This window comes from Globicephala melas, chromosome 19, assembly GCF_963455315.2.
Source record: "Globicephala melas chromosome 19, mGloMel1.2, whole genome shotgun sequence".
In the NCBI taxonomy this organism is placed as follows: Eukaryota; Metazoa; Chordata; class Mammalia; order Artiodactyla; family Delphinidae; genus Globicephala; species Globicephala melas.
The window spans coordinates 58,713,869-58,855,522 of NC_083332.1; the positions used below are offsets into that span (position 1 = coordinate 58,713,869).

The window sequence follows — 141,654 nt, forward strand, 5'->3', positions numbered from 1 at the left end:
AGGTTTTTAAAGAAGTGCTGGGCACTTTGCGTTTAAACCTCACAACCACCTCATGACATCTGTATTATTATTATTGGGGGGGGTGGTTTTTAATTTTTTATTTTTTGGCTGCTCTGCTTGGCGTGTGGGATCTTACTTCCCCGACCAGGGACGAAACTTGTGCCCCCTGCGTTGGAAGCGCAGAGTCTTAACCACTGGACTGCCAGGGAAGTCCCCTGTATTATTTTTTTTAGCATACAAATCAATGAGTTTTAACTTACTGTAAAGTCTTTCCTCACTGGCCAGGCTTGACGAGCTGGAGGCTTGAACGTGCTCACCTATAGGGAAAGGGAAGGGTCATCTCTTAATGCACTGTATGACCCCATTTACAGGACCTGCTGGAACAGGCAAAGCTGGGGGAGGTGGGAGGGGGGTGGGAGGTGAGGGAGGGCCCAGGGCTGACTGGGGAGGGGCATGAGGTGGTGGAAACATTCTACCTGTGATTGTGGTTGTGCGGTATAGACGTTTGTTGGAACTGGTTGAGCTCTATTTGAAGTCGACCTCCTATAGGTTTGATTTTAAAACGCCTCTGCGGCCCCCTGCTGGTGGGTTTGGGTCAGTGTGGGCGCCGCTAGTCAGTGGAAGGGGATCATACGAGAACACGCAGATGCCCCTTCCTCTTTTGTGTTTCGGGGTACCTGGCCTTTCCCCTTCTCAGCTGAGGCTTCTGTCTGCCTCTGGGGGACCAGGGATGCTTCAGGAGCTCAGCATGAGAGAGGAGTCGGAGTCTAGCTTTTAGAGTTCTTACTGAGATCAGAGGCCTGAAAGTGGACACCGGTAAAGAGAAAGGTTTTCTAAATCCCTTTAGCTCCCACTTATGCGTCAAGAGCCAGGCCTGTTATCACCAAAAATTCTACAAATAACAAATGCTGGTGAGGGTGTGGAGAAAAAGGAACCCTCCTACACTGTTGTGGGAATTTAAGTTGGTGCAACCACTGTGGAGAACAGTATGGAGGTTCCTTAAAAAACTGAAAATAGAGCTACCATAAGATCCAGCAATCCAACTCCTGGGCATATATCCAGAAAAGGTGAAAACTCTAATTCAGAAAGATACACGCGGGCTTCCCTGGCGGCTCAGTGATTAAGAATCCGCCTGCCAATGCAGGGGACGTGGGTTCGAGCCCTGGTCTGGGAAGATCCCATATGCCGCAGAGCAACTAAGCCCGTGCGCCACAACTACTGAGCCTGCATGCCACAACTACTGAAGCCCGTGCGCCTAGAGCCCCTGCTGTGCAACAAGAGAAGCCACCACAATGAGAAGCCTGCGCACCACAACAAAGAGTAGCCCCCGCTCGCCACAACTAGAGAAGGCTTGTGTGCAGCAGCAAAGACCCAACACAACCAAAAATAAATTAAAAAAAAAAAAGATACATGCACCCCAGTGTTCATAGCAGCACTATTTACAGTAGCCAAGACATGGAAGCAACTTCAGTGTCCGTCGACAGATGAATAGATAAAGGAGATGTGGTACGTATATACAATGGAATACTACTCAGCCATAAAAAAGAATGAAATAATGCCATTTCCAGTAACATGGATGGATCTAGAGATTATCATACAAAGTGAAGTAAGCCAGACAAAGACAAATAGCATATTATATCACTTATATGTGGCATCTAATAAAAGTGATACAGATGAACTTATTGACAAAACAGAAACAGACTCACAGGCATAGAAAACAAACCTGTGGTTACCAAAGGGGAAAGCGTAGGGGGGAGGGATAAATTAGGAGCTTAGGGTTAGCAAAGACACGCTACTATATATAAAATAAACAAGAAGGACCTACTATATAGCACAGGGAACTATACTCAATATTTTTTAATAACCTGTAATCAAAAAGAGTCTGCAAAACAATATATATATAACTGAATCCCTTTGCTGTACACCTGAAACTAACACAACATTGTAAATCAACTGTACTGCAATTAAAAAAAAAAAGTGCATTGAATTTGGCCTCCACGCTGATCCTGAGCCATAGGGGAGTAAAATTCAGGGCTTTGTGAAAGGGGCATCCTTGCAACACAAGAAGGTGGGAAATCCTTCCTTCCCAGCTCCAGCCGGGTGAGGGAGGGGGGAATGAGAAAGAAATGGGGGTGGCGAAGTGCCCTGGGCTGTCCCCCTGGGTGCCCCCCCCCGCCAGAGCTGAGGGAAGGAGGGAGATTAAGGGGGAGGCTGAAAGCAGAAGGACTCAGAGCCACCCCCAGTGCGACATGGAGGGGAGAGCACCGTGCACCGGGCGAGCTCCAACATGGGGCAGCGCCGTGGGCCCAGGCTGCTGCAGTGGCCTGGCTAGGAGGGAGTGGCCGTAGCTGAGCCCAGGCTTGCTGGAGTGCGTTGAAGGGGCCTGCTAAAAAGCTGTGTCCACGCGCCAACCCCCAGAATGGCGAGTGTGACCTCGTTTGGAGAAAGTCTGCAGATGTGATCAAGTGGTCATGTAGCAGATCTCAAGATGAGATCATCCTGGATCACCCAGGTGGGCCCTCACTGCAATGACCAGTGTCCCTCTGAGAAGAGGAGAGGCTGTGTGAGGACGGAGGCAGAGATTGGGGTGATGCAGCCACAGGAACGAACGCCTGAGCCCCCAGAAGCTGGAAAGGGCGGGAAGGATTTGCCCGCACTTTGATTTCAGACTTCTGGTCTCCAGAACTGCAAGAAAATGAATTCCTGTTGTCTTAAGCCCCCCTGTCTGTGGTCATTTGTTCTGGCAGCCCCAGGATGCTAATATTGACTCCTGTGTCTCGTAAAAGGATCTGGGGGTTGGGTGGGTTCCCCTCCCCCGGGAAAACCACAAAGACCCTAAACTTTCCTCCCACCGCAGGAGGCATCACAGGAAGGAGAGAGTCAAGGAAGAAGCAGCCGTGAGAGGCTCTGGGTGGCGCATCTCAGATTAGTGACCTGAGACTTTCTGAATGAGCAGAGATGCTCTCAAGTGAGAGAAACTGGGATACTGCTTATTGTCAAGTCCGAGTACCACTTCCCACATCACCTCCAACCGCCCCGTTATAGACAATAGAGACACACCTCTGAGCACATGTGTGAGCGTAGCTGTCAGTCCCACGGGGATGAGAAGTGCACGGAGGAGCAGGACAACGAGGGGAGACGCCGAGGATGCCCGGAGTCTCTGCCCGCGGTCTCGGCCACGGTCACGTCCAGTCTGGTCCGAGCTTCTGCGGGCGTCCTGGGGCTCCCCCAATGGTGGAGGGTGGCTGCTGCCCACGGGGATGAAGGCTGAGCCTGGCCCCTGTCCGATTTTTGCATCTGGAAAGTGTTACTTGATTGCTAGAAAAATAAGCAGGCGAACCCGGGTCGTTTCCGGTGAAGAGGCTCTAAAGCGGCACCTCTGGAGCCAGACGACTCAGGGCTGAGCCGAGTGCCGTGTGGTGTGCGAGCCGCGCTGCGTGGAAGTCGTTCCCTGCGTTGCAGCTGACTCACGGTTGTTTCCCCTTTGAGGGGCAGCACGGGAGCCTGTGGCCCAGCTTCATGACTGCCCCGATGCCCTTTTGCAGTCACAGCGAATCATGGATCAGTGTTAGTGTCCTCTGGCTGCTGTAATGAGTGAACCAAACCTTAGAGACTTAAAACAGCATATAAATCAACATAAATCTATGGTCTTGCAGGCCCGCAGGTCAGAAGACCAAAATGGGTCTCACTGGACTACAGTCAGGGTGTCGCAGGGCTGGTTCCCTCTGGAGGTTCCAGGAGAGAATCTGTTTCCTGGCCTCTTCCTGCTTCTAGAGGCGCCTGCATCCCTTGGCTCTTGGCCCCTCCTCCAGCCTCAGAGTGCACCCCTCCAGCCTCTGCTTCTGCATCACACCTCCTCCTTCTCCAACTCTGACCCCCACCTCCCTTTTCTTTTTTTTTCCTGTTGAATTTTTCTATTTCTGTTCAGTAACAATACCATAAAAATAATACCTTGAGATTTTTATATAATTTCTTTCTTCCGTGAACACATTTATCGTCACAACATCCCTGTGAGGTAGGGAGAAATCAGGTACTCTTTTTGCCAATTTCAGGAAGGGAAACTGAGTCACACAGAGGTTAAATCACTTGCCTGGGACACAAAGAACACCAGCAGAATAAAGTCGGGGAAGTGGGAATGCCAGGGTGAATCACTGCTGAACTTAGGAACCAAAACATTTTCAGATGTGGGAACATTTGGCATAGATTCCAGAAAACAGAAATGAACTACTTCCTAGTGTTAAAGATTAGAATATTCGTTATTCTTTTAAAAGTGATATTAGAGGATTACTTCCTGAGTTTTCCATTCTTACACTGAGAAACAATAATAAGTACTAATAAGGAAAAGGAGCTATGACTTCACCATTAGCATAATCAAAATAAGGTTCACCTATAATTTTTTTATTTTTTATTTTTTTGTGGTACGCGGGCCTCTCACTGCTGTGGCCTCTCCCGTTGTGGAGCACAGGCTCCGGACGCGCAGGCTCAGCGGCCATGGCTCACGGGCCCAGCCGCTCCGCGGCATGTGGGATCTTCCCGGATCGGGGCACGAACCCGTGTCCCCTGCATCGGCAGGTGGACTCCCAACCACTGCGCCACCAGGGAAGCCCACCTATAAATAATTTGAAGTGACTGTTAAAAATAATAACACAAGTCCTAGAAAACTGAACTAGCATCAAGGAACCTAATCATACTGTGAAGTCAAAAAAGCAAACAAACAAAAACAGATAAAAGCTTATGGAAGATCTTCACTATCTGAAAAAAAAAAAGGGAAGAGAAAGATGGGTGATGGTAGGGGCAGAGTATCTCTGACAGACTAATTTGTCACATAGTGACACAAATTTTCTTTAATTGGAGACCAGACATGTTTTGCTCTGCCAGGGCTGCTGCTAAAAAGGCCATAGGTTGCAACAGAGAGACCTCGAATGCTGTCTCCCCTAGATGCCCGGTGAGGTTTCCAGTGTTCCCAGCCCCTGTCAGCCTGGTTGCCACGTTCTGTTAAAAGTTTGAATCCCCTTGGAAATTCCCATGATTGTTTGGACCAGACTCCATGGTAGACGTACCTTGTGCATTTGGCATCATTCCTGGTGGTGGCTCTGCCATGCTTTGCTGTCCTGAAGCTACTCTTTGGGCAAACCCAAGCTTGAGCCAGTGCAGCCCAGCCAGTGTGGCTGGGATCCTCCTGGTGCTGGAGTGACTGCATCCGTTGTTGCTGATGCCAGGGCCACTGCTGCCAAGGCTGTCCTCCTCGAATCCACATCCTGACTCTTAAAGTATATCTGACTTTCTCAGAGGTTCACCTTCTGTTTAAAATTTAGGTGGATTCACAACTACAGCTTGGAAGCATAGCAGCAAGATTACTTACGCCCCACTCCGGTTCCGGAACACCGTGTTGCCACTGTTCCCATAATACCCTGCCTCGCTCTTGTAAGGACGCTTGTGATCACACTGGACCCACAGGATAATTCAGGATAACGTCCTCATTTCCAGATCCTTAATCACATTAACAAAGTCCCTTTTACAATGTGTAGTGGGTTGACTAGCACTCCCCCAAGTTTCATCTTCACCCAGCCCGCAGAATGTGATCTTATTTGGAAATAGGGTCTTTGCACCTGTAATCAAGTTGGGCTCCCACTGGAATAGGGTGGGTCCTCATCCAGTCACTGGTGTCTTCGTAAAAAGAGGGAAATTTGGACACAGACGCACAGGGAAGATGGCCGTGTGACCATGGAGTCAGAGATTGGAGGGATGCAGAGCCTAGGAACCCCAACTTGCGACCAGTGGAAGCTGCCGGAGGCGTGGAACCCATCCTCTCCCAGAGCCTTGGAGGGAGCAAGGCCCTGCTGACACCTGGATTTTGGACTTCTGGCCTCCAGAACCGTGAGAGCATAAGTTTCTGTTGTTTTGAGCCTTTCCATTTTTGGTCCTTTGTAGTAGCCGTAGGAGGCTAACGCGTCATATAAATCACATTGACGGGCTTCAGGAATCAGGATGTGCACATCTTGGGGGGCCGTTATTCAGCCTGTCACAGAGCCTTGGAGGAGCGGAGAAACTTCCATGCTGGGGAGGAGCTGAGTTGCTGGAGACTGCAGTTAACCCAGGTATGAAGTCTAGGTTTGCTGCCATGGGCTTTAGCGCAAGTGACGCCATTTCGGGCCTGCGGTTTTCTTTTTTTTTTTTTTTTTTTGCAGTACGCGGGCCTCACCTCTGTGGCTTCTCCCGTTGCGGAGCACAGGCTCCGGATGCGCAGGCTCAGCAGCCATGGCTCATGGGCCCAGCCGCTCCGCGGCATGTGGGATCCTCCTGGACCGGGGCACGAACCCGCGTCCCCTGCATCAGCAGGTGGACTCTCAACCACTGCGCCACCAGGGAAGCCCTGTGGTTTTCTTTTTAACAGACTTGAACATGCAGATTTGGGGGGCGGGGTACACAGTTCAGCCTATAAGAGAAATACAAAATATTCCCTGGGATTCTTCCCTGGGAAAGCTGGCTGTTTGGAGGGGGAATGTATGGCTTTCAGAACATTCTATCCTTGACCAGGTTACATGGCGTGGTCTGTTTTGGTCAGCCTTTGCCATGTAACAAAGCATCCCGAATCATAGGGGCTTCACACAATGCAGTGTATTATCCTCAGGTTCTGTGGGGTGGTCCTGTGGTGTCACTGCAGGGGACTGACAGCTTGGCCAGGGCTGAGGGTCCAAGGCCGCTCGCTCATGTGCCTGGCGGTTGGGGCTGGCTCTCAGCTCAGGTACTGCGGTCCCCAGCCCCCCGTACTCCCCATTGTCTCATCCTCCAGTGGGTTAGACTGGGCTTCTTTATAGCACAGTTGTCTCTGGGTCTGAGGGAGTGACAGCAGAAGCTGCAGACCCTGTGGGTCCCAAGCTTGGAGCAGGTGCCCCATCACTTCCACTGTAATCTATTGTTCAAAGTAAACCACACAGCCAAGCCAGGTATGAGGGCCAAAGAATAGACTCCACCTGGTAAGGAGCTGAGGGGCAGAGCCACAGCGGGGCGAGGACACGGGGAGGCGGGGGTCACTGGGAGCCGTCATGCTAACGATTGGCCACGTGGTCATGACTCTCCTGAGGAGACGATTCCAGGTTTGGCTTGGGTTGACAGCAAGCCCCAGTGAGCAACAGACCCAGGTCATTCAACTGACGATTGGGAACACATGTGTGCAGGGAGAGGCCCTTCTCACAATTGTTCCCGGGTCGGAGACCCGCTAGGGCTTGCACATCTGCATGAATCCACTGACTCACCCCGCCACAGCCTGCCAGGGACTCCAGAAGTCTGTCTTCCATTAGGGCCAGTATTTAATAGGAACACAGAGGCCGCCCCATCATTTGGAAATAAGAATCTCAATTTATCTTGGTTTAGACAAGAAGGAAGACAGAGCCCTGTCACGTTCTATTCAGCAGATCATGGGGTATTAATGACTTCGGTTGTTGCCATTGTCGAGTGCTTTCTTGGGAGTCAGAGATGATTCTGTTACAGTCAGCAAACATTTGACGACCGCCTTCTGTGTGCCCGGCCCTGTGCGGTAAAAGCAAGGAGCGGATCGACCCTTCCCGTCCCTGTTGCCTATCGCTGCTATACCAGAAACCACCGCCAGACTTACCACCCGAGGACAGCACCAGTAATTGGTTTTGCTCGTGCATCAGCTGCGTCTGGAGGACCCGCACTTGCAACTGCATGTTGGTGCTGGCTGCCGGCTCTCCTCCCCGGGGCAGCTTGGGCTTCCTCACGGCATGGCGGTGGGCTTCCAAGTACAAGCGCCCCATGAGGAAGAAGTGGAAGCTACCAGGTTCTTAAGGCCTAGTACAGCGTTACTTCTGCCGTATTCTTGGTCACACAGTTCAGAGTCAAGGTAATAGTGTCCTTGCAAAACCCATGTCCGCTGGAACCTCAGAATGGGGCCTCGTTTGGAAAAAGGGCCTTTGCAGGTGTAATACCACGAGGTCATACTGAGCTAGTGTGGCCCTAATGCACTGTGACTAGTGTCCTTATATGGAGAGGAGGGGACACGGCAGATCAGAAGCTGCAAGAGGAGAGCAAGGATCATCCCCTCCAAGGTTCCAGAGGGAGCCTGGCCCTGCCGACGCCTCGATTTCAGACTCTGGCCTCGGATAGTGTGAGAGAACAAACTCCTGTTGTTTTGAGGCACCCAGTTTGTGGTCATTTGTTCTGGCACACCTGTGACACGGGTACGCTCATTTACCCTGCTTTTCAAACTCTGACCGCAGACTCCATTTATTTGATAGTTTTCTGGGGTGGGGGAGATTAGGGAGGGTGTCCCATAGGCAATAGTGCTTGGGAGGGACGGTATTTATAGAAACAGGAGTGACAGGACTTCCGTGGTTAAGAATCCAATGCAGGGCTTCCCTGGTGGTACAGTGGCTGAGAGTCCGCCTGCCGATGCAGGGGATGCGGGTTCATGCCCCGGTCCGGGAGGATCCCACATGCTGCGGAGCGGCTGGGCCCGTGAGCCATGGCCCCTGGAGCTGCGCGTCCGGAGCCTGTGCTCCGCAACGGGGGAGGCCACAACAGTGAGAGGCCCGCATACCGCAAAAAAAAAAAAATCCAATGCAGGGGACACGGGTTCAAGCCCTGGCCCGGGAAGATCCCACATGCTGCAGAGCAACTAAGCTCATGTGCCACAACTACTGAGCCTGTGCCCTAGAGCCCATGAGCCAGAACTATTGAGCCCGCGTGCCACAACTACTGAGCCTGCGCCTCTAGAGCCTGTGCTCCACAGCAAGAGAGGCCACCACAATGAGAAGCCTGCACGCCGCAACGAAGAGTAGCCCCCGCTCGCGACAAGTAGAGGAAGCCTGCGTGCAGCAACGAAGACCCAACACAGCCATGAATAAATAAATATATTTAAAAAAAGAAACAGGAGTGTTGACGACTCAGAGGACAGGGGTGAGAGGGATGATACTGAGAACTCTTGACAATTAACTCGTTACTACAGCAGCTCTGTAAAGTGAGTCTGTTACTATTCCCATCTCACAGATGGAGAGATCAAGGGACGGGGAAGTCAAAGCACTTGCGCAGGGTCTCAAGCCAAGAGGGATAGAGCTTGGATTCAAGGTCCAGCAGGAGATCTAGAGGCCCAGGGCCCCTCCCTAGCAGGAGGGTGCAGTGCTGTGATTCCCTTCCTGGGGGCTGGAGGGGAGACCAGTTTTCATTCTGTTCATCTGTCACTCCCCCGGCTGGTGTGCAGGGGTCCAGCTCACATAAGGACCCAGCACACACACTGGGGGGTGCCGTTCGTGAGAGAACAGGCAGCATGGGGATGCTTGGCTTCCCCCCAGGCTGGCAGAAAGGTTTAGGATCTTCCAGAAATGCCACACCCTGGGTGTGAAACCCAGGGCCCAGCCTCCTCTGGAACAGCCTGATCGTCATCCGGGGAGAAAGCAATCACCGTTGTAGCGTTTGCCAAAAGAGCTGCGTTTCCTGAGGCGTTCCCAGCCACAGTCATCCGTGTTCTCTGGCTCTTCTCCTTGGATATTGGAGAGAAGGGGGGGGGGGCAGAAACCCTGGTGATGGCGGGAACCCAGGCATGTTTCAGGTTAATGATTTCAAAGCAGTGTGAGCAGAGTCTCATGAAATTGTGAAATGTAGTCTTCCCGTTTTCATGAAGATATAATCATACTTCCATTTTGTTGTTTGCCTCCAAGAATGAAGAGGTTCCAGACGGATGATTCAAAAGAGAGAAAACAGGGACTTCCCTGGAGATCCAGTGGTTAAGATTCTGCACTTCCACTGCAGGGGCCGCAGGTTCAATCCCTGGTCTGGGAACTAAGATCCTGCATGCCGCGCAGTGCGGCCCAAAAAAGCCCCAAAAAACCCAACCAAACAAACAAAAAAACAAAAGAGAAGACAAAGAAACAATAACAGCAGAAAACAGCCTCCCTTGTTCTGACATTCGATTTATTATCACTTTTAAACTAAAGACGTTATCAGGATTGGCTACTAGGGAGGAACAAAAACCCCACCCCTCCTCCCCACCTAAATAAGCATAGAAGTTTATTTCTCTTTTATATAAAAGAAGTCCGATGTAGGTAGTAGAACTGATATAGAGACCTGTATCAGTCATGGACCCGAGTGCCACCATTTATGGCTTCTGTTCCCAAGGTACCTCATGGTCCAAAGTGGCTGCTGCACTCCAGCGGTCATGCCCATATTCTAGGCAGGAAGGAAGAAGGAGAACCGCGAAGGGCAAACCTCCCCCTCCCTTTAGGGAGACTTCCTTGAAGCCACACAAAACTATTCCACTCACTCCTCCTTGACTTAGATGAAGTTCTACAGAAAGGAGAAGGTGCAAGCCTGGCTGAGAAGTATCATTTTTTAGCTGAGTGACAGTGCACTCGGTTAGAAATCAAGAAGCTTCTTATTTTTAAGGAAGAAAAGAGATGAGCTATCTGGAGGCAACTTGAGCATTCTGTGTCGCTGCTGGGGAATTTTGTGGTGAAAGGGATCTAGCACTGAGATGGAGCATTGGGAAGCTGGCGTTATTGTCCCAGGGTGGCCACAAACTGTGTCACCCTGGGTGTTGATGATTTGGCAACCTTATCACTTTTCATAAGCTTTTCCTCGGTTGAGGAGGAAGGATTCATGAGTGTTCCAGGATAATTGTTTGTACTTCAAAACCATTAAAGCGTGTCCATCCCAAATCCTGTAAAAAAAAGCTCCCTGAATGTTCTAGTACTTTCTAACGAAAGAATTTAATAGGTTACTCCCTTATGACCACCTCCTTGCTTCAACAGGTATCCCTTGCTAGCTGGAAGCTCACAGTTGGAACTCGGGACCTGAATAGATTCAGAAAGAGAGGGAGGGAGGGAGGGAGGGAGGGAAAGAAAGACAGAGAGGGAGCCCCCCATTGGACCTATTAGTGATCAATTACCACATCACAGATTTGTTAAAAGCCCAGGTTTTGGGGTCCACTGGGCTCACAGCCTCTGTATCTTGTTGTGAGATCCTGGGCCGCCTATTTATGCGTGTGAACCTCAGTTTTCTTTTCAGTGTAATGGGGATGCCACAGATCCCGCCTCACAGTACCGGCATGAGGATGGGAGACAGGATTCATGCAAAGCACTCAGTAGATGATGAGCTGGGGTTCCTAGTTCCCTCCTGTGGGCTCGGGGTTCACCCAGCACCCAGGTGCCCAGAGAGAAAGGGAGCTGTCTGGGGGGCTGTGGCTGACTGTCCTCTTTGGTGCCAGGAGCTCCCCCCAAGACATCCATTCCAGCTCCCCTGGCCCCGGGCCATCCTCCCCATGGCTGTCTCATGATCTTCCCCAGATGGAAGTCTGCCTTTTGGGGGCTCCTAATTCTCTCCCCCCAGGTTCACATCTACATTGCTTAGCAGGCTCGCTCAGGCTCCCACCCCCAGCCTCGCCTCCCCAATATGTCCCTGTGTTCCCTGTTCATCCTTCTAGACCCATCTCTCTGGGCCAGCTCTCTGCCAAGCCCCCCTGCCTTGGATCCTTCCCCACTCGGATCAACAGCTCTGGCTGCCCCGGCCACTGGGTGAACACGTGCGCCGGGTCCTGTCCCCCGGCCACAGGCTTGTGGTGATGGCTGGGTGTATTAGTTTGGGTTCCCCCAAAACAGCCTGTGAGACAGGATGTGAGTGCAAGTAGTTTATTGGGGAGATGATCCCAGGAAATACCAGGAGGAGGGGGAAAAGGGAACGAGCGAATGGAGAGTGGGCATCATGTCAGCTATCACTGGGGCACCTGGAGCATAGTCCCCTGGGTTCTCTGGGAGCAAGTGTCATTCCCTGAGCGGTGAGGGAGCTGGGGTACTTATACTCCAGGTCTTATTCAATTATTGGTTGAGGGTTTCCCTGGTGGCACAGTGGTTGAGAGTCTGCCTGCTAATGCAGGGGACACGGGTTCGAGCCCTGGTCTGGGAGGATCCCACATGCCGCAGAGCAACTAGGCCCGTGAGCCACAACTAGTGAGCCTGTGCGTCTGGAGCCTGTGCTCTGCAACAAGAGAGGCCGTGATGGTGAGATGCCTGCGCACCGGAGTGAAGAGTGGCCCCCGCTTGCCACAACTAGAGAAAGCCCTCGTACAGAAACGAAGACTCAACCCAGCAAAAATTAATTAATAAGCTCCTACCCCCAACATCTAAAAAAGAAATTATTGGTTGATGCTGTTCCAATGGGTGTGATTCCATGCCAGTTTTGGCCTGCCATGGGCATCGTGCCCAGAGGCAAAGGAATGTCTGCCGGCAGCTGGAAGTCAGGCAGGCAGGCACTGCAGCCGTCAGGGTGTAAGGACCAGGATGGGGCATGACAGCATCTCCTAAAGTGGACGTGTGGCCTGAGCAGGGCCAATCGTGTCTTTCCCTGGGATTTTACTTCTCAATTTGTAGCCAGGTGGAAGGTGTGGCCTGTTGAATCATAGCTGCCAGTGGCCACCTTCTCTGCCTCGTGGGGTGAACAGAGGAGCCAGGCAGAGCCCAGAGAGGTGGGGGGAGGTCAGGGGAGGGGAGAGGGATGTGACCATCTTCTTTGAGGCCCTGGTCCCAGGTGTACCTGAAACTGTCTCTCCTCTGGGCCTCCCACTCATAGTAGCTGATACATCACCTCTTTTTCTTCCTCAGTGTGTCCTAGTTACGTTTCCATAACCTGCATCTGGCCCCCCATCACGTCTATCCGTGACGCCTCTGTTCACCTCTCGGTCCAGACACCCGCCCCCTCTGGGCTCCTTGGAAGCCTGTAGATCCCTGTCACTGCCCTCAGCACAGAGGATGCATTGACTGTCCACCCGGGGTCCCCCCGTCACAAGGCTTGTCTCATGTCTGCCTTATTCATCTCTTTATTCCCAGAATGCCTGGTCCAAAGGAAGTCCTCAGTAAATGTCATCAAATAGAATAAAAAGTGAACTCCAGCATTCATTTATTTTAAAAATATATTTACATTTTCTGCCTGTATTACTTCTTGGCGGGGTAACTTGAGGTGGATAAACTTGCTTTTCACTGTTGGCTGAAGAATTCCTTTAATTTGCTCTAAACTACCTCTCTCGAACTTTAAGGGGGTGTTCATCATATTCTGGGATTTGGTGTTCACTTTTCCTGTGTGAGTCATAGTTTTTATATAGTTAAATAATACCACAGCTCAGCCTTTGGCGTCCCAATTTCTTCTTGTAAAAAGCCTTCCTCTTTGTATGGCTAGACTTTTTCAGTTCTTTCCTATTTCTCTCCTATATTTGCCCGCACTTTGTCTGACATATAGTAGGTGCTCAACTAATATTCAGTGCATAGAAGAATGAAGGCACAGATTTCCTCAGAGAATAGAGAGACTCCTGGATTTCCTTCCCTAGACTTCAGGGTCCTCGTCTTAGTTTGGGTTCCTAGAAGCAGACCCTGAACTGAGGATTTGAGGGCAGGCAGCTTATTTGAGAGATGCAAGGAATACGGGAAAGAGATACAGGGAAGGGAAGGAACGTGGTAAAGTGTACAGCATTCAGCCGACAACTGTGTGATCGGCTGGAGAATCCTGGGAAACATCCACCTCGGAATCATCTCAGCCGAGAGCGCAGGATCTGGGGTATTTACACCCCCAGCCCTGTTAGCCTCTGTCAGCCGATGCCTCAGGGGCATTAAGTAAGTCCCAGGCATTTGGGGGCTTTGGTCTCATTTGATTGGCCGTGGATTGACATTTGCTCCCAGCAGGGCCCGTTAGATTCTCTCTCTACGAAGTTAGAACTGGGAGATGATCGGGCACAACCTGAGCTGGAACCTGGAACAAGGGAGATGATGACTCCCATGCTGGTGGGATGGTCATGTCCACAGGGGATGGGCAAGGCCTGGCTGCAGAGGGAGAAGGGAGGGACCCCTTTCAGAGTGTGAGACATAGACAGTACTGCCAGCGTGCTTGACACCCTTCCAGGACTCATGCTAGTTCTTTGAGGGTCTTGGCAGTGCTTGAATTCCCCAATAACCCAGTATCCTACCAAGAGCCCCCCTTCTGAGCTTAAGCTAACTTGAGTGGGTTTCTGTTACTTGCAACTTCAATTGATCAAGATCTTACCCTAGATTTACACCCCCTCCCCCAAAGAGTTGCCTGCCAATATAAGATGCGGAGCTCACACTTGTACCCTTCCTCTCCGGCAAGTCAGGCAAATCCACCCCACTGAGATCCCGGAGGACCGCGTGATCGGCACCTGTCAACAGAGGTGTCATCATCTTCCCCGTCCTTTTCGTTCCTCTTTCTAAGCCATGCCCATCACAAGATGGTACGCCTGTGTCTCCTTGACTCAAACTGTTAGTGGTCTTTGATGCCGAATTGAGGCTCAGTGCAGCTGCTGAATGGGTGTGGCAGGAACAGACGAGAAGCTGGAACTCCACAGCCTTAGCTCTTGGTGTCCAAATCAGAGGCGCCAATCAAAACAACTGGTGAGAAGATGTTGGTGTGAGTTCAAGACCCATTAGTTCTATGGCAACCACCTCACGAGATAGGAAGGAAAGCCCTTGAGGCCGTCTGGCGCAACCCCACCGTTTTGCAGACGTGTGTGGTCCTCCCATCAGCCCACCTTGGTTCCAAGAGAGCGAGTGGAGAGAGGGGTGGAACCTCTCCAGGCCGGAGCGTTCCTTTTTCCAGATCGTGCTTCATTATGACCAGAAGGGCCTTTTCCTTGGTCTCAGACTCTCCATGACTTAACTCCTGCCTGGGTACAAACGGGATCCTTTGCTGGGATTTCCAAGGATATAAGTGGCCAGTCCCTTCTCAGGAGGACTCTTGGATGCCTCTCGGTTCTTTCCTATCCAGGACCTCCCAGGAGCCCATTTGCCCATGACACACCATTTTATTCAAATTCAAATGTTATTTTTTGGAAATTAGAGTCTAAGATTGCACAATGATGGAAAAGTTGATGGAAAGCAAACCCCTCTCTCTGTACCTTGTTGGCCCCTAATAACAATAATATTAACTAATACTTGCTAAGTGCCAGGCCGTGTTCTGTTTTCCATGTATTAACCATTTAATGGCAGCCCTGAAGAAGGAAGATGCTGTTATCATCACCGCACTCTACAGATGGGCAGCTGAACACAGGCCAGGCTTGGAAGTAGAGGAGCCAGGATTTGAACTCAGCTCCACTGGTTCCAGAAGGTGGCACGACCCACAGGCTACAGACTCAGACTTAAGCTGCCCGTGGGGTGATCCAGCCTGGGAGGCAGTTGCAGCTCAGAGAGGCCAGGTGACTTGAGCAAAGACACAAAGCTGGTGGAGTCGGGATTCAAACATCCATCTAGACCCTCCTTCCCCTGGACTAACTAGTTAGCTCCCTGAGAAGGATTGATTATCTTTCACTGAGTGTCTGCTCGGTGCTTGGCACTGTCTGTGTGTTTCCACATATTGTGTCTGTTTTATTTATTTATTTAACTAATTAACTAATAAATTTGGCCGCGCGGCACAGCTTGCAGGATGTTAGTTCTCTGACCAGGAATAGAACCCAGGCCCGTGGCAGTAAAAGTGCAGAGTCCTAACCACTGGACTGCCAGGGAATTCCCTATCGTGTCCGTTTTAAAACTTGGAGAGGATTTAAAACAAGCCTGCAGATTCTTTGATCTCTACCTGTTAAAAAGTGTGGTCCGTGCCCTCTCTCCTTGACTCCAAGCAGGCTGTGTCTTGGCCCTTGTGTCAAGGGCACGGCAGCCGTGATGTTCTGTGACTTCCGTTGCCAGGCCACTAAAGGTGCCGCATCTTCTGCCTGGTTCTCTCGGGAGCCTTGCTCTGGGGGAAGTAAAAAGTCTGGCTACCCTGAGACTACCTTCCTGGAAAGGCCACGTGGCTCTCCTACCACGTGGGTGACTCAGCTCGGACGACCAGCCCAGTGGAACCTTCAGACGTCTGCAGCCCAGCCAACCTCTGACTGCAACCACACAGTGAAGCAAGGAAGAACCATCCAGCGGGGCCCATCCCAGATTCCTGAGCTACAAAACGATGAGCAAAATAAGATGGTTGTTTTAAGCCACTACATTTTGGGATGTTTTGTTACACAGCACCAGTGGCCATAACATCCCGTCTGAGAAGTGTTAACCCCACTGAGATGTTAAAGAGAAATGAAGTCGCTCAGAATGCCCGGCGGGTTCACACTGTGGGCAGTCCTTCTCTCTGTTCTCAGACCACCTGGTTCAGGGCCAAGGTCACAGGCGTGAGTGCTTGCTGGATGGAAGTCAGCAGGCAGTGCTGGGCACGGTCAGATCCCGTCTCTCAGCACAGCAGACGAGAAGCAGGTGGACAGATGAAGAGGAGACCAGAGAGGGAGAGGAAAGGAGAAACGGGAGATGGGGGTCTGGAAGTTCCTTGGTGCAGGGTCCTGGGGCAGCGGCTGCCAGTCTGGGCAGGAGTTGGCAGCTCGGCTGGGGGGCGACATGGTAGAGAGGCGCCCTCAGGTTGCAGCTCTGCCAACAGCCCCCCTGGAACACCTGAGCTGGGAAAGGTGTCCCCAGAGCCATCCGGGACCAGTGAGGAGCCTGCAGAGTTGCCACAAAAAGGAGGCGGAGGCCCGAGCAAGCTGAGCTGTGGGTGTTTCGGTGCTGACCGCACCTCCCCACCCCAACCCAAATGTTGGGCCCGTGAGAAATCTGATTCTGTGTGGCTTCCCTTCCCCTCTGCTGGGGCAGGGACCACTTTCTCCCACTCCCCCGGACCCCAGGTTTCATGGTACACAAGGTGGGGCAGCTGAGTGGGGGTGAGCGTGAGCTGAAATCCCAGTTCCTTGGGATGGGAGGGAGTGTGCGTGAGAGCAGGGAACCAGCCTGGTAGGTGAGAGGTGAGTGAGGCCCTAAGAAGCTGCTCAGTATTCCTAAGATTCAGATGCACAGTCACTATTCTACCAAAGTTTAATTGAAATTGCAAATGTGAAATAAAATTTCTCCCCTAGTACGAAGACAAACAAAAAAACAAATCCCAGTTCCTCCACTAGGGAGCTGTGTAACCTTGGGAAAGCTGCTTACCTCTCTGTGCCCAGTTTCCTGATGATGACAGCAGCAGCCTCAGAGGGCCGCTGGGAGTGGGGAGTTTGCCAGGATGATGGGTATGAGGCTGGGTACCTGAGAGGCATCCGTCAAGAATACAAATCTGTGACTTCCCTGGTGGCGCAGTGGTTGGGAATCCACCCGCAAATGCAGGGGACGCGGGTTCAAGCCCTGGTCTGGGAATATCCCACATGCCTCGGAGCAGCTAAGCCTGTGCGCTAAAACTACTGAGCCTGTGCTCTAGAGCCTGCAAGCCACAACTACTGAACCCGCGTGCCACAGCTGCTGAAGCCCGTGCGCCTGGAGTCTGTGCTCTGCAACAAGAGAAGCCACCACAATGAGAAGCCCACGCACCACAACGAGTAGCCCCCGCTCACCGCAACTATATTAAGCCCGCGCGTAGCAACGAAGACCCAACAACGAAGACCCAATGCAGCCAAAGTAAATAAATAAGTAAAAAAAAAAAAAAAAGAATACAAATCTCTTCTCCCCTTGGATTTGCTCTTTGTGAAACCGAGGACACTTGTTCTGCAGCAGTCTTTTGCTCACCACTAAATGCCCCAGTACTTGGGACAGAGTCTGGGACATAGTAGGTGCTTAATAAGTATTGGATGAATGGTTGTTGAGCTGAAAATGATGCTTCAAAAACTGAGAAAAGGAAGAAAAGTAAAAGAAATGAAAATAATATGAGTTTAAAAAAGATAACTTTTTTATCTGCATTTGAGCTGCACCAAAATCTTCAAGAGCTTCCAGCTTTCTGAATCCGTGTCACACATGTCTAGCCAATCACTGAGGTTCTTTCCTCATCTTTGCCCTATCCCTGTCCACACCCCCTCCCCGCCCCGTGTGCTCTGACCTGTCCGGGTGCCCCAGACTCTGAGATCGTCCGCATAGCACAGGGGCGGGTGCAGAGTGACTGGATGGGGGTTGTGTGTGGGGAGTCGATTCTGAGTGAGCTGATTCGGTGTCTTCATGCAGGAATAAGCAACGTGGTGAGGACAGGCTCCATCTCGCCCTTGGGTACCACCAGCACACAGTAGGTCCACACTATGTGACTGAGTGGGGAGCACGGGGGAGTCCTTTAGCTCCTGCAGCCTTGGTTTCTTCCCCTGCCAACAAGGGCCTTGGCTTTACATCCCTCAAAGGCAGTTGCTTCTGGCTCTCAATTGATTAGAGTGTTAAACTGCAGTGTCCTCTGGGGACTTGGGGCACTCTGTTCTCCAAGCCTCAGTTGCCCAGTCTGTGAAATGGGATCATTTTCGTCTCACTGGATTCCTGTGAACCTGTACTGGAATAATGACGGTAAAGTGCTTAGCCTGGACCTCAGCTTTACTGCCTTCATCCAGTAAGGTCTTCCTGTCTTCATTCGCACCCTGGAAGTGTGTGTGTGTGTGTGTGTGTCAAGAGTGAAGTTTTCTATCCGCGCGTAGAGGATGGAAATAAATTAGCAAGTGTATATTCTGCACCATAGTTGGTGGAGCCCCCGCCCTTCCTGATTTCAGGAGATAGCTTCCCTTTTCCCATTTTCCACTTGAGCCGCAGAGAAGTGGAATTTGGTAAATTTGCACACCCCTGGTGGAAAGTGCCTGGCATCGCGCTGGGTGCATCGTTAAGCTGTCAATGGAAACGATACTTTTATGGTCATGACGAGAAACTGAGTGCGTCCTCCTCTTGTCAAGCCGAGTTCTTTGGGCGCAGGTGGTCCCGCGCTCTCTGCGACGCCCCCCATCCGACCCCGGGCGCCCGCGCCTCCGGGTGTCCTCCGGGCTCCCGGGGTGGTGCGAGGCCGGGAGGGGCGGGGCCGGTGGGGTGGGGGAGGACCTGGCGGGGCGAGGCCGGGAGTACAAGGGCGGGGCCGCGACGGCGCGGCGCGATGAGCGCCGCCGACCGCCGCGGGGCGTGGCCCCGGGGCTCCGGGCAGCCTACAAGAGGCGGCGCGCAGGGTCCTCGGACCCACTGCATCTCTCGGCGGCACCGGTGTCCCGTATCCCGCGACCTGCCCGCTGTGGCCGCTGTGCCTGTGCTGCTGCTGACGCTGCCGCCACTCCACTCAGAAGACGCCGGCGAGGAGGTGGCTGGAGCCCTGCGGAGGGAGGTAAGTGTGATTTAAATTGTTCTCCTCTCTGCACCGTACGATCCGCTCCCGCAATCTCCGAGAAGCTGAAATAGCCAGAGCAGATGCCGTCTCTTAGGGCTTACTGTGTGCAGGCTCTTAGCTGAGCGCGCCACCTGTATCTCAGAACCGTGCTCGGCAGCATGCCCGTCCACAGATGGAGAAACTGAGGCTCAGCGAGGGCAAGTTGGTTGAGACCTCACATGCTGCAAGCTAGGGAGCCAGGACTCAAAGGCCGTCTGACCGCAGAATCGTGCTCCCTGAGGCTGTGTACTCCTCCCTCACCTGTGCAGTTCGCTAACATCTGTTGCGTTCCTGTGTACACAGTGGGCGTCAATAAATAGAAAGCTGATGGTGTGTATGTGGCAGGACTTCGAATGTGTCCTGCCCACGTGTGGAGGGCCGGGGTGATCCTAAGGGCGTGTGCGTCCTGCTTGGCAAGTTTACAGGGCCACGCCCCTTTATGATTTTGTTTGGAACAAACCTTCCAGGTAGTCTTCCTGAGGGTCAGAGAGGTGAAGTGTCCAGGCAGAGCGGAGGCTGGGACCCAGTTCTGTCTGCCTCCAAAGCTCCATGTGGCTGTGGATGCGTCCAGGCGTGGGGCATATCAGAGTTCCTACAGGTCTGGGAAGAGTTCCTGGGTCTCTTCAACCAGAGTGGATATCTGCATAAACTTCTTGTGGGGGGACAGCTGGGAGCTGAGGGCTCAGCTCTGGAGTCTAGGAGATCTGCAGCCCCAGGTGGAAGAGCCAGGGCGAGCCCCTCGTGCAGTGCAGACCCAGAACCTCCCTTGAAAGGGCTGGGCTGGTGGACAAGCCAGGAAGGGCTTAGCTGACGTCTGCTCATCGCAGTCCGATTTGAACTGGGTGTCTTTTATCCAGAGGTGAGTTACTCCTCTGGTCAAGAGAAGCTGGGAGTCTGACAGGCGCCCAGCTCAACTTCCAACCAAGAGTGGGCTTGTGAGTTTCTACCTTGAACCTTTGGTCTCCTTGCCCGGGCAGAATAGGGTGAGCCTGCCTTCCCCAGTGGGGTCAGGACACCAAGGGTCTGGAGCCTGACAGATGAGAGACCATGTGAAGGTCAAGGTGAAGGCTGTGCCCCCTTCTCCAGATAGACCCAGAGGGGAGCTCTCAGGGCTCTCTGTCTTGTGCACCTGATTTTCGGTTTCTGCCCCTGACCTGGCTGTTTGCACGTGGGGGAAGGAGCAGAAGGTGTGGGAGCTGTGTTGCTGGTGTGCTGGCTCTGAGGGCCGTTGCCGTCGTCTTTACCTGCAACACACCTGGGCACGAGGCCTCTAGGTTTTCATTACAGATGAGGCAACCGAGGCTCAAAGAGGTGACGTGCTTGCCCAAGGTCCCCTGGCTTGTGTGTGATGCTGTCACCCCAGGTCTCTCTGTCCACTTACCCTACACGCTTAGCGGCTGGGTCCTGCCTCCTTTAAGGTACTTCTCTGCCCAACTGCTGACTCTGCGTCTGAACCTGACCTTCAACAAGGAACCGTTTCGTTTGAGAGGGGCTCCGCGTGAAACAGCAGCAGAGTTGAGCCCCAGCCTCGTCCCTGCTGACGCAGCCAGGGAGGAGAATGAAGAGAGTGATTTTGATTTTTACAGCCTCTTAAAAAATAGGAGTACGAATAGTAACGAGAGCATCTGTAATCCTCCCAGCAGCTGACGTTTATCTGGCGCACACCGTGGCCCAGACGCGCCTGGGGTTTTACACGGATGACCTATCCTGCTGGCTTTTTTATGAGCTGGACTGTCCTGCTTTTTACAAGGAGGCAGTCGAGGCTCAGAGGGATTAAGGTATGTACCCCACGTGACACGGCCAGAGCGGGGAAGAGCTGCCATCCTGGCTGGACCCCACCCGAGATTCTGGAAGAAGATGCCCGTCCGGTGGCCGGCCACAGGACTGTCAGCGCAGAGCACGCTGCTGCGCAAGGCTTCTGCCATGTGGGTTCTGAATCCCTGGCCCCGGTTAAGGGTGGGCCTGGAGAGGGGCTTGGGATCCACTCTGCTGACAGGTACCTGTATCAACGTGCAGAGGGCCCCGCTGGGGAGCCCGGAGCAATGCCAGCTGCTCCCACAGTCCTGCGTCTGGAAAGGAGAGCTGGCTTGATGGGGAGGGGCTGGAGCTCAGCCGAAGAGCATGAGCTTCTGAAAAGCCCCCAGACTGCATCCCTCCCTCAGAGACCTCACGTTGGATATCTGGGGTTTGTGGTAGGTTGCATTTGAAAACTGGCTTTTAAAGGCAGGACCCCCAAATGCCGACCTCTTTGGGCTTGTGGGAGCTGGAACATTTCTTCTCTCTGTCACCAGAGTAATTTACTGCGTATGGGAGGTGCCTCTGTGTCTGCTTGCTCCCGACCTAGGAAGCTTTTTTCCCCCCCTTTTTTTGCAGACTCACTGGTTTTTGATCAGTCCCAGATGTGCAAACCCAGCATCACTCAAAGGGGCTCATGGCTTGTCAAGAAAGGAAAATATAACACAGGCGTCATTTCATTTCATCTTCAGTCCATTGAGCTGAATAGCTTCTCAGACCTTCACGGGATAGGGCATCTGGAGCCCCTCATAAAGTCCCAAAGGGAGCACACTCTGTTCTGGAACAGGGAGGGTCAGGCAGATCTGGGTCGTGGTTGGTAGGGCCAGCCATGCTCTTTTTCCTTTCTTTCTTTTTTTCCTTGAAAAAAAAGGTTTTATTGTGGTAAAATACTCGTCAACATAAATTTTACATTTTAAAGTGCACAGTTGGGTGGCATCTAGTACGTTAACAGTGTTCTGCAACCGTCACCACTGTCTAATTCCAGAACGTTTTCGTCATCCCAAAAGGAGACCCCATAACCATCATTAGCAATCACTCCCCGTCTGTCCTCCCCGGCCCCTGGCAACTCCTCATCTGCTTTCTGTCTCTCTGGATTTGCTTATACTGGACATTTCATATAAATGGAATCCTACAGTATGTGGCTTTTTGTGTCTGGCTTCTCTCACTGAGCACAACGTTGCCAAGGTTCATTCATGATGTAGCCTGTGTCAGTGCTGCATCCCTTTTTATGGCTGAATGCTATTCCAGTGTATGGATACATCATCTTTCATTTATCCCTTCTTCCCCTGATGGAAGTTTGGGCCATTTCCACCTTCTGGCTGTTGTGCATAATGCTGCTGTTAACATCTGTGTACACAGTCTTGTTTGTACACCTGTTTTCAGTTGTTTGGGTCTACCCCTAGGAGCAGAATAGCTGGGTCACATGGTATTAAGGAACACGTGTCCCATTTTCTTGACTTCCCTCTTGAAGAAACATCAACTGAGATCATCTCATTCAGGAATGAGAATCTGGCGTCTGGGTGTTTGGGGGGAGGTGTCCACAGTTCCCCTGCCTCTGCACCAGGAGAGCAACTGACAGAGATTCGTGTCGGAGATTTTGCCCTGGGGGAGCTCAGCTTTCTACCCCAGGCTGTGCAGTTGTGGGTACTCACCGACAGACACCCCCTCTTCAAGGCTGTGGGGATAGACAGTTTCTCACGCTACAGCCCGAGGGAGATATATCTTCTCTGATTGTCTCAAATGCTGTGTCAGCTTAGACAAAAACCACAGATTTAGGGGAAAAAGGAAAATCCTAATGAGGATTATGCAACTTTTGGACCATCATTTTTTAAAAATATAAATTATGAAATCCCACATTTTCAGTCCAAGTTTCTGGATCGCATCCCACGGTGAATACAGAATGGTGAAATCCCAGAAGGGGAAAAGAATCCAGCTTCCATTTTGTTTGCAGTCAGGTGTCCCAGAATGGACCCCGCCCTGAGGTTCTTTTGTGTTGAAAAACTCCTGGATAGATGTAAATTTCCAAAAACTTATGAATAAAGTTGATTATATGCCATTTTGGAAAAAACAAAAAGCAAAAAAAAAACTCCTGGATCTCTCTAGAACTGGGAACTGGCATTCAGCCGGCAACTGCTGAGGCTGACTTGCTAAGATCCTAGAAGTCCTTTTAGAGCAAGGAGGCAGTATTCTCTGGCAAGGAAAGGTGACGTTGTGCGGGGGAGATGTTGGGGGGTACACCAAGGGGAGGGACCAGGTATGTGCAAAGGCCTGGAGGAGGGGAGGGTCCTGGCACCCTGAGAATGACAAGCTCATGGTGTCTGGGGTCTAAGGGTCAGGCTCAGGGCGGAGGAGCCTGCCCTGCGGTGGGGTCAGCGGTACTGAGCTTGGATTTCCCGCTCTGGGCTGCGGGGCACAGGAGAGTCACAGGCTGGCTTTTGTACTTGAGAACAGATCACTGTGGGATGAGCAGTATCCCCCAAAGTGTGGGGAGCCCATCCTGCTGGTCCCCGAGGTGACTGAGCGTGTCTAGTGACCCAGCAGCAAAGGCCTCCCACCCAGGCGCTGTTCTCTCCTCTGTGTCACAGCGAGGCGACCGTCTCAGGGGGTGCCTTCTGCCCCGAATGCCTCCCCACCCTGACCTCGCTGCAACAGAGAGCGCCCTCTACAGTGACGCCCCTGGCCCCAACTCTCTTCTGCTTTCCTCGTGCTCCGTTTTCCTCTAGCCTCAGGTTCTCTGCCCCTGCTGCTGAGAGAAGGTTCCCTTTTTAAAGTAAATTTCTTTGAACCCCCAAAGCAAGCCAACTTCAATAAAATACGAAGTGTGAACTAGAACAGGGAGATGGTAGGAAGGTGGGCAAAGCTTGGGGAAGGGGGTGTGCCAAGGGCTGGAGTTCGGGAGACACTGGACTGAGGTGCGGCGTGAGAAAATTTGAGAGGCTGTTACCACCTAGAGCAGCGGTTCTCAGAGTGGGGTCCCCGGACCAGCAGCGGCTCCCAGGAGCTCGTCCAAATGCCGATTCTCAGGCCCTGCCCCAGGCCTCCTAGAGCTATGGGGGGGGCGGCAATCTGCATTTTCACGCGGCTTCCAGCACTTTCTGGTGCGGGCTCCAGGGTGGGACCCATTGCCCTGGAAAGCTGAGAAGACTTGCCCTGGGCCCCGGCCCCAGAATGGGGTGGGCGGGGCTGGCTGATGGGGGCAGAAGGTTCTGTTTACAGGACCTGGTATGACCAGAAACAGATCACGTGGCGAGAATGGAGCCAGTGGCTTGGGAGCTAGAATGACCTCTTCTGTCCAGAGCCGAGGCCCCTGAGAACAAGCTCTTGACGTGCGCCTAGGACTTTCTCCTGGAAGAGCGCTCGGCGTTGGCACCCGTTGCTCTGGGGCCCGAGCAAGTGTCCTGAGGATTCCCGCCTTTTCCTTCCGCCTGTATTTAGAGCCCCGCGTGCCCAGGAGCTTGTGAAGTCCGTCTGTTTGTAACCCCTAAGCGGCCCCTGTGAAAGAATGGGTTGTTTCCCTCCCAGCATTTAAAATACATCTGTGTGTATGCACGTGTGCGCTGCACCTCCCCATCCCGCCCCCAAACCAGCTCCCAACACAGCCAGTCTGTTCTCATGGGGGAAGCGCGGGCTGCTGTAAAAACACTGTTTATTCCCGGGAACCTTCAAGGCCGGGCTTCCCGGGGACTGAGATATTTTCGGCTTTGGCATCGCTGGACAAAGTGCCCTTCAGACGGGGGATGAACTGGGCCCTGTCTGGGAGAGTCGGTGTCTGGCCCAAGTGGGAGGCTCTGGCAGCACGGAGCTTTATCTGGGCTCCAGCACCTTCAAGTTCACTTTGAAGGGCTGTAGGAGACCCGGCCCCGGACTTGTCTCATTGCGGAGCCTCCTTGGGGGAGCCCTGGAGGATTTTCTCTTGCATAATCTGTTCTCCAGCTTCTCTGGAGCCGTTCTTCCAACAGAAGCCAGAACTTCTTTAAATTTCTCTTAAACTTTTTATTAAAGTTCAACATGCTAGAGAAGAATGCACATGCATTCGTGCGTCGGGGGATGCATTTTCTCCAAGTGCGCGTACCCGTGCCGTGGCCCCAGAGCTACAGAGCCTGACCGTCCCCCAGGAACCCTCCCATAGCCCCACCTCCCAGAGTAACCACTTCCGGACTTCTGACGGTATAGGTTGGTTTTGCCTGGTTTTGAACTTTACGTAAATGAACCATGCATGTTTCATCACTGGAGTCTGGCTTTGGTTCAGTGTTATGTCTGTGAGCTTCGTCTGCAATGCTACATCTGCCAGGCTCTCAAAGCATAAATCAGACCCTGTCACCATCGGCTTCATCTGCCCTGCACCCGACACGCACGCACACACACACACACACACACACACCCCTCTTTGCAATTATTTTTTAAATTTTTTATTGTTTTTATTTTATGGCCATGCCACATGGCACGCGGGATCTTAGTTCCCCAGCCAGGGAACAAACCTGCACCCCCTGCAGTAGAAGGGCAGAGCCTTAACCACTGGACCACCAGCGAAGTTCCGCCTTCATGCATTTAGAATAAAATCCTTGTCATGGCCCCCAAGGCCCCTGGCTGCTTGGCCCTGCTCGCCTCTGTGACCCCATTTCTCCCCGGCCACACTGGCTTTGCACCCTTCCTTGGTCAAGCCAAGATGGTGACCATCTCAGAGTCTTTGTGCTTGCGGTTCCTGCTGCCTGGAGTTCACCCCAGCCAGAGTGGTCCCTGCCCCTCCCTCTGCCCAGCCTCACTATCCCGTGTCCCGGGGCTGTCTTCCTCCAGCCTCTGTATCGTCTATTTGCTGCGATGTTCCCTCCCTCCCCGCCCCCCGATTCCTGGGGACAGAGGCTTGTTCACTGGCCTATCCCAGGGACTCCGTGGCCGTGTGAGGGTTGCCCTGGGGATGTTCCTCTGTGAAGCAGTGTGGAGATTCCATAACCTGCTGCTATAGAATTCTTGAGCTTGGTTCAAGGCTGTGACTCATCCTTGCAGGTACCACCCAATACCAGTGAATCATGCATTTCAGGTGGGAGGCTGGTCCAGGTGCTGTCAGCCTCGTAGCCTGGAGCAGAGATGATCTGGGATGCCCGAATTCACCCAGGAGGAGGAAGGGAAGGAACAGCCATTAAGCACCGGTAGATCCTGGGACTCTGCTGCTGGGCTCTTTAGAACCAGCATCTCTATACTCTGCACATCCTCCCCCAGCCCTGGGAGAAATTCAGGGCTTCGTTTTGCCCATGAGGAACTGGAGACTCCACGAGGTTGAGGGACCCTCTGGGCAGCACCCAGCTCAATGATGTGGAGTCAGGATTCGAACTAGGGTTGACCCCATGTCCACGCTTATCGACGCTGCCTCCTGGGGGTCCTTGATTTCTTGTCCCTTGGAGGTGGAGGTTTCCTGCCATCTATCTAAAGCTTTGCTGGGAGCATTGTTTCCAAGGAAGCATCCACACATCTGCAAGAAGGGAGAAAGGGGCCCCAGGAGTTATGTACTGGGTATTTTAAGAACATATTAATTTATTATCCGGTCACTTTAAAGTGGCTTCTCATATATTATCTTGGCTTGCACTGAACAAACCTGGTTTTTAGTTCTTTTTTTTTCACACAGAGTAGATTAAGTAAATGATTGTTGAGGGAGTGTTCTCTTTTTGTTCAGAACTGTGTATATTCTCAGCATAGTATTTAAAAAACTGAATGGGTTTTGTATATTGTATTTGTTCAAGTAAGCATCCCGAGATGTTGCCCTGTGTGTCCCATAAGGATGTATCTCTGGCTGAGGGGACAGGAGGAAAGAGTGCCTGCAGCGGGGCGGCGTGGGGTGGCATTTTTGTTAAGCCTAGTGTCTATCTTTGTGGGGTTGAGGGCAGAGCAGTTGGCAAGGGAAGGGAAGGCCTGTTTCCTCCATTGTCGTGCCCTAATTCTGTTGAGAAAGGTTTAAGGAAAACTGGCTCCAGTGGAGGAGGGAGATCCCCACCCCTGGGGTGTCTGATACTTACCCAGTCCTGGGATCTGCCTGAGACAGGCTGGGGTGTCCCGCCCCCCTCCGCCCAGCCACCACTTCATTCCTGGAATTTCTGGGTGGTTTGTGGGTCTGACTCTGCTCTGCCCTTGGCCTTGCTCACGTTTTGAGTTCTCCCTTGTGCTTCTGAAGAAGAGAGGAGCCTGGGGCACCCTGGGCTTGGGGGTTAGCCTCGAGGTCTCTCGCTGAGTCCGGCTGACGTCGGGGCACAGGTCAGAACTGCCCTGACTCTTTGGAGAGCAGGATGGGTAGGCAGTCAGGCTCCTGTATGCAGGCACTCTGTATGACTGTGAGCAAGCCGCTTGTCTGTGTTGAGCCTCAGTTTTCTCATCTGTAAAATAGGGATCATAATTGCAGTGACCCCATCAGTCTGTGCAGAGGAGATTCTGGGAGTAGAGGACCCAGAACAACATCTGCCGCTTCGTCCTCACTCATCAAGTGTTGGCTGGGTTATTGGGGATAAGTGTTTGCTGGGCAGTTAATACGCGCTGAGGATTCAAGTTGAATAAGACCCAGTTGGCCAGTGCTGTGCTGGAACTGGCCGACTGGGTCATGCTGGCTTGTCCCGGCTTGTGAGAGCCCGTGGTTAAGTATTCAGAAAAGTTGTGGTTAAGTTTCTGAAAAGGTCAACCCAACCATCATTTTGTTTTTTTTTAATTGAAGTATCGTTGATGTACAATGTCGTGTAAGTTTCAGGTGTACAGCACAGTGATTCAGTTATATACACATATATGTATATATACCCGTATTTCTAGATACTTTTTTTTCCCTTATAGGTTATTACAAAATGTTGAGTATAACTCCCCGTGAACACCACCAACATTAAATGTTATATAAACTTATAGTGAAATAAGTCTTATTTAAAACAAAGGTAATAAATACTCAAAACTTAGCGCATCCTAATTCTTTTACCTCGCTTTACTATTCTCTCTGCCCTTGAGGTGGTTGATGTCTATTCTGTGCATGTGATGGAAAAACGACATCATTCTGTGTTATCATGAGGCTCTTTCCAGAAACTCCATGCTCAGTGACCCCACGTTGGTGGCTTCAAGTTGCCGTGGTGGGAATATTTACACCAAGAGAATTGGCAGACACTGCAGATCAGGGTGGGTATTTTGGGGTTTTTCGAGCATCAGTTGTTAAACATTTACCAGCACAGCAGTGGTTCCAGCCATCTAGAAGCGCCCAGTCTCAGCGGGCAAGGCAGCAAGTGTGAGCAGACAGGAGGCAGGCTGCTGAGGCCTCGACACCCACGGCCGGCGAACTCAGCCGAGCTGAGCCCTGGAAGGGGACCCAGCACTGCAACCGCATTGGCCTGTGAACCGGCTGACTGTCACCACTGTGAATCCAGGTCCCGGCCAGTTGGTCACGTTCACGCTGCAGACCCGGTCTGTGACGTCTCGGAACCCACTTCCCCAGAAAGCTGGGAAAACGTGTCCAAGGCCCCAGGCATGCAGTGAGCCGAAGCATGTTTCAAGTTTAGGGGTGGGCTTCCCCCCGCCCCCGACAAGCATTAAGACATTTATTGGAGTTTTAAAAATTAGATTTTGTCTCAAAGCAGAGGTGGGGCTTTTTTTCTTTTTTTTTTTTTTTTGTGGTACACGGGCCTCTCACTGTTGTGGCCTCTCCCGTTGAGGAGCACAGGCTCCAGACGCGCAGGCTCAGCGGCCATGGCTCACGGGCCCAGCCGCTCCGCGGCATGTGGGATCTTCCCGGACCGGGGCACGAACCCGTGTCCCCTGCATCGGCAGGCGGACTCTCAACCACTGCACCACCAGGGAAGCCCAGAGGTGGGGCTTTGAAATAACGTGGTGAAGAGAGAATAGCCTTTTCACTGTGTTCCCCATTATTAATCCCAGCCTTCCCCACATCCCTCCACACCGTGCATCTGTGGAGCATTGAGCATCACCATCGCTGTCGTCATAGCCAGTACTATTAGCCGTAGACCTCGTAGCGAACCCTGTAATACTGTAACACTCGTGTTCCTCATCTCCATCATTCCTCGTACCACGGCTCGTCCCTTGACCCCGGCCTGCCCCCTCCCCTGCAGGCTGATCCGTCCCCGCTCAGCAGTGAAGACTCAGCCGAAGGGTCGTCACTTTCTGGAAGCCTCCTGGAGCTGAATCGCACGAGCAGACCTGTCAGTCCTGTTCACCCACAGAGGCGCCAGCGGTGTTCAATAAATATTTACGTAGTGAATGTACAGATCTCCTCGTCCCAACGAGGTCAGAAACCGGCGGTTCAGCGGTGAACAAGGCGGACAGGTCTGGGGCCGTGATGAAGCAGCGACCCTGCAGTTGTGTCTTAACCCACGAGCAGGACTTCATTCATCAGTGGGCCCCGGGCGGGGGAGGGGCAGGCTGGGGTCATGAGATGAGCCGCGAGAACAGCATGTGCAGAAGCAGAGAGCTTGGCACGGTCTCGGGGCTGACGGCTGGCAGGCTCCGTCCTACGAGTCATCTTTCTGGCAGGCTTTCTTAAACATAGGCGAAGGCAGCCCAGGCGGGATGACATCGAACTCCAACCACGTTCTCTTTCTTTCTCTCGTTCCTGAGAGTTGAATTTGGCGGCAGCGTCCCCCAGGAGCTAGCCCTTGAGGAGACCCCTGGCTAGATGGGGGACATGCGGGGCTGTGGATGCCCTAAATGTCCCCAGAGCCTTAGCCGGGGTAGAGGGGTGATGGCAGAGCTGACGTTGCAGCACCCACGTGCTCAGAGTTCCCCACGCTTCCAGAAAGCTGGATTTCAAGCCTTGGTTCCATTTCAAACCAGACCCGCAACCTCACAGATACCACATAACGTCTCCCGGGCTCAGTTTTTGTTTTCCAGAAAATGGGGTAGAAAACAGCCAGGGTCCAAGTGCATCTGAAAGCTGAGGCTGTGCTGCAGGAATCTGACCCCAGGTTGGGTCTGGACGTTGACCGTGGGGCGTGAAAGTTTTCTTGGTCCCCTCCCCGCCCCCTGGTATGTGCTTATGGGACCCTGGCGCCGTTATCTTGTTTGTGGTCTTCCGGGCTGGGTTTTGCAACTGGGGCCAAGGAGACGATGTCTCCCAGACGGCGTTTCTGTGAATTGTACGGCTGTCCACGCGGGTGTTTCGGGCTTTTGGCAGGAGGCCAGGGACAGAGAGTGGAGAAGGGCTTCTCTAGAAATGAAGCTTGCCTTTGGCAACCCTAGGAGAAAGCGGGGACAAAAGTGCAGAGCTGGGGAGTGTGGGCCTCCGTCTCCAGGAACAGAAGGGAGCTCGGGTTGACCCCCTGAAGTGTGAGCCCCTCGGGAACGTTAGGACGGCTGGAGGGTGCCCGGCAGAGAGGGTCCGTCGGTGTGGGCGTCATATTTTAGTCAAAGGTACGTCAGCAGATAGAGACTGGGTGGGTGCCAAGCCCCATGACGGGGAGTATCTTGGTGAGATGTAACCATGATGTAAAGGTTTCATTCCCCTGGGGGCGACAAACGGATGCCTTCTCGACAGAGTCACTACCTGGGGTGGGGCACGGTGCCTGTCTCCACTGAGCCCCACTGTCCGCGCAGGAAGCAGAGAAGGGAAGGGAGGGTCGCAGTGAGTGCTGGGTTGTTTGTGGGCGGCCCTCCCCTGTGTGGGTAGTGACGGGAAATCCCCAAGGAAGCCCACCCCTTGGGAAGGCACTGTGGCATTGAGGAAGCGGCTTGGAGGTCAGACGGAGCTGCGTTCCAGCCCCAGGTTTTCTGCTTGCAGCTGTGTGACCCTGGGCAGGTTCCTGACACTCCAGGGGCCTCAGTCTCCTCACCTGTAAAATGGGAGCAATAGAGCCCAAACCTCTGAATCATCGGGAGGGTGAAGTGAGAAGTGCAGCAACGGGCTTGCGGTAGGTCTCCCTCCATGTAAGCCCTGCTGGCCTCCCTGGTGGGGGCCTGTACGTGTCATTGGAAAGCCCCTGGTGGTGGTGGGCAGTGTGTGTGTCTCATTGGGAAAACTTTTTTTAAAAATTTATTTTATTGAAGTATAGTTGGTTTATCATGTTGTGTTAATTTCTGCTGTACAGCAAAGTGACTCGGTTATACAAATATATATTCTTTTTCATATTCTTTTCCATTATGGTTTATCCCAGGATATATATATATATATTTTTTGCGGTACGCGGGCCTCTCACTGTTGCGGCCTCTCCCGTTGCGGAGCACAGGCTCCGGACGCGCAGGCTCAGCGGCCATGGCTCACGGGCCCAGCTGCTCCGCGGCATGTGGGATCTTCCCGGGCCGGGGCACGAACCCGTGTCCCCTGCATCGGCAGGCGGACTCTCAACCACTGCGCCACCAGGGAAGCCCTATCCCAGGATATTGAATGTAGTTCCCTGTGCTATACAGTAGGACCTCGTTGTTTATCCATTCTTTATATAATAGTTTGCATCTGCTAACCCCAGACTCCCACTCCACCCCACCCACCATCCCCTCTACCCCTTGGCAACCACTAGTCTATTCTCTATGTCTGTGAGTCTGTTTCTTTTAAATTGTAGATGGAAAGGGGGCTGAAGTGCTTTTTCCCTAGGCTCTTACCGAGTTGTTTCGGCAGTGGAAGCTGAAGGCCAAGGCAGGCTGGCGGGGCCCCGGCCAAGTCGCCTTGGCCGATGGGCTTGTGCTGTGACACAGCGCTGATCGCCACTGCCCAGATTCCAGCCACGATCCCACCCTTGGCCTCCCCATTTGCCTCGCTGCTCCTCTCTTACCCTCTTCCATACAGCTGCCAGTGGGATACTTAGAACACAGTTCTCCTCGCTTATTATCTGATGCTTGTATTAGTTTGCTAGGGCTGCCAGGATAAAGTACCACAGACTGAGTGGTTTAAACAACACAAATTCATTTTCTCACGCTTCTGGAGTCTGGAAGTCCAAGATCAAGGTGTCGGCGGGGCTGGTTTCTTTTAGGCCTTGCTCCTTGGCGTGTAGACGGCGGTCTCCTTGCTGTATCTCACACTCTCGTCCCTCCGTGTGTGTCTGTGTCCTAATCCCTTCTTCTTATAAGGACACCAGTCATACTGGAGCAGGGCTCACCCATATGACCTCATTTTAACTTAACCACCTCTTTAAAGACCCTCTCTCCAAATACAGTCACAGTCTGAGGTGCTGGGGGTTAGGACTTCGACACAGGAATTTGCAGGCCACACAGCTCAGTCCAAGATTCTGTTTTTTTTTCCCTGTGTGCCAGCCCAGTGCTGTGCTCTGGAATGTAGATGTGAGATGCCAGCCCTGTTACTGTTACCGTTCTGCTTAAATCTTCAGTGTTCTCCTATGGCCCAAACTTAGCGGAGGCCATCGAGGTACAGGCGTTGCCCCCTCCCCAGCGTGGACCCCACCAACCCTCCCTGAGCTGCAGCCAGGCCAGACCGTCTTCAGACCCAGTAGCGCCGCCCAGCACCATATCCCGCATGGCCCAACCCAAGACAAGTTGGTGTGGTCCAGGCTAGCGACTGTCTCAAGGTGGAGAAGCCACTTGGAGAAACGCCTCTTTACACTTGTGTTTCTCCCCGTGGGAAGGTTTGACTAAACCCCATGGTTGGGAATTCCCTGGTGGCCCAGTGGTTAGGGCTCTGTGCTTTGAGTGCCGAAGGCCCAGGTTCAATCGCTGGTTGGGGAACTCAGATCCCGCAAACCACGCGGTGTGGCCATAAACAAACAAAGAAACAAACAAACAAACCCCATGGTTCTCCCAACTCTGAAGCTCCAGCTGAGGCTTTATCAGTTGTCTCTGGACCCTTGGAGGGAAGGACCTGTCTGCGGCCCATGGACCAAGCAAGGCCCTTGAATGTTCAGAGTGAAGGCGGCCGACGAAGTCTTCCGGAGTAAGGTCACCCTTGTTCAGGAGAACGTGCCGGGAGAATGCACTTGGAACCAGCAGTGGTTTCACTGTCCTTTCATGCTTTGGCATTTTGCTTTGTTTTATTCATTAATATTTTAAAAAGTTTAAAGTAGACAAGTCCAAAGGCTAGTATGCACTCACCACCGACGTCCGGCCCCGAGGACACCCTCCTCTGGTGACTACATCACATTCCTGCCAACTCAGCCTGTCCACTCAGTGTGAACGGAGCTTACACTTTGCAATATTTGCTTGAGAATTTGTTTTTTCAATAGATTTACTTATTTATTTATTTATGGCTGTGTTGGGTCTTCGTTGCTGCGCGCGGGCTTTCTCTAGTTGCGGGGAGCGGGGGCTACTCTTCGTTGCGGTGCGCAGGCTTCTCATTGCGGTGGCTTCTCTCGTTGCAGAGCACAGGCTCTAGGTGCGCAGGCTTCAGTAGTTGTGGCACGCGGGCTCAGTAGTTGTGGCTCACGGGCTCTAGAGCGCAGGCTCAGTAGTTGTGGCACACGGGCTTAGTTGCTCCACGGCATGTGGGATCTTCCTGGACCAGGGTTCAAACCCCTGCATTGGCAGGTGGATTCTTAACCACTGCACCACCAGGGAAGTCCCGAGATTTTTAATAGAAACAATATGTTAGACATCAAGGTGAGTTCCCTCATATTCTCCTTCCCGGTTCAATTTACCTCACCCTGGCATCGTCTACCACCATGAACTTGGTCTGTTCAGTCCTGGTTTTACCATACAAGCACATGCAGGTGCACGTGCGCACACACACACGCACCGTATACATATATGTACACACACGTATAGTACATGTGTATATAATACACACGTATACGCAGATGTATGTACCTGTACACATATCTATAAACTATACAAGGTATGGTTTATATGCCTTAAAATGCACACAGATAGTACCATTAGCATAGTATTCTACAACTTGCTTTTTTAGCCCAACATTAGATTTGAGCTTCGTTTATGCCAACACTCACAGAGCTCCAGGCCATCGTTTTTACTTGCTGTATAATATTCCACCCGCACGGACTCACAGTTCATTTACCCATCCCCCTGCTGAGAGTCGTTTGAGTTGTGCCCGTTGGTGATTTAAACCAAAGCCAGTTTAGTTGAGTCATGTAAGCAATTCCTATTTCATGCCTTTTGGGGTGCCCTGCCCCTCGGGATGCTGAAAAGTAAAACCAGTCGGGTGTGGCCGTGATGCCCGAGCGGACGCTCCGTGATGTCGATGCCGCTCCTTCTTTGTCCTAAATCTTAACCCAGTGTCAGTGCGTTTTGGCATCCTTTTCAGCCTGGCCTCTGCCGCTGGGAAATGCTCGTATATGGTGGTGTGACTAAGCAGGGAGACGTCAGGGACCCTGAGAGCGTCTGCGTCTCTGGCTTGATGCCCACAGGGCGAGCGAGCACTCAGAAGTCCCCCACCCTCACCCAGGTCCCTGAGGCTCTGCCCCAAAGGGAACTCCTCGGGAGAGAGGCCACATCTCACCCACTCCAAGGAGTCGGGCCTCCCCCTAGATGGCGTAAGCTCGGTCAGGACCCTGGAGAGTTTCCAGGGTTGGAGATGGGAACTGCTGCGTTCCCATAGCTCCTCCGCTGCAGCTCTGCCTCCTGGGATGCCCTGGATGCGCCCTTGAGGATGTCCTCCTCCAGCTGCCGGCTTGCAGCCCCAGACCACGCGACTGGTGAAAACGCAGCTGTTGCCGGTATAGGAGAAGACCAGAGGGGCCACCCGGGGTTCCGGGTGGGTCAGCGTCCAGGCTTGGCTGCCTCCCCCCCATCCAGGGGGGCCCTGGAGCCCCTCCCTCCAGCTCCCCGCGCTGTCTGGTCAGGCCTGTCCCGCTGGGTAGGGGCTGTGGGTTTCCTCGCCTGTCGCGCAACTGGGAGCTCCCTGAGGCCAGGACAGGGCCCTCTTCATCTTCGTGTCCCGGCACCCAGCACAAAGTAGGTGTCTACTAAAGGTCATTGGGTGACTGACCGACTCTCCTTGGGAGTAAAGCAGAGGCGAGAGGGTGAACAACACACTCATTCAAGCCCCGCCTTGTCTTCTTGGACCAGACAGTAAGCCAGGGGGAAGACCATGCTTTGTGACCTTTAGTGTGACCCCGTGGAACCAGGGTAGCATGATGGGAAATCCAGGATCCTCAGAGACACCACACCTGGGTTCGAGTCTTACCCGTGGAGTGGCCTTGGGACCAGCACGTCACGCCTCAGCCTCCTGCCTGTAAAATGGAAGTGATAACAGGCCGACCTCCTGGGTTGTCGTGAGGATTGGAAACGGCATAATGAGGTGGCGGGCCCACGCAGATGCTCAGGAAGGGTTCTGGGAAGGAACACAAGGCACAGCGGAAATTCACCTCATAAACTAACTTCGAATTTTAAAATTACTAAGTGTATTCCAAGACTAAGGCAGCTTTTCCTAAGACACTAAGAAAGGCTAGTAGGCGGCGTTATTTGGGAAAAGGGCCTGTCGCCCAAAGGCAAGGAGGGATCGTCAAGATCCTTGTTGGGTCCTAAAGTGAGGGATTCGGCAGTCGGCACCGGGGGTCTCTGAGAGGGGCGAATCCCAACCGCCGTGACCACGAGGCCGTGCGCCACGGCCCCCAGCCCGGCACGTGTCAGGGTTAGGGTTCCAGAAGTACTCCTTGGGAAGTGCAGCTCCAAGATGGGCCTTGCAGGACCGGGAGTCCCAGCCACCATCTTCTGTCCCCTCGGCCCTACTGATGCCGTTGTTGGGTACTAATAACCCCTATGAACCACTGACTTAGCAGCCAACAGGGTAACACCCGGCAGTGCCTGTAACGGGCTCACTGTCAGACAGAAGCTGCCTGGGGGAGGCTGCACGCCAGGCTGTTTAGGGGCTCTGCCAGGCAGGGATGGGATGAGAGTGGGCACACAGATACCCCTGGAGGTCCTCTCTCTTTCTACTGTCACTTTCTCCAAGGAGCAAATTGGCAGAGTGCATGGCTGGGTCCCTGGCTGGGTCCTGGGAGATGGTGTCGTAGTGTATGACGGTTACACGGGTGGTGCCCCGTGGAAGGGCCGTGATAGGTGAGGCCTCATGCGGTGATGGGTCTGGGGATGCCTGACAATCGCTTTGGGAACTGAGTCTTACTTCACAGGGACCAGGAAGTTTGCCACTCACGCTGGTTCACGGCACGTCCTTTCGTGATGTGAAATGACTTTAGCAATCTCTTTGGGGGGCGGGAGATGGAACTTAATTCAGGCCGTAGACTCCTGAATGAGTCCAAATGCTGACTCCGAGTGAGAATAGATGGTACCGTGAGAAGCTGAGTCCGGGAGAGACCCAGCCAGGATGTCCCATGTGGCATCAGGCCGCTTGCCTTGCTGGAGACCCTTGGCTTGAGTCCCAGCTCCACCACTTCCTGCCTGCGGGACCTTGGTGGTTCAGCTTCTGTGGCCTCAGTCTCCACATCTGCAAAGTGGGGAGAATGACGTCCAGTACGGTCAGTGCCGTCGTGGGTTTGACACTGATCGACTTCTCCTGCCGCCCTCTGCTTCTTTTCAGAGCACACGAGCGCCTCAGGAGCCCAGGCCCCCCTGTCATCCCAGCCCTTGCTGCCAGCGTGGAGCCATGAGCTGTGTCCTGAACGGCCTTGTGCCCTTGGGGCTGGTGCTACTGCTCTGTGGAGCCCAAGGCTTTTTCCTGCCCAATGTCACACACCTAGAGAAGCTGCTCAGCAAGTACCAGCAGGACAGACCCCACTCCCGGGTCCGGAGGGCCATCCCCAGGGCGGACAAGGAGGAGATCCTCATGCTTCACAACAGGCTGCGGGGCCAGGTGTCACCACCGGCCTCCAACATGGAGTACATGGTGAGCGCGGGGGCACCACAGGGGCTGGCCCCATCCGCGGGGGGAGGGGGGGATGGCAGGCTTGGGGACATCTGGTGAGAGAGGGCCCCCTGCCTCTGTTCTGGATGCCCTACCCGATCAGCACAGGCTGCACCTCTCTGTAGCTCAGCCCAAGCTCCCGGCCCTCCTGGAGGGGGAGGGGGAGGGGAGGGGGAGGGGAGGGGGAGGGGGAGGGTCAAGGGCCAGGCTGTGGTGAGTCCGACCCCAGCTCTGCTACGTCTTCACCGTGTGACCTTGACGTCTCCTTAGCTAGTCTGAGTCTCAGTGTCTACTTTGGAAATCCCACCTCATGTGTCCCCCCACCCCCCCACCCACCCCCACCCCCCCACCCACCCCCCCCCCCCCGCCCCGTGACCATCTAACGGCACGTGTGTTGACTGCCTGGCACAGATGCTCAGCCCTGGGGCTGTGCTGTTACCGCTGTCCTTGTGTCACCCTTAGCGTCACCCCACCGTTTAGCTGCGCCTTCCGTCTGAGTAGCGAGGGGTGGCCGAGTCCGTGAGTGATGGGGTGTCTGCTGGGGAGGAAGGAGTAGAGAAGGGACAGTGGAGGGTCCCCTGTGCATCTGGAGAAGCCCTGCATTTCGGAGCAGAAGGGGCAGCCAGCTCCCCAGTGCACGTCCCCAGCTCTGCCCTCACTCGTGTGTCTCCGTGTCCCATCCCCCCAGCCCTGTGAAGCAGGCGCCGTGGTATCCCCCCACGTTATAGACTGGGAAACCGAGGCCCGAGGTCACACAGCTGTAGAGGCGGAGGCGAATGCTGACCTGGGTCCGGCTGAGTCCAGGACCTGTGCTCTTGTCCCCTCTCCACGCTCAGTTGAACCCCTCCCCCCCTCCCCCGACCCCACCAGCCTTTTCCATCCTCCCCTGATTATCGGGGCAGCCTCAGCCCTGGAGTGGGGGCAGGGGCTGTTTCACCTCCCATCTTGCCCTCTTCCGGCCCCTTCTGCATCCTGGTATCGCGTTATAGTTTCTAAATCTCACTCTCTTCCAGCCTTTGCCCAGGCAGGAGCCTCGGTGGCCCTCTGTGCTTCCTTCCCGGCATCAGAGGCCTCCTATCGCAAGCCTTTGTCTGTCTGGATAGCCTGTTTCCCTCCCTTGCCTTTGGCCGGAGAGGCCTCTGGGTGCTGTGTGTGTTACAGACCCCGCCCCCCCCCCAGGAGGGCTGCACCCTCATCATTCCCGTATCCACCTCCCTGCAGGCCTGGCCCCAGGCCCTCTCCTTCCTCTGGACTCTCAGCTGCCGCTTTCCGTGTGGCCTGTGCTCCGACCTCGGCCACCCTCACGGTCGGTCCCCTGCCCGCGTGCCTGTGAGTCCCTCGACGTCTGTGCTTGCGCGAGGTGGCCCATCACCAGCTGTGGGACGGATGAATGGATGCCCGTCCGCGCAGAGCCCTGAGCAAGCCCCCAGTCCTCTGGGAACTCGTTATGAAACCATTTCTTTTTTCTCTGAAGAAAATGGTCCAGACATTTATTCCGAAGGGGCTGTGATAATTTTAGGAGGCAAAGTGGGCGCCCTTTCAACGTGGGGCGCCTAACGCCGGGGGCAGCTGCGCAGACCTTTACAGGGTTAAGGATGGAGAGAGTCAGGGTAGATTTTCTTTTCAGGGCACGGACTCCTCCCCGCTCCTTCCCAGCAACTGGTCATTTGGCTTCTGTCCCTGTGGGGAAAAGACACTCTCCGCCTCTTTCTGGATCAGTCACCCTCCATCCTGTGCCCCTCCCCACCCCAAGGCCCTGTGTGGTGCCTACCAGGGAGCAGGCATTCTCCTGGGCCTGAAGCTTGCCTGAGCCCCAGCCCCGCCGGGGTCCTGGCTGTTTCCTGCCTCCTGTGGGGAGCAGGCTGGGTTTCTGCTGCTCTTCTCCTCATGCCCTGTGCTTGTCTGGTGCCTGTGGGGGAGATTCAGGGCAGCGGAAAGGAGCTTGGGTACGCAGCAGGCAGGGACAGGCCCTGGGCAGCCTGCGACTAGCCTGCTGTGTTTTCCTATTTGTTTATTTCATGGTATCTCAGGATGGGAGCTGGGATCTTGCTCCTTCCTTCTCAACAGCCCCCCTGTGGGGGAAGCAGAGCCTTTAGGGGTGTTGTTGAGGCCGCCTCTGCGCAGGGGCCCTCGGGGCGGGGCCGGCAGTCCGAGCCTCAGCACCGTCCCCTCCCCCTGGGCATCCTCGGTGCAGTGCTGCCCGGCCCGTCTCCACCCAGACAAGTGACACTGATTTGAGAAAGTGTCTCAGAGTCATGGCTTCCTGCTCGGCCCTGCCTGCTGGGGCTTGTAGCCACAGTCCTTTGAAACAGGCTGAGCACTGAGAGGTGGATCTTAACACTCCAGAAGTTAAGATACCCCATTTTGAGGTCTTATGAGCGGACGGGCTCTGGGGTTAGGTAGCTGCCATGTGCCAGCTGTGTGGCTTCGGCAGGTTACTTAGCCTCTCTGTGTTTATAATTCCTCACCAAGCACAACGGGGGACGACAAAAGTCCCTTTCTCACAGAGTTGTTTGGTGGAGTCAGTAAGACAATGCATGATACTAAATAAATGTGAATTAGACTGTTGCTATTATTTTAGTAACCATTATTTTAGTGGAGTGGGACCAGCACCTGGTGGCAGCATGCAGAGCAGGAAGATGGAAGATCCCCCTTGGAGGCTGGGCTGTTAAAGTTCTAACAAGTTCCTAGCTGGGTGACCTTAGGCAAGTTACTTAACCTCTCTTAAACTCAGAGGTTTTTGTTTGTTTGTTCATTTTATCTGCAACAGTGGAGAGATAAAACATACCTCCTGGGCTTGTTGGGGGAGTTAAATAAGAAAATGGTTCTAATGTTACCTGCAGTGGGCAGGTGTTCAGATGATGACTGCCCTGGCGGGTGCTTGAGAAAGTTAACTTCCTTAATATCCAGGTACCATTGACTGAGAGCTCCTTTGCTTCTCATCTGGGGGCTCCATGCCTGCTGTCATTCAGCCTTCCCCCAAATCCTATTCCAGGTACCATTAGCCCATTTAGAGATAGGGAAACAAAGGCACAGAGAGGTGAAACCATTTGCTTGAAGTCACACAGCCAGCAAGAGGCAGAGCCTGGCACCGTACCCAGGTTCACCTAACAAGAGCACCTCACTGCCCCGCCCTCTGAAGGTGGGAGGTGCGTGCTCTTATCAACAGGCCTGTCTCCCACTGACTGAGTGTGGCCCCCAGAGGGTGTTGACCCCCTGTTTCAGGCTGTGCTTGGGCACTGGAGAAAGATCCGAGGCAGAAGTGGTACAGGGTTTGGTGGGCACTGAAGGTGGGGCACTGTCGGGGAGAAACCCAGAATGTCCCCTGCAGCTGAAATGGGCGGTGGGTCCAGAGGTGTGACCCTGCCCCCCCTCCCCAGGCGCCTGCCCTGGGGCAGGACTTGCCCCTGGGTGTTGAGGAGTTGCAGTTATCTTGGCCAGAAGGAGACAGCGAGACAGGAGGAGGAGAGGGCAGTGGGCAGCTTCCATTCAGGGGTCCCACAGTTGGTTCAACCAGTCTCCTGTTCCTGTTCCTGGATGGTCCCGGGGCTCTGCCTCGATAGGCTTTCAGTGAGCAACTACTGCGTGCCAGGGCTGGGGCTTCCCAGAGCGAGGGACAGCCCCTGGCTGCCCATGAGCTGCAGCATCTTCCCCAAGACTCCGGGAGGGGGCGGGACAGCCGCTGGCTCGCAGCTGGGAGGGCCGCTTGGCATCTGTTCCTCCGCAGAAGAGAAGTGACCCTACTTGCCTTGTTCACCATGTTCTTTCTTGAGGAGTTATGTGTGCTCCCTGGGCCAGCTGGGAGGCAAGAGGGCTGCAGATTCTTTGGCCCAGACCCCTGACTCAGGGAGGGCTGTGTTGGAGGGTAACAGGACTGGGCGAGTTGAAGGCATTTCTTGCTACCTAAAAAAATACATATATACATATATATAATAGTAAAATATACGTAATATATAACTTACCATCTCAGCCATTTTTAAATACACTATTCAGTGGTATTAACTACATTCACACCATTGTGCAACCATCCCCGCCATCACCGTCATTCATCTCCAGGATTTATTCATCCTCCCATTTCACAGATGAGGAGACTGAGGCTGAGAGAAGGGACTTGCCAGTGTCCCCGACAAGTTAGTGGCCGAGCAGGTGCTCTGAGGATCGGGGCTCCTCTAGGTTCTTTGCTGACCGGCCTCTTCCCACCTCCCGAGCAAGGAACCCATCGGAGACATGCACGAAGGCCCTGTGTCTAGTGTCGCGGAAGCCGAAGCCCGGCCCTCGGGGTCTCCCAGGGCCTGAGCTGGGGCGTCTCTGCGGTTTGGGTTCTTACACCCACCCCTGACCCTGACCTCCTGGTGCCCATTTCTCGTCCCCCTGCAGACCTGGGATGAAGAGCTGGAGAAGTCGGCGGTGGCCTGGGCCCAGGAGTGCATCTGGGAGCATGGGCCCAACAGCCTGCTGGTGTCCATCGGGCAGAACCTGGCCGTGCACTGGGGCAGGTAAGAGCCACTGTGACCCTACTCGTGAACAGGGTCTCACTCACGCCGCCAGACCTCCAAGGCCTTGACGGTGTCTGTTAAATGTCGTCCACGGACCTTCCCCCAGGTCAACCGGGCCACATTCCCGAGCCCCCAAGCCAGCTGGCAGCCCCTCCCGGGCTAGGGCCTGGCTGCCTTAGAGGAAATGAGCAAAATGTCTTCTGACCGGTTAAGACTCACTGACCACGTGCTGTGCACACGAGTCCTCCGAACGGGGGCCCAGGGTCCCTGGGTCTGCTTTCGTTGAGCCGCACTTATTGAAAATTTGGCCGGGGCTGGAAACGGCCCCTCAAAGTACACGTCAGGGTGTGCTTGCCTTCAACTGCCTGTTTACTCTATTTCCAGCTCTTTAAGCGGGGAGTGTAATGGGGCCACGAGTAGCTGCATCTTCCTTTAGCCAGTGCCCTTCCGGGAAGGACCTGGGCAGGTGTCACCGTGTGTCCAGAGGTGTGACTTCGTGGAACCACAGCAACCCAGCATTCTTTTCTGCTTTTTATGAAGTCAGTCTTGTGACAGCATTAAGAGAAAATGTCTAAAGGGAACCAAACCCATCGATCCACTGCCCTGGTCCAGCAATTTGCGTGTTCCTGGGCTTCTGGGCTGCATCTGGCTGTGGGCCGGCATGTTTTCACGTAGCTGTAACTGTGGCCAGGACAGCTGTTAATTCTTTTTTTTTTCCTTCTCCTACGATATCAAACAATTTTCTGTTACATAGTTGCCATGGTTATCACCTCCTCAAGGCTGCCTTTGGGCCATGAAGTTGACAGACTGGAATTTAGCCATTCCATTCGTTTTTTTTTTTTTTTTTGCGGTACGCGGGCCTCTCACTGTTCTGGCCTCTCCCGTTGCGGAGCACAGGCTCCGGACGCGCAGGCTCAGCGGCCATGGCTCATGGGCCCAGCCGCTCCGCGGCATGTGGGATCTTCCCGGACCGGGGCACGAACCCACGTCCCCTGCATCGGCAGGCGGACTCTCAACCACTGCGCCACCGGGGAAGCCCCTCTTTTTTTTTAAAAAATTAATTTATTTGTTTTTTGGGGTTTTTTTTGGCTATGTTGGGTCTTCATTGCTATGCGTGGACTTTCTCTAGTTGAGGCAAGAGGGGGCTACTCTTCGTTGCCATGCGCGGGCTTCTCATTGCGGTGGCTTCTCTTGCTGTGGAGCACGGGCTCTAGAGCGCAGGCTCAGTAGTTGTGGTGCACGGGTTTAGTTGCTCCGCGGCAAGTGAGATCTTCCCTGGCCAGGGATCGAACCCGTGTCCCCTGCATTGGCAGGAGGGTTCTTAACCACTGCGCCACCAGGGAAGCCCAAGCCATTCCATTCTTGTAGCTAGGTTGTTTTTTTTTTTTTCTTTTCCCCCTTGGCTCATTTGAATGATTTCAGTAGGAAAACTCTGAGGGGTAGGACTGATGGGTCCCAGGGCACAAAGACTGTCCCCCTTCTGGATGAATATTGCCAACTCACTTTACAAAAGAGAGCCTCTTCTGAAGGCCCCTCTGCAGCCAACCGTTCTCTTTCCAAAACCACCCCAGCCTGGCTGTGAGGTTCCAGGGAAATAGACAGACTGGTGACGGGTTCCCTGTGTCCCTAGAGCTCTGTTGCTGCGTGTGTCTCTTTCCCCGAGCTGGCTCCAGGAAGGGAGGCTGCTTCTCCAGCCACGGCACTGACCACCACCATTCCCTGCGTCCTGACAGTAATTGTTATAAGACCTCTAACCACCCGGGTCCCCACGGTGCCCTCAGAAGTCACCAGTCGCCACCACATCTGTTCTCTTTATTGAAACCGCTTTGTTGACACTTGCTGGTGACAGCGACCGGGGGTTCCAATCTGGTTTATTTTCTTTCCCGGTGCCAACCTGGCGGACAGGGCTGAAGCGAGGGGGTGGTGGCCACCAACAGCGGCTGGGGGGCGTGCTCCTCAGGGTTGGGGACGAGGGAGGGCTCAGGTGATAAAATCCCAAAGGGGAGCTTGGTACAAGGGTTTGCCCAGCTGACTGCAGGGCTCTGCACACCTGTGGGTTCCTGTGCCTTGAATGAATTTTCTTCCTTGAGTCTGAGTCCTCGGGTCCCCAGGCAGCCAAGGAACGAAGCTGGTCTTGACGTTACAGAAACGTGAGGCTTTAGGCTGCTCTTTGGCTGTGTGTGTGTGTGTGTGTGTGTGTGTGTGTGTGTGTGTGTGTGACAGGGACCTGCCTGCTCTGTCCGCCATAGGCAGCTGTTTCCCAACTTCCAGACCCTCCCCTGCCACCGTTCAGTTATCTGGGCAGGATCTGTTCGGTTATCTACTTACTGTTTTTCTCTACATTGACTGTAAATGGACTTGCACCTTCAGTTTTGTCTTAAGCGGTAATATCTGTGAAATATGGGATTTGTTCTTAAGCGGTAACATCTGTGAAATATGGGATTCCCCAAACGTACGTGAAAATTAATACATAATTATTCACATAAAAAAGAACTCACCGGGAGCCAGGTAAAAGTTTCCCACACACACTGGTGGCTTGTAGGTCACCCAGGGACACTCCTGGAACCCAGAGGAGGCCAATTCGGGTTTTAAGCACTTTTAACAGATACTGGGTGGGATATGGGGCTGTTGGCCCAAAGAAGCACCCCCTCCAGCTGCCCCATGGGTGGCAGTGCTGCCAGCGGGGGTCTCTGTCGTTGGGTGCTTGGTGGCTGGCACGTAACAAGCTGATCTGCCCCTGCAGGTATCGCTCTCCTGGCTTCCACGTGCAGTCCTGGTATGACGAGGTGAAGGACTACACCTACCCCTACCCCCACGAGTGCAACCCCTGGTGTCCAGAGAGGTGCTCTGGGGCCATGTGCACCCACTACACACAGGTAAGGCTGAAGATCAGGTGTGACCTCAGCCTGGCACCCCCAAACACTGTCACTCACCTGGCCCTGTGGGACTGTTGCCCAGTCAGAAAACCTCTGCTCTATCATTGCCTTAAGTTTTTCCTTTAATTCAGCACTACTCAAAGTATAGCTGGTGGGCCAGGCTGTTTGTGGCCAGTTCACAAATATGGAAACTGAGAGTAAGCGCTGGAAACTTCTGTGGCAGCTTTACATTGCTGGGGAATTTTCCTTGTGTGTTTTTTTGTTCTTTTTTTTTGTTTGCTTTTGTTTTAAAGGAATGTGTGGCTCTTTAATGGGTTAGGGGAGGAATCTGGTCCTTCACCTCTTCACCACACACCCCTTTAGTGCCAGCACCTTGTGGATCCAGACCAGATTATATCACCCTGGTCATTTGTCCCTTGAGCTCAGATGTATGGATGTCATCTTTTCAGATAGTTTGGGCCACAACCACCAAGATTGGCTGTGCTGTGAACACCTGCGAGAGGATGAATGTCTGGGGAGATGTTTGGGAGAATGCGGTCTACCTCGTCTGCAATTACTCTCCAAAGTAAGAACAAGTGACGTGGTTTTATGGGTTGGGGTGTGTTCTCCTGCTATGGAAGACCCAACTGAAACTGGCTTCAGTGGTAAAATCTCTTTATTATTTCACATAACAAGGCATCTAGAGGTTGGTGCGTCTAGGTTAGCGTAATAGCTCAGCATGTCAATGAGAACTTTCTGTCTTTCTGCTGTATTGTCCTCTCCTCATGGTCCCAAGATGGCTGCAGAGCACCAGGCATCACATCTTCCCAAACAGAAGGGAAGAGAATGGTAGAAAAGGCCTGTCTCCTTAGGCTTTTCTCACCCCTGGCCCACTTTCTCCTTATGTCATTGGCCAGAACTAGACCACTCATGGACAAGGGAGAACAAGAGTGCCCCAGTTGGCTTTGACCAATGAAATCGCCCCAGTTGGCTTTGCACGTCACCCCCTGGGGCTACTTGAATAAGTCAGAAGCGGAGTAGTTGGCTGGGCAGCCAGTGGGGTCTGTCATAGAGATTCTTTTTCTCTGAAAATACGCAGCAGATAGCACTCTAGAAAATAGGTATTCATGCTAGCCCTAGTTTTTGCATCTTTATATTTCCCCTCCCAGAAGGGACCTCGTCACACCTTTAGGTCATAGTCCCACTTTCTCTTGACAGCATCCTGATGTCATCAGTGGGTCACTTATCCCTTTACTCATTCACCTCCATTGCTCATCAGACAAGTGTGTGCTGATTCTCAGAGACCCGCTCACCCAGTTATAGCCTGTGGTTTGCACACTGGCCACTGGGCTGGCCGCCATCCTAGCACTGGGCCCTGCACGCAGTGTGCCCTTGAGGCATGTTTTCTCCATGACTGCATGAAACAGGAATGACCTCATTTACTGGGTTGGATCAGGAGTAGCCGTGAGAAGGTAGGATGAAGAGGGAATCGCTGAGGTTGGGAGGAAAATAGAAACTCTCCGTAAACCATCTGGGACGTCTGTGGTAATGATGTCTCAGGCAGCCCACGGGGATGAGGGCAGGGGGGTTACGTCATCCATGGGAGGGACCTGAGCCCCATGGAAGAGGAGTAAGGTGGTCCCCACGGTGGAGCTCGTTGCAGAGTGGCAGGTGGGGAGTGAGGAATCATTTGATTTAAGTCTTTATATTAAAAAATACACTAGAAGATCCAACCAGAAGTACCATTCTTCCCTTATTTAGTCTTTACCGCTTTCTTGAAAAAATAATGACTTGTGTACAGTAAAGTACACTAATCCTAAGAGCCCAGCTGGATAAATTTTCACACATATAGACATGTATTAGTCAGCTCAGGCTGCCGTAACAGAATACCACAGATCGGGTGGCTTGAGCAATACACATTATTTCTCACAGCTCTGGGGGCTGGAAGTCCAGATCAGGGTCCAGCAGGGTCAGTTTCTAGTGAGGAGTCTCTTTCTGGCTCCCGGATGGCCACATTCTCCCTGTGTCTCCACATGGCGTTTCCTCAGCGTGTGCTGGGGGTTGGAGGGGGAGGGAGAGGGAGGGGGAATTGAGTTCTCTGTGTCTCTTCTTATAAGGACACTAATCCTATCAGAGTCCCACCCTTGTGACCTCACTTAACCTTAATCACCTCCTCCGAGGCCCCATCTCCAAATGCAGCCACGTTGGGGGGCTGGGTTTCATCATACGGATTGGGGGCGCTGGGCACACACGTTCAGTCCATGCATATGTATATGCATTATGTATGCATTATGTCTACCTGTGTAACTAGTACCCAGGTCAAGGGAGGGAGTATTTCCAGGGCCCCAGGCTGGAAGTGGGGGGCTCCCTCATGCCCCCCAGAGTGGCTGACATTCTGACACCCCTCCCCATCGGTCAGTCTGTCTGGTTCGGACCCTTCTGTGAATGGACAGATATGCCCTCTTGTGCCTGCCGTCTGCCTTTCAACACCGTGTCTGGGAGATTCGTCCGTGGTGTTGTGTGTTCGGTGGGCATTTTTTTTCAGATGTCTTTGTGGTTTTCCATGATGTCCACAAGCCTCTTTCTTCAAGAGTCCGAGCCCCTGCCATGCAGGGGGCAGTGGCTGAGAGGGTGGGCCCTGGGGTGGTGTCTGGGCTCAGGTCTCTTTGGGAGGGGGTGGGGTGGGGTGGTCTTGCGCCCTGACGGCCTCACAGGTGGGGGGGAGGGTGCTCACTTCCTGGGGCTGTTGGGAGCGGGGAGGTTGCCCGTCTACAAGACGCGTAGCCCCCAGCCCGCATCCACGACCGGTAACCCAGAGAGCTATTGCTCCAGCTGTGTGGGAGACTTGGTTTGTCGCTGAGGAAATGTGGAAGCTACCTGTGCTGGTGCACGTGGCTGGGGGAGGGGAGGAGCCTGTCTGGGAGGCCCGGAGTGTCTGAAGAAACCTACTGAGCCCCACCCGGTGACAGGGCAGGTGCTGGGGTCCCCTGGGTCCGCCGGGTGATGGTCCATTTGGGAGGGCCATCCCGAAGGCCCCCGTGCGCCCCTAGCCAGCCTGCACATGGGGCCGAGGTGCTCAGCGAGGCAGGGTCTGCAGCCTGGTGGGGGGTGTTATTTTCCATCCACGGGTGCAGACTATAACAGCACCCCCCAGCCGCCCTCCCACCATCCCCAGGCCCGATGCCCACGTGGCCCTGGGTGATGCCGGTCCGCTATTTTGAGCCGTCTGGGGCCAAACAGAGAGTGTGTTTTCTGCAGTTGTCTCCCGGCCATCACTATCAGGACCCCTCCTTGGCCACCCTGGACAGCCGTCAGAAACGTCACGCAGTGAGGATGTTGATTTAGCAAATGCTCAGAGAGCATGTTGCCGTCACCAGGGACTGGCCCCAGTCTGAGGCATCCACACAGACGCCCTCTTCATCTCATGACCACCCCCCGTGGTTACCCCACTACAGAGAAGGGGGCGGAGGCTCAGGGTCGAGGGGCATTGGCTGGGTTCACCCGGCTGGCAGGGCCACGTCCAGCCCCGGGAGTCTGCTCATCACCGCTCGGCCATGCTTGGCCCAGGATCGGGGCCGCCAGTCTCTTTCCTGAGTGGACAGACAGGTGACGGGGCACCCATGAAGGAAGTTTCTAGAACAGATCACGAAGACTGGCTCCCAGTCACTCACCTCTCCGGCTTGTGCTGCTAAAGGCCCAGGTGCTGGGGGAAGGGCTTGAGAATTCCACTCACCACCTGCAACCTGGCCCCTGGAGAAATCCCACTGACCGGCCTCTGGTTTTCCTGCCCTGGGAACTTCAAAGGGAGGCGGATGGCACCTGCAATGCCCAGAGGGACCTTGGTCCCAGCCCCGAGAGCAGAGTGTGGTCAAAGGCTCTGAGCCCCACAGCCTGGGTTCAAATCCCAGCCCTCCCACTCCCTCGTTGTGTGACCTTGGGCAAGTCCCTTAACCTCTCTGAGCCTCAGTTTCCTCTTCTGAAAAAGGATTGAACTCCAGCACGTCCCTCCTGGGGTGTTGGAAGGATGGAGTGAGCAGGTAGGTACGTGGTAAACACGAGGCACTCCCTGGAACAGGCTGACCTTTACTCATTTGAGAAATGGCTTCAGAGGACCCCAGCAGCTTCCAGTGCAGAGGCATCGGGGCTGGGACTGGGGGTGGCTGACAGCATTCAGAGTTGCATGAGGCCACAGGACAAAGGTGCAGGGAGAAGGATGCTTTGTAGCTCCCGACTGGGATTCTTCTGGAATTCTCTAGACTCTGTACACAGGAGGGGGCTCAGGGCAGGTGCCTTTCCCCCTTCACACCTTCCTTCCTCCCTGACCGTGTCTGGGGTCCCGAGAGGCTCCAGAAAGGAGCGAGAAGCCCCCCGGGCCCTGGCGTGGCGGCCCCCTGACGGGGTTTCTGGTCTGTCCTCAGGGGGAACTGGATCGGAGAAGCCCCCTACAGAGCTGGCCGGCCCTGCTCCGAGTGCCCGCCCAGGTACGGAGGCAGCTGCAGGAACAACTTGTGTTACCGAGGTAGGAAACGACTTCAAAACCCTTTGGAATGGGCGTCCCCTCCAGTCCCTGAGTCACAGAGTGGCTGACGTGAAACGGGGAAGTTGGACAGTTTGGGGGGGAAATTGGTCCCTCCTGCTCTCCCCCTCGGCCCTCCCCTCCTCGCCTCCCCATCTCTGGACTCAGGGTTCAGCCCCAGCTCCCCGGGGATACGGCTGCCCCTGGGACGTCCCCCCAGTGGGCGTCTCCCATGGGAGGCATCCCTGCTCTCTTGATGCTCAGAGTTTGGTATAAAACAGACAACAAACAAGGAATTTAAAACAGCCACGTGATTGATGGTCCGGCCAGCTGCAGGCCGGTTAGGGGCCGCCTCCGCGGCTTGTCAGAGCCCCTCCTGCCCGTCCTTGTCCCCCTCAGGCCACCCAGCCGCGTGTGCAGCTTGTCCGGCCCTTACTCGTCAGAAACCTGTTTCCCCTACCCCACAGCTCAGGCCAAGCCGAGCTCTCAAAGGCTCTCAAAGGCCGTGTTTTCCGGCGATGCCAGCATTTGCTTATTGCCTGCGGCTCAGAATGTTCCCACGTTCCGTGGCTCCATTAACAGGTCTCGTAATGGCTGAGAGGGGTCTTTCAGGAGAGGTGGGATTGGGGGGGAAACGCAGGATCAGTCCATTGGGCTCCGGGGTGAAGCGTGGGGCTCCCAGACCCTCCCAGGCCCGCTGTTCGCTACTGATTCTGCCCACTGCGGGGAGGGCGTGGGGATCTTGCAGGGGGGCAGAAGCAAGGATCTGAGAGTCCAGTCCGTGCTGGTCCCCTGGGTCGTGAGTTATATGCGGGTGGCTGAGCCTCCAGGGGGAACTCAGGGGCCTCAACCCAAAGTCTGGACATTAGGCTTCTGGTTCTGGCTCTGCATGATTGGAGGCTGTTCGCTCAAGCCAGCTGATCACTCTACCCACCAGCAAAATGGGTATGATACCTCCAACCTTCCATGACGGATCTCGGGCTCAGATGAGAGAGTCGGTGCATCTGGTGCGAGTGTATTGAGCGCCTGCCGTGTGCCAGGACGTTGCCAGGGGATGGGGTGGGGATGCCTGTGGGGACCCGACAGTCACGGTCCTGCCCTCGGGAACATGAGGTCCAGCGGGGCCACTGCCCCGAGGAGGGACACGCGTCTTTCAGGGGACGTAACAGATGCCTCAGGGCTTAACAGCAGGAGTATCCACCATCAGCCAAGTCAGGGAAGGCTTCCCAAGCAGGTGGCTATTGAGGCAGAGGACATGGCCTAGTAATGAGAGAAGGGAAGGGTGTTTCTGGCAGGCGGAACAGCATGTGCAAAGGCCTGGAAGATGAGGCATCGCGGTCACGAGACTGTGAGGCAGAAGGGCCCACAGGGATGTGCAGGTCCCGGCAGTGCCTGCCACGCAGCCGGGGCTCTGTAAGCTTTTGTTAGATGGAGTTTCTCCTGCTCTCCCACCCCCTCTCAGGCACCACACCTCTTCACTCTCTTTGAGAGGGAGGTGCCCACACCTGTCCTTCGTGAAATATTCCCAGATAGCCCAACTCTGACTCCTGGATTCGTGGGATAAGCGTGGGTTTTAGAGTTCGGCACACCTGCCTGAGGAATATCAACCCTACATGTTCCAGCGGTGAGCACCTGGGCAGGGCATTTCATCTCTCTGAGCCTCAGCCTTCCTGTGTGAAAATGGGGTGATGTGTCAGCCCCCGGGGGTCGTAGGAGGGCTGAGAAGAATGCAGGCTGACACTCCAGGCATATCAGGCCGCAAATCCCCATTCAGGCAGGTCCTGTGGCTGCTGTCCAGTCACCCAGAGGGGCAAATGCCCCCATCAGATCCTGAGTGCTGATTTGGGGACCGTGAGGGAGGGATGCCCACTGGGGCTCCCCGTTGGTTCTCGCATTGGGAGGGGGCTCCGCGTGCGCACAAGGCAGGCTGTCAGGGTGCAGGGCAGGCAGAGCGGGGTGTCTCTGCGTTCCTGGACGTGTGTGCTCAGGCACACCGCTTGCCTTCTTTGAGCCTCGGTTTCCCCATCTGTAAGAGCGATGACATCGTTCTCCCGCAGATGATTTGCTGGAAGGATGCAACACGGAGGATGTGAGTTGCTAGGACAGCAGCCTGCACATGGTGCCTTATGGACACAGCTCATTACTTCCTTGGAGAGGTGGGAGTGGGGAGGTATGACTGCGCTTATCACCTGGCGTGGGGTTCTTCCTCACCTGGGAGGTACTGGGGGCCCTCTCCCAGCCTGGGGGCCCCATCCATCTCAGGATCCTGGCAGACCCCTTCTCTTCTCGGGAAACACAGCTCTGGTGTCACACCTCCTCCAGGGAGACTTCCCTGAGTCCACAGACAGGCAGCCCACCTGCCTCCGTGCTCTTACTGCACCCAGACTCTCCTTGCACTTGATTCACCTGTAGTTACAACTGCTGGTTCACTCCCGGGCCTCCAGGGCCACGTAGCAGGTGTGTTCTGCATGTTGTCTGAACAAATATACCCCTGATATCCACAGAGGGTCATTTTCGAAGAACAAATACACACAAAGATAGCCTAGATGCTGGTTAACCCACCCAATGAAGCCTCCTAGACTTGTTTCTTTATTTTTGGTGGAAAATGCCCAACTTCACTTGGTGGGCGTCCCGATTTTCTTAGCTAACCATGCAGAAAGTCTCTTCTAAAGCAGCTTATCTGCATAAGCTACTTAATAAGCATTTATTGAGGTTCCTGGCAAGGCCTTGACCTCTAATGGAGATGGAACAGGGATAAGGATAGACCGTAAGAGAAGATTCCAGCCCTTCCCTGTGTGGCGAGGAAGGGCGTGGACTTTGGGGAAAGGTGATTTGACTCTCAGCTGTGTGAGCTTGGGCAGGTCACATAGCCTCTCTGAGCCTCAGTTTTCCCGTCTGTAAAATGGAGCTGCTCATGCCTCCCAGGGAAACGAGAGGATGAGGTGAGAGCTTCATCCCCACTTATGGAACCAGGCGGGAATCTGCAGAATGATGGAGCAATGCTGTGTGCCTTGAGACCCCTGGGCCGGAGCTGGACGGTGCACGGGGTAACCTTGCCGCGAACTTGGGCACGGAATTTCCCCAGGCCTGTGCTGATCCACACAGGGGATCTTAATTAGGATGTGATCAAATACAGCCCGTCCTCTGGGTAAGCATTCCACTTTTCATGTGTGTGTCTGAGGGCAAGGACCGTCTACCCATTTTCTTAAATAGTGAGCCTTCAAATGCTTTAGACTGCTCTACCCAACTATATTTGGTTAAATAAAGCCACGATTATGAGGTATAAAAATCCTAAAGGCCAGTGGAAGAAAACCCAGCTTATTCCAGAGACAGCTCTGGCTTTCAGTGAAGGACAAACATGAATAGCCACACTGACGGGAAGACAGACAAGAGACGGCCGCTGGGTCCCAAGTGGTATTTGCAAACCCAGCATCTTCATAAAGATTTCACCTATAGCGTTTGGCTACAAATGATGTGTTCAGAATTCCCTTCCTGGATGTCTTTAAGCTTTGCTGGGACTATTTTTTTTTTGTTTTCCCCAAAAGAATTCCAAGACAGAATTTGTTGGGCATTTTGATCATCCTCCACTCAGCAAATTTTGTTGAGCAGCTACTACGTTTTGGGAGCTGGGTGTAGTGTGGTGTGAAGCAGGCTGGCTGCTGGCCTCAGGGAGTTTCCAGCTGGTGGGGGAGGTGGGTGGTGGTGAGCACGCCGTCCAGGAGCAGTACATGGAGGTCCATGAGCTCTGATAATGAACTTGGGACTCAGGGTTGCTGTTCTCCTCCGGCTTAAATCCTGTCCATCCTCCTATGAGTCAGGGTAGTGGTTGTGCCGTGATGAATCGGCCAGTGAAACAGCTGCAGAGCATCCCAGCCTTGAAAAGCATCAGAGAAGATGTCACTTGCCCTTCATATTCTTGAATGTCTTGTATCAACGCAGACCCTTGGTCTGCTTTCTGGAGAAAAGTTGTTGCTCTTCAGAAGAAGTAAGGATAAGGCTGGGGATTGGTGAACACGTGATGGGACTTTAATTTTAATCCGTTGACTCAGAGAGGCTGCAAGGGCGCTTCATTTCTGCTCCTTGAAACCGTTCTTTACCCAAACACATCTGTTGTCTTTTCTCATTGGAGGAGCTTGGAAGGCAGGGGTTTCCCCCTCGGGTCCACAGACATCCTTGGAGGGGCGGGGGTCCCCCAGCAGAGATGCGCACTGATTCATCTTTGATAAGGGTGCTCAAGCAAACCCAAACAGCAATACTTTGCTCTACTTTGGCTGGAATTTATGCTTTGGTATCCAGCTGGCCTGATTACACATCACAGTGAGTGGTTAATAGTTGACTTTCATGATGAAAACTGGAAGATAAACTGATGCTTAATAAATGCAATGTATTCACTGAATTAGAATGTTTTGAAACATGAAGGTCATGGTCATGGTTGGAGAAATAATAATATTTAGGTGGGGAAAATATTGGGACCCGAAGAACTAAGTGTTTTAGCCAAGAGTTGGGTCTTTGGCTCGTTCTAGATGATGGTTCCAATGTTATTGGGCTTCGAAACTTCAGTGCAGAGAAAGGTTAAGTGATCTTGGCCTGCAGGAGTGGGGAAGGAAGCAGACTGTGCTGGTGGTGAGGGGCATTGGGGTCCAAGACCACTGACGAGGGTCTTCGTGTGCCATGACGGCGTGGAAATGAGGCGGAGCCCTCCTCCAGTGAGAACCTAGGGCCAGAGGCACCTCAGCGGAGACAGCTACGGTTTGGGGTCAGAGGATGAGGCGGCTTCCTGAAGCTGCTTCCTTGGGCAGAGACGGGACAAGAAACCATTCTGATGATCCAGGGGTGGGCGCCAGGGCCTTCTAACCTCTGGTCAGCCCAGCCGCTCTTGTGTCCAAAGCAAACACAGTGACCAGAGAGCCATCCACCGCCCCTTGGCGGGGAGAATTCCACCTGGCCAGCACTGTCCTGAAAGGTAACTTTCTCTTTGCCACTGAAATGACCCTTTGTGAAGCCAAACCTCGAACAACTTTAGTTTCCAAATTGCTTCTTTATTTTTTCCTAAATGCATTTTGGTTGAATCCCAGCATGTTGCTTTTCTCTCCCTCTTCACTATTAAGAGACATACGAGCAGAAACCTGAAACGGACGAGATGAACGAGGTGGAAGTGGCCCCCATTCCTGAAGAGAAGCACATCTGGGTCCCGCCGAGGGTGATCAGACCCACGAAGCCCAAGAAAGCCCCTGCCGTGAACCACATGAGTGAGTGGGGCTCTGCCCTCTGCCAGCCGCCTCTGGAGGGGGCAGTTTTCTTTGGGGTGGGCAGAGGAGGGAAACTGGTGGGTTGAGAGGTCTCCAAGTCGACAAACAGCAGGGAACAGGGTGGGGTGTAGCTTGCAAAAAGCACGACCTGAAGATGTTTCTAAAAAACGATATTTTTAAGTCATTTCAAAAGAAGCATTATAGGAGCTGTGCTTGGGTGGCCTTTTCCCCCCTGGCAGGTACTTTAAGGTTAGACCTTCTCTTGTCCTTTCAGAGAGGACTTGGGCTAAAATTGGGTTCCTGTTGGAAGTGCCTGGCTCCCAAAGGGAGGATGAACGTGCAGCGTGGAGCCCGGCTCTCGTGGTCATCATGCACCAGCCCTGTGACTCGGACAGTCACCCGACTCTGAGAGTCGATGTGCTCGTCCATAAAGTGGGAGCAGTGATGCCTCTGTCAGCATTGTTTTAAATCAGTGAGATATGGACCTGTGCATTTCATATGTCCATATTTCACAAGAGGCATTGGGTTCTTTTTTTTTTTTTTTTTTTTTTTTACTTATTTTTGGCTGTGTTGGGTCTTCGTTACCACACGCGGGCTTTCTCTAGTTGTGGTGAGCGGTGGCTACTCTTCGTTGCGGTGCGCGGGCTTCTCACTGCGGTGGCTTCTCTTGCTGCGGAGCACGGGCTCTAGGCGCGCGGGCTTCAGTACTTGTGGTGCGCAGCCTCAGTCGTTGTGGCTCGCGGGCTCTAGAGCGCAGGCTCGGTAGTTGTGGTGCACGGGTTCAGTTGCTTCGTGGCCTGTGGGATCTTCCCGGAGCAGGGCTCAAACCCGTGGCCCCTGCACTGGCGGGTGGATTTCAACACTGCGCCACCAGGGAAGCCTGGCATCGTGTTCTTGACAAAGGAGAACTGCAGCAATTACTGGGGAACAAGGCCATGGATTCTAGACCTGGGGCAAACCTCCTGGGCTGTATGTCAACGTTCTCATCTGTTACTCTCACACATCTTACCATAGCAGTTGCAGCTCTGTCAGTTTGCTGTGGGGATTATATGCAGTAAACGGGGGCCACCCAGTGTCAGCTGTGCTTTGAGCTCACCATCAAGTTGCCTCCGACACCCCCCCCCCCAAGGCCGGAAGCTGGATGTCCTCCCAGAGACTTCCGGAAGTCCCCAGACGCCTAGTGTTCTCACGCTCACCTCTGTCGCGCTTTCTTCTGCCCGGTCTCCCAAGACACTTGGCCTGCTAGGGCTTGCTCCTTTCTTTCTGCCCTCCCCTGCCGGGCTCCGCTTACCCCCTCCGCTGCTCACCTGTGTATGCGGCACCTTTAGTGAAGGGTTGAGGCTCTGGAGGGCATTTTCTTACAGACACGGCACCAAGTGTGGGTTCTCTGCCCACCGGTGTCTCTCTTTTCCCTCCAAACCTCACACAGCATAAAACGGGACTCACCCCTGAGTGAGGAGGCCAGCGCATGCCCACCTTTCTCAAAAGTCCTCTGCTATTCTGTCAGCTGCCCTGCCCTCAGCCCCCACTAGTCTCTATCCTCTGGGCCTTCAGATGTCTTTCTCCTGGGCTTCCTGCCTGTTTAGTCAGCTGTGGCTTTCTTTGACCAAGAAATACGCTGGTGTTCTTGTCTGTCCAGAAATTCCAAACGCTTCAGTTGTTTTTTTTTCTTTAATAATGTAACGTTACAAAGTAATATGTCCTTTTGTCAAACTGTGACACTACTGCAAGATTCTGATATGTCCCTATAAAATACACCAAAAAGGAAAGCTTGGCAAAGTCATCTTGGCTGGGGGCGGGGAGACGACACGGGTGAGAATGGCTGGGTGCCCGCCAACCGGGCTGGACAAGGCTCGCCCTCCAGAGCCCTGTGAGGCTATGGGGCACTTAGTGTGCCAGGCTCCCTTCCAAGCCTACATTTACTTTCTCATTTCAGGCTCACAGCAACCGTTGGAGGTGGATACTGTACTCATCCCCATTAGTAAGCAGAATTTGAACCTCAGAGAGGGGAAGTAAGGTGTCCAAGGTGACAGTGCTACTAGAAAGAGGATCTGGGATCTGAACCTCACCCTAAGCCTGCAGCCATTGGGCCATGCTCTTGTTTTCATTATGACATGGATTCCAGAATGTTCCAGAGAGTTCCTCAGAGCGGGGGATGGGGTCTTCTAACTCAGACTCATCTTCCCGCTTCTTGCCTTGACAAGTATTTCTGCATTTCTCTCCTAGCCCAAGTCGTCAAGTGTGACACCAAGATGAAGGACAAGTGTAAAGGGTCCACGTGCAACAGGTAAGACCTGGCCCATCTCTATCTCGCTGCCTACAGCCCTCTGAAGCACCTGCTCTCGGTCTTGGGTCACATCATGGTCTGTCAGCTGATCTACATCTGTAGAAATGCCAGATGTGCCAGCAGCAGATGTGCTATCGACAGGGAGATCCTGACCGATGTTTCTGTGAGGCTGGGGGCTCCCTCCCATCTCTCTGCCTGAAGGGGTTACCCAGAGCTAGCACAGGCTAGCGCAGAGCTCTGTGCCGGGGACGACTGGGGCTGCGGCAGCGTTAGGGCAGGTGTGGCCGTGGACGGGTCCAGCACGGCTGCTGTGGAATCCAAGTCGGCCTGCTTCCCGAGGGGCCCCACCAGACAAAGAGCGGCCTGCGTGTCGCCCAGCGTTGAACAAATTCATGTAGCTGACGGAGTCACTTAGTATCGTCCATTTCAGATGTTGAAAACACCTGCCAAGAAGAACAAGCTTGGTTTTGGCAACGTAGCTGCTGGGCTGCGCCTTCTGGCAGTGAGTGGCCAACAGGTGTAGCGGCCCTGCATGGGTCCTCAGGTTCACGGCAGGAAACTGTGTTATCGGTGGAGGGGCCCTTACTCTTCTTCCTATGGATTCTGGCGTCCATTCATCTAAAGCGGAATTGCATTTTTATGTTTTTTTCATTTATTTATTTTATTTATATTTATTTTTGGCTGCATTGGGTCTTCGTGGCTGCACACAGGCTTTGTCTAGTTGCGGCGAGCGGGGGCTACTCTTTGTTGCGGTGCGCGGGCTTCTCATTGCGGTACCTTCTCTTGTTGCGGAGCACGGGCAGTACTGTGGTTGTGGCACGCGGGTTCAGTAGTTGTGACTCGCGGGCTCTAGAGCGCAGGCTCACTAGTCGTGGCACATGGGCTTAGTTGCTCCATGGCATGTGGGATCTTCCCAGACCGGGGCTCGAACCCGTGTCTCGTGCATTAGCGGGCAGATTCTTAACCACTGCGCCACCAGGGAAACCGTGAATCGTGTTCTTTAAAGCACACGCTAAAAGAGAAGGTATATGGTATTACCTAAAAGAGAGGGTCCTATTTTATACCATGGGGACTTTGTGATCTGGTTTGCCAGGACAATGCATCACTCAGACTTTGGCAGGAGTGTCCTGGGACAGACAGAGCAGCCCAGGATCAGATGTTCAAGGGGCTCATACGTCATCCCACGAGCAGCTGGCGATGGGCCAGCAAGTACTGCGAAAGTAGAACGAGGCACTTTGTTGGTGAGATGAGCAGGACGTGGCAATGAGGGTGGTGGAATAACCGTCTGTCCCCTCGCACCGGAAGGGGTCTCCACTCCGCAAACTCACGGGTCTGGGATTCCCGGGACGCTCCCGAGTTGCCCCTTGGTGGTGATGTGCCTTTCTGAACCGCCGGCTTGTTACAAGAGCATCACGCCTGAGCATTCAATGGGAACAAATGACAAGTCTGGAGAACATTCGTTGTTAGCATCAAAAGAGCTGCAGGGTTGGGGGTAGATGGGACCCTCCCCAAGCACGGAAAAGGCAGGGGTCTGTCCACATGAAGGCTGTTAGATGCCTCCAGTCAAGATATAGAACTCAGCCCACCTGCGACCACAAGAACGTTCACGTGCAGCTCCTGGAAGCCGTCCCGCCATCTGTCACGTCAGTTATCTGTACGTGGTGCTTTTAAAAAAATAATATTTACTGGACTTTTTTTCTGACTTTAAAAGGTATTCTTGTTCATTGTAATTCAGGAAAACAACCACCAAAAGAAAGTATAAAGGAAAGAATAAGTGTCCCACAATCTCGTGAACGTCAGTAACCATTCTATGTAGTTTCTGTGCACTGCTTACGCTATACTGTTATGCAATCTTGTGTGTTACTGGTTTCACTTAAGGTTTTCCAAAGTCAATAACTGTTCCTCAGAAACTTCATTTCTAGTGGCTGCATAATACTCTGACATTTGGCCACACAAAAGTATATTTGGTTATTCCTTTGACACCTGATGACTTATTTACAGTTTTTCCCTATTACAAATGGTTGGAGTAACATGGAGGTCTGACTTTCTGTCTTTTTACTTGGGAGATTCAAGAATTAAGGGATATGAATTTTTTTTTAATGGAAGCATAGTTAATTTACAGTGTTGTGTTAGTTTCAAGTGTACAGCAAAGTGATTCAGTTATACATATATATATTGCTTTTCAGATTCTTTTCCATTATAGGTTATTATGAGATTTTGAGTATAGTTCCCTGTGCTATATAGTAGGTCCTTGTTGGTTATCTGTTTTATATATAGTAGTGGGTATATGTTAATCCCAAACTCCTAATTTATCCCTCGCCCCGCTTTCCCCTTTGGTGACCTTAAGTTTTCTATGTCTGTGAGTCTGCTTCTGTTGTGTAAATAAGTTCATTTGTATCATTTTTTTAGATTCCACATATAAGTGATATCATATACTTGTCTTTGTCTGACTTCCTTCACTTAGTATGATAATCTTTAGGTCCATCCATGTTGCTGCAAATGACATTATTTTTTTATGGCTGAGTAATATTCCATTGTATGTATGAACCACATCTTCTTTATCCATTCATCTGTCGATGGACACTTAGGTTGCTTCCGTGTCTTGGCTATTGTGAATAGTGCTGCTACGAACATTGGGAGCGTGTATCTTTGTAAATTAGAGGTTTTCATCTTTCCTGGATATATGCCCAGGAGTGGGATTGCTGGATCATATGGTAGCTCTATTTTTAGTTTTTTGAGGAACCTCCATACTGTTTTCCATAGTGGCTGCACTAATTTACATTCCCACCAACAGTGTAGGAGGGTTCCCTTTTCTCCACACCCTCTCCAGCATTTGTTATTTGTAGACTTTTTAATGATAGCCATTCTGGCTGGTGTGAGGTGATACCTTATTGTCGTTTTGATTTGCATTTCTCTAATAACTAGCAATATTGAGCATCTTTTCATGTGCCTCTTGGCCATCTGTATGTCTTCTTTGGAGAAATGTCTATTTAGGTCTTCTGCCCATTTTTTGATTGGGCTGTGGTTTTTTAAAAATTATTAAGCTGTATGAGCTGTTTGTATATTTTGGAAATTAATCCCTTGTTGGTAGCATCATTTGCAAATACTTTTTCCCAGTGCAGAGGTTGTCTTTTCGTTTTGTTTATGGTTTAAGGGATATGAATTCTGAAGGCTTTCTGGAAAGATTAACTGTTGTTTGTGAACATGATCACCATCATTTAGTTTTATTCTATTAAAAAACCCTTGATGCCTGGAAAATGCCAACTCCTTTCAGTCTGCACATCTTTGGTGACTGATATCTGAGGATTTTTTTTTTCGTGCCTTTGAAGCCACTCGTCTTTATTCTGTGAATTGTCTATCTGTTCATAGAATTGTCCATCTATTCAATTTGAACCTGAAGCACATGAAAATAGTCTTTAAGGAGGTCAAGTTGAATCTAATTGTGTCTGTGTGGCTAGAAACTTCAGCCTGGGTGAATTGTGAGTTGCTCCAAAACAATGCATGCTATATCACTGACGCTTTTCTATATGTAATAATACAGAAGGGAAAAACCCCAATAAACTCACGATGAGGTTTCATGAACATGTTTGCCTCTGAAAATCATCTTCTTTCTTCTCCATCAGGTACCAGTGCCCAGCAGGCTGCCTGCACCACAGGGCAAAGATCTTTGGGACTCTCTTTTATGAAAGCGTAAGTATGGCCAGCGTTCCTTTAAATGGCTTGTGTGGACTCCTGTCTCTGTTTTAAAAGCAGGTGGCTGGTTTTCAGGTGAACAGATTTTCTTTCCGCTCCTTAGTCAAACCCCCCTTTTTGTAGAGCTGATCCGTGTGTGTTTCTGGGGTCACAAACTTGTGAAGCCACTTTTGGGAACTGGGGATGACCCTCGAGCAGACCAGTCTCCATTGTAGGCCGAGCATTAAATGCTCCACTGGATGGGGAGAAAGGGCTGTTTGTCCCTGTTCTTAGTTTGTAAAGCAACTCAGATGAGTTCTTAGAGATAGGCATCCCCTGGAACAAAGACGTGTTATAGAGTGCAGCCAGAGTGAGAAGTGGGGTGAGCCTTGGCCCGACTTTTTGTGGGTTGAGGACAGACATCTTGGATGTTTGGGGAAATGATCGCAGACAAAGATGAATTCAGATTTACTTACAGTCTGACCTGTCCCCCGCAGGCATCCAGCATCTGCCGGGCCGCCATTCACTACGGGGTCCTGGACGACAAGGGAGGCCTGGTGGACGTCACCAGGAATGGGAAGGTCCCCTTTTTCGTCAAGTCTGAGAGAAACGGCGTGCAGTCTTTGAGGTAACTATGCGGTGATCAGGGTTCCTGAAGACTCCTTTTCTGCTTATGAGAGCACTGTTGAAACTTTGTAAAGTACTGAACAATATAAAGAAGGAGGAAAACACTGAAGATGACCTTAATCCCATAACTCAGAAATCGCCCCATTGGCCGTTCAGCCTATTTAATCCCAGTGGGTTTCGGTGTGTGTGTTTAATGTGGTTGAGTTTTGTTTCTTGTTTGTTTGTTTTTGTAGGTTTTAGGAAAGTTTATTGCATATTTAAAATGAACACTGCTCTTAATTATGAAATGTACACATAGCCATGAAGATACAGAAAAACGGAAATAAATACTAATCTCTTCATTCCCACTTCCCAGAGATAATCTACGTACATGACCTTCAAAAGCATAGCCTTGCAATCTGAGTTCTGAATCCTGCTTTTTCTCCCTTCCTTGTCCCTGAGAACTCTTCAGACACATCTGTAATGACTGATGGTATCTTTGAGTTTGTAGGCTAATTCTTTTTTTTATATACACCTTTATTGGAGTATAATTGCTTCACAATGGTGTGTTAGTTTCTGCTGTATAACAAAGTGAATCAGCTATACATATACAGATATCGCCATATCCCCTCCCTCTTGAGCCTCCCTCCCACCCTCTGTATCCCACCCCGTTGGCTAATTCTTGATTGGCACTTTTTTTCCCCCTGAGAACGAAGCTTTCATTTTTAAAATATACTTACTTGTTTTTGCAAGGTGTTTTTCATGTAAGGTATGTGGATGGCTGACGGGGCAGACCATCTTCGCCATTCTGACTTTTGGGGGTTGATGGGGTTGGGGGGACCGTGAAGAACTGCGGGAGATCATGTCTTGATCTGTCCATGGCATCTGAGGCATAAGGTGACCAGGAGCTGGTGGGACCCACTGGGGGCTCTAGGGTCAAACAGACCCGGCTCTGACTTCTCCCTTTGCATGACCTGGGCTGGCTTCTTCATACCATCGGGGTGGCAGTACTCTCATTTATAAATGAGGCCCACGGGAGGACCCGGGGCTGACACCCAGCTAACCCACCACGAGGCAGCATGTCAGGGACCCCCGTGTCAGTGCCCATCCCAGGGTCTGCAGCAGGAAGGCACCCAGCAGACGCTCCTGTGATAGTTACAAGGTGGCACGTCCATGTCCCTTCCAAATAGTGAGGCCACTCAGAACATTTCAAAAACTACGTGAGTCATTCTGTTTGGAGAGGCCTGGTTCTTCCGGCGGTGTTGCAATATTCCTTCTTCTGTCTTAGCTGGGGATTTTATGTAAACAAAAAAAGAGCAAGGAAGTTTAAATGAAAGCAAAGAAAATATTCATGGAGGTATCGGTTGCGTGACCTCAACCCCAGCCTTGATGAAGCTCCGCCCCACCACCGGTGGAGCTGTGGGCTTGACCGAGGGTTCAGGTCCTGCATTGCCTGGGACCCTTGTCCTGAATCCATTTCTGGTCCCTTCCAATGGCCAACTTTACATCTAGAGTGGGGTTCTTCACGTCTTAGAATTAGAGTCGGGGAGTGTGTGAATGCAAAGCAAATTAAAACTTCAGTTTCACTCACCTCTCATTGAAATGTGGTATTTTCTTCCCTGATGGGTGTCAGCCCCCAGTCTGAGTAGCACTCGTAGGGCCAGCGACTTTCTCACGGGTGGGCATCCACGTGATGGAGAGGCACCTTGAAACAGTCTCTGCTGTCATGATCCCCAAATGACAGCAGTTAGAAGACCTGCCGCTAGGTTCTGTTTTCAATACGTTGATAAAGATGCAGAGCTATGACGCTGACACACACTTGTCTTAATACTTCGATGATGATATTAATACCTGATTTCCTTCTACTCTTTTCAATTTATCATTGCATTTTAAAACCATCGTTCTGAGAAGGTGTCCGTAGGCTGTACCAGGCTGCTAGAGGGACCCTTGGCACCAAGAAGATTAACGAGCCCTGCTCTAGAACCTTCTCATTCTAGATCCTGCTCTAGAGTGTCCCAAGGGCTTTCAGGCTGATGGGAAACAAGTAGAAAAATGTGAAGTTGAGGCCGTAAATAAAATAAGTGCAGGAACAAGCGTGTACTTTCAGACGCGTTTCTGTTTGCATTTACCCAATGATTCCTTTTACAGCAAATACAAGGCCTCCAGCTCCTTCACGGTGTCAAAGGTAAAAGGTAAGCGGGCCAGTCTTTTCTCATATGACCGCAATACGCAGGTTATCTTGGGTCTCCCTGGAACTGCATTCCTCTTAGTTATTGATTTAATGTTTACCGTGTCTGCTGATGTTGCTCTTCTCAGCACTGTAAACATGTTTAAGAGGTTCCTGAGGAGGTCGATCCTTTAACTAATTTTTTTAAATATCATGACTTAGGGGGAGTTGCCCGGCAGTCCAGTGGTTAGCACTTGGCGCTTTCACTGCTGTGGCCCAGGTTCAGTCTCTGGTTTGGGAATTAAGATCCCGCAAACCGTGGGGCACGGTGAAAAAAAAAAAAATCTGAACTTGGCCATGGACCTAGATAGCTAACCTGAAACACAGGCATGGGTTCCCAGCTGACTGTCACAGAAGTACTAATGCCTGGGTCTAGAGTAGCTAATAGGTTGCATAGGGAGTGTCAATTTCTAGTGAGCGATAGTGGCTACCTGGAGCGTCGTTTTGAGAAGGATTCTGAGGCCTCATTCTGGGCTCAGCAGAGCACGGAGCTTGATAGATTAGTAATGTCTGCCATGGACAAGAGAGGGAAACGTGGGGAAGTCCGTGGCCCATACTTGCTGTCTCTGGCCCAGATTTTTGTATGGCCTCCAGGATGTTCATTTGGCAGGGTGGCATGCATCCACGGGAGAGCACACTGTAACCAGAATTGGGGTCTGGTTTATGGTTGCCCAGACCGGGCACTTGACTGGAATAGTCTCAGGCAGGTGGGGATGCCAGGGTGCCCCACCCAGCACCCTCCCCTGGGCCCTGTCCTTGATTCTTGCCCACTGACCCTTTCTTCTTTTGGGAAACCAATTCTTGTCATTTGCCCTGGATACAAGAATATCTGGTTAGATATCTTTATAAAAACATATAGCAGGGGCTTCCCTGGTGGCGCAGTGGTTGAGAGTCCGCCTGCCGATGCAGGGGACACGGGTTCGTGCCCTGGTCCGGGAAGATCCCGCATGCCGCGGAGCGGCTGGGCCCGTGAGCCATGGCCGTTGAGCCTGCGCGTCCAGAGCCTGGGCTCTGCAATGGGAGAGGCCACAACAGTGAGAGGCCTGCGTACCGCAAAAAAAAAGAAAAAGAAAAAACAAACAAAAAAAGCATATAGCAGCTTTTCCCCCTATTACAAAAGTAATGCCTGTTTATTCCAGATAATTTAAAAATACAGAGAATTGTTGGAAAAAAGACCTAAATTCCACCATTCAGAGATAACTGCTCTGAACATTTTGGTGGATAGCTGTAGTGTTTCTTTTCCCTCTGCATTAAGAGTATATACATTGGTAACGTATGCATTGATATGTTTTTAAAAATTGAAATGGAATTGGTAAACTGATATTTTGATTTTTTTTTTCAAATAATAATATATCAAGAATAGTCTTCTATACGTTTAAGTGGACTTCTAAACCTCATTTTAATGATTTCCCCAGCATCCCACTGTATAGCAGACCCTTGGTGTAGTGAACCAGTCCCCTTGCTGGATTGCTGCATAGACCCCTGGCCCGTCCAAGTGATCGGCTGGACCAAGAGTGGGCAGACTACAGCCCTCAAGGCCAATCCTGTCTGCTGACTGTTTTGTAAATACAGTTTTAGTGGCACCTGGCCGCACCCATTCCTTTCCACATTGTCTGTGGCTGGTTCCTGCTACGATGGCATAGGGCCCACAGAGCTGGAAATATTTACCCTCTCGCTCTTTAAGGAAGAGTTTGCCGAGCCCTGGACTGGACAAGGACGGGCTGTCAGAGGCTACAGGTGGCCAGTATTAGAACCACTTTCTTACATCTGTTGTTAAAACACAACATGTGACCTTGAAGGAAAGAGTCACCTGCCCCTTGGGAAGGGTGTGAGCAAAGAGCTCTAGGCTGGGAATCGGAAACGTGGACCCTCAACCATGTCCTGTGCAGCCCCAGGAGGTCTCTTAGCTTTTCTGGACCTCAGTTTCCCCATCTGTATAATTAGTATAATACCCGCCATGAGGCTCCAGCAGGATGAAGTAGAGGCAGAGGCTTCAAGGTGGAAAAGCACGATGCAAATGAAAAGTTTGCTCGCCCCACAGAGCAACTGTTTAGGGTGATGACACCTTCGACCTGTAGAAACGCTTGGGCCTTGGGTTTTATCTCATCCCTAGAGTGCCCCTGGGGGAGGTGCCAGGAGCATTGGGGCCTCATCCCAGCTCTCATCCCGGTTCGGGGGCCCAAGGAACCCCTAGGACCCGTTGTCCAGCAGCCTGTTTCACAGGCCAGTAGCCTGAGGCCCAGGCTTGCCCGTGACGTGACCCTTCCCCTCCGTGTTCCTATTCACAGTGCAGGACCTGGACTGCTACACCACCGTGGCCCAGCTCTGCCCATATGAGAAGCCGGGGACCCACTGCCCAAGGTAAGGCTCCCTGGCATCTGGATTGGCAAACATGGGGGCCGAGAGAAGGAGGGCCAGGTTGGGTGGCGGGTCACTGCCCGGAGCCACGCACAGCTGAGTTCTAGACGTGGCCCTGGTGTGTGTCCACCCAGGAAGTCAGTCGCTTTGTGCTCCGGGTCAAGGACCCACTTGGCCTCTCCCTGAGACCCCTCGTTCTCAGCCCTGGCTGCACATTGGAATTGCCTGAGAGGCATTAAAAGAACAAGTCCCAATCTCCGGGCGTGGCCCAGCAGGACATCCACATCTTGAGAAGGTCCTGGGTGAGCCCCGTGTGTAGCCAGGCCCCAGGGCCCCGCTCTGGGAACTTAACTGAAAAGAACTTAACTTTGAACTTAACTTTGCCCTTCTCGATGTCACCTCCACTTGAAGGAGAGAGTATTTGACTTCATTTGCCACCAGGCTCTTCCCAAGCCCCCAGACAGACCTTGGGACCTGTCATTCTTGGCCTCTTAGATCCGTCGAGAGCTCTGGAAGCTGGGTGTCACTGGTCCCCTTGGAATCAGCTCCTTGGTTCTTGTACTTGATCTGTTACGCTTTCTGTGGGTCACTTTAGAACTAGCTCGTTAAAACTCAGCTTTTTGGAGGTGTAATTTACACACAACAGAATCCACCTGTTAAAAGTATACAGTTCGATGTGGTTTGACATATGTACACCACCATCCAGGCAGAGAACATTTTCATCACCCCAGCACGCTCTCTTGCTGTCCGCACCCCTCCCTCCAGCTCCCACCCACATCCCTGCCAACCACTGACCTCCTTTCTGTCCCTGTAATCGTGCCTTTTCTGGAATCTCATATACGTGGAGCCGTCACAGCACGGAGCCTTGGGTATCTGCCTTCTTCCACTCTGCACAGTGCTTTGCGATTCATCCGTGTTGTGGAGGGAATCGGTGATTTGTTCTATCCTTTCATGCTGCCGAGTGGTGGGCGTTGCATTCTGTGGATGTACCGCAATGTGTTTGTCTAAGGAGTGGGTTTCACATGCATCTGCCCAAACCTTAATCGGCTGAGTTTTGGGAGGGTGTTGCATCAGAACCAAAGAAGGGGTATCTCCAAAGTACCCGTTAGATCCTGTCAGGAGCTGGGTCATGTAGCTCTGAGATTCCACAAGCTGTGCGGCATGGCCAAAACAAAAACAAAACAAAAATCTAACAGGTGGAGAACCCCGAGGTGTGAGCAGGGAAGAGCCCCGGGAGGGGGCCAGTGAGGGGACCAGATGGGGTTCCTGAATCCTCCCCTTTGCTACTCACAAGCCAGAGGGCTTCCAGATGTCGTTTTGGTTCCTTGGTCCCTGGGCTCCAGCCCATGGTGCACCTGTTCCGGTTAAAGACAAAAGACCTTTGTTTAAGTAAAGCTCATGTTCTTTCCTGGTGTGAGAGATTGCAGTTTGAGGCACTCTCCTCATCCCCTATGGCAGGGATGTGCTGACTGACGCAGCGGTGAGCCAACCCTTCCTGCCCCGGGTTATCAGTGCCCCCTGCCTGGAATATTCTGTGACTCACGGAGGTGAAGGCCTCCACCCTTTCCTCCCCTGCACAGGGAAGCGGCGTTTCCGAAAATCTATTGATTGCAATCTCCATAATGTAGCCACAGTGTGAACCAGCCAACATCCAAGAATGGGAGGCACAACCCCTTACAATCCCATACTCGCCTCTCTTAGATTTTTATTTCCTTTCACCTTGCTGTTTGTACATGTCTTGTTGTATGGAGTTTTTTTTCCCATAAAGATATTCCATTTTATTAATAAGTGACTGGTCAGAAAAAGGAAACAGAAAGCATGCATTACTAAGGCACACTGAGTAAACCAGCAACTTTAATCAACTGATCAACCAGCAAATGAGACAAAAACCTTTCATTCCTTTCATTTTAGTTACAGCTTTTAAAAATTTTATTTATTTATTAAAAAAAATTTTATTGGAGTATAGTTGATTTACAGTGTTGTGTTAGTTTCAGGTGTACAGCTAAGTGAATCAATTATACATACATCTATCTCCACTCTTTTTTAGATTCTATTCCGTCTAGGCCATCACAGAGTATTGAGTAGAGTTCCCTGTGCTATACAGTAGATCCTTATTAGTTATCTATTTTATATATAGCAGTGTATATATGTCAATTCCAGTCTCCCAATTTATGCCTCCCCATACGGGGTTTTAAAATTCTATATGCACTTTTAAGGAAGAATATCTTTATCACTGCTAGGGTAGGAGAGGCATATCTTTTTCTTAAAGAGTAAACCGTGTGGTAGTTGCCTTTCACCCAAGTGCTTAAATCTTGATGTTCAAATAAAGAGGGCCAGCTGCTTTTCTCAAGAAATTTTGTTTTCTGCTGATTCTAACCATCACCTAAATGCTGCTTGTTTTCCAGAGTACATTGTCCGGCGCACTGCAAAGATGAGCCATCCTACTGGGCTCCCGTGCTTGGAACCAACATCTATGCAGACGTGAGTATTTTGGCCTTTTCAACTGCCACCCCACAGAAACCACATTCCAAGGTCTGGACACCAGAAACTTGAGATCCCATTCCTGTGCCTCTAGCTAATTTTAGATCACTCATTTTTGCTACCATTGCCCTAGTTTCTCCATTTACAGAAATATTTGAACTTCCACCAATGTGTGCTCATGAATACGGACACAGGTGTACCTCCTCTTACACAGAGGGCTTCAGAGTTTGGTGAACTGAATTCTGCTTCTCTACTGACGTGCTTTTTTCATATGAAGGCTCCCATGCATCACACACTTCATTCCCCCAGATATCTAATCACCCTTCTGGCTCTCCTGCTGCATTTATAAGCTGTTCATCCACTGTACTCACTGCATTTCTTTGTGGCTGTGTACACGCGGAGCTAAAAGCACATGGGAGAAAATACAAGCTACCTCCAATTTACTACTTGTTAATAACCACTCTTATTATATTGGAGTCTGTTCTTCCATTCTTCCCTCCTAACTTTAGCAAGGAAGCTTTAGCCTGATTTTTCTTTTTCTTTTCCTTTTTTAAAAATTTTATTGAAGTGTAGTTGATTTACAGTGTTATGTTCATTTCTCCCGTATAGCAGAGTGACTCAGTTATGCATATATAGTTTCATATTCTTTTCCATTATGGTTTCTCACAGGATATTGAATATAGTTCCCTGTGCTACACCGTGGGACCTGGTTGTCGATCCGTCCCATATATAATAATTTAGTTTGCCTAGGCTGATTTTTCTGAAGTGAGGCCTTCAAAAAGTAGTCTGCTCCCTCCGGTGGTCCAGGCTTTAGGGACATGGTGATCCAGAAGATGTGACTGTGGTCACAGTTCTGCCCAACAGACTATTTGATCTTCTTGCCAAGTTGTTTATCTCTCCGTAGAATGAGCCAGAGCTGGGATTTTCTAGTCCAGGAAATCTTCTAGGTTTAAAAGTCCATGATGAGATCAGCATCGCTCATCCCCAGCTGACATTTTTACTCAGCCTTCATTTTTACCGTTCTCCCTCACCCACGACCATCCCCTTCGCCCCCATCTGCCTTCATTTATGCTGGAGTCCTGTAAATGCGAGGTCATTGAGTTCTGCCAAGTCAAAGCAACCTTCGTGGCTACCTGCCCCCCACCCCCATCTTTTTTTCTTTCCCGATTAAATGAGTCTTTTTTTTCTCCTTGAAAGCTGCTAATTCAAAATTGAGTTCTAAAAGTTTAATGAAGGAGTAAAATAATGTATATCCATTGTTATAGTAAATGTTTGAACCCAAATCTGCTACTGAAAGACAGCGTCTTCGATTTTCAAGTGCTTGAAGTGTAAAGGGATGAGCAAAACGATTCCAGCCAAATACAAAGAAACACATAGATAAAGCAGGAGTGGCAATATTGCTGTCGGAGGAAGTGGAATTGAAAGTTAAACATACTGAATGGGACAAGACAGTTCGTTATGCAGTGGCACGAAAGGTACAATTCATGAAGATGTGAAAATCAAATCTGTATGCTCCCAACAGTGTAGCAGCTAAACGTATAAAGAAAAAAAGAAGAAAAAGAAAAAATATTTAGAAATACAAGAACTTGATGAAAATTTAGTAATATTACAAGGCTACTTTTTACTGTATTTTAGGCTCTTAAAAAACACCATCTCTAGGTATTGTTATCCCCATCTTACAGACAAGGAAAGTGAGGCTCAGAATAACCTGCCCCAAATCACACAGGTAGTACATGGCAAAGGCGAGATGCAAATGAGGGTGTATCTTGCCTTAGGGTCTGTTCTTTCCCTACCCTGTTCTGCCTTGTTTGAATGCACCCACACTCACAAATGCACAGGTGTGAACAGGCCTGTTGGTGAAATCCTGTATACAGTCTCTTCTTCACTAGGGTTTTGAGCTTTTGGAAGCACTGTGCTCATGACAGGGCTTGGCACCCAATAATTGTTCTATTCATGTTTGTTGAAACAATAAATCAGCAAAAATACTCCAGTAGTCAGTGCTTAAACAGCTCTTCCGAGAATAAAAGAAGGAAGCAAGAAAGGGAGAAAGAGAAAGCTATCTCCATATCAGAGGTTCTTTTCTGGCCTTGGTTTCTAGGTCACTCTGTATTCTGGGAAATGATGATGCCTTTTGGAAAATGTCTGTTTCGCTGAGAGATTTATTTTGGGAGCGTTGTCTCCAGACCTTCGAAGGGCCTAACAGTGCCTGCAGTTCCTGCCTGCTCCCCCAGAGTGCATTGGCTGGCAGAGCCCGTGCTTTGTGGTGAGCTGCAGGCGGGAGAAGCAGCAGGGTATAGCCTACGAATGAAGTCTGGGTCGGAAGATGCAGACTGAAACCCCAGCTGTGCCATTCACCAGTCGTGGGATGGTGGACCAGCCTTCTTCCCTGCTCTGAACCTGAGTTTTCTTATCTGTCCTCTCTCCCTCGGTGGCTGGATAAACTCTCACACTCGCGCATACATCAGAATCCCCCAGAGGGCTGTTCGAACGGTTCCGGGTCCCACCCCACGTGTTTCCGGCTCACGGGGTCTGAGGTAGAGCCGGAGAATCTGCATTTCCAACGAGTTCCAGGTGACACGGATGTTGCTGGTCTGGGACTACACGTTGAGGACCACTGGGTTAGAGAGGACAGTCCCTTGAGAATTTTCGATAACGGTGGTGGTGAGAGTGATGATTATGGTGATACTTGTCTTATTAACGAACATCTATCGAGCACTTACTGTGTGCAAGCCTGCATTTAGCCCTTGGTCTTACTTAATCGTCTCGATAGGCCCTCTTAGGTTCTTACTGACGCCTGTAGAGCAGTATGTGGCTTGCTGGTCTGGGTAGCAGTCGCAGCTCTGCTGTTTGCTAGCCCAGTGATTGGGGGCAAGTCATTTAACCCCTGTTAAGAGGGAATAATGATAATAATAATAATAAATACCTACCTTGCAGGTTAGTGGGAGATTACCATATCAATCATGTGAAACACCTAGAACTGGGCCCACCCTGGTAAATGCTCAAAAGGGTGACCAATATGATCCTCGCTTAATTAATTAATTAATTAATTAATTTTATTTTTGGCTGCGTTGGGTCTTCGTTGCTGCACGCGGGCTTTTTCTCTAGATGTGGCGAGCGGGGGCTACTCTTCGTTGCGGTGCGCGGGCTTCTCACTGCGGTGGCTTCCCTTATGGCGGAGCGCGGGCTCTAGGCGCGCGGGCTTAGTTGCTCCGCGGCATGTGGGATCTTCCCGGACCAGGGCTCGAACCCATGTCCCCTGCACTGGCGGGCGGATTCTTAACCACTGCGCCACCAGGGAAGGCGCTGATCCTCACTTTATACTAAGAAAATAGAGGCTCCGGGGGTTAAAATAGGTCATCCAAGACCACACAGCCAACAAGTGGTGGGGACAGTGTTGCTGAGACCAGATCTTTGTTGATAGTGGTTGTTAATAAATATTCAGATATTGGTGTTGCCTTGGGTCCTGAGGAGAGAAAGCAGATAACGTGTACCTACCTCTGGGGAAGAAGCAGGGAGAGGAGAGGGGTGGGAAGAGGTAGGGGGCAAGGGGAGGAAAGGGTTTGTCCAGCATCAGCGGTGGAAGACGCGTGCAGTGATCGCTGGGCCCGTGCAGGAAGGATCAGGCTGTGCGTGTGTGGTTTCCATTCCCACGGCTGGACGTTATCGTGGGAAACTTCTGTGCCTCTGCTGCCCAGAAATCCTCCGGGGACGGGGCAAAGACTGTCACAGAGGCCGCAACACCAAAGCGCCCACCTCCTGGCAGCTACCATCAGAGGATGTGCCTCCCCAGGCAGGCCCTGGGGCTGGTAACTCAGAGGGTGAGCAATACTGAGGGAGACAGAAAAAAACCCCAGCTCTGCCTGCCGGTGAGAAGCCCCACCCACGCTCGCTTCCACAGCTCAGCCCCGCTCACAGCGAACTTCGAAGGATTCTACAATGATCATTTCATTTCCAAGGTCTCCCGGCCTCTCTTTTAGATGGCAGCAGATCTATTGCTTCTTAATCTTCTGGGGGCACACACCCTTCTGAGAACTGAAAAGCTGTGGATCCTTCCTCCAGGGGGATAAAAGGGCTTCCTTGTGCCGACGGGGTTGACCAACCATCCCAGTTTGCCTGAGATGCGGGGTTTCCTGGGCTCGGTGCTAAAACCTCGAAAGTTCTTGCTGACCCTGTAGGTCCACAGAGTTATGCCCGTAGCCTCAGGGCCTCACAGGCTGCCCCACCCCCACCCCAGAGCCCACTTCAGGCTAAGGAACCCTGCCCTCATCCATTTAATTTATTTACTGACGACAAGACATGTTTGTGCGGGGTTAGAAAAACTGGCCTTCAGTTACTCAAGTCGATTAGTGGTGGAAACCGAGAAATCCAGTTCTCCCGTCTTTAGCATGAGGGTGCCTTTCAACTCTGAGCCTCTCCACCTTTTAACAGCAGTATTAACTTCCCAGGGAGCAGGCAGGGCGGGGCCTTCTGCTGTGAGCATTTTTTCCTTCTTCTGCAAAACCAGTAACTTGTCTGGAATGACCTGGATTTGGAAGGGACGTGGCAGGAGCTGACAGTCTGAAAGGCTGTTGGGTCTTTCTCATGCTGCTTCTCTCTGCCTCTGACCCTCCCACCTCCCTCTTGTAAGGACCCCTGAGATTCCACTGGGCCCACCCGGGCAATCCAGGATCCTCTCCCATTGCATGTGAAGTCCTTGTGCCATGTCAGGTCACACATCCACAGGTTCCAGGGACGAGGATGGGCATTTTGGGGGCCTTTATTCTGCCGACCATAGAAGCACAGACTTTGCCGTCCACGAGACCTCATTTGGAATCACTCCCAAACCCTGAACTGTCTGCAGGGCGTTGGCAACGTCATCTAATCTTGCTGACCCTGTGCTTTCTGGCCTGTAAAGTGGGAATGACAGTAGTCACCCATGTCATTGGAAGATTAAATGAGATGACAAACAAAAGGCAGCCCAGGCTGGTATTTAATAAGCTCAGAGTCGACGATAGCTCCACTTACCATGAAGGAGGCTGTTCACCCCACAGATGGATTAGCTCTGCTCGTGTCTGCAGCCCCGGCTGCACCTGACAATCACCCAGCAAGTGTTTAAAATACTCAGTCAAAAAAATAAAATAAAATAAAATAAAATACTCAGTCTCGGGCTTCACCCCGGAGCAAGTGAATCTGGGGGTGGGAGGGATGGGAAGGGCGGGGACTTGGGCATCGTCTTCACATAAAGATGCTGCAGGTGGCTCTGAGCTACAGTGAGGGTGGGGAGTCACTGCCAGGGCCAGTGTTAGGTTCCAGCACAGGCCAGGTGCAATGACCGCGGAAGAGGCAGGAGGGTGCTACCTACCTGGTTCTTAACCTTGAGTGTGTGTCAGGATCACCTGGCCCTCACCTGAGGAGGTTCTGAGTCAGTAGGTCAGGGGGAGGCCCAGGAGGCTGCATCTTTAGCGGGCACCAGCCATCGCACCCCTGAATGAATTTCCCCAACTTTGGGAAATGTTGATTAGTTACTCTCAGACAGTCCAATCTGAGGGCCATTTTTCTATTGGATAAGTTAAGCCCCTAATGAAAGTTTAACTCGACAATTTTGTTACCCAGGAATTAGATGATTTGATGACTTTAGAAAACAACACATCCTACCCTTGCTTGAAACCCAGTGGCTCATTTGGCACCTGGAATGAACCCAGACCCCACCCTGTGGCCCTCACACACCCACGTGACTGGCCCCTTCTCACCTCTCCCCCTCTGCTGCCACATTCTGCTGGACTCACTGTATTCCAGCCACCCTGTCCCTCCTTCTGTACTTTGGACATGACAAGTTCATTCCCACCCCAGGGCCTTTGCACGAGCTGCTCCCTCTGCCTGGGACGCTCTGGCCAGAGATACTCCCATGGCTGTGGCTGGTTCCCGTGTTGTCACTCTGATCTGAGCTCAAATGTCACGTCAAGAGCAGTCTTCCCTTGTTAACCGTTCTAAAAGAGCTCCCTCCACCAGTCATTTTATCTCGTGATCTGGTTTTGTTTTCTTCATAGCCTGAGTCCCTTGTTTGTCCGTCTCCCTTGACTCCATGAAGGCACAGTCTTTATTTTGTTCCCCGCTGAATCCTCCTATATCCAGTACAGTGCCCGGCACGTAGTAGGTGCTCAGAAAATATTTGTTGATAAAATGAACAAATGAATGAGTGGACGGATGAGGCCAGGTCTCCCTGGAGAGACCACCGTGGTTACTTCCTAGGCCGCGGTTACTTCCTAGGGGTTCCTTGGCCACCAGCCAGGAGGCCAAGTAACGGTTGACCCCAGCAGGGCTTCTTCACCCGAGCACCTGCCCTTGACACTGATCACAGCTCTTCCTGGGCTTTCAGACTTCAAGCATCTGTAAGACCGCCGTGCACGCAGGAGTCATCAGAAACAAGAGCGGGGGTTACGTGGACGTGATGCCCGTGGATAAAAAGAAGATCTACGTGGGCTCTCTCAGGAATGGAGTTCAGTCTGAAAGGTAGGGCGGCTGCGTCCTCGGACCCTCGACACCCAAGGCCAGTGAGGGGCGTTGGAGGAGGGCCAAAGACAGTGCCCTTTAAAATATCAGAACGCCCAGGACAAGCCTGTCCTTCTCTTTTCTCTTCCTTTTTCTTTTCACAATAAGAACTTTTCTCTGTGACCAGCACATGTTTTGTAGACGATTTAGAGGCGTCAGATAAGCCCAAAGGAAAACAAGCATCTGTTACCTGTCACCTGGGAGAGTTGCTGAGATTTTTGGTGTGTGTCCCAAAGAGGGTCCTTTTTCTATATGTGTGTGTGCGTCCCCCTGCCCACGTCCCCAACAAAACAGTGGGATCAAATTGTAGTCACACAGTGGTTATGTATAGCTGCATCAGAATGTAGTTGCATCTCGTTACATAAATAAGAGCTGAGTCTGCAGTGCGGCAGACCTAGGCCCTGCTTCTTACCAGCTTTGTGACCTTGAGCAGGGCGCCGGAGCCTCCGTTTCCTCGCCTGTGACATGGGTATAACCATAGTCTCCACTTTAGGGGGCTGTTGGGAGCCTTGGTGGAAATGTTGCCTAGCTCTGCTTTTTTTAAAAAAAATGAATTAATTAATTTATTTATGGCTGCGTTGGGTCTTCGTTGCTGTGCGCAGGCTTTCTCTAGTTGCGGCGAGCGGGGGCTACTCTTCCTTGCTGTGGCTTCTCTTGTTGCGGAGCATGGGCTCTAGGCGCGCGGGCTTTAGTAGTTGTGGCACGTGGGCTCTAGAGCGCAGGCTCTGTAGTTGTGGTGCACAGGCTTAGGTGCTCCGCAGCATGTGGGATCTTCCCGGACCGGGGCTCAAACCTGTGTCCCCTGCATCGGCAGGCGGATTCTTAACCACTGCGCCACCAGGGAAGTACCCCGCCTAGCTCTTCTTGCCAGGACACCAGTCACATTGGATTGGGGCCCACGCTAATGACCGCATTTTAATTTAATCACCTCTTTGAAGTCCCAGATAAACTTGGGGGGGGGGCCACAATTCAGCCCATAGCAGAGGGGAATGCTGAAGAGTTTATATTTGAGGGAGCGCTTTAGAAAAGGAATGTAAAATCAAGAATATAAAATATGTTGGGTCCCTTGAAGCCTGGGCTTTCACGGCTCCAGGGAACTTCTCGGCTGTCCCCACCCTCCCAGCCCCCTGGGGCGCTTTGGGCCCCAGGATGGTGCTCCCCAGGTATGGGAAGCCCCTGCAGAATCAAGGGACGCAGAATCCCAGGGTTCTGAGCTAGAGTTAAGAGCTTCTGCATTTTCTCCTTCAAAGTTTGCAACCTCTGTTTGGGAAAAGCGTAATGAAGGGAAATTCCATTGATTTAATGGGAGGGAAATGAAGCAGCTGATTAGGTGGAATTTCCTGGCCAGGCTGGAAAGAAATGCCAGGACCCCAATCCCTTGAGCTCTTTGTGCCCGTTTAGGAGAAACCGTCTTGGTGAGAAGCTGGTAGGCTGGGCTTTGTTTTCTCTCCCCACCTTAGAGAGAAAAGACCCCAGCAGCCGCCACCCCCATCCCAGGGCTGAGACACAGGTGGGTGTCTGGGGAGGGTTAGGGACTGAGAGGGGCTCCCCCAAAGTATCTACTTCCCCACTGTTAACTCCCCCGCCACCTGTAGTTCTCTCTGCCCAAAGGACCCGCCCAGATTGTGTCATCATTGTAAGTATAGTGGCCCTTTGGTATCCGCGGGGCTTTGGTTCCAGGATCCCCCAGAGATACCCCAATCTGCGGATGCTCAGGTCCTTACCTACAGTGTCAGAGTACAGGAGGCCGTCTACATCCACGGACTCCGCAGCCACGGATGGTTGAATCGTGGGTGCATGGATGCAGAGCCTGCGGATGCGGAAGGCCGACCGTGTCTTCTTCCAGGCAGCCTTTTCCAGGCCCCGGGGTGGTTGATGCCCCCCACAATATTCAGAAAAGTTTTAGCAAGTGGAGATTCTGCTTCCGTTCCTTCTCGAACCCTTTCCCCTGAGTAGGTCCTGCGTGCTGGAATCTGTGGTGATGTGTGGGTGAGTTTCCCAAGCTTTAGAGGGGAAAATGATAGCACCTGCCCCCTGGGGTGGTGGTAAAACAGTGGGTCTCCAAGTGGCTCCCGTACCAGCAGCATCGAGATCAACGGGGGCTTTGCTAGAAAAGCACGTTCTACGGCCCCCCTCAGACACACCCCCGGGGAACGGGCTGGGCAGGCTGCGTGGACCTGCCCTCTGGGGGTCCTGATGCCCACTGGAGGGTGAGAGCCGCTACTGTGAGGGTGACGCCAGGGTGACCACGTCCCTGGCACACAGTCGGCACCGCCCATGATTCTGATAGTTTGTGATGCAGAGTCATTGATTTCCTACGTATTCAGGGTGGCCTGGACCGGTGCTGGGATCCGTGGGCACCAGCATGATAGAGTCCGCCCTGCACGTACAGAGGGAAGAGACCAGGCCAGGAGGGCACACAGGGTCCGATGGCGTTTGCGACCCCGCCGCACTGCTCACCAGCTGGGTGTCCTTGGGCAGGCAGTCTCCCCACACCTCGGTCCCTTCCTCTGTCAGTGGCTACTGTGAGGATTAAATGAGACAGTATGGGCAAAGCACTCACCCAGTGGCTCTGAGTAAGTGTCTGATGGATCCGCTGGCCTCGTTGCTATGACATAACCTCTAAGGCCTGTTGCAAACCTCAAGACGCTATGGTTCTTGTCACGTAGGGGCAGGTAACTCGGTTGTAGGAAATAGCCCGCATGGATTATCTTCTGGACAAGGACAAAAGCATCCTACAGGAATTGTTTTTTCGCCCTGGCATCCATCCTTTCCACCTGCACTCACCCATCAGGTGGCATATGCGTGGTGAGCCCTTACGATGTCCCAGGCACTGGGACCTCTGCCCTGGTGGGGCCTATCATCTAGTTGGGGCACAGACCATGCAGAAATAACAGCATCATCTGTAGCAGGGCACAGGCATCATAGCTGTGGAGGGAGGTACCAGGGAGCCGAGTACACCAAGCGGGGCCCCACCTTACTATCTGGAGGTGCCTCCCTGGTGACGTGGCTCCTGCAGAGATATCTGGATGCCCCAGGCAGGGCCATGCCCCATCCTCCCCTTGTTTAGATGGGACCTCGGTGGCCCTCTGCGTAGAGACGAGGGCTGAGAAATTTCCCCAGAGCCTGTTCCCATTAGGAACTCTGGGAACCCAGCCTGGGACCGGAGGGTGGCTCTGTCCCCAGTGTCTGCTGGGACCGTGGAGTGGTCACAGCAGTCCCAAGGGAGATGTGGACACTGGACATACAGCAACCCGTTCACAGCAAGCTGCATTCTAAATTTAGGGAATCCTTCAATCCATCAAACAAACAAAACCTCCTCTACAGAATTCTCAGGACACGGGCCAAAAGTTGTTTCTGCTTCAGAGTGGCTTTGGTTTAGCAATTGTCTGTTTTTAGAAGACGATTTCCTGAAAGTTTTGAAAGATGACCATGCAGAACTGGGATAATGTAAGAGGACAGGCACTTTCTCTCTCCCGCACGTGCGCATGAAGGAAGGGAAGGAAGAGGGGTGTGGAAGAGCTTCAGATGTTGGGACCAGGGTTTGTCCAGATGTTCTCGGAAAGAAGCTGGACATCTGGATGGATATCAGTTCAGGATTTTTTCTGAGACCGGGACTACTTTTTTTTTTTTTTTTTTTTTGCGGTACACGGGGCTCTCACTGCTGTGGCCTCTCCCATTGCGGAGCACAGGCTCCGGACGCGCAGGCTCAGCGGCCATGGCTCACGGGCCCAGCCGCTCCGCGGCATGTGGGATCCTCCCGGACCGGGGCACGAACCCGTGTCCCCTGCATCGGCAGGCGGACTCTGAACCACTGTGCCACCAGGGAAGCCCCCAGGACCATTTTTTAAGACAGATTTTACAATGAGATTGGGAAATGTACCACACAATGACAGATAACATCCTTGGTTACTTGGTTTTAACAGATATAACCTGTTTATAGAGGTTGATGGTATGTATGTGGATGGACCTTTATCCAAGTAGTAGACTCACTGAACTAGCATTTATGGGGCAGCTCCTGTGTGCTGGACACTGTCCTCGGGGCCGGAGCCATGGCAGGGACGGAAGAGACAAAAATCTTCATCCTCAGCGGCCTCTGTTTACTGCGGCATGTCCCAGACGCGTACCGCGAGCCACATATGGGATTTTGAAGTTTCTAGTAATCACAGTAAAAAGAAACAGAAGGGAGAATTTAGAGTATATTTCATTTAATCCAGTGTATCAAAAATATGATCTTCAATACGTATGAATAGAAGTATTGATGAGAAGCTTGCACTCTCCTTCACCCGTAAGAGCTGGGAGACCTGCCGGCTATTTTGCACACAGAGCGCGTCTCAGTTTGGACGAGCTGCACTTCAAGCACTCGGTAGCCACTGTGAGCTCTGGGAGTCTCAAGCGTTGGACGTCTGAAAATCTCTCGACGTGTCCAGAAACTCTGGGAAGCAGAAACCATTGAGCCGTTATTTCCAGATCGAATGAGCTTAGCACTCTCCCCCAGGCCAGCTGGACCAAGGCTGAACTGGTTTCCTCTGCCGTCTCCCTCCCTGCCTGTTCCCGCTTCCCAGCGCTCTTAAGATCTGTACACACATTAGCTCATCTCGTCCTCCCAACAGCCCCATGAGGCAGGGACGACAGTTTATCAGTAAGGAAAGGGAGGCACAGAGAGGTAAAGCAACTTGCCCAAGGTCACTCAGCCAGCAAGCAGCAGGGCCAGGACTTGAACCCAGGATGCCTGCTCCAGCACCCATGCTTATAACCAGCACACGTGACTCCTCACTGCAGACAAGTCATTGACCTCGGGGCACAGGCCCTTCCCAGAAGGGGTTGGGGTGAGCCTTACAGTCCTAAGGTATACTTGTTTGTAACCCTAAAAATATTTATTAGAAAAGAAATACATACTTATTATTTAAATAATAATTTAAATAATTTAAATAAATAATATAAAAATAATATGTCTAGGGATTAGAGAAAAAAGAGTTCCTGCAGACACCCCCATTAACCTCTGTTAACTGCTTACTTATAGCTCTTCCAGGCCTTTTTTTCCCCCGGGCAACACATGTAAAAATGAAAATGGAGATTGTGTATACACCCTGCTCTGAAATTTTTTTCTCTAAAAAATATTTCATAGTTCATGAAATAAGATGAAGAGGTTTGCTGATTCGTTGGGGATTGGGCTTCTGTGTGGATAACTTGTTCATCGCCGTGCATGTACCCACCATTCTCCTGATGGGAGAACGAGGCTTAAACCTAGCAGGGTGACGGTATCCATGGCCCATGGCTTTGAGCGCCTGCTAACTGCGAAGCACTGACTCAGATGCTTTCCCTGGAGAAGCTCATTCACTTCCTACAGGGTCCCTGAGGAGGGGGTACTTTTATGGACCCTGTTTACCTATGTGGGAACTGAGACTCAGAGAAACAGATTGACCACCCCAAGGTCCGACAGATAAGATCTGAAACTGTGTCTGACTCTTGAATTTTCCTGGAAGGTCAGTAGAGGGTGCGACTGTGGGAGAGTAGGGTTAGAATCTTCAAAAGAAAAATTGTATATATATGTATAACACACACACATATATAAATACAAAGACGTACGTGTATACATATAAGTGATATTAATAATAAACAAGATATTGCACCTTTAAAAGCCAGAAGAGCAATACTCCGCCATCCTTTTATCGCTGGGTTCCGTGACTCCATGGGGTCAGCGGCCAACTGGTGGACAACCCCTCCGTCCCTCCCAGGACAGATGGCTGGCTGTCCTCTCTCTTTAATCCAGTCTGTGTTGTGTGCTGCCGCACGCCGATCAATTCCTGCCTGAGTAATTTTCACCAGCAGGAGTGAGCCTCCAGGACGCAGCCTTACGCTTGCAGCTCCTGGAGGACCTGCGACCTCCCGCCTCCGAGGGGCTCCCAGCCTCTGAGTCCCCCCACTGCCATGCGGGCTTGGCCAGTGTGGTCCTCAGGGATGGCGTGGCCACAGCCCACCCATTTAGGATAAGGGTTAGGAAAGGGTCCCAGAGCATCGACAGACCTGCATCCACCTCCCAGCTGTACCTGGAACTGGTGTTGGAATTGGGGGCAAATCACATCCCTTCTCAGAGCCTTGGTTCCCTCTCTGTAAGTGGGAGGAACCCTAGAGATCTCGTGCGGGGCTGTGAGGCACGGACGGGGTAAGATTACTTAAAGGATGGAGGCAGCGTCTGGGGTATGGTGGTGTGTGTGCTGGGTACAGCTGCTGGCACAAAGAGCTGAACACTGGAGCCGAGGGCAGGGTGAGTGGCCGTCAGGAGCCTGGAATCACTCACCGGAGCTGGGCTGGTGACACCGCCCGAGGCTGCAGACACTCGACCTTTCCCAGAGCACCCATCCCAGCTCATCCAATAGGTCAGCGACCCTTGGGCACTAAGTCAGCCCAAGGGGATGCCCCAGAAGCTTCTCAGTCCAGCTGAGGTTCTCTCCCAGTTCTGCGAGGGGATTTTTGTGCTGGTTTTCCCTCCCTTCCATCCATCCCGCCCTTCCTTCCTCCATTCCTCTCTCCCGCCCTCTCTCTTCCTTTCTCTCTCTTTCTTTCTTTTCCTTTCTCTCCTTCTCCCTTCCTTCCTTCCTTTTCCCCCCCCCTACTTTTCATAATAAGATTAGAGAAACTTCAAGAAATAGCGAAAATAATATTAAGAAATTACTATCATGGGACTTCCCTGGCGGTCCAGTGGTTAAGACTCTGCGCTTCCACTGCAGGGGGCGTGGGTTCGATCCCCGGTTGGGGAACTAAGATCCCGCGTGCCGTGCGGTGTGGCCAAAACATTTTTTTAAATTAAAAAAAAAAAGAGAGAAAAGAAATTACTATCATGGAAAACCCCATAGCCAGAAACATCCACTGTAAACATTCTGGTATGTTCCCTTCCAGATTTTTCCTGTTTACACACTAACAGCTTATTTCTTATGTGTTTGTTTTGTTTTTGTTTCTACAAAAAAAAGGGATCAGACTCTCTGCATCGTTCGGTTCATTTTTTTTTTCAATCGGCAACAGGTTGTGAGTGTCTTTCCGACATTTCCAATGCCTGACGTAGCCACGTCGTCACTCCTGTGGCTCCACGCTATTCCATTGTGTGGCCAGACCATCATTTCTTTACCCAGCTGACTGGCATCTGGGTTGTTTCCTTTTTCTCTTTTGCTCTTGTAAACAACACAGCAAAGAACATCTTTGCACAAGCCCATGTGCTTTCCCCACACTTTTCTTAGGTAACTTCCTTTTATCAGAGTAGCCACAGCTACCAAATCGACTTCTTTCTGGGATGCACAGTGTGCCTCTCTCCTGTTGGTACCCTGCCCCCTAGGGCTGAGAATAAAATCCTCGCCCCTTACCCCTTACGGGCAGTCCACACCTACCACCACCCCACCCGCTTCTCCACCCTCCTGGTGCGTCACCCTCCTCGTCACAGCAGTGCCTGTCACTAGCCTTCTCTCTGTTCCTGGATACCAAGATCTCGCCTCAGGGCCTTTGCACCTGTCGGTATCCAACCCCAGACCCTCCCAGCTCCTATACCTCCCATGGCTGGGCCCGCACGTCGTTCAGACCGACATACAAATGCCACCTGCCCGAGGAAGCGTCCTCCTGCTGTTGGGTCTCCAGTAGCCCACCTCCCCGGTCTAATCTGATCCCGTCACCCTGTGCTGTTTTCCTCCCAGCACCCACCACTGTCTGAAATTATTGTATTTCTCACACATAGTTAGCTGTTGCTCTCCCACCCCCCAGACTGTATAAGCTCCCTGAAGGCGAGAATCCCATCGGTCTGGTTAACCCTGTGTCCCTGACACCCAGCTTGATGCCTGTGCATAGTAGGTCTTCAGTAAACACTGGTTGAATGACAGACAAAACGCTGAGTTCAGCTCTTTGTTCAGAAGTGCTTGTAGGAGTTTTAATGCCCATTACGAACATTGTTCAATATCTTTTAGAAAATTCATCCAGTACCTTCTGTGAAAATTGTCCAGAAATGCTGTACCAATTTACATTCCTTTTCGTATACCTGTGGGAGCTACAAACTAGGCTAAAAAGAGTCAGAGGGCAAGATTTAGAAAAGGAGATTATTTTATAATTTATCCGATCACACTTGTTTTTCATCAGATGCATACAACTGGCAACTTTCCTAGGAGAACTAGAGCTCAGTAAATGTTTGAAGCTTGAACAATAGGAACCCCCCCCTTGCCTGAAGCAGTGGAAGGGACCACAGCTGGTGTCACATGATACCTAGTCGGCCAGCTGTGTGCTGTGTTGAGAAATTCACACCCGGTTCAGCAGGGCCCGCTCGTGCCTTCCGGGTGGGCCGGTTGTTCAATGGGGATGCTTGGTAGGACTGGGCAGGACCTCCAGGAACCTTAGGGTACCTGCCTGGACGACAGCCTGAGGGGCCCCTTGTCCCTGGGTTGTCGGGGGGCCCTGTGCGTGGAGGCACCCACTGCGCCGTCTGTAGAATTGCTGGTAGTGAGTCAGCATCCCGGAGCCTGGCAGTGGTCCCCAGTGCGGCTTACCCACCACGTCCAACAGCTGAGTGCCTCGTAGCTCCGGGTGGTTCTCCCAGACTAGTCATTTGGGCAGAGGATCCAGGGAAATCCTGTAGCCCAGAGGCCTGAGGAGGGCCCTGGAATCTGAGCTTTCGAGAAACGAGCAGGGCAGCCGGGGTCACTCCACAACTGGATCGTGGAGATGATTGCACAAGCCCCGCCCCCCCATCACTAAACATCATTGAATTGTACGCTTCAGAAGTGTGAATTTCATGGCATGCTATATCTTAATGAAGTTTTTGTTTGTTGTTTTTAAAGGCATGCAGTTAGCTAAAGGATTTAGCTCCTATCTTGAGAGGGTGGTTTTTACTGGCTGTGTGACCTTGCAGAAGCTTAATTTCTCCTTTGCCTGCAAAATAGGGATACTAATGGGTCTTCATCGGAAGGAGGTAAAGGTGTATAGAAAATCCTTTGCACAATATCTGAGCCCAGTCGGATCGGTGCGCCCATTCTAGTAACAGGAGCACGTGCATTCTTGTTATAATGCCGTCCTATTCATCGGTCAAGCAGGTGGCCACTCTCTGGGTTGACAGGTGGTACCAAAAACCAGGCAGAAGTCTTGGAGGCTGGGTTCAGTTCAGGCAGACAGGGGCCAGCAAATTCCAAGTTAACAGCCCTGACCTCAGTTGAGACCCAGGCGCGTCTGCAGAGGCAAAGGGCTTTGCCAGCTCCTCCTGGCTGGGGCATGCTCTGCTCCCAACAGCTTCGCCAACTGTCCCTTGGCCATGCTTCCTCCACCGCGGGGACTTGGGGACACCCAGTTCCCCCCCCCCGTTCCCGCTCCATCCCTGCAGATCTTTCGGTAATGTGTGCTCTCCCTTCTTTTTCAGCTTGAGGACCCCTCGAGACGGAAAGGCCTTCCGGATCTTTGCCGTCAGGCCGTGAGCTTGCAGGGTCGGGGAGAAGGGGGCGTCTTCAAGAGGGCTTCGGGGGTTCGCTTTTTATTTTTATTTTGTCGTTTGGGGGGTGGGCCGGGGAAACTTCCTTTGATTGGCGTCGTGTCCCATCCGCCGTGCCTTGGTCTCAGCTCCACCCAGGGGAGCATCTTGGGGTCCTGAGCAGACAGCCGGTGACCATCCTGCTGAGGCCCGGGGGTCTCCCCCTGGGAGGTGTTCTGTTGTGGATGCAGAGAGCATTCCAAAGGCTGTGGAGCTGACGCTGCGAGGCATTCAGGGGTGTGGGAAGGGGCGTACTGAGAACGCTCAGGGGGGAGTTTCAGGAATGGAGTAGAAGGTAGCTATTTAAAACATTAAAAAACACAGGCCGTCCCTACCAATGGAGAAAAATGGGTTTCATGTTTGCTGGTCAGACAAATGGGCCGGGACAAGGGGACTCTGCCCTGGCACCCGTCCTCTTCCCGTCCTGCTCTGTGCAGGCTGGTTCTATACACAGCAGTGCTGGTTTCCTTCGAGTTCAGCCGTAACTCCAGAGATGTGTCTTGTCTTGGTCCTTCCCTTTGTCCACGTGGCCCGTCTGTTTGCTGCCGTGACCTTTGGTCTCACTGAGGACTAATGAACCAGGACCCTTTCTTGATCCCCTCCCTGCTGTGGGTCACGCCCTGCCCAGACTGGTTTTTGTGTCTCCCGCCAGGGTCTTTGCTTGGCAAACAATTCTGTTTGAAGCCCACTTTTTTCTTTCCGACTCCTTGTCTCTGTGGGTTCCACCGAGATGTCTAAGAACAGCCAAAGTAGGGCTGTTTTGTTGCTGCCTTTAAAAAACGGCACTGAATTGTGCAGATTTCCCGTCCGTCGGATGACCTATTTTTTTAGCCATGAGAGGAATGGCTTCATTCCTCAGTACATTCCTCGCCGAGGTTAGCAGCTCTGGGAAGAGGGACAGCCTGCAGTTATGAAACCGTCCTGCGGCATAACAACAGGAGATGGTAACACACTGGAAGGATTTCTCTTCCTATTTTTGTGAAACAGTTCTTGCCAAATGTTCCTGAGGCTCTGAGGAGTGCGGTGCTCTCTGGCTGCCGTCGCTGTACAAAGCTTCTTCAGCAGCCTAGCCCCAAAACCCACAGTGAAATAAAATACCCTTTTGTAAATAGCATTTCTTTGCAGAAGGTAAAATTCCACCCTCCTCCACCAGGCTGGCCAGTAGATCACTTTCGTGAATGCTGACTTCAAAGTTGATTTCAGTCTCCATCAGAATATTTCAAAGGCAGAAGAACCAGCAGAAAGTTTAAAATGAACAAACAAACAAAACCTAACATAGTCTGGACAAGGAGCTCCACCTGGGGAACCACGTTGGTGTGTTGTTTCAGGGCAACCCTAATTAGTGAAGAAACAGAAGGCAGATAGCTTCCCCCCACCCCCACCCCAAAGGAGTTTGTAAAAGTAATGAAACTCTTAGCTTGACAGAGCTGAGATGCGCGGACTGTGTTTTTGCTTCGTGCGTTGTGGGCTTGTTATAATGCGCAAGTACTGACTGTTCGACTCCAAATGTCAGTGCGGAAGAATTTGGTCAGACTGTCCGATACCGCGTCTAGTTCCTGCCAAAGATCTGAGTCCTTGGAACCGTCCGGATGCTAGGTATTACGCTGTCGGACTTTTGCTTGTCACCAGGCCCTTATGTCTGTGGCCACGTCCAGACTGCAAGCTTGGGTTTTTAGAATTAGTGACGGTCCTGGGGAATTTCAGTAGGTTTGCCTTTGAAGCATCCTGCCGGAGGGAGAATCTGAAACGTCCAGTGTGAGTGGACTGCTCTCATGTTGAAATCAAATTCCCGAGTTCCTGAACGCCTCATTAACCGGCCGTCTAATGGGCTGGAAACTCCTCGCCCAGAACCAGACCTTGCTGTCTTTTTCACCTTCACAGACATTGTGAAACTGGAACCATTTATCTTCTGGAAATGGACACAGTGCTACAAAGTATAAGACCTTGTAATCAGGGACCCCCTTCTAATTTAGCGTGTTTAAAGGGCCGTCATGCCCTCAGCACTAAACCCATAAAAACATAACTCCGGCCAACAGTGTTACTGGGCCCCCCAAAATGAAAAATTTTGGTGTCCTTCTGATTTGTTCCCCATCGTGTTCTGATTTTTCATACTGTCTGTAGGCTCACTCAGCCCGCAGCTTACGTGTGTGCTTTTTTCTATGAAAAATGATGTATTTTACTACTTCCTATGTACAAAAGTTTATTGTAAATGTTGTGTGTGCTTCGCATGAACAGGGACCACGTTGCTGTCGTTTCAATAAAACTGGTTTGATTTCTAAAACGTCTCTGGGACGTATCTCTTACGGACACATCTCAACAGTCTGTGGAATAAAACAATGAAAACCTCCTTGCAGGCTCGTTACTTTCTTCTACGACACTCCTCCCAGGAACGTGGCGCCCCGGGGCGTCCAGATGCTAATTGTTGCAGTATCTTCACCTGAGATGTGCGTGAAGCACGTGGGGCGGGGGGCGGGGCTTGTCGAAACGCAGGTTCCGGGTCTGGCAGGTCTGGGCTGGGGCCTGAGGGGCTGCGGTTTCCACGGGCTCCGGGTGGCGCTGAGACTGCTGACCTCCCAATCACACTCTGCGTGGTGAGTACGACAGGCTTAGCCTCATTCCAGCACTGTCCTAGTCAGCTTGGGCACCGCAGGCGGGGGAGCTCACACCACAGAAGTTTATTTCCCCACGCTTCCAGAGGCTGGCAGTCCAAGATCAAGGGGCCGCAGGGCTGCTTTCTCCTGAGGCCTCTCTCCTTGGCTTGCAGACGGCCACCATCTCACTGTGTCCTCTTCTTTGTTCGAGCATCCCTGGTGTCTCTTCCTCGTCTTATAAGGACACGGGTCCTGTAGGATCAGGGCCTTATCCTGTAGACTCCATTTAACTTTAATTATCTCCTTAAAAGGCTCCATCTCCAGATACGGTCATGTCAGGCGTTAAGGCTTCCAACGTATGCATTTGGGGAGGGGGGAACCCCATTCAGTCCTTAACAGTCACCATCTTCCCAGGCATCAGCCCCTTTGTGCCCAGTTGAGTCTTGTGTCCCCGTGTTCCAAACGCTGTCAGCTACGAGCGACTTAGGGAGCTCCTGGCTGACTTCCTTCCCGCCACCCACCCTCCGCCTTTGCTCTCATGGGCCTTCTGTTTATAACAAGTGCTTCTCATTTTCATTGATGGCGGGGTTAGCGTTCCTTTTTTTTTTAAGTTTTTAAAATTCTTTGGCTGTGCATGTGGCATGCGGGATCTTAGTTCCCCGACCAGGGATCGAACCCGTGCCCCCTGCAGTGGAAGCTCAGAGTCCTAACTGCTAGACCACCATGGGATTCCCAGCTTTCCTTTTTTTTTTTTGCGGTACGCGGGCCTCTCACTGCTGTGGCCTCTCCCGCTGCGGAGCACAGGCTCCGGACGCGCAGGCTCAGCGGCCGTGGCTCATGGGCCCAGCCGCTCTGCGGCATGTGGGATCTTCCCGGACCGGAGCACGAACCTGTGTCCCCTGCATCGGCAGGTGGACTCTCAACCACCGCGCCACCAGGGAAGCCCTCCCAGGTTTCCTTTTTACTAAGTATATCTAAGGCTTTTTAAATGTTGATTTTAAAATATCACATAAGCAGGTGTGCAGGTGGGCCGCAGAACCCACGAAGATGGGGGAATAGTGACTGATGTTTGGGAAATACTGGTTTCTGACGGATGCATTGTCAAGGCCGTAGAAATGCCCTCCCCAACCCCACTGACAGCAACCCCAGGGCACTGGGAGCCTTCCTTCCAGCTTTCCTCCCGCAGAATCTGCAGCCTTCCTTGGTGTGCCTCTTTCTCCTGTTTCTGGAAGTTCTTCTGACCTCCCAGGATGCCACAATCCCAGGCCCCAAACTTCTGGGCCCCAAACCTCCAACATACAAACGATGTACTGGCAGCTGAGGAGGGAGCTGGCCCTTCCTTCTTGCAGAATCCGTCTGAGACGCAGCAGAGGTCTGCAGGAGTGCTGTAAGCAGGCTGAATGCCAGCGCCACGCTGCTTGGGAACCCCCGACAGAGGGGGCGCCGGGACAAGGTGACACAGGGACAGAGCACGGACTTGGGAGTCCCTGGGTAGCTCCACCTCTTACCAGTCGAGGGACCGCAGACAAGTCACTCTTGCCTCTTTGGACCTCAGGCTGCTCATCTCGGAAATGGGAATTTCTCACAGCATCCTCACCGCAGTGCAGAGATTACAGGGGAGCTGTAGGCTGAAAGGTGCTTGACTAATAATGGCAACTCTGCGTACTGGTTGGCATGCTTTGGGGCTGCAGATAACACAGACCCCATCTAACAGCCCCAGGACTTGTCAGAAAGACAGATTCTCAGGCCCCAGCCTAAACCCAGTGAGTCAGACCTCTGGGAGTTAACAAGCCCTCAGGGGGATTCTACTGCTGGTTCAATTGCAGAATCATTGCTCGGAAAAACTTTCAGATATCTTACGTGAGAAGTCAGGAGGGAGATGATTCAGGGACAGCAGCTCAGAGATGTCGGGACACCTGGTCAGCAAACCTCGCCCCATCCTCTGTGGTCAGGACGGCCACCAGCCGCAAACTGTCCCCACACTGAGTCTGAGACGGGACGAAGGAATGAGGGGGTGGGTCCTCCTCACAGCATTCTCTCCTTTCTCAGGGAAGAAGATCTTTCCCGGGATCACCCAGCAGACTTGTTTCTAAATCCCTTTCATCACGGATGGGTCACGTGCCCATTCCTAGGTTTATCACGAGGAATCGGGATAGAACAGGAACGTTTAGAGTAAAGAGAGGCTGACCGGGGGCCATGAAGGGGTCATACGGTGTAAGCGTTAAGAGCTCGGTCGCAGACATGCCGGAGTTTGACTCCCACATCAGCTCTTCACCAGCTGTGTGATGCCGGGCAAGTCGCTCAACCTCTCTGAGCATCAGTGGCCTCCTCCATTAAAGGGAAATAATAACAGTGTCTACTCGAAGGGGTGGTTATGCGGATTAAATGAGGTCGAACTTGAGACGTGCTCAGCCCTTGGTGGGCACACACAGCTGCCACATTTGATCACTGTATTGCTTTGCAGCATGGAACTAGTGCCAGTGGTTACATGCCACAGGGAGACAGATTTCTTCTACCAAATACAAAAAAGAAGATTCAAATTGGTGGAACTTCCAAAGATGAAATGGCCCTTGTGAAGAGGGAGTGAGCTTCTCATCCTTGGAAGAATACAAGCAGAAGCTGGAGGATCCTCAGACTAGATCTACTTTAAATCCTCTTTCCGGATTCTGGCTCCCAGCAGAGACCTGCCTTTCCCTCCTCCGCCCTGCCCAGAGGGCCCTGGGGACCCACGGAAGGGGTGACATGAGCTATGGAATCCTGGCTCCTCCAACCATGGCCCCTTCATTCTATAAAGGAAAAACAAAAACCCTACAACTTTGTAGGTGGTCCTGAAGCCGTTATGTCTTACCGGGTTCGATTTTGTGTGTTTTACCCATTGTCCTTCTAGTTTTTCACACCAAACCAAAACCTGTCCTAGCTGACCACTGGGCCTTAAAAAAGTCTTTTAGCCCCTTAAAAAAATTAATTTGTTGCCAAAGGCCCAGGTGTTGAAAACCTCATGGCATTCCTTTGACTCTTTCATCTTGGCCAACTAAACGGGTAGCAGCCTTCACCCAAGGACCAGGGAGACAGACCATTAAACCAATTCTTCTGTCAGTGCCTGGCCTGCCTCCGAGGTGGGCAGAAGGCCTCCCTGTGGGACCTGGCTGCCACCACGCTGGACGGGGATGGGCTGGCTCATCAGGCAGCAGGCTCCCAGCTCACCTGCTCTCACCTTCTTACCCCAAACATGGCTGTGGTCCCAAGGATATTTCCTCTCCATCCTGCTGTCACTAGCCCAGGCCCACTGCCCCGCCCCTACCTGACCCAGGAAGATGGCAAAGGAGCTCGCCTGTGCCGAGTGCCACTATGTGCCGGGACTGAATGGGCACCAGACACATGCTGTCTCATCTAATAAGCACACATCTCCATCAGCAACTTGCTAATTCAATACACTTGTCAAATATAATAATTCACATCCTCATTAGATTTTCTTTGTCAAAATGTCAGCTAGGAATGTGTTGGGCTGCATGTAACAGAGACCCAACCACAGTGGAAGGTAGGAGGGTGAGGATGCTGTGAGAAATTTCCATTTCCTAGATGAGCAGGGTGCAGTGCTTGGGAAGTTCTCAAGGACCAGGTTCCTTCCCACTTACTGCTCTGCCAGCCACAGCACATGGCATGTGTCCTTGTGGTTGAAAGATGACTGCTTTGGACTTCTCTGGTGGCGCAGTGGTTAAGAATCTGCCTGCCAGTGCAGGGGACACAGGTTCGAGCACTGGCCCAGGAAGATCCCGCATGCCACAGAGCAACTAAGCCCATGAGCCACAACTACGGAGCCTGCGTGCCACAACTACTGAAGCCGGTGCGCCTAGAGCCTGTGTTCTGCAACAAGAGAAGCCACCGCAATGAGAAGCCCACACCTGCAACAAAGAGTAGCCCCCGCTCGCCGCAACTAGAGAAAGCCCATGCATCAACAAAGACCCAACGCAGCCAAAAATAAGTAAATAAATCAGTTAATTTTTAAAAATAGAAAGATGACTGGTTCACCTCCAGCAAGTCATAGACGTTCCGGAAAGGAAGAGACGTTTCAAAAGGCAGAAGCCACATGGCAGGTGATGTTGCCCCCTTTTATTACAGAAATTGTATCTTTCAATTCTAGAATGTCCAGTTGGTTCTTTTCCTACTTTTATAATTCTTGGTGAAATTTCTCGTTTTTTCATTTATTTCGAATGTATTTTTCTTTATGACTTCAACATAGATATAGATCAGCTAATCCGTGTATCTGGACCGGTCACCATTCACTGTCTTTTCTCTTGCACAGGGGTTGGCATACCCTTTTCTTAAAGGGTCCAGTTGATAAATATTTCAGGGTTGTGAGCAGTAGCATCTCTGTCACGAGTTAACTTTGTGGTTGTAGTCTGAGAGCAGCCATAGGCGATATGTGAGTGGATGAACATGACTGTGTTCCAGTAAAACTTCATTTTTAAAAGTAAACCAAAAAAAAAAAGAAAGAAAAAGCAGACGGCCGTCCCCTGGGCCATAGTGTGCTGACCTCTTCTCTTGAGGATGGACACATTTTTTGGTTTATTTCTTTGTATGTCTAGTAATTTTAGATGGTATCTTGGACATTGTCAGTAAGGCATCCTGGGGATTCTAGATTGTTACATTTTGTTTGAGCAGGGAATTAACTTGTCTGGACTCCAATGCTACTCCACTGCAGTGGCCTGTAACTGAAATCACTCTCGGTTCTGTTGGCCTTTGCTGAGCTGCTGGGAGTCTGCTGTGTGCATGCATGGTTCAGGGGTCAGCCAGAGACTTGGGCAGAGCTTGTACCCAGAATTTGGCATTCCTCTTCTACAACGCTCTCCTTTCTGGAGGTTCCCTCCTCACTTTCCAGCTGCTGCATCCCCTGGTTCTTCAAGATTTAAGGCTTCTTTTAGATGTTTAGCCACTCCCATAGGATGCTGACTAGGGCTGTGTTCAGGCAAAAAGTTGAAAACCACTGGAGACTCACACAGTGCAGTCCCCTTCCTCCAAGTGTTGACTCCCATGCAATTTCTGCCTGCCTTTGCTTCTCCCAATAACCATCAGAGACTTGTATTTTATATTTTGTCTGGAGTTTGTGGTTGCCACGTATAGAATGGTTGGTCTGATTGTAGCTACTCTGCCATCGCTGGGAGAGTAGAACCCAAGTCTAACTCACCCAGAAAAACAACGGAAGCATAGCTTTCCCAGAGGTCGCAGCCGGTAAATTTCCACTGACAACTTGTTGGTCAGAATTGGGTCCACAGCCATTCCTAGCTGCAAGGAAGTTGGGAGAGATGCATGTTTTTTCCTGAGCACATTGCAAATCCAACTGTAAAGCGGGTCCTATGGAGAAGAATGGGAGAAGGGACCTTGGGTAGTTAAGATGCAGCTCACTTGGGAACTTCCACAGGTGTAGTTTCTTAGCGCTGCTGTAACAAGTGACCACAGGTCCCGTGACTTAAACAACAGAAATGTATTCTCTCACAGTTCTGGAAGCCAGAAGTCTGAAATCAAGGTGTGGGCAGGGCCACGCTCTCTCTGAAGATTTCAGAGGAGTGTCCCTCCTGCCTCTTCCAGCTTCTGGGGGCCCCAGGCATCCCTTGGCTTATGACCTCATCACTCCAATCACTCTGCCCCAGCTTACATGGCCATTTCAAGATCCTTAACTAATTACATCTACAAAGATCCCAATTCAAAACAAGGTCACGTTCTGAGGTTCCAGGAAGGCATGAATTTGGGAGGGATACTGTTCAACCCAATCTAACAGGAAGACACCAGTCCAGCAGGCTGAGCAGTGGTAGCTGGTTGTGCACGTGATAGCTTATCTCCCTGGACACTTGGATTTGCCACCATTCAATCTTTGGGGTCTTTGCCCCAGCCCCTCTGTAGCTCACTGTTGGGGCAGCACTCTGGGAATTAGTGAGTGTTGTGGCTCCAGTGTCCAGTCTGTGCCCTGTGTCCCATTTTCCCTTTTCAGCCCCTCATAGTTTGAACCTTTAAATCGCCCCAATATGACACTTTTGAGGGGTGGGAAAAGAATCTGGAGCCAGTGGGCCTGGGTTCAAATCCCAGCTCTACTACTTATACTCTGTGAAACCTTGGACGGGTTACTCAACCTCTCTGTGCATCCGTTTCCTCATATATAAAATGGGAACAGTAATAGCAGCTACTTTGTGTTTTTTTTAAATTTATTTTATTGAAGTATAGTTGATTTACAATGTTGTGTTAATGTCTGCTGTACAGCAAAGTGACTCAGTTATAGACATATATATTCTTTTTCATATTCTTTTCCATTATGGTTTATCACAGGATATTGAATATATTTCCCTGTGCTCTACAGTAGGACCTTGTTGTTTCTGCTTTCTCTATATAATGGTTTGCATCTGCTAATCCCAAACTCCCACTCCATCCCTCCCCCACTCCCCCTCCCCCTTGGCAACCACGAGTCTGTCGTCTATGTCTGTGAGTGTTTCTGTTGCGTAGATAAGTTCGTTTGGGTCATATTTTAGATTCCGCATATAAGTGATATCATATGGTATTTGTTTTTCTCTGTCTGACTTCACTTAGTATGATTATCTCTAGGTCCACCCATGTTGCTGCAAATGGCATTATGTTTTTTTTATGGCTGAGTAGTGTTCCATTGTATACATGTAGCACATCTGTATCCATTCATCTGTTTACATTTAGGTTGTTTCCATGTCTTGGCTATTGTGAACAGTGCTGTAATAGCAGCTACTTTGTATGGTTGTTACGAGACTCCAAGAAGTTAGTACAGTTTTTTTTAAAGCATTTGGAAGCCTGGCGCATAATAAATGCTGTATACACGTTAGTTGGATACCATTATTTTAACAAATATATTGTGCGTTCCTGGCATTTTTTTTCCATCTAAAACCCTGCCCTGGGCCTTCAGGCAGCAGCCCCTGCTGTTCTCAGGGAAGGGAGACCACAGCAGAACAGGAGGAACAAAGAGGTACATTTTATTTAGCTGTTGATTTACTAGACAGATTTCTGGTTTTTTAAATTTTTTCTTCTGACGTCATTTCAGACTTGCAGAAAAGCCACACACATACTCCAAAGAATTCCCCTCTACCCTTCACGCAGCGTCCCCAGATGTGAACACTTACTGCATTTCCGTGATCACCTTCTTTGCCTTTTTTCTTTTCTATTTAAGAGGGAGTTGCAGACATGAGACCCCCTTTATCTCTCAATGCTTCAGTATTTCCTAAGAACAAGGACACTCTCTTCTGAGGAAGGAGACGTTTTCTTACAACACCTGGTATAATTGTCTGCAGCAGGGAAGTTGACACGGATGCATTATGGGATCTAATCTACGGACCTTACTCAGATTTTGCCGATTGTCCCAGGAATGTCCGTTATCGCAAAAGAAACTCTCAGCTAATGAGTCACATTCAGTTTTCGTGTCTTAATTCGTGTCCTTGAATCTGGACAACTCTCACTTATGTTCTTCTTTTATGATGTTGACATTTTTTAAAAGATAACTGACCAGATGTTTTGTGGAACGTTCCTCAAATCGAGTTTGTCTTGTGTTTCTTCCCTATGAGATTCAGATGACACGTTTTTGGAAGGAATCTCACAGAAGTGACATTGTAAGCTGCTCAGTGCCTCATACCAAGGGCATGTGTCTATTTGCTGTGGGCTCTGATGTCAGTTTTGAGATCTTGATTAAGGTGGTGTCTGCCAGCTTTTTCCGCTGTGAAGTTCCTATATTTTTTGGTAATAGATAATGATCTTGCAGAGAGACATATTGGAACTATGTAAATCTCCTATCCTCAGAAAACCTTCACTCACCGGTTTTACCCTCTAGTGATGCCTCTTCCCTGGAACAAGTATTTTATGACGGCTGTCACATGGTGACTGCTCTAATTATGCTACAGCTTCCACATTTATCGGTTGGCATTTTCCTCTAAGGAAGAGGTTTCCCTTCTCCCATATTCGTTTGTTTATTCACACACACATTGTATTTTATAAACGTATATTCCAAGTGTATTACTTGGAATATACATGTTATATACAATATGTATACACACATGTTATATACGAATATGTATACACACAGGCATTTATTGTTGTGGACTCAATAATTCTTATTTTATGCAGTGCATTACAATGTTGTTGTTTGTTTTTTTGATGCTCAGATCATCCCAGATTTGAGCGGTGGGAACCCCTTCCAGCTGGCTCGTGTCCTTTTCACACAGCCCATCAGTTGTGGCTCAGCTTCCTGGCACAAGGTGCTCCTGGCTCGCCTTGTGCTTTCCTTCCCCTAGTCTTGGAATCAGTCATTTCTCCAAGGAGCCCTACTTCCTTTTGGTGGAGAGATACGTGAAACTCTCTGGTGGAGAAAATAGGTTGAGGGAAAGGAGGCTCAGATCTCAAAAGCCACATCTCATGGACCACACGGCAGATTTGGGGAGAATCTGGTTCTTCACCCTGCCCAGCCTCTGCAGAGAATAGGAGAGCAGAAGCCTAAACCCAGCTGCCGGCCATGGTCTGAGGGGCTCCCCAACCCCAGGAGGCTGAGCCCACCTCGTGCTGTAGAAACTTGGAGACACTTGCTTTCCCAGAATCCCTTGCAGCTAGGGTGCATGCATGGGACGTGTTTCTGTAACTTCCAATTGGGAGCCCCTGGTGCAAGGAAGGTGGTGTCCAGAGACTTTTCTCGGGGGAGCAGTGGGACTTCAGGGATAGCAGGCAGGGGTGCCAGATTTAGACAAAGTAGAATAATAACATTAAAATATTGTATGGAACATACCCTTACTAAAATACTATTGTTTTTGTGCAGTTCATAGTGGACTGGCTCACCTCTGTTTCATCTGGCAACCCTAGGCATGGGATAACAGGAGAGTCTGGACTCCCTCCCCGGCGGGCTGTATGGCAGCCACCCACAGGTAGGTCCCACCAGACCATTCTGCAGAGTGATTTTGGGTGTCATTTCTGGCTGCAGAACCCTCCTGCCTGGTCCTCCAGCCCTCCTTGATATTCTGTGGGAACCACAGTGTTCTTGTAACAAGTCCCTTTTTTGCTTAAATAAGTACAGGGTGCTGTGAAGGGCCACCTGTGCCTGCCTCTCATTGTGTTGGAGTCAGGTGGGGACAAAAGGAGGAATCCCCCAGGTCAGTTCCAGGAAACTGGAGAGTAGAAGGGGCTAGTTCCCCACTTCCTTCCAGAACTTGCAGGATTCCCCAGCCTGCAGCCTGAAGACAGCCACCCACCCATCCCTCCATCCTCCATCATCTTCCATCCACCCCTCTACCCATCCATCTACCCACCCATCCATCATCCGTCCATCATCTACCATCTACCCACCCACCCACCCATCCATTCATCTGTCCATCCATCCATCATCCCTCCGTCCATCCATCCATCATCTACCATCTACCCACCCATCCATTCATCCACCCATCCATCCATCTACCCATCCATCTATCTACCCATCCATCCATCCATCCACCCACCCATCCATCCATCCACCTACCCACCCACCCATCCATCCATTCATCCATCCCTCCCTCCATCCATCTGACATTTATTGAACACCTACTGTGTGTGAGGCACTGTCTGGGTCCTAGAGACACTACAGATGAAAAAAACCAATAGATACAAGTGTGTCTGCTCCCACATGGAGCTTACATTCATGTGGGGGAGGCAGGCATTAAACAAAACAAGTCCCACACGTTCTATGTCAGTTGGTGAGAAGTGCTGTAAAGGTCAGAGAACGGGGAAGGGGGCAGGGCGTGCCGAGGCTGGGGCTGTTGGCATTTTACACTGAGTGGTCAGGAAGTGAGGTCAGGTCCCTGAGAAGGTGACATTTGGAAAGGGGGATGGAGGTGAGGGAGGAGCCCAGTGGCAGTCAGAGGGCAGAGAGTTCCAGGTGTAGGGAGCGGCGAGCCCCAAGGTGCTGGGGAGAGCACGCGCCTGGTCCAAGGGCCCAACGGAGGCCACAGGGAGGGAGAGCACGGGCAGGGGCGGCGAGAGCTGAGGACAGACTGGGGACAGCCATCGGGCAGTGGGAAGGACTGGGGTTTGACTCCAGGGGAATGGAGGCCACAGGTGGGTCCAGGGCCATGGTGGGCTGGGCTCTGACTTCTGTTTTTAAAGGCCATTAAAAGCCACCTCAAGGAGAAGGGGGGAAGGCGGGCCTTCCGAATGAACTGATTTAAACTTGAAACAACAAGGAAAACGAGGATGCCTTTCCCTGAATGACCAGTTTTATTCTACCAAGTTCATTAGTTGGGGGGGAGGGGCGGGGGGGACTTGAGATCTAAAGGTCAAGTTTCCTCACAGGTGTGGGTGGCTGGAAAATTCACCGCACCTCACAGGCATCCCCTATTTATTCCTCGCCACAACCCCACAGTACCCCATTTACAGATGGGGAAACCGAGGCCCAGCGCGGCCGAGCACCTTGCCCAGGCCCCCAGGGCCACGGGTCCCGCCCAGGCCTATCTGTCCCGAGCTCAGTCCCAGACCTGCCTTGATCACGAGTTTCTTTCCAGCCTGAGTTGCCTCTGGCCAGCGCTTGCACTCCGTGGGACTACGGAAATCAAGACAGAAATGACCAGAAGCCCAGCCTGCCCCTCCGGCTGCCGATACGGCCCGACCCTCCCTGCTGGGCTGGCCCGGAAGCACCAGCCCTGGCCCATGGGTGGATTCAGATGAGGCATCTCTACTGATGGGCGTGGACCTGGGCTAACACGGTTTTGCCCCCCAAATAAGATGGCCTTGTCACGCAGGGGTGCCTGTGGACACAGCGGCGAGGACAGCTCGCAAGTCCCAGAGGGGCCCAGGCGAGGTCAGCGAGGCCTGTCTTCCCCCGCCGGCTGGTCTGGTGGCGCAGGCAGGCCAGGCCTGGAGCAGGCGGGAGGACCGAGACCCCCCTTCCCCCCTTCCCAGGGCTGCTAGGACGACCTGCCCACTTCCGGACAAGGCTGGCAGAGCCACGAGACGTCTGATCCCAGATGGAAAATTGAAACCACGCTGCTCCGTCACTACAGCCATTTGTCACTGGACGAGTGTGCACATAAACAGCTTAATTCAAACCACACTGCCACCCCCTCCACTCCTGCCTTTGCGGAGCTTTCCCTTGGCTGGCTTCAAGGTAACAAATACAGTGCAATGTCCAAGTGAAGGGCCCTCTTTCCTACTCCTTGTTGAGCTGAGCGTGCTGAAATGCTTTATCTTGTCTTCACGTCAGCCCCATGACATAAGAATTGTTATTTTGCCCACTTGTCAGAGGCCCGAGTTCAATCATTGGGCCAAAGTCATGCAGACAAGAGGCAGAACCAGATGCTAGCCGAACCTTCCCGTAGACCCAGCTGCCCCTCTGTGACCTTGGCCGCTACGCCGGGGCACTCAGCACCCAGGTGCACAGCCAGCACCTCACACCTGCGCTGGATCCCAGGTCCACTCCACTTGCTGAGTGTAGGCGGTCTTTGAGGTTCCTCTCTGAGCCCCAGTGGGAGACCCACCCGCCTTGGGGACTGGTCCCACAGCTCATAGGCCTGAGCTGGGCTTCATCCTCAAACCACGTGCCCATCAGCTTCTCTCACCATCTCAAAAATCTTTTTCATCTCTGGTATCATCAAGCAAGGGAGTATAACTAAAGAATGAGGAGCCCCTGGGTTAGAGTCCCTGTGGGGTCCCTTCTGGCTGTGTGATCTTGGGCAAATTCCTTAACTTCTCTGTGCTTCCATTTCCTTATCTGTACAAGGGGCCCAATAATAGTACCTATCTCATAGAGCGGTCACGAGGAGTCGATGAGATAGTGTGTGTAAGGTGTTTAAAACAACACCTGGACTATTTAACAAAGGCTGATGAATAATACAATAACAAAGGAAGCCCTGCAAATGTGTCTGATTGTATCACAATAATAAGTGAATGGTTATAAAAATAGCTGAGCAACAAAAAGTGCTCATACCAGCAACACATGGATGAACAAATGAGTGAATGAATGAACATGAAACTGACCAGACTAGACCAGCAGAAGCCCACGGGAGCCTGGCCCTGTTTTCCGGTGTCAGGAGCCCTGGGCTGTAGGTGAGGATGTGTGTGGTTGTAACCCAAGCCCACACGGATGGAAGGGGGAGACTTTGATTTCCCTGTGCAGGAAACCTGTGAGCTGGATCCGCAGGCTGCTTCCCCAGCCCTACAAGAAGAGGATTTGTTTCTGCAAGGCCCCCTTCCCCACGTTCACCCTGCCCACCTCGTTCAGTGATTCTAGATAAAATAGTGAAAACAGTGAAGGGGAATAATACTCCTGCTGAGTTGCCTGGGGAGTGGCGACCAATCCTTTTCCAGCCAGAGTCTCGGAAGGCAGTGGATTGGAGGCTGGGAGCTTCAGGTGACAGTTTGAATGTCCTTCCCTCCTGGTGTTCTGAGCTTAGAAAATGAACGGAGAAAAGGAGGTCTTGTGTTTCCTCGTGTGTGTGTGTGTGTGTGTGTGTGTGTGTGTGTGTGTGTGTGTAAAGGGAGAGTCCAGGGTAAAGGAACAGCGGGGAGCACGAATACTTTCATAAGACCAAGCCACTGTACCCAGAATTAATGTGACACACACTGCATCTTTAAGATTGTATGGTTGAAACCAGACAGCCACCGTATTCCAAAAATCCTCCCCATTTCACCCGAGCCAGGCACTGTTCTCAGCTCTTTACAAATATTAACTTATCAGTCCTCAAAACAGCCTCATGCGGTAGCTACCAGTATTATCTCCATTTCACCGATGAGGAAACTGAGGCACAGAGAGGGTAGGTGACTTACCCAAGGTCACACAGGCTGGGAGGAACAGAGCCAGGATTTGAGCCCGAGCAGTTGGGTTAAACTGCCTGCTCCTGACCGCTAGGCCACGCCACCCTCAGAGGGAATCCCTGACCCAGGGTCGCTCACAGCCACATTTCAGGGCCACGTGACAGGATGTGACCAGAAAGGTGGGCATCAGTCTCGTAACACACTTAATTCTCCAAACTTGGCTCTGAATGGCTTTCAGAGTTCCCAACTCATGTGTCAAAACAAGAAGGGCACTCTTCTTCTTGTTGTTGTTATAAATTTATTCATTTATTTATATAGTTTTTTGGCTGTGTTGGGTCTTCGTTGCTGTGCGCGGGCTTTCTCTAGTTGCGGCGAGCGGAGGCTACTGTTCGTTGCGGTGCGTGGGCTTCTCATTGCATTGGCTTCTCTTGTTGTGGAACACGGGTTCTAGGCATGCGGGCTCAGCAGTTGTGGCACACGGGCTTCAGTAGTTGCGGCACGCAGGCTCAGTAGTTGTGGTGCACGGGCTTAGCTGCTCCGCGGCATGTGGCATCTTCCCAGACCAGGGCTCGAATCTGAGTCCCCTGCATTGGCAGGTGGATTCTTAACCACTGCGCCACCAGGGAAGTCCAAGAAGGACACTCTTAAAAGCAAGTCAAGAAAGAAAGACGGTCCAGGAAACCGTTCCAAATCGGAGGAGACAAAGGAACGGGGTAACTACACACACGTGGGTCCTGGACCCGGGAAATAAAGGCTTCTTAGAGGCTTAGCTGGGCTGACCTTGAGAGTGAGCTGTGGCTTACACAGTAGTACTGTGACATGTTAGAGTACACAGAATATACTACGATGCCCTAATAGTACAGGCCAACCTTGGTTTATTGCACTTTACTGCACTTCGTGGTTACTGTGTTTTTTACAAATTGCTGGTTCGTGGCGACCCTGTGTCTAGCAAGTCTACCAGCGCCATTTTTCCAACAGCATTTGCTCACTTCCTGTTTCTGTGTCACATTTTGGTAATTCTCACAGTCTTTCGAACTTTTCCGTTGTTGTTATATTTGTTGTGGGCATCTGGGATCAGTGATCTTAAGGTGACTCTTGTAATTGTTTGGGGCGCCCCGAACCACACCCATGTTAGAAGGCAGACTTAATCCATAAGTATCGTGTGTGTTCTGACCAATCCAGAGACCAGCCGTTCTGCCCTCTGTCCCTCTCCTCGGGCCTCCCTATTCCGAGACACAACAATATTGAAATTAGGCCAATTAATCACCCTGCAACAACCTCTCAGTGTTTCAGGAAGAGTCGTACGTCTCTCACTTTAAAGCAAAAGCTAGAAACGATGAAGCTTCGTGAGGAAGGCTTGTTAAAAGCCAAGACAGGCCCAAGTCGAGGCCTCTCTTGCCAAACTGTCAGCCAAGCTGTGAATGCAAAAGAAAGTTCCTGAAGGAAATTAAAATGCTGCTCCAGTGAACACACGGATGATAAGAAAGTGAAACAGCCTTACTGCCGATATGGAGAAAGTCTGAGTGGTCTGGATAGAAGATGAAACCAGCCACATTCCCTGAAGCTACAGCCTAATCCGGAGCAAGGCCCCAACTCTCTCCAGTTCCGCGAAGGCTGAGAGAGGGGAGGGAGCTGCAGGAGGAAAGTCTGAAGCAGAGGTGGGTTCATGAGGTTGAAGGACAGAAGCCGCCTCCGTAGCACGGAAGGGCCAGGTGAAGCCGCAGGTGCTGAGGGGGAAGCTGCGGCTCAGGTCATCCATGAAGGTGGCTGCACTGAGCAAGAGATGATCACTGCGGAGGAAACAGCCTGCTACCTGAAGGAGATGCCGTCTAGGACTTTCCGAGCTGGAGAGGGGAAGACAATGCCTGGCTTCACTGAGCAAGAGATGATCACTGTAGAGGAAACAGCCATTAAGAACATTCATGGTTCATGAGAAGAGGTCCAAATATTGACCGGAGTTTGGAAGAAGTCGATTCCAGCCCTCATGGACAGCTTTCAGGGGTTCAGGATATAGTGGAGGAAAGAACTGCAGATGTGGTGGAAACAGCAAGAGAACTAGAATTAGAAGTGGAGGCTGGGGGCTTCCCTGGTGGCACAGTGGCTAAGAATCCACCTGCCAGTGCAGGGGACACAGGTTCGAGCCCTGGTCCGGGAAGATCCCACATGCCACGGAGCAACTAAGCCCGCACGCCACAACTACTGAACCTGCGCTCTAGAGCCTGCGAGCCACAGCTACTGAGCCCACGTGCCACAACTATTGAGCCCGCGCGCCTAGAGCCCATGCTCCACAAGAGAAGCCACCGCAATGAGAAGCCCGCGCACCGCAACGAAGAGTAGCCCCTGCTCGCCACAACTAGGGAAAGCCCGTGCGCAGCAACGAAGACCCAAGGCAGCCAAGAATAAATTAATTAATTAAGAAAACAAAAGTGCACTGGAAATAACGTTTAAAAAAAAAAAAGTAGAGCCTGAAGACGTGACTGAATTGATGTAATCTCATGATAAAACTTGAGTGGATGAGCAGTTGCTTCTTATAGATGAACAAAGAAAGTGGTTTCTTGAGATGGAATCTACTCCAGGTGAAGATGCTGTGAAGATTGTTGAAATGACAACAAAGGATTTAGATTTTTTTTTTTTTTTGGCCACCCCGCGCAGCACGCAGGATCTTAGTTCCCCAGCCAAGGATGGAACGTGCGCCCCCTGCCGTGGAAGCGCGGAGTCCTAACCACTGGACCGCCAGGGATGTCCAATGATTTAGAATATTATATTAACTTAGTTGATAAAGCAGGGTTTGGGAAGACTGACTCCAATTTTGAAAGAAGTTCTATTGTGGGTCAAGTGCTATCACACAGCACGGTATGCTACAGAGAAATTGGTCACCAAAGTCAATCGATGCGGCAAACTTGACTGTAAGAAATTGCCGTGAGTGAGGCAGCGGGGCAGGGCTGGCCCCTCCCCCAGCAACCATGGCGTATACCGGCCTCACCGTGCCTCTCAGCGTGATGAGCGTGTTCTGGGGCTTCGTCGGTTTCCCGGTGCCCTGGTTCATCCCTCAGGGTCCCAACCGGGGAGTTATCATCACCATGTTGGTGACCTGTTCCGTTTGCGGCTACCTCTTTTGGCTGATTGCAATTCTGGCCCAACTCAACCCTCTCTTTGGACCACAGTTGAAAGATGAAACCATCTGGTACCTTAAGCATCATTGGCCTTGAGTAAGAAGACCTGCTCGCCAGGGCTCAGGCATTGAGGTCACAAAGAGAACTCCTCTAGATGCAAAATCACCTCCGTACCCAGACCACCTTCCTTGCCTCGCCCACTTTGGCCGTCAGCTGCCTTAAACGTTCCCACCACATTTGAATATCTTATTCTACAAAGCAGTATTTTTTCCTGTCGCCTTTTTTGCACTTTGATGAATGATGTGCATATTGGATCTAAACTGTGCTGCCTCTATAAAATGTTTACGTACTCTTCCGAGATAGAAGGTGCTGTTCTTCTGAGAAATAACATTACTCCCTCCTTGGAGACTGTGGATGTGAAGATGACTCCCGCCTGCTCACAACGTGAGAATCAGCGAAGTGTTTAAAAACTGTTACATGACAATAAGACTCCAGCAGGGCAGTCAGCAGGAGAACATGTTCAGAGGGAAAATCTGTCCCATCAGAATTATACCAAAGTATATTTTCAGGATGAGTTTCTTATGTCTGCCCTCCTTTGGAATAAATTATTTTTCTGCTCTCTAAAAAAAAAAAAGAAAGAAATGCCACAGCCATGCCATCCTTTAGTAGCCACCGCCCTGATCAGCCAGTGGCCATCAACACCCACGCAAGACCCTCCACCAGCGAAAAAGAGGACGACTCGCTGAAGGTTCGGATGATGGCTAGAATGTTTTAGCAATGCAGTATTTTTAAATGAAGGCACGTACATTGTTTTTTCAGACTTAATGTAATTGTACACTTAACAGACTACAGTATAGTGTAAACATAACTTTCATATGCACCGGGAAACCAAAAAATTCGGGAGGGCTTCCCTGGTGGCGCAGTGGTTGAGAGTCCGCCTGCCGATGCAGGGGACACGGGTTCGTGCCCCGGTCCGGGAGGATCCCACATGCCGCGGAGCGGCTGGGTCCGTAAGCCATGGCCGCTGAGCCTGAGCGTCCGGAGCCTGTGCTCTGCGGCGGGAGAGGCCACAGCAGTGAGAAACCCGCGTACTGAAAAAAAAAACAAACAAAAAACTCAGGAGATTTATTGCAATATTTGCTTTATTGCAGTGGTCTGGAATCGAGCCAGCAACATCTCTGAGGTTCGGCTGTATTATACTCTGGTAAGATGCTAAATTTCCTGATTTGGGTCATTTTATTGTATTTAGGTAATAGAAAGTCGTGTTCTTAGAAAACATACACCAGAGTGTTCAGGGAGGAAAGTGGCTGATGTTTGCAACTTACGTATTTATTATATTTACATGAAAACGTATATAGGGAAAGAATGTAACATGTAAATGAATCTGGGTGAAGGTACACGGGAATCCCCTCTATTATTGCAACTTTTCTGTTGTAATTATACCAAAATAAAAAGTTACAGAAAATAACAACCAAAAAAAAGGAAGTAGCCCCAAATCTGTGATGTCGCAGCGCGGCCCGGCACCTGTCTTTCAGATTCTCGACATCCACCGACACTGAAACACACCTGTGCACTCTCAGTCCCCCACTGGCTGCCGCAGATTACCACGTTCAGGGGGGTGGCCCATTGCTCGGAGTGTTTGAGAGGCCCCGGCTGCCCTGGACATCCTCGCCTCTCCCTCCCAGCTCCAGAGGTGCCAAAAGCACCCACTGTGTGCCAGGCACTGGAGCTGACCCTGGTGGTTCCAGGGTCAACGAGGCAGACCCCGCCCCCGCCCTCGCCCTCAGGGAAGCAACAGACACAGGACAGGAATTTCAAGGGTGAGGAGGGTCCAAGGAGAGGTGCTCCGGGAACCTACTTGTCCGGAGCAGGGTGGGAGCGGAAAGGCTTCCAGGTGGAAATAATTTACACCAAGGCCCAAAGGAGGAGAGGGGGCAAAATGCTTCCCGGCAGATCTGTGAGTTAGGTACCCTGAGCCCATTTTACAGGTGGGAAAACTGAGGCTCCAGGCGTGTCATTAACTTGCCCGAGGTGCTGTGGCTAGGACGTGGTGGCCTTGGGCTCCACACTGGAGCAATGCCACACCCTCCTAAGAGCAAGAGGGGTGACATCTATGGGGAGACCAGAACCCACTCCAGGAGAGGGGCCACCCCTTCCATCCCCAGGAGCCAAGCATGCAGATAGCTAACAGGATTTTCAGGAACCACTGTCTCTAGTGTCTACTTTTTGCTGAGCTATTTCCCCAGAAATTCTATAAGAATTTCTCTAAGAGCCAGATTTCTTCCCCCTGATAATGAAATTGGAGTGATCACACCAATGGGAAAATTGGGCCCAAGGTCCCCACTCAAGCTGATCTTTCAACTTCTCAGCCGTCTCCCTGCCGGAGCTGACTGGATGTCCGGGAAGCAGGGGAACACCGCAGACAAGGATGCCCAGGTAAGGAATCTGCGTGCGGGGCAGGCCCAGCCCTGCCACTCAGGAGCCCTGACATCTTGAGTCTAAACCTCCACCTTCCTGTCCCTAAAATACAGACAGTAATAGTGCCCACAGCCTTGGCTCAAGGCTGGACAAACTTTATGACGATCGCGGCAATGTTGATCAGAATGACGATGATTTTGAGGCTGAAACACTTCATTTTCTCCATTCGTGGCCCAGATGCTAAGGAACTGCGTCCAAATCTCACTGTTTGGCCAGCTCCTTTCCTTCCAGACTGTGTGGGTTTGTTTTTCCCCTTGTTTCTTTGCCAAGAGCAAGAGTCACAAACCTCACCACCTGCCCCTTTGGAAGAGAATTATTATTTTAACCAAAAGAACAGTGATGGCAAACCTTAGGGGACCTTGGGAAAACCCTAAAGTGTCAGCAGGCATGGGTCCCAGCAAAGCTCAGGCTCCACGTCTCACCCCTTAGTAGCCTCTTCCTGTGTCATTGCTACATTGGCCCCAGGGGCTTGGGGACCTCACCCCAAAGTATAGTCGAGGAGAGACAGTTCAGAAGCTGGCCCCTGGGAAGATTCCAACAGTGTTTTCATTTGGGCTGGACCTGTGTGGCCTCAGCTCACCTGGGCAGCTGCTTTTCAGAATGGCCCCAGGAGGCTCTCTCTTTGACAGTGGTCTTCAGTGATTAGTATAATGGTCACAGGACAACTGCATCTCCTGACCCCAGGAGAGGGGACATCCCAGGTTGGGGCCACTCCTTCCATGCCTGGGAGACAAGGATGCAGGTAACTAACAGGGTTTTCAGGGACCACTGTCTCTAGTCTCCACTTTTTTGCCGAGCTATTTCCCCAGAAAGTCTATAGACTAAGAACCAGATGAAATTGGAGCGATCACACCATCCTCAGCATTTAAGATGGCAATGCCAAAATTTTGTGGCTGTGTAGAGGTGCACCACACTGCGTGACCACGTATCCTAACTTCCGGCAAGAAGGCAAGACTTAAGGAATCGCAGTGTGAATAATAAGCCTGCTCCAACGCTGTTTATGGATGGCGCTCGTTCATCCACAGATGCGTTCTCAGAGTGCTTGCTCTTCGCTGAGCACCGCCGATGGAGTGGTTCCCAAAGGTGCCGGGATTCAGGGATGCTGGACGGTGGACCCGCCAACACCCTTGAGAATGGCAGTCGGGGGCGGGCGGTGCCATGAAGTGGGCGCGTTCGTGTGTGCAGTCACGGAGGCTTCCTGGAGGAGGAATCCGGTCTTTATCCTAGGAGCAGTGGGCTACGGCAATTGAGGTTTTAATCAGGGCGGGGGACATGATCACATTTGCATTTTGGAAGTGTGTTCTGGCTACAGCGTGGAGAATAGATGGTTGGAGTTCAGAGTGGGAGCCAGGGAACCCGGGAGGAGACCTTAGCCCAGCCCTGGTGAGAGGCCCACAGCCAAATATTTCTAAAGTGCTTCCCTCCACTTCTGGGCAGCGTGGCCGAGGGGATGGAGAGAAGTGGGTGGGTTGAGAGATACTGAGGGGGCCACCCTGACAGGACTTGGGGGTTCATGGGCTTTGGGCAGAGGGAGAAGGCAGGGTCACAGTCACCTCCAGGTGACTGGCTTAGAGAAACTGGTCCAGGTGGTGTCTGCCTGGCCAGGTAACTCAGGTGGGAGGGGGAAAGAAAAATCTTTGTCGTGGTAAATTTAAAAAATACAAAACATAATCTGCAGTACAATATCCTTGTTTTAAAATGTACAAAAAAAAGACTGAAAGGAAATTCACCAAAGATCAACAGAGGTTCTCTCTGAACACGGGATTCTCCTCTTTCTACCTTTTTCTGTTTCCCAAATGATCGCTAATGACCGTGTACTAATACAATAATTAGGGAAAACCACAAGTGAAAATCGATATGCATTCGATCAATTCTAGGACAATCCTTGCCTCTGATGGAGGTCGTTTTTCAGTTTTTTCCAGAGAGTAAGTCTGGCTGCTCAGAGCAGGGAGAGAAAAGTCCCATAGTTGGGACTCCATAGTTTAGCCTCACCCATTTCCACCAGAAGCTGCCAGCCAGGCTCTGTCCTCACCATCTCTGCAAGAAATTTTTGCTCCATTTGTTAAATCCAGGTGTGTGGATTGTATTCTGAATTCTAAAAGAGTTTTCTTTTTTGAGTTCAGTGTCACATTTTCTCCCTTGCTCTCCCAAAGAAACGTGCAAAGCACACCACACCCCAAGTGCTTGATATCTTCCTGCGGTACTTGGGCCTTTCTAAAAAATTGAGGTGTTCCCTTCCCTGGCTTCAAAAACGTGGAGAGGTGCACTGTTGTCTTTCCCGCCTGACCCCGAGAAGATAGGATTTGGGTGGGGAAGGGCCACTCGGAAGCAACCTCCCCCGTAAATCCCATGTGTTTGCTCAGGAAGGACAGAAGGTTGAAACGTTTTAAAACGTGAGCCTGAGGGACTGAGTCTGGCACGGGGGACCCTGCCGACCGTCTGGGGAAGATCGCGGCCCCATTCCAGGGAGATGAACCCCCCAAATGCAAATGCAGGGGAAGGAGGCCGTGCTCCAGGCCTCTGCGGCCTCCAGCCAGTGATTGCCAAAGGGCTTTCCCCCACCGTGGGTGCAGCCAGGTGCTGTAGCACTGGAGGCCCGGGAAGACCTTGACCCCTTTGGTTCTGCAAAGGGTTGGACTTGTAGTTGCGTTCCTGATCCGAGAGTCCAGAACTGAGCCTGCATGAGAGGTGACTGTCCCTCCTTAAAGGACTTCGGAAGACAGAGTTCTTCCGCCTTGACAAAAAGCAGCAGTAGTAAGAGTCATCGTAGCAATAATACTAATAGTAATAATACTAACAGCAGTAACGATAGAAGCTGTAGCAATAGCAATGTACTACTGATTGTAGTAATAATGGTAATAGTATTAATCGTAGCAATGATAACAAAGCTAGTAATGCTAGTAATAGCAGTGGTAGTCATAACAGTGATAATAGTATGAATACTGGTAGCAAGAGTAACAATAATCATAACAGTGGTAATGATGGTCGTAATAGTATTAATAGTGATGGCAGGAGTCATAGTAGCAGTAGTAATCGTAGTGATCGTAATCATGGTGGTAATAGTAGTAGTAATACTATAGCAGGAGGAATAGTAAGAATCGTCATACTACTACTGCCAATAATAGCAACTCCCGCTTACTAGTCGCTCTGTCCCAAACGCTGCTGGGAGCACGAGACAGAAATGAACACCTTACTCTCCGTGGCACCTATGAGAAGGGTTCTGCTACTACTGTCCTCTGTGTGTAGATGAAGAAACTGATTTCCCCAAAGTCTCCCAGCTGTTAAGAGGCAGGGCCAGGATTTGCACCCAAACCCGTGTCACTTCCCAGGCCCGGTGTGTGTTCGCAATCCGGCTGCCCAAGAGAATCACGGGACGCAGCTAAGGCCCGGCCCCGTGCCAGGGACTCTGATCTGCCGGCCTGCGGGGAGCCTGGTGCCGGTTTCGTGCCGTAGGCTCCCAAGGGGATGCCAGCACTCAGCCAGGGTTGACCGTCACCACGCTACACAGTAGTTCTCTCCGTCGGGGAGGCAGCAGGACCCACAAAGGTTATATAGCTTATCACCCACCCATCGGCTTTCTGATTCAAGAGGTCTGGGTGGGGCCTAGGAACCTGCATTTCTACTAAGTTCTCAGGGGATGCTGATGCCGCTGGCCGGGCACCCCACTCTGAGAAGCCCTGCTCGGCCCAGATCCCACCTCCCGGGCAGAAACATGGTCCATGCGTCCGTGCATTCACTCAGCAAACTCTAGCGAACGCCGACCGCGTGCCAAGCCCTCCGGCAACTGAGTGATGAAGCGAAAGGAGAGCTTACACATGTGCACCCGCCCTTCCTCCCCCGGCAGCGTGGAGCAGGCGGGGATCATGCGGGATAAAGGACAGTCTCTTCCCAGGGCTGGGCTAAGGGCTTCTCCCGGGTTCCCTGGCTCCCACTTGAGGATAAGGGATGGTCCTCGTTACACGGACTGGATGGGAGGGGGAGGGGCTGCCCTGAATCTCGGCGCAGCGTGTGGGCTGCTCCTTTGTCCTCAGCCCCCGAGCTAATCCACCGTCCAAACGTCCCCTCTGAACTGCTTACATAAGTGTTCCCTGAGGCCCGGAAACTTCCAGATGGGCCTGTGGCCCATCCCACCAGCTGCTTCTGGGATGTCAGCCCCGGCCTCTTTCCTGGGCCCTGGAATTCCTGGAAGATCCTGACATGCAGCAGCTGCTGAAGTGTCTGGGAAGGCCAGGCGTGCAGAGGGAGCGCGTCAAGCAGGCCTTGTGCTCCTGGCTCCTCCCACAGGCAGCTGCAATGGGGAAGAGCTGGGTCCCTGTGACCCCGGACATCTGGGCCCAGCACACACCAGCCTCGCGGAAGGCACGCCAGCCACCTCCCCTCAGCAGAACACTCTGTCCTTGTCCCTCCTGTTCTGCTTTCCAGGGCCCTCAGTGACGAATCTCCTCCCACCTGCCCTCAAGTCACCCTCACGGCCACATCCAGGAGACCACTGGAGTTCCAGGCTTCTGGGTCCTTCAGAATCACCTGGGAAGCTGGCTTAAAATGCCCATTTGGGGGCTGCACCCAGAGAGCCTTGTCCTGTAGGTGTGGGAGGGGTCCGGGGATCTTCACTTTTGATGAGGTCCCCAGGCAATGCAGGGGTTCCTCAGACCACACATCGAAAAACACTGACACAGCCGGTATACTCTCATTTTGTACAATATATCATATATATAGGCAAGGGAGGCTATCTATTTTATATCTATATATGTATACAGATATTTCGATATTTATTATATTAATTTCCTAGGGCTGCCATAACAAAGTACCTAAACTGAGTGACTTAAAACAACAGACGTGGGGCTTCCCTGATGGTGCAGTGGTTAAGAATCCGCCTGCCACTGCAGGGGCATGAGTTCAAGCCCCGGTCCGGGAAGATCCCACATGCTGCAGAGCATCTAAGCCCGTGCACCACAACTACTGAGCCTGCGCTCTAGAGCCCGTGAGCCACAACTGCTGAGCCTGTGTGCCACAACTACTGAGGCCCGCGTGCCTAGGGCCCATGCTCCACAATGAGAAGCCACTGCAATGAGAAGCCCGCGCACCGCAGTGAAGAATGGCCCCCACTTGCTGCAACTAGAGAAAGCCCGCACGCAGCAACGAAGACCCAACACAGCCAAAAATAAATAAATTAATTAAAACAAAAACAAAAGAAACCCAGATATGTATTTTCCCAGTCTGGAGACCAGAAATCCAGAAATCAAGGTGTTGGCAGGGTCACCTCCCTCGGAAGGCTCTAGGGGAAGATCCTTCCAGCTGCTGGTGGCCCCAGATTTTCTTTGGCTTGTGGCCGCATCCCTCCAAATTGGACTTCAACCAGAAGGATGGGGAAGGTGCCTGAGTTCAGTTCCACCCCAGGAACAGAGCCGCAGGCTGGGTCCCTGGCCCCTCTTCAAAGCAGTCAGGCTTTGCCCTACAGCCAGCAAAGTGGCTGATCATACGACAGGTTTTTCTGAGACCGCACACTTCCAGCTGGCATCTGGCTGTCAACACCTACAGTCCTCACCCCCCGCCCCGTTCCCCTCCCTCCTGGCGTCTCCTGCCAGCTCCTTTCCTTCCCCTCTGACGCCTGACCCTGGGCCTCTTCCCTCCCCCTTGGACCGACCCTCCTGAAAAGCTGTAAGTGCCATTAACGTGCAGGTCACCCCACATCCCCCTTCAGCTTTTGCCTCCCTGAGTTCCAGGTCCATAGAGTTCCAGGGCCAACCACCCACTGGCCTGCCCACTCAGATGTCTTCCAGACACTTGGCTTTCCGGTTATGAAGGTAGCAAGCCTCTGAGCTTTTCTGAGCCCCTGCTAGTAACCGTGACCTTGGAGGGCTGCTGTAAGATGCAGCAATAATGCTAAGCACAGGGCAGGCGCCCAGAATCAGAGGTGAGCATCTCACGAGGTAGATGTAAAATGCACACCTGCCCTTCCAGGTTGGAGTGCCCAGAGCTGGGAATCAGGGCCTCGGCCAGGTTCTCCCACCTTCCCAGGTCAGAGGAGGCAGCTGCTCTCCAAGGTTCTTGGAAGGACCCTTCCCTTTATTCTCTGTTGCATGAAACTTAAAGCCAGTGGGGAATCCTTCCTGTCCTCCAGCATAAGCTTTGGGATTTAAGTGGCACGGAGCTCAAGGACTTGAACTGACTCTTACTAAAGTGTAAATGACTGACAGCAGATCAGTTCCCAAGAAAGAGCAAGTACCAGGACCCTGGCCTTGGGGTCGGGGGAGCAGGCACCCCCACCTACAAGGGGCACCTCCCAAAGGAGGCGGTACAGAATTGCCCACCACTAGGGGGCAGCAGAGCACCAGGGATCAGTTTACAAATACAAAGGGAGGGGTCTGAATTTGTACTTTGATAAGTTGTGAAACTCCTGCCCACCCCGTCTAGGCAGCCCCTCTTCTTCCTTCCAAGTGAATCCACGTTCTCTCCAAGCATCCCCCAGGTGGAAGTCCAGAATGGTCCCAAATGAATCAGGAACCTCATTCCTCACATGCAGTTTTGCCCAACTAGAGAAAGAAGCACATTACACCTTATTCAAGTCATACGGACCAGCCCTAATACTGCTGACTTCCTATTGCCTCAGACCAGCAGAGTCAGCCTCACCTGGAAGCTCGCTGGAAATGCAGACTCTCAGGTCCCACCCCAGACCCACAGCATCAGACTCTCTAAGGGTAGGCCCAGCAATTTGTTTTTGTTTTATTTATTTATTTATTTTATTGAAGTATAGTTGATTTACAGTGTTTGTTAATTTCTGCTGTACAGCAGAGTGACTCAGTTATACGTATATATGTTCTTTTTCATTATTCTTTCCGATTGTGGTTTATCATAGGATATTGAATATAGTTTCCTGTGCTCTACAGTAGGATCTTGTTTATCCATTCTTTTTTTTATTAAGATAGATTTTATTCATTTTTATTTTATTTTATTTATTTATTTTTGGCAGGGTTGGGTCTTTGTTGCTGCACACAGGCTTTCTCTAGTTGAGGCGAGTGGGGGCTACTCTTCGTTGCGGTGTGCGGGTTTCTAATTGCGGTGTCTTCTGTTGTTGTGGAGCACAGCCTCCAGGCGCACGGGCTTCAGAAATTGTGGCACACGGGCTCAGTAGATGTGGCTCATGGGCTCTAGAGCGCAGGTTCGGTAGTTGTGGGCTTAGTTGCTCTGCAGCATGTGGGATCTTCCCGGACCAGGGCTCGAACCTGTGTCCCCTGCATTGGCAGGTGGATTCTTAACCACTACGCCACCAGGGAAGCCCTATCCATTCTATATATAGTAGTTTGTATCTGCTAATCCCAAATTCCCAATTTATCCCTCCCCCATACCCCCTCCCCCTTGGCAACCACAGGTGTTTTCTCTATATCTGTGTCTGTTTCATAGATAAGTTCATTTGTGTCATTTTTTTTTTTTTTTAGTTGCAGCACGCAGGATCTTTAGTTGCGGCATGCGGGATCTAGTTCCCTGACCAGGGATCAAACCCGGGCCCCCTGCATTGGGAGTGTAGATTCTTAGTTGCTGGACCACCAGGGAATTCCCTGTGTCATATTTTAGATTCCACATATAAGTGATATCATATGATATTTGTCTTTCTCTGTCTGACTTATTTCACTTAGTATGATAATCTCTAGGTCCATCCATGTTGCTGCAAATGGCATTATCCTGTCCTTTTCATGGCTGAGTAGTATTCCATTGTGGATACATACATCTTCTTTATCCATTCATCTGTTGATGGACATTTAGGTTGTTTAGGCAATTTGGGTTTTAACATCCCTCCAGGGCATCCTGATCAGCTCAGGGTTGAGAACCACTGCTTTCAATGTAGCAGGCAAGATGGTAACACTGATTCGTGTTCAGTCACGTGTCAATACTGCTCCGAGGAAGAAAAGCCCAGTTTGGTCCAGTTTGCTGCAAGGATGTTGTTCTGGAGCAGGGATCCAGCCCGGCAGGACTCGGCCCGCGCTGGGCCAGGTGGGTGGTTAATGTGAAGGGCGAGTGGGTCAGTTATGGTCATACAGCATCGTGACCCAGTCCCTAATCCACTCCCGGGAGGAGGAATTAGAAAGTGGTCTTCGGGTTGTCAGTTCTCCAAAATGAGAACGTCTACAGCTAAAAAGGAAGCCCAGTCCTTTTCCTGACACTAGAATAGAGGCTGCCCATCAGGGGTGTTCAGGAAGGAGGGGAACCCCTTACCTGGGTTCAAATCCCTGCTCAACATTTAGAAGCTGGGCCACCCTATTCAGTGATCCAACCTCTCTGATCCCCAGCTCCTGCCCTATACAATGGGGATGACAACAGTACACACCATATAAGCTTGTTGTGGGGACGAAATATGATAGTTCATGTGACACTCTGGCCAGAGTAAGTGCTCAACAAGTGTTAGTGAGTTTTTAATAAATGGGTCGTTTAAGTTGTAAAACTCTATGGTTTCCCAGTCAGTCCGGCTGCTCCTTAAAAAGTTATAGAGTTACTGTATGATCCAGCCATTCTACTTATGCACCCAAGAGAAATGAAAACTCAGGTACAAAAAAACTTGCACACGAGCGTTCATAGCAGCACTACTCACAGCATCCCAAAAGTGGAAACAACCCAAATGTCCATCAACGGATGTATGGGTAAGCAAAACGTGGTCCCTCCACAGAATGGAATAGGATTTTGGCCATAAAAAGGGATGAAGCGCTGACACAGGCTGCAACGTGGATGAACCTTGAAAACGTTATGCTCGGGTGAAAGAAACCAGACACGGAAGACCACGGCCTGTAGGCTTCCATGTATATGAAACGTCCAGAAGAAAATCCATAGAGACAGAGAGCAGATTAGTGGTTGCTGGGGCTGGGGGGATCGGAGGGGATGGCTAAGAGTACAGGGATTCTTTTAGGGGTGATGGAATATTCTAGAAGTCATTGTATTGATGGTTGCAAGACTCTGAATATGCCAAAACCCACCCAATTGTGTACTTTCCAAGGGTGAATCGTGTGGCGTGTGAATTATATCCCAAAAGAGCTCCTTTAAAAAAGCCCATGTAGGGCTTCCCTGGTGGCGCAGTGGTTGAGAGTTCGCCTGCCGATGCAGGGGACGTGGGTTCGTGCCCCGGTCCGGGAGGATCCCACATGGCGCGGAGCGGCTGGGCCCGTGAACCATGGCCGCTGAGCCTGCGCGTCCGGAGCCTGTGCTCCGCAACGGGAGAGGCCACAACAGTGAGAAGCCCGCATACCGCAAAAAAAAAAAAAAAAAAAAAGCCCATGTTTTGCCCATGAGACGCCCTAAAGCTATTTTTTTTATTGTTAATGAGGGGTGGGGAGGGAAAGAGTGACCTGTGAACATTTTGATTTTTTTCCCAACTTGACCCCTGAGCAAAGAAGTTTCGAAAAGGTACCCGAGTTCAATTTCATCTCCAAGTTAGGGCTCTGTCCTGCAGCCTCTCCTTCAAGGTCAGCCCTTCATAACACAGCAAAGTAGGGCAGCCCATCACATTGTGGGTTGTTTTTTTTTTTTAAAGGCTACAGACTTTCCAGCTGGATTTTGTCTGAAAACATCATACAGTCCCTGAGGTGGGTTAAGCCCCTAAGATCTTTGGGGGCTTGGGGCTAAATTATCAGCAGAAGAATTGCAGCATCTCCAGGCCCAGAGAGCCAGGCCCTGTGTCTACAGCTGTCCTTGCAGGCAACTGCCCGGGAGGCCTGCCCTGGCCTTATCTCCAGGGGGAAATGTCCCCACCCTGCTCCAAATGTTTGTCCAGAAGGATAGGGCCAAGCAGAGTCCCACATCCCCAGCCAGAAAGTCTCCCCCCACCCCACTCTGGAGGAGGAGAGCCACCAGGGAATGGATGGGGCTCCTGGCACGTGTGCTTCCCACGGGGCCTGAAGGACTCTGTCCGCAGTCTCCCCTCTGGCTCAGATCGCCCCACACCTTCCCATCACCATCTCACGACTTCAGTTTCAGGGCTGGGGGTGGCCCTAAGGTCTCGGAGCCTGCCCCTACCCCCAGTACAAACTTATCACTTCTCCCAAGTCCCCCACACCCCAGGGCCTTTGCACAGGCTGTCATGGGAAGGTTCCACCAGGTGCCAGCTGTGTGCCCTTGGACAAGTCACTCCCTCCCGGGCCTCACATCCTCACTGGTCATTTGAGGAGCTTCCGATTCCAGTGGGGATCGGAGGGCCCAGAGTCTTGGGGTGAGTTCGTGTTCTGACTGCCTCATGCCTCCAGGATTGCTCTTTCCCCAGAGTCAGACTGCTAACTGCCCGCTCATCCTTCCAGCTGCAGCTCCCTTCCTGATGTTGGAACCTTCTGGAATGTTCTGGCACTCTCAGGTTCCTAGGCCCATCTATGATGGTCTGGTGGCCTGTTTGCTTCTTGGCCACACTGACGCCACCTGGAGGGCAGGGCTCACGGGACGGTCCCCCTTGCATGTCCCGTTCACCAGCCCATCCCGTCGCAGGCTTTCTACCGAAGTGTTTAAGGGAGTGAGTGAGTTTCCAAAATACTTCCTCTTCCACCATCTCACTGGGTCTTCCCCGGCACCTGGGCACAGGAAACAGGCTATTGCTCCATTTTACAGATGAGAAACTGAGTCTCTGAGCTCTGGGCTCCCAGCCAGCCTGCTTCTCCTCCTCAGCTTCTCCCAGGTTTCCAAGACGGTGGGAGAGGGCGAGGGTGGTACCACCCGCGGCCCCTCTGCGGCCCGTGTGGCTCCTTGACAGGACGCTGTTTCGGCAAAGCCTCCCGGCCCGGCCAGAGCAAGGGGTCACGTGTCCTCTGGCGGAGAAGAACCCGTCCTTCGGGCCGGGCCGTGTGCGTGCTGAGTCATCACTCCTGGCCACGGAGTCCCTCTGCCCCCCGCCCAGCTGCCGACCCACAGTGCCAGCTCTTTCCTGATGGGAAGAGAGCCGTGGCCTTAGGGGGCCCCGAGGGCCACCCTTCTGGAAGCAAACATGGACAAGCTGTTCTGGCTGGCGGAGCACATGGTCCTCTGCAGGCGGTGGAGCGGCTGGAGACTGTGCCCGGCCAGGCCGGGGTCCAGCCCACGCTCCTCTGCCTCCCAGTAAGGTGACCTTGGCAAAGCACCGGACCTCTCCACCCATTTCCTTCCTGCAGCAGGGGCGAGGGGTGCGTAATAACACCCACCCTTATTCTGAAGGATGGTTCTGAAGTTTAAAGGTCATGTAGGCCAGCGAGTCTTGGGCAGAGCGCCCGGCACACAAGAAACCCTCGGTGAATAGCACTTATTTGTAAAAAGGTTGCTTATTTGTAGAAATCATCAGGAATCCTCCAGGAAGAGGCAGAGTACGAGAGGACTGTGGTTTTGAAGTCAGAGAGGATAGAGGGCTCCTCAGTGAGTGGGGGCCAGGAGCTGTGGTCCCGCTGGACGCTGGGGTTGCTGAGGCCTGGGTGAGAGCGGACACTGGGAGTCGGGGAGACAGAGCCTGGCCTGGGGGGCTCAGTGAGACCGGCCACTCTGTTAGAGAACAGGGAAGAAAGAAAAGGGGCATCTAGCGCTATTGCAACGACCGCTGGATTGGATGCACTCGAATGCTCTCTCAAAGTTCCCTGGTAGTTACAAGGCAGAGGCTGACGGGTTCTTTGAGGACTTGCTGAGCAACCGTGGGGCCCGCGATTTCTCCGGGTTACATATGATCGTCATTGGGCAGCGGAAGCTAAGTCTGTGCTTGGTAGAGGATGGCTCCAAAAAGAGGCCTCTTGAGGCCACTGAAGGCCGGGTCTAAGAGCAGGGCCCGCGGGAGCAACACTGCACTGATCGTACCTAACAAACTTCCCTCATGGAGGTTACATTTTACTATGGGTGTGTCTGGGGAAAAGATTTCCAGGCAAAGGGAGCAGCCAGTGCAAAGGCCCTGAGGTCAGAGGTGCCGGGAGCATTTGCGGAATGTCGCGGCTGGTCGGCGTGTGGTGGCTGGTGGGTAAGGGAAGACAGCAGGAAGGATGTGGGGAGGTGTGGCAGTCATCGATTTACGGGGATGACCGGCCTGGTGTAGCAGATAAATGCTAGATGTCCTCTGCCCGTGTCCCCTCTGAACTCGCCATCGTGATTCATGCCAACGGCTTCTTACCTGCAGTGCCCTAAGCAAGGGCTTTCTCTGGCCACAGGAGCAAGCTCGGGGTGCATCAGGGGTCCCCAGAAGGGCCAGAAAGTAGGGTGACCCACTCGTGTCTGGCTTTAGCACTGAAAGCCCCAGAGCCCAGCAAACCCTCAGTCCCAGGCAGACCGGGGCAGGTGGTCACCTTGCAGAGGAGTTAACGTCCAGGGAGCAGCCCTCAAGCAGGGAAGGACGAGGCTGGTATATATATAAACCCCAGGTCCTGCCCCTCCCATGGGACAACTCAGCGCCACGCCCCAAGTCGTGGGGTCCCCAGCAGGCTGCCCGCTCAGGACCGCTCTCTTTATCGTCTTCCCCCTGCCCGCCTCCCTCCGGCACCTCCTCACTTGTGCTTCCTGGGAGCACCTCCCCAACAGGCTATTTGTACCAAATCCTTGTCTCAGGCCCTGTGTCCAGAGAACTCAACGTAAAACACAAGACAGAGGGGATTCATAGATATTCATTAGAATACGGGGTGGAGCTATAGTCGCCCTGACGTGCATGCAAGGTTCGTGGAATTTGCAGGGGTGTTCCCGTCCTGAGGCCCCTCCGGCCTGTGCTAAGCCTGGCTTTGAGTCAGAATGGACGTCACAGCTGAAAGGCTGAAACACAGGGTACCTCCCAGACTCTTAGGGCATCCCAAGTGCCCTGCCGTGGCCGCCTCCCCTGCCCACCCGTCACCTGCCCCTCCCGACAGGAGGCAGCCAAGGTCACAGGCAAGAATGAATGGTCTGTGTCCTCGGCCGCAGCCTGGGTCACTGCCGGGAACCCCTGGGCTCCCCAACGCCCGGTCAGCATCCCTGTGCTGACCCTGGCCTGCCGCCGGCTTGGTGGGAACCCAGGGGCTGTGTGGGGCTGCTGGCCCCGGCCTGCACTTGTTCGTCTGCCCCTCACTTGGCTCTGCAGTGCTGACCTTGAATCATTCCCTTGGCCTCCAGCCCCTGGCCTCTCTCTTCCTCTTTCCACGGGGAGCCCAGATGTGCTGATGAACTTACCGGATGGAAGTGGCCCTTTCCTGTGCTCTGACCTGTGGGGCCCTTGGTTCCAGCCGGCAGCTGTGGGCCAGTGTAGACTTCCTGGGCCAAAGTCAGGGGGTTCCCCTCACATCGCAACCCACAGAATGGTAGCTGCTCTGGAGCTGTGTAAGGTGGCGAGCCGCCCTGCCCTCCTGCAGGCCCCATCCACACACTCATGGCAAAATCCAAGCCCCCTTCCAGACTGCCCCGGACCCCGGCACACACAAGAAACCCTCTCTCCCTCATTTGCGGAAGCCCCTTTCCCAACACCTGCATTCCATCCTGCTTCCGTATCCGTTCGTGGAAAGTTCTTTTTTCCTCTAACTAGCTTCACAGCATTGGCGTAAGATTTTCCTTTGGTCTTGGTGATGAAAGAATGACTCAGGTGAGGGGTTGGCAAACCATTTCTTTCAAAAAGAGGGTCCCTTTTCTTTCAGATGAAAGGACGCTTAAATTCAGAAGAGAACCCCACCTTCAGCTGACTGTGAGCCTGAGCAAAGGAATCCCTTGGCCTTTCTTGAACCTCACCTGTTTCCTCCATAACAAGTGACCCTCCTGTCCAAAAGTGGATTCCTGGAGCTATCAGTTCCCTTTGGAGACTTTGCAGTATGAACTCACATCTTATGCGTAGGGAGAAAAAGTCCTTCACTGTTCACAATGTTTCCGTTTTACAAGCATAGTAACGGCTACCATTTTTAAGTGTTTGTGATGGGCCATGCTCACAACCTCCCTGTGAGGTGGTCCAGCTACTGTCCCCATTGTAGAGATGAGGAAAGCGGGGCTCAGAAAGGTTAAGTCATTTGCCCAAGGACACATAGCAGGACTCAAACCTAGATCTTTCCAAGGGCCAGAGGTGCCCTGGGTGACTCATTCCGGGTTGTCTGAAGATTCCTTCTGGACTCAGCATTTATTTTACTCTTCTGTTTTTTTGTGGGTTCTGTTTTTTTCCAAATCAAAACTGGTGCTGGTTGTTCAATTTAGCTGGGGCCTGGTCGGACCTCCCCAAAGCCGGAAAAGATGCCTTTCCAGGATAAATGGAAACGGTTTACACAATAGTGGTCAAATGCTTTAGCAGGAAATAAATCATACAGGATAACACTGGGAAAGCTGAAATGAATCTGTGTGGGCAGCTGGGTTTAACCCCCAAATTAGTTCCAGCCTCTTTTAAAAACATTTTTGCCCTCTCTTTTCATGTTTGTTTGTTTGCGTTTTTTTTTTTTTCCCCTTGTGTAAATTTTCCAGACCTGGCTTTCGGAGAGGCTGCTGATGAGTCAGACCATTCTGCTTATCTAAATGCTAACCAGGGCCACCCTGGTCCCCAGTTATCTTCATTCCCGCGAAGTCACCAAGGTGGGGGAGGGGAGGGGATGTCCAAATTAGCTGTAGTTCATGGGAGTTCCCTATCCCTGGGCTCCAGATTTGGGGGCCGTCCCTAGAGAGGCAACAGGCCATGCCATCACCCCGAGCTCCTCAAGCCCCTCCACGCTGAGGGTCCCAAACCAGACCTCCTGAATTGGCCAAGCCCAGGTATCTGCATTTTGATGCACACCCCTGTTTTCAACCCCGGCTGTACTGAAGGAAACCTAGGCACGTGGAATCCTGTACCACAGTTCCCAGAGCACAGGTGGGAACCCAAGACCTCAGGAAGGAGTTCTTTGGAATGCTACTGGACCCTTCAGCCCTCCACCCCGACCCCACCTCCCGGACCCAGTCCAAAGGGCAGCTCTGCCCGCGCAGGGCGCAAACCTCTGCAGGTTTAGGAGCAGCTGAAGAGCTGTGAAGAGTGTGCCCTGCAGCTTTCAGTCGCTGCAACATTGACAAGTAGCTGCTTCTTGTTTCTACTTCCTTTTCCCTCAGAACATCACAAGGATAAGAAAAGTTAGGAATTCTGTCAGCCACATGTCTCTGAACATGTTTACAATAGGAGAGACCAAATGGAGTCGAGAAAAACCCTTTATCAGGGCTTTCCAATGATCATCCGTTTATGCAAGAAATCCTTTCCTGAGTTTCCACCGTGTACAAGGCATGGACAGATGTCAGCAGCCAGACACACCCCTGCCCGCCTGGGCCGACAACCAGGAGACAGACCTGTGATTCATTGTTTCACCAGGGACTCCAAGAGCCTATACTGGGCTCCGACCCAGTTTAGGGAGACAGGGAATGTTGCCATGAGCTCTGAGGGGTGTGGGGAGGTGGGGAGGGAAGGGGGCTGACGAGCATCCAAAGGCCACAGCCCAGGGAAGGCCCCCCCTAGTGGGGAAGGCTAGGGGCGTACGAGGAAATGAAGCCCGGGGTCTGGGGAGAAGGCCTCAGATGAGGCCTGGTGCACCACATGGAAGATTCCGGAACAGCTGCCCATCCTCTCCATGTCTGCGCATCAGACAGGACCCAAGTGAGATCTGCCTCCTCCACTGACCCTCTGGCCACCAAGCGTGACGTTCCCACTGTGCTCTGGCCCCTGTCCCCTCTCCTGCGCGGACGGCCTCTCCTCGGGCCCACTTCTGCGTCCCGAGGACAGCTTTCCCACCGCCAAGGGCATCGGCGGAGACTGGAAGTAGGCTAACAGCTTCCAGATGTCCATGAACCCAGCCTGGCTTCTAGAGGGACTGTTTGGCTTTCCAAGGTTTATCAACAGCAGGATAAGTTCCCCTCCTGACCCTCGTGAGGCCGGGGGCCCCCAGCCTGGCCGGCTGAGCACGCGGCAAGCCCCGGGCATCTTGAAGCGGGCCCTCCGGTGTTTCTGCCGCGATCAGGATAGGAGGGGCTCCTAATGCCCAAATGGCCGGATTCTGCCCCAAAAGAGAGATGGCTGGAGGCAAATCCGGCGAACCCGAGGGAAGGTTGGCTGAGCTGGGAGGATCCTGGCCGTGCCTTTGACACGAGCACAGCACTGCCAGCCACAGGAAGCCCCAGCCTCTACGACCCCACCCGGCTCAGACCCCCCCCCCCCCCGCCCCGTCTGCCGCCCGCTGAGCTGACGGCAGCCACTCTGACCTCGGGGCTCAGCCCGGAAGCAGGGTGGGGAGGGAGGGCTGGTTCCGGAAGACAGGACATGTGGCCTGTCTTTCCAGGTAGATGTTAGCAGCCCTCCCTCTGACTCACTTGGTGGAAGATGCTCACGTGAGCAGCCCCGCTCCCTGACCCCGGGAGGGCCCCAGGCACCACGAACTCAACACACAGACGGCTCATCGCTCTTCTTCCAGAAGCTTCCGGGGGCCTTTGTGCTCCAGACGCTGGTGATTCCCACCATCAAGCCGGCCCTGCAGAAGCTGGGGCATCTCCTCCTTTTCCTCCGTGTTCAGGGGACGCCACCCTTCCGGAATCTCCGCACGTGCCGAGCTCCCCCCGCCCCTCCTCTGCCCACATCCCTCCTCCTCTGATCGGCAGCTCCAGCTGGTCTCGCCGGAGTTCAGCCTTGCCCACTCTGGTGGGTCTCGTTTCGGTTCTAAAATACCTTATTGAGGTGAAATTACATAAAATGAACGCTTTTAAAGGGATCACTTCAGTGGTATTTAGCACGTTCACAGTGTTGCAAAGCACCACCTCCATCCGGTCCCAAGCCTCCCCTCACCCCGGAGGAAAAGCCCACACAGTTAGCCAGTTTCTCCCTCTTTCCGTCTCCCCCAGCTCCTGGCAGCCAACAGCCTACTTGCTGCGTCTACGGGTTTATCCCTCCTGGATGTCCCGTGTAAATGGAGTCACGCGCTCTGTGACCGATGGTGTCTGGCTTCTCTCACTTGGCATAAGGTTTTCGAGGTTCATTCATGTCGTAGCTGTGTCAGTGCTTCCTTCTCTTTTATGACCTAATCATATCCCACCATCAGGACAGCCCACCCTTGGTTTATCCATTCACTGGCTCATGGGCAGGGAGAGAAGGAAGGAATCGCATGTCCTCCTAGGCCAAAGCCTCTTGTGCTCCATTTGGGGGTCTCCTCAAGGCCCCCCGAGTTCCTGACGCCACGTAGGGGCGGGTCTCCCCGTTGGGTCAGCTCGTGTGAGCCGAGGCCGTTGGTCAGGGAAAGCCCTGGCCTCTCTCCGAGGGCTGAGTCGTCTTCTCAAAGCCGATTGACATTTCCACTTAAAAAGACCGTTGTGCAGCCTGAAAAAGCCCAGTGTTTCCGGCCTGCCTGTTGCTTGTTCAGCTGTGGCTGGGCTGGGCCAGGCCAGCTCAGGGCTTTCAACGTACCGAGCCTTTAAATGAGCCCCGATCTGGCTCAGTTTTAGCTGCCTTTGGCCCACCTACCATCTGTAAGCCATTTCCTGCCCGCTGCTGGCCCTCACCGCTCATTTACCAGAGGCAGAGCCGTGAGGCTGGGCCGCAGGGCAGATCCTGGGTGGGGCCGGCGGGGCAGGAGCAGCGGATGGGCTTGGCCAGAAGCTGGTACTTGGTCTCGATCGTGCTTTAATGCCACCTTGCCTCGGTCAGAAGGGTATGTGGTTAATTTCATGCTGCGGACAGGCCCCCACGCCAACCGGAAGGAAGTTGTACCAGGGCAGCCTCGGGTGCCCGAGCGGAGTGATGGTTGACGGTCACAGCTGACAGTAGGAGCCCCCTGCTTGAGGCTAACAGCAGCCCTAGCAGGCCGGACCCTGGGTCATCGTGCATTTATAAAGGGGGAAACTGAGGCCCCTGGGGCCCTGGCTGATTCTGGCAGAGGTGGCCGGGTAATCCCCCTTCCCTTCGCCTTTCCTATTCAGGGCAAGCTCGTTAAGATGTTTTTCCCTCCTGCAGCATCTCCGTGTGTATCACGCGTGATTCCTGCACGTTGCATCAGGCTGAGGCCGGGACTGGGCCGACTCCCAGGCCGCCATCCCAGGAGCACTTGCGCGCAAAGCCTCACCTCGGGGGTGTGACGTGGGGACGCTGACCCCAGACACTGTGTGTTTGGGAGTTTCCTCCAGCACCTATCGCACAGTGAGCACTTAATTGATTTAGTCATTTATTCACTTAATGATTTATTCTTTTACTAAATAGATACATGTTGAGCACCGACTGCGTGCCGGGCACTATGCTAGGTGGTGGGCATGTCCACGCTCGTGTGTCTGTGTGTTTCTGAGTGTGTCGGGGGGGTATGTGTGTGTGAGATATTTCTATGTGACGAGCAGATGGTGGGTCACAGGTGACAGATGGCAGGAGTGGTCCTTCTCCATGTTCCTCACAGGGGGCAGGGGAGCTCTCATCGTCATAGGGACTGAGGGACCCCAGCTAAGGGAGCAGCCGCCATCTCAACTTCGTGGCAGGGGTCACATTGGCGATTAAAGGCTCTCACCTAGGCAGTGACGTGTCCCCACCACAAGGGGGCGGAAAACGCAATCCTACCAGGTGCCCGGAAGAATGAGGTCCAGAGATATTCGGAGACCGGCACTAACGTCTACTATCACTGCAATACGGGCGTTATGTGGGCCTGAGGGTCAGCAGGGAACACGGTAACTCACGCACTGACGGTCTAGCTGGGGAGACAGTGAACGAACCACGACAGAATTAATGATTTAATTGCATCCATGGCAAGGGCTACCAAGAAGCGCAAGACACCAGGGCACCAAACATGGCCACATAACCTCATTGGGGGCGTTGGAAGACCTCCCTCTGCGGCTGAGCTGATGCTTATGATAAAACCTAAAAGATGTTGACTAGGGTTCTGTAGGTTGAGATGAATGGGAGAGCCTCTGAGAAGTGGGCAGAGTGATGGCAAAAGCCCTGTGGATGCAGGCAGTGTCCTCTCCAGGAACTGGAAGAAAGCCATCACTGCTGGAGCACAGAGCATGGAGATGGAGATGAAGTTGGAAAGGTCAGCGGCCAGATCATTCACGGCCTTGTAAGCGGGTTTATGAAGCTGGCCTGTATCCTAAGAGCCATGGGGAGCCACGGAAGGTTTTCAGAAGGGGATGCGGTCGGGGGTTGGAGCTGGACAGCGCCCTCTGGTGGTTGTGTGAGGAGTGGCGTCCGCAGTGCTCTCGGCCAGGGCTTGTCCTGAGCTTGTGTCTAAGCCCTTGCCCGCAGGCTGTGGAGATGCAATCCTTCTGAGACTGCCCGCCCCTTAATGCTGGTGGACACAGCTCACAGGGGCCAGCCTCCCAAATGGCATGCCACCAAGCCACGCTGTCCAGGAGACAGCAGACGGACATGCCAGGGCTGCGTGGAGCAGACCCAGACAGCGAAAGGTCTGGCTGGCCTGCGTTTTCTCCAGCGGGTGCCTGGTCTGGGTCTGACTTCAGACAGGACGGGAGGGACCCTGATTACCTTCCCGTTCGCATCCTGGGTAATCTCAGACCTCACATGGGTGTGTGCTTGTGAGTGTTCGGACAGACACCCCCCCCTCCCCAAACGAGGGCCGATGGAATGATGGCCACTCAAATCCCCCCGTATTACCAAAGGCAGATAAACGCCAACCAGCCAGAAGCAGGGGATCCCGTGGCCGCTGCCCCCACCCTCCCTTGCATGCTTGTGGCCTGTTTCTGCCTGAAACTGCAAATGCTTATCACAGGCGAGTGATGAGTCATGGCTTGGGTTCTTCCTCAAAGGACAGCCTCGAGCAGGAGACGTTTATCAGCTGCTTTTCTTCTTTATTTTCAGACAGGGCGATTGAGCCAAATGAACTTTGTGGAGAGGGAGAGGAGATGTTTTTCCTCCTTCATTTTCGGAAAGTGTGACCGTTCCAAAGTGCACTCAAGTCTCCCTCTGGCCCCGGAACCCAGTTTGCCTTCCCAGTCGCCAGTACCTGCCCTTGCAGAGGAGCAGGCACAGGGCAGCAACCACGGATCCACCAATTTCTACAAAAGCTGTCCTCCCGTGAATATGCTCTGTTCCTTGCCGGCTACTGGCTTTACTCCTGTAGGGGAAGAAGATTTGGAAATAGCCCAGTAATTTTTTGGGGGGTGCCCCTATCAGCACCCCTTCTGCTATCACAACAGGGCCACGAAATGTGGCTTGTTGCTCAGGGCGGAGGAGAATGACTACAAAGGTATAAACATACAGCTTTGAGCAGGAAAATAATTGAGTTTTCTTTCTAATCCTTGGTGAGACAGGGGTCTTGAAAGCCGGGCTTTCAAGCATGAGTAAATATTCCTGGAATTCCCCTTGCTGAGCCGTGTCCCATGAAGAGTCACGCAGGAGGACTGACCTCGGTGTGAATCAGGGCCGGGAGGTTGCAAGAGGCAGCTGAGGGAAGAGAAAAGCACATGGAGAGGAAGAGCTGGGGGGCAGGGCCAGTGGGAGAGACAGAGACTGGCTGCAGCCCTCTGCTGGGGAGACGGAGGCCCCATGCAGCCTTTCCCCGCTCCCCGGTGGGCCTGGAAAGGTGGCCCATGGCAGAGAGCCTCATTGTGGGCCCACGCAGCAGTCAAGGTCCAGCCCAGGAAGCAGACAGCCTCCTGGGCATTTCAGTGGAGGGTACTGAATGCAGGGAATTGATGATGCAGGTGATGGAATGGCTGAGGAACTGGACAGAGGAAGGAAAGGACCAGGAGGGGATTTGAAGGCAAAGAGGCCCAGGACCCCACAGCCCAGCACCACTTCCCAAATGGCCCCGAATGATAGAATAGAAACGGTGGAGACTGGGGCCCGAGAGAAGACCCCTGCTTCCCATGGCTTGGGAGTGGCATGCGGGGGTTTGAGAAGTTCCGTGTGCCCCAGTGGGGAATGTGGAATAGGGCTGTGGGGGCAGGTTGGTGAGCTCCTGGGGGGAGGGGGTCACCACTGGAAGGACCACAGGGACCCTGATGGAGGATCACGGAACAGTGAAGCTGGGGAGCGGTCAAAGTAACATCTGGATTCAGAGAGTCCCCCAACTCAGATATCGTAATGCGAGCGAAAGAACAGCAGCGTGGCTCTAAGAGATGACAAAGCCCTGCTGTGAAAACCCAAGGACAGTTTGAACAGAATGAGTCCGTGAAACGTGAGAGTAGAAAATGGCTGTATTCCTAAGGAAGCCTCTAACGTGATTTTAAATATGAATGTGTACATTAATAAAATAAATATTATGCACATATATTTTAAAGGAGAGCAAAGAACGATCACTCGTTTTTGCTCATCCGTAAATTTCAACAACCCCACTGCACAGCTTGAGAAACGCCTGCCCCGTGCTCAGCTCTCCCAGCTCCGGAGTTACGCGTTATTCAGTGGTCTCCTCGGCAGCTGTGCTTTTTCTGCAAACTCAGCATCCTCTTCCTCATTCTGCATTTTAAGTGCTTTTTGCGGAGAGGAGTGGAGCTGAAACTCAACCCCCGCCCCCCGCCAGTTGGCAGAAATATAGTTTACTAGTTAAGGGTATGCTAGCTGCCCCAACAAGCAAGTCTCCACATTTCAATGACTTTAAATGCAATTGAAGTTTGTTTTCCTCTCGATAATGGAGAGCAGGTGTTAAGGGCTTTTCCACAAGGCAATTTAGCAACTGAAGGCAGAGAAGTCTGCCAGCCCCCAGGAGCCCTTTGCTTCCAGCTGGTGGGAAGGGACAGGGCAGGAAGGAGCAGGTGTGGGAGGTTTTTAGAGGAGCACATGACTTCCACGTGAATCCCATTGGCCAGAATTCAGTCACGTGACCTCGCCTGACGGCAAGGGACGCTGGGAAATACCAGTCCGGCTGTGTGCCCTGGAGGAAGAGGAAGCGATTGGGGTGTGGGGTGGTGAGCGGCTAGACGGTCTCCGTCACACGCGGACCCCGTGAGCTTGCCTGTGCGACGCCGTTAAACGTCCCCCTGTAGACAGAGCTGGGGGGAAGGCTGCCCTTTGGAACTTTGTTCCCATGTCCCGTGTCCCACGCGGCAACCTCACTTCAGTGCTCGCTGCACAGAATCGGAGGACTGGCTAAGACATGGTCCCCGGCCTCTGGGGCTTTCTGTGTCCCTGGAGTCAGCAGACGCAGGAAGAGAGGCCTGAGCGAGGCATGATGTCAGAAGTACACACTGGCACCCGTGGGGCAGGAAGATGCCTCGGAGCTTCAGCGAAAGGCCCACAGCTGAGGGCAGCTCCCCATTCTCGACGGGGCAGCCTGCCGTGTCTCCAGGGCTCACCCAGGGCAGCCAGGCCTCGGCGCCTCACCACCGTCAGCCGGTCCCGCCCCTCCAAGCGGGGCCGGGCCCTGCGAGCTGCAGCTTACGTGCAGGTGGGTTATTCACGTGTGGGGTCGCGCGTTCTGGCTACGGTCGAGTTTCCCACCCTCAGGTCCCACCATGGGAGCTGGCTAATTCCTCTGTGTGTGTGTGTGTGTGCGCGCGCGCTGGGTAGGAGGGTGCCCCGTGTGCTGCAGGACGTTAACCAGCAGCCCCGACCTCTCTGCCCAAGACACTCTTAGCACAGCTCTGAGTTGTGACAACCAAAAGTGTCTCCAGACCTTGCCAGCTGTCCCCTGGGGGGCAAAACCGTTGCCAGTCGAGAGCCGTTGGCCTGGAGAGTGGTTCTCACACCTGATTGCACATTTGAATCACCTGGAAGCTACAGACAATTACCGTTCCAGACCCCGCACGTCCACTCCTGGTTATGGGCCTGAGATAAATGAGGCACGTCTACGAAAGACTGTAGGACTATGTTCCTGTGGGCGTATTATTAATAGCTGATGGCTGGGAACAGCCCAGATGTCCTTCCATAGGAGACTAGATGAACAAATCATATATATTCATATAGTGGAATAATACTCACCAAGAAAGACAAAAAAACCCAACAACAGGCCTGAATTGCACTGCTATGAAGTTGAGCAAAGGAGCCTCACACAAGAGTACATGTCGTGTGATCCCTTGTATGTGGGGCTCAGGAACAGGCAAAACCAGTCTATCGTGATAGAGGTGGGGAGAGTGGATACTTCCGGGGAGGGTAGTGACCGGAAACCTGGGCCGCTGGGAATGTTCTGTCTTGGTCTCCATGGTGACACGTGGTGTGCGCGCATATAACGATTCATCGTGCCGTGCACCTGAGATTTGCACGTATAACTGTTACGCCTTGTATTCGCCTCCTGTGACAGCTGTAATAATTACCAAAACTTGGTGATTTAAAGAAACAGGAATGTATTCTCTCAGAGTTCCAGAAGCCAGAAGTGTGAAATCAGGTGTCGCAGGGCTGTCCTCTCTCTGGAGGCTCTAGGGGAGGGACCTTCTTTATCTCCTCCAGCTTCTGGTTGCTCTCGCGGCTTCTGCTGTCACACTGCCTTGTCCTCTGTGGTTGTGTAATCTCCCTCTGCCTCCCTCATAAGGATACGTGTGATTGCATCTCAACCCACCAGATACTCCAGGATAATTTCTCCATCTCAGGATCCTTAGTTACATCTGCAGAGTCTTTGCCATATAAGGTAACATTGATAGGTCCCAGGGATTCGGACCTGCTATGTTTGGGGGCCCTTATTCAGCCCACTGCGTAACTAAATTGAAAAGAAAAATTTTAATTACCGGCGTGATGGCCCCACCACACACCAATTGAATCAGACTCTCTGCTGTTTCTGTTGATAAGTTACACAGTCCTGGGCGTAGGGGGTGGAGAGACACTGATCTGGAGGTGGTTCTTCCCTTGTCAGCGCGTTCGGGAAGGGTAGGGATGTGCCTGTCTTGCTCGTCACTTAACCGCAGTGCAAAGTTGACTTAACGAACTTGCTAAACATGGAATGAATTGATACATGAATGACTATAGTTACTACTAAGATCTGTTTTTTGCTCGTAAGACTTCTGACGCCAAACACGTAGATTTTCTCCACCAAGCAATTCTCCAGTTCTCTGTGGACGCCAGCTGGGTGTCCTACAACTTAATTCGATTCTGATACTAACCACCCAGAGTGAGAGCAGACCCCACGGTTAAGGGCTCAGTCCCGCAAGACTGCCCCCACTTCAGATGCCAGTCGCAAGTGGTGGGTCCCCAGCTCACCCACCCTTCTCTCTGACTTGGCAACAAATCAAGGAATCCCGCAACCCCCTCCTCAGGTTCAGTAATTTGCTATAATGGTTCATAGAACTCAGGGAAATACTTTCCTTACATTTACTTTTATTGTAAATGTAAATCCTTTACATTTATTGTAAAGGATACAGATGAATAACGAGACGAAGAGCTACGTAGTGAGACGTCTGGAAGGGTCCCAAGTGTGGGAGCTTCTGTCCCCGTGGAGTTTGGGGTGCACACCCTCTCGACACGTGGGTGTGTTCACCAACCCAGAAGCGTTTTCATGGAGGTTCCATTATATAAGCATGGCCGATAACCTCATTTGCCGCTGGGGATGCCCCACGTGCCTCCCTGGAGGTCGGGGATGGAGCTGCAAGTTCCAATAATCACATGATTGGTGCCTCCGGCACCTGGCCCCCGTGCTGAAGCTCTCTGGGAGCCGCCAAGAGTCACCTCGTTAGCATGAACTCAGGTGTGGTGGAGAGGGGCTTGTTACGGATAACAAGGACACCCCTGTCTCCCCATCAGCAAAGTACACAGGTTTTAGGACCAAATATACATTCTTTTTCTGTCACGGTATCACAAGAGAGGATGAGTGTGGCCACAGTAAATTGGGATGCTCTAAAGTCAGACGACCCAGCTTCAAACCCAGCCCTGCCGCTTATGGGCTGAGTGACCGTAACCAAGGCCCCTCGCCGTCCCACCCTTTCTGCTCACCAGGAACGTGAGGACACTGCTGGGGGAATTCATGAGATGACGTCTGTCCCTGTGAACCTGCTTGAAATCCAAAACAAGTGCACGCCTTCCCGTGCAAAACATCTGATGCTGAGCCCATGGTAAATAGTGACTTCACGGGTGAATCAAATAAAATCGGAAGATGCTGGGTGTTAGGCAAGTGGGATTTACGTGCTCGCCTCACTGTCGGCATAAGATACGCTCGCTGTGAATGTGCGGAGCTTGTGAAATAGCTGAGCGCTCTTTGAAGGCAACGGGGAGGGACCCTGGGGAATGTAAGCTGGGTGGGGGGACAGATTAGGTCCTTTTGAGGATGACAACCGTAAAACGCTTTCCTGAGTCGAGGGTGATGTCCTGAACCAGTTCACTGCCTGCGTAACAGTATGCCCAGTGCTGTCTAGTTGGACAGGGGAACACAAACAGAGAAAAGAACACCCAAACGGCAACAAAAACCTCCTTCTCGGGAGAGCTTGGGGTCTGATGGTCTTGCTATAAGACGTCCCGCTTGGTTTGGGATTTCAGGCAGGTCTCTGGGGGGAGGGGGGAGAAAAGGGCCTGGTCCCGTGGAAATTTCCGAGTAGGGTTTATTTTGAAGCAAAGGTTTGGCAGCCCTGACCCTGTCTCCTTGGCTAGACAGAGCCTCTTTGAAAAGAGTCAAAAACAGCAGGGATGGGAAACGGCCCTCCAGGGAGCTGGTTTTAGTGGAATCCTCTTCTTCCAAAAAGAACTGCCGAGACCAGCCCAGGCGTCCCTCGCTTTATGAAATTCAGCTCACCTGTGGTCGGCAGAGTACTGCCCGCTGCCTGCCCCCACCGCAGCCTCATTCCCGGAGTCGCTGTGGACGTGACCTGACGCGGCAGAAGGCACTTTGCAGGCGTGCTTGAGTTGAGGACCTTGTGACGGGGCGATGATCCTGGGTGATCCGGGTGGGTCCAGTGGAATCACATGAGTCCTTGAAAGCAGAGACGCTTTCCCAGCTGTGGTCAGAGAAAGAGGAGGCAGTGGAGGAGGTTCAGAGATGCAGTGTCGCTGGCTTTGAAGATGGGCAAGGGGGCCGTGAGCCAAGGACCAGGGGCCGCTGCTAGAAGCTGAAAGGGTGACGAATAGCTTGCCCCCTAGAACCTCAGGCAGCACCACTGATACCTCGGTTTAGCCCAGCGAGCCCCGTGTTGAATGTCCGACCTCCGGATGGAAGATGCTGAGCGTGTGTTGTTGAAGCTGCAGAGTTTGTGGAAATGTATTGCAGCAGCGATAGAAAATCAAAACATCACCTTTCTTCTTTTTATTTAAATTGATTAACGTAGAGTTGATTTACAATGTTGTGTTATTTTCTACTGTACAGAAAAGTGGTTCAGTTATACATCTACATATATTCTTTTTTTTTTCTTTTTTTTTTTTTGCGGTACGCGGGCCTCTCACTGTTGTGGCCTCTCCCGTTGCGGAGCACAGGCTCCGGACGCGCAGGCTCAGCGGCCACGGCTCACGGGCCCCGCCGCTCCGCGGCATGTGGGATCTTCCCGGACCGGGCACGAACCCGCGTCCCCTGCATCGGCAGGCGGACTCCCAACCACTGCGCCACCGGGGAAGCCCTACATACATTCTTTTTCATAGTCTTTTCCGTTATGGTTTATCACAGGATATTGAATGTAGTTCCCTGTGCTTTAGAGTAGGACCTTGTTGTCTATCCATTCTCCGTATAATAGTTTGCATCTGCTAATCCCCAAACTCCCACTCCATCCCTCTGCACCCCCTTGGCAGCCACAAGTCTGTTTCTGTTTTGTAGATAAGTTCATTCGTGTCATATTTTAGATTCCACAGATAAGTGATATCATATGGTATTTGTCTTTCTCTGTCTGACTTACCTCACTTAGTATGATAATCTCCAGGTCCATCCCTGTTGCTGCAGATGGCATTATTTCATTACTTTTTATGGCTGAGTAGTATTCCATCGTATATACGTACCACATCTTCTTTATCCATTCATCTGCTGATGGACACTTAGGTTGCTTCCATGTCTTGGCTATTGTAAATAGTGCTGCTATGAACGTTGGGGTGCAGGTATCTTTTTGAGTTATAGTTTTCTCTGGATGTATGCCCAGGGGTGGGATTGCTGGATCATACAGTAACTCTATTTTTAATTTTTTAAGGAACCTCCGTACTGTTCTCCATAGTGGCTGCACCAAGTTACATTCCCACCAACAGTGTGGGAGGGTTCCCTTTTCTCCACATCCCCTCCAGTATTTGCTATTTGTAGACTTTCTAATGGTGGCCATTCTGACTGGTGTGAGAAATAATTGTAGTTTTGCTTTGCACTCCTCTAATAATTAGCAAACGTCGCCTTTCTTGAGCACCTACTGTGTGCCCATTCCTGGGATGGGATCCCTAATCCTAGTGACCACCTGTGACGCTGAGCTTGTGATCCCATCTTACAGGTGTGAGTAAACTGAGGCTCAGCGAGGTGAACTGACATCCCGAGAGGGAACGGGAACCCTTGGCCGACTCCAGCCGCCCTGGGCCCCGCGCTGCTCACAGGTAAGATGGGCAGGAATGTGAGCTTGAAGCGTGTGGTGCACAGTAGGTGTCCAGTCAGTGTTCCTTCTCTCTTTCCTTCTCCCGAACATCGGGTGTCCAGCAGGTCTGGCTGGGAAGTGGGTGATATTTTCTTCCTGACTGCTCTATAAAACCATTACAAGGTCAGCCCTGGTTCCCAAGGGCAACAGCCTCCCCTGATAGAGGCCATCGTGGTGGGTAAAAGGCTCTCACGGGCAGAACTGGGAGACACGTCTCTCACGTTGGCTCTGAATGATTGCTGTGTGACCTCAGGCTGGTTACCGCCCCTCTCTGGGAAGCGTGTAGTTTCGGTTGACTCAAGTCCCCCTGCAGTCTCAGTCTCCAGGGAGCCTGTGAGCAAACTCTGGTCCCCGTCCAGAGGACTGAGGTCCGGCCAGGCTGGTGGCTGCTGCTGTGTCTCTACCTGCGTCCTGGGAGGGCACACAGGGGCCCTCACAGCAAAGTCAAGCCCTCCTGCCCTCCAAAAGGCCGAAGTGTGAATTTCCCTCTGCTGTGAATCTGTCCCCTCGGCGGGGCCGGTCTCCTGGCCTGGGGCTGAGGCTTTTCCTGGCCTTCTTCCCCAGGAAGGTCCCCAGGTTGTGGTCTAGCCCTGGCCGGGAGCTAAGGTCTGTGTCCTGGCCTGCCTTTGCCAGTGGGCACCTGGCTGACCTCCAGACAGTTACTCCCTGGAAGGGAAACGTGAGGGAAGGTGGGACAGCCCAGGGGTCCCCAGCTGTCCCTGGCAGTCCAAGCCTTCTCCCTAATCTGGGAGGGCATCGTGCCTCAGATCCGTCTTTCTCACACTTTGCTGTCAGCGTGGGAAGGACCTTGGGGGTGGGGTGCCCCATAATGCTGGCCCGCTCAGCCCGCTTGAGTTGTATCCCTTGGAAAGATCTGTTCGAGTCCTAACCCCCAGAATCTGAGAGTGTGACCTTATATTTAGAAATAGGGTCTTTGCAGATGTCATCAAGTTAAGATGGGTTCATACTGGATTAGGGTGGCCCTAATGTAATGCCTGGTGTCCTTATAAGAAGAGGGGAATTTAGACACAGACACACAGGGAGAAAGCCATGTGTAAATGAAAGCAGAGATTGGAGTGCTTCTTCTGTAAGCCATGGAATCGTCCCTAGAGCCCTCAGAGAGAGCTCGGCCCTGCTGACAGCTTGATTGTAGACTTCAGGGCTCCAGCACTATACGTTTCTGCTGTTTTAAGAGCCCCTAGTTTGTGGCGCTTTGTTACGGCGGCCCCAGGACACTTGCACACCCACTGCCTGCTCTTGCCCATTTCCCAGTAGTCATTGCTTTGAGGAAACCACCTAGTGTCCCTTCAAACTGAACATATCCAAACGCGAGGCCTGGCCTTTGCTCACAGCTTATGTCCTTCCTCCGTTGTTGGGGGTAATCGTTTTACGAAGGGATGCTAGCCAGAGATGGCCGTTGAACTTTACTGATCCTTTGTTAGTTCTCAAAAGACTTTTCTGGGACTTCCCTGGTGGCGCAGTGGTTAAGAATCCATCTGCCAATGCAGGGAACATGGGCTCGAGCCCTGGTCTGGGAAGATCCCACATGCCGCAGAGCAACTAAGCCCGTGTGCCACAACTGCTGAGCCTGCGAGCCACAACTACTGGGCCCACGTGCCACAACTACTGAAGCCCGTGCGCCTAGAGCCCGTGCTCCACAACAAGAGAAGGCACTGCAATGAGAAGGCCGTGCACCACAAAGAAGAGTAGCCCCCGCTCGCCACAACTAGAGAGAGCCCACGTGCAGCAATGAAGACCCAACGCAGCCAAAAATAAATAAATTAATTAATTTTTGAAAAAAAGAGTTTTCTGAATTTCTGTGAAATTCAGAAGTCTGGTGACATGGGCTCTGGAGTTAAGAGAGCTGGTTCTGGGTCAGGTCCTGCTTGAAATGCCCTGTGTGTGATTTCAGAGGAGCACCTCAACCGTCGGGGTCTTCCTGCCATCAAGAGGGTTGGAGCGGGATTCCCTGGTGGTGCAGTGGTTGGGAGTCCACCTGCCGATGCAGGGGACGTGGGTTCGTGCCCCGGTCCGGGAAGATCCCACATGCCGCGGAGCGGCTGGGCCTGTGAGCCATGGCCGCTGAGCCTGCACGTCCGGAGCCTGTGCTCCGCAGCGGGAGAGGCCACAATAGTGAGAGGCCCGCATACCGCAAAAAAATAATAATAATAATAAAAATAAATAAAATAAATAAAAAGAGGGTTGGAGCATGCCTAGCTCTTGGCCAGTTGTCAGGTCCCTTTAAAACTGGACCAGCCCCACGCCTGTTCCTCCTGCCTCCCCTCTCTCCATCCCTTAAACCGGTCTCAAGTGCTGTCTGCGTGGTGCAAACTGTATTTGGTTTCTCAAGGAAAGGACGCCGCTAAATAAATAAGTAAATAAAAAGCAAAGTTCTTAGTTACACGTAGCCTCGAGAAGCTTAAAGGTCCCCTCTGGGAACTTTGCTGCCGAGCGAGCCTTCTTGACCTTCCCTGTTGGTTGTGGATCGGACAGGACTCCTGTATTTGTCAGTGACAGAAACTCAAACCAGAAGAGGCTCCCAATCAGAGGCCACTCTGGGAGCCGTGAAGGCTGTAACCAGGCACTTCAGTGCCGTGACGTCTCATGCTGTCTCCATCTCTCCCCACCTTGGGGGCTCTATGGGGACCTCGTTTTCTCTGAGAGTAAACAGGTTTTCTCCCAGCAGTGGGAAACACAGTGCTGGTATCCTCGGGCTTAGGTCCTCCAGCCTGATGCAAAAAGAGAAGGGAGAGCATCTCTCTTCCTGTTTCAGAATATAGGTGCTCCAGGGAAGGGCCTTTATTGGCCAGCCTTAGTCACATAGCTAAGGCGTGGACTTATCACTTGGGGGGGAGGAGTTCTATGATTGGCCAGGCCTGAATCACATGTCCACTCGGGGTGGGGCCCTGTGATTGGCAGCTCACCCAGCATCACATGACTGAGGTAAGAGGAGCACAGCTCTCCAAGGGCTGGAAAGGGAGGTGGGCAGAGCCGGGCCCCAGCTGTGCCCCAGCTCCCTCAGACCACAACCCAAGGAGCCCTAGACTGGACATCAGACCCACGAGATCCTGCAGTGCTGGTCAGTGGGTTTTGCACATCCGTTACTTCAAGATATATATATATATATATTTAATTTTTATTTATTTTTGGCTGCATTGGGTCTTCACTGCTGCGCGTGGGCTTTCTCTAGTCGCCGTGAGAGGGCGCTACTCTTCTTTGCGGTGCGCGGGCTTCTCATTGCAGTGGCTTCCCTTGTTGCAGAGCATGGGCTCTAGGTGCGCAGGCTCAATAGTTGTGGCGCACGGGCTTAGTTGCTCCACGGCATGTGGGATCTTCCCGGACCAGGCTTCTCCACAGAGCAGAGCCTGAAAGTCACAGAGCCATCCCCGCCCAGCACACATGGGAGCGAGATCCCATTTTACAGACAGGAAAACCGAGGCTCTGAGGGCTCTACCCCTCGCCCGAGAAATTCCTCAGCAGTTCACAGCCACGTCTTCTGCTGCTCAGACCAGGCAGTTGCCGGGAATTTGGGCCAGCCTCCTTTTCGCCCAGATGTTGGACCAAGTCCTTTGAATTCCCGGCAGAAGGGAGAGGTCCACAGACATCTCAGAGCTCAGATTAGGACTGTGGACTGTGGCTCTCTAGCCTGCTTTGTGGCGAGCTTGGGAAGTGACCCTGTGGCGTGGCGGCTGGCGAGTGCCTTCAGCCTGGGCAGCACGACCCTTTTTCATGAGCGTGAACCGCCCTTGGCCCCGACGAAACAGCAGCGGGTTCCAGGCTTGAGGCTGTGCCCACAGGATTCGCTGAGCCCAGCTGGTCAGCCCAGCCAGAGACGCAGTCACCGAAAGCCACAAGAGTCCCACCCGAGGGACCTGTCCTGCCCTGTGCAGCTCCCCTCCCGGCCCCGCCGGGAAGGGCCAGCCCAGTCCTCCCTAGGAGGGCCCAGTTGCCGGGAGGGCCCCATGTCAACGCGGGAGGGCCCAAGACTTGTGGCCCCCGCGTTGACAGGCAGTGTACACAGAGAGACGGGTGTGAGTGGAGCGCAGGGCCCCTGGAGCAGGGGCGTCGGGAGTGACTGGATTGAGGCCAGCATACACAGGCCCTGGTGGCCTTTCTCCTGGACTCACAGGAGGGCTGATGGGCGTGGGGTGGGGCGGGGCGAGCTCTGTATTTAGGTCCACGCTCCACTGGAGGACCGCTTCGTCCGTCCACATCGCTCTGCCTGGAACTGTGTCCGGTAACTAGTCGGCCCTTGGCACTGATGGCAACTCCGCTGTTCTGGTGTCTCTGGCTAAAACCCAGAGGTCACCCTTGAGGCCTCATTTTCTCGCATCTCACACCCAAACGCTGGGTCGCCTTATACTGGCTCACCTGCAAAGGGAAGTCCAAGGCCAGCTGCTTCTCTCCACCTGCACTGCCTCTGCCTGGTCCAGGCCGCCGTCTTCTCGCCTGGGCCATGCTGTGGTATCCCCGCTGTGCTGTGTGTCCCCGTGAGCCCGCCCTCACCCTGCGTGCTCTCTCCCAACGTAGCAGGCCGAGGGATGCGTGGAGAACTTGACTTCCGTCCGCTCCTGGGCCTCCCCTCTCAGAAGCCCCCAAGGTCTTTCCATCTATACTGAGGTGAATAGCATCCCCCCGCCAAATTCACATCTGCCTGGACCTGTGAGCGTGACGTCATTTGGAAATAAGGTCTTTGCAGATGTAATCAAGTTTAAATGAGGTCAGACTAAAGTAGCCCTAATCTAATGACCAGGGTCTTTATAAGAAAAGGGGAATTTAGGCACAGACACAGAGGGAAGACACATGTGTGAAGACAGAGGTGCAGGGGGGAGGAATGCAGCCACAGGCCAAGGACACCTGAGGCCACCAGAAGCCAGAAGAGACAAGGCAGGATCCTCCCTGAGAGCCTTCAGGTGGAGCCTGGCCCCGCTGACACCTTGATTCCAGACTTCTGGTCTCCCAAACCGTGAGACAACATACTTCCGTTGTTTGACGCCACCCAGTTTGTGGCCATTTGTTATAACAGCCACAGGAGACTAATGCCGCCTCCTCTATCTGCCGTGTGGAGATTGCAACGCTCATCATCTAGCAAAGCCCCTGAGAAATTCTGCAAGTGAGCACGTGTTCCATTTTCCCGAGCTTATCCCATCATGCAGGCATCCAGCTGCAACTACCCTTTCACCTCCCATGGGACCCACTTTGGGAAACGTTGGACTAGAAAATTCCTGACGTCCCCTCCAGGCTGAAAGTTCTGTTGCTTTTGGAATTGGAAGCCAAGCCGTGAAATACATAGAAAAGTGTATGCGTGATTAGATACTAATTTTAAATATAGTCAAAATGCTCCTGCAATTGTGGGGAAGCAAAACGAGTCCGGGGAAGAACAGCTGCTCTAGTTAAGCAGTCGGATGTGAACGCCACCGACCCCGTAGGAGCTCAGTCTGAGGTCGGTCACTGTGGGAATGAGAACAGTGTAGTGGGTAAGACTGTTTTCCTTGGGCTGTGTTCCTAGAAGTGGACTTGCTGGGTCAAAGGTTTTGCATTTTTAAGACATGAGATTCATAGTGCCAAACTGCTCTCCAGAAGGTTGTACAGGTTTAAACTTCCACTAACGCAGACCAGCGGTACCCATTCTCCCATCTATGCCAACACTGGCCATTATCCTATTTGACATCTATAAATTGTCCTGTGTGTTTTGACCACAAAGGTAAATAGAGCTTTTATTGAGTTATCTCAGTTTCTACCGAGTCATGCCCAGAGCAGCCTGCCCACCAGCCCATCGCTGCCAGCAGAGGACTCTTGCCAATGACTGGGCAGCGGTGCCCTGAGGTCAGGCCAAATTTTTGGAGGAAACAGCAGACCACACTCAGATTTGGCCCGAAATATTAAACTCTGAAAAAGAGAAGATTCAGTGTCATAGGATCCTTCCCCGGAACAGAGTGGGAGAGAGAAGAGACGTTGGGATTTGGAGTCAGGAACGCCCGAGGGTTTGTCCTGACCGGGCCCCTCTCTAGCTCCGTGACCTTGGGCAACTTACGCGAGCCTTTTGCACCTCAGTTTCCTTAGCTTTGATGTGGGATAACGACAGCCCCGACCTCTCTGCGTTTGATGGGGATTAAATCATTTCCTCGTTATGAGATGGGCTTTGCGTGTGGAACCCTAAAACAAGCTGAGGTTCCAGGTGGCCCAATCCAGAGAGCATCGCAGAGAGGTGTAGTCCAGCCACCAGAATGGGTTAGGAAGGAATCTGGATTCCCCCTTGCCCTTCTCTCAAACGTCAAGGGGAATCCACGCCTTAGCCCACAGTTGTGTTTCTTAACAGCCTGCTTCCTCTGCCCCCTGCGTGTCTTGCGTCCATCCTGCGGCAGCTCCAGGACCCCCGCAGCCCCCCAGTCCCCGCAGAGCTCAGCTCTCACTTCTGCCCCTTGCCCCCTCCACTTTGCTTTTGTCGTGGAAATGAGCTTCCTCTCTGCAGTTGTGCTTGTTTCCTCGTGGCCTCCCCTAGATCTAGATTCTCCACAAGAAAGGGAGGATCCTCCCCTCTGTTCTCTGGCCTCTGTGGGTCCTCTTCCCCTCTACCTACTCCCACCTCTGCCTACAACGTGGAACCAGTCTGAGAAAGACAGAACTCTCTTCGGGAAGCGGGGTGGGAGGGAGCTGAGTGGGCAAAGACAAAATACTCTTTAACTGATGGGGGCCCGTTCTGTAAACGTATCCGCGTGTGCTGCCGCTGGCTCCCCTGCTTCCGTCACTTCTCCCTTAACTGAAGCTTTGTAACATCTTTGGAGCTTTCCCTGTAGTGAACATGTTCTTTTCTTCCTCTGAGTCTCCCGAAAGAGAGGTGAGGGGGGGGCAAGTTCTAACCCGAGTTTTGGGGCCAGACCGGCATGGCGGCCCAGCCTTGGGAGAGGCAGGCGTGGGAGGTAGGGGCTGGTGGGAGGTCGTCTTCAGTGGCTGCCTCTTTCTCTAGCCTCTTCCCCCCATTGTCAGAGGGCCCCGTTGCTTGCACAGCATGTGTTCAAACAGAACCCACCGAGGTCGCCTCTCCCTCCGCCACCATCCTCACCCTCCTGCTGGGGTCCTGAGAGCACCAGGTGCCGAGCCCCCCCTGAGCCTTGCCCTGAACCTTATCGTGTTCCCTGAGATGCAGAGCGTGCTCTGCTCCTGTGTGTCCTGTCCAGCCCTGACGGGAGGGTGGAGCAAGGTTCGGGGCTGGGGAGAGCTGGAGAGGTGGGGTCAGCCTGGGGTCAGCCTTTCTTAGGAGCTGGGTGGCCTCACGTAGGGTGCTGCGCCTCTACAAGCGTCGCCCTCCTCATCCGCGAAGTGGTCGTGATGATACCTGCCCCCTCACGGCACAGGGCTCGGAGGAAGCCGAACCTGCTAGGCACGCTTAGCTGTGGGCCGCCGTGCATTCCCTCTCTGTACACCAGGCATCTGCCGGCTGTCCATTCAGCACTCCGTGCCGGGCGTCCCGCCAACTCCTGGTGGTACCCGAGGAGTAGTAGCTGCCGGGGTGGTCGCTGACAGTCTCACCCAGTGGGCGTAATTGCTTTGATGAGAGTACAGGGCCTGTGGGCTTAAAGGGGGGCCTAACCCAGCCTGGGGTGACCTGGAGGAGGTGGTGACTGAGCCAGGCCTTAAACAGTGTGTGAAAAGTAGTCGTTCATTTTTCCATCTGTGTGATTAACAAGCATCTATACCATGTCTACAGAGTAGGAATGCCAAGTCAGGTGTTGGGAAAACGAGGGCACATCAAGTGTTGGCCCTGGGAGATTTGAGGCCAGGAAAGTGGCGAGGATGTCTCAGACCTCCCTTTCCAGGCTGCACGGGGCCAGGGCGTGGCCAGGCTGGGTGAGGGAGTGCTGGTAGGGCTGTCCCCACGTGAGGGTCAGAGCCAAGGGCCCCGCACCCCGTTAGGTATGGGAGAGCCGTGTGGTGGAGTAGCATGCAGCCAACGACCTCCAAGATACATCGTTAAGTGAAAAACAAAGTGCCAGACTTGCAGGATGGGGCCATTATGCTACATACGTGTGCACGTGTGTGTGTGAGCACACGTACGGGACGCCCAGGACACGGACTGGAAGTCTCTCACCCACCTGAGACCCTGCTCCTGGGAGGATGTTTGCTGCTCATCTGAGGAGCCCACGGAGTTGCAGAAAGCCAGCAGGGCCGGGGGGAGAGGGGACAGGCCCAGAGCAGGCTAGCACAGCTGGCGAGAAGGCCCCCCCCCAACACGGGGTTGCCGCGTGGCATTGAGGTGGACGCTTGTTATATGCATACAAGCATGTGATGGAGTGTTACTCAGCCGTGACCCGCTCCACCACGCGTGAGCCTCGAAGACGTGCTGAGTGAAGGAAGCCAGGCACAGCGTGTGAGTCCGTCCACAAGCAGTGTCCAGAGCAGGCCAGTCCATAGAGACAGAGTGAAGGGTCGCTGGGGGCTGCGGAAGCGGGAGTCAGTGATGTTGGGTCTAGGGTTTTTTGGGGGATGATGGAAATGCTTTGGAACTAAACACAGGTAGTGGTTACACAACACTGTGAGGGTACCAAATGCCACTGAATTGTCTACTTTAAAATGGTCAGTTGTTTTTCTTCTTTTTTTTTATTGAAGTGTAGTTGGTTTACAGTGTTGTGTTAATTTCTGCTGCACAGCAAAGTGACCCAGTTGTACATATACATTCTTTTCCATATTCTTTTCCATTCTGGTCTATCACAGGATATTGAGTACAGTTGCCTGTGCTCCACAGGAGGACCTTGTTGTTTACCCATCCTCTGTGCAAAGACATAGCTGCTCACCCCAAGCTCCCACAGTCCCCTCCCCCTTGGCAACCACAAGTCTGTTCTCTATGTCTGAGAGTCTGTTTGTGCTTCAGAGATGGGTTCACTTGTGTCATATTTTAGATTCCACATATAACTGATATCACATGGTAGTTGTCTTTCTCTTTCTGACTTACCTCACTTAGTATGATAATCTCTAGTTGCATCCATGTTGCTGCAAATGGCATTATTTCATTGTTTTTTATGGCTGAGTAATATTCCATTGTGTATATGTACCATATCTTCTTTATCCATTCCTATGTCGATGGACATTTCGGTTGTTTCCACGTCTTGGCTATTGTGAATAGTGCTGCTGTGAACATAGGGGTGCATGCATCTTTTTGAATTACAGTTTTGTCTGGACATATGCCCAGGAGTGGGATTGCTGGATCATATGGTAGCTCTATTTTTAGTTTTTAAGGAAACTCCATATTGTTTTCCATTGTGACTGTACCAGTTTACTTTCCCAGTAACAGTGCAGGAGGGTTCCCTTTTCTCCACACCCTCTCCAGCATTTATTATTTGTAGACTTTTTAACGATGGCCATTCTGACGGGTGTGAGGTGGTACCTCATTGTAGTTTTGATTTGCATTTCTCTAATAATTAGCGATGTTGAGCATCTTTTCATGTGCCTGTTGGTCACCTGTATGTCTTCTTTGCAGAACTGTCTATTTAGGTCTTCTACCCATTTTCAGTTGGGTTGTTTTTTTGTTGTTGAGTTGTATGAGCTGTTTGTATATTTTGGCAAGTAAGCCCTTGTTGGTCACATCATTTGCAAACATTTTCTCCCATTCTATAGGTTCTCTTTTCATTTTGTTTATGGTTTCCTTTGCTGTGCAAAAGCTTGTAAGTTTGTTTAAGTCCCATTTATTTTTGCTTTTACTTCTGTTGCCTTGGGGGACTGACCTAAGAGAACAGTGGTATGATTTATGTCAGAGAATGTCTTGCCTCTATGCTGTTCTAGGAGTTTTATGGTTGTCCTCTCTTACATTTAGGTCTTTAAGCCATTTTGAGTGTATTTTTGTGTGTGGTGTGAGGGTGTGTTCCAGCTTCATTGATTTACGTGCAGCTGTCCCGCTTTTCCAGCACCACTTGCTGAAGAGACTGTCGTTTTCCCATTGTATATTCTTGCCTCCTTTGTCAAAGATTAATTGACCATAGGTGTGTGGGTTTATTTCTGGGCTCTCTG

General features: G+C 52.2%; 1 protein-coding gene and 2 pseudogenes across 2 annotated transcripts; 2 read left to right on the forward strand and 1 right to left on the reverse strand.

Moving 5' to 3' along the window:
• Positions 1 to 4,973: 4,973 nt before the first annotated feature.
• On the reverse strand, positions 4,974 to 5,257 carry LOC115856995 (arginine/serine-rich protein PNISR pseudogene; annotated as a pseudogene).
• Positions 5,258 to 18,916: 13,659 nt separating this feature from the next.
• CRISPLD2 (cysteine rich secretory protein LCCL domain containing 2) lies at positions 18,917 to 85,692 on the forward strand. Of its 2 annotated transcripts, none has more exons than XM_030863161.3 (15): positions 18,917 to 19,083; positions 36,320 to 36,625; positions 41,021 to 41,139; positions 43,883 to 44,015; positions 44,465 to 44,580; positions 48,413 to 48,513; positions 53,619 to 53,759; positions 55,986 to 56,046; positions 59,670 to 59,736; positions 60,216 to 60,346; positions 62,473 to 62,516; positions 64,840 to 64,912; positions 67,315 to 67,390; positions 73,746 to 73,879; positions 83,304 to 85,692. In XM_030863161.3, the coding sequence occupies exons 2-15, from the start codon at positions 36,386 to 36,388 to the stop codon at positions 83,356 to 83,358; spliced, it is 1,491 nt and encodes a 496-aa protein (XP_030719021.1). In that variant the 5' UTR covers positions 18,917 to 19,083; positions 36,320 to 36,385; the 3' UTR covers positions 83,359 to 85,692. The 2 variants fall into 2 exon arrangements, with proteins under 2 accessions (XP_030719021.1, XP_060144698.1); XM_060288715.2 differs by lacking the exon at positions 18,917 to 19,083 and adding an exon at positions 30,183 to 30,297.
• A 16,041-nt stretch (positions 85,693 to 101,733) lies between these two features.
• Positions 101,734 to 101,979, forward strand: LOC115856729 (V-type proton ATPase subunit e 1 pseudogene; annotated as a pseudogene).
• The last annotated feature ends 39,675 nt before the right edge of the window (positions 101,980 to 141,654 follow it).

Excerpts from the sequence above, each read along its gene's own strand:
- CRISPLD2 (XM_030863161.3), top strand. The coding sequence starts at position 36,386 with ATGAGCTGTGTCCTGAACGGCCTTGTGCCCTTGGGGCTGGTGCTACTG. Across the intron at positions 48,514-53,618 it reads GAACAACTTGTGTTACCGAG|AGACATACGAGCAGAAACCT; the intron begins GTAGGAAACGAC and ends TTCACTATTAAG. Across the intron at positions 73,880-83,303 it reads AATGGAGTTCAGTCTGAAAG|CTTGAGGACCCCTCGAGACG; the intron begins GTAGGGCGGCTG and ends CTTCTTTTTCAG.